Source organism: Vulpes lagopus, chromosome 22 (assembly GCF_018345385.1).
Source record: "Vulpes lagopus strain Blue_001 chromosome 22, ASM1834538v1, whole genome shotgun sequence".
Classification (NCBI taxonomy): domain Eukaryota; kingdom Metazoa; phylum Chordata; class Mammalia; order Carnivora; family Canidae; genus Vulpes; species Vulpes lagopus.
The window spans coordinates 23,002,579-23,124,474 of NC_054845.1; the positions used below are offsets into that span (position 1 = coordinate 23,002,579).

Here is a 121,896-nt window from a genome sequence, read left to right on the forward strand (position 1 = left end):
AAAAAAAAATCAGAGTCCTCAACTTAAAAAAAAAAATTCATATTACAACCAGGCAATCAAGACAGCTATAAAGAAAATCTCACAACATGGAAATTAGGACCTATCCCATATTTATCAGGCCCACAGCTGGCAATTAGAAAGCTTAAAGTGAGCTTTGTGACACATTTTTATAAATTTCCACAAATAAACTATCCCAACTCTACTCACGCCATCTTTTCTTTCTCTTTTTTTTTTTTCCATATGAGAGTTTTTCTGTCTCCGTATGTTTTCAGAATAAAAAACTCTTTCCTTCAGTCGTCAACAGATACACCCTGCTGAGAATCGCAGATGGAATACAATCTGTTTAGCTTAACTGAAGGCTGGATCTTATTCATAAGATTTCAGACTCTGCTTTATTTACCTTCATAAACACCATCCCTTGCCCACAATTCAAAGAAAAAGCACACACGCTCGCAGTGGTCTTTCTGTAGTTTTTTCTTTAATGATCTAGAAGAGAAATGTCATAAGGGGGTATAAAAGAGAGGAAAATATTTGGCAAAAGTTTTGAAGCATCTGATAATGGCTTCAAAGATTCTGAAGATTAGATTAGGAGGTTTTTCGGGATGTTTGAAGAATAAAGCAGTGCATTAATTAAGGAAGTTTCATTTGATTTAGAAGAGACTTCTCCCTTAAACATGGCTATGCAATTGCAGTTTCCAGAGTAGCTGCTATTAAATGGAATCTTTTGTTTTCTTCATATCTTTGAATGTACTTCGTTTCTTACAAGTGGAGCACTGAAGCAGGTGGTCTCTGAGATGACCCCAATGATAGATCCTTGCTTCTTGGTATTTTCCAAATAATCTTTTCCCTTTGAGTAACTGGCTCCTAACCAATAGTATATGGCAATGTTAAAAATATGTCATCCCTGTAATTAGATTATGGCAGATTGTGGAGACAGTCTATGGAAGACAGACTGTGTCTGTGTCTTCTATGGAAGACAGTCTCTTTTGTTGGCTTCTATGAAGCAACTTGCCATGTTGGGGAAATAGTGTTTTTGCCCACATTTGCAAGGAATCAAGAGTGGCCTCTGCAACAGCCAGCTGGGAACTGAGGCACTCAAGTCCAACAGCCCTCAAGGAACTCGATCCTGCTCACAATCACATAAGTGAGCTTGGAAGAAATCCTTCCCCAGTTGAACCTTCCCCAGAATCTAGCACTGGCAAACTCCTTGAGTATAGCCTTGTGATACACTATGAAGCAAAGGATCCAGCTAAGCTATTCCCAGATTCCTAAATTCCAAATAAATTGTGACGTAATGAAGTTATGTGTTGTAAGACATCAAGTTTTGAAGTAAATTGTTATACAATAATAGGTAACTAAAACAAGTACTAATTTTCATTTTGGAACTGCCTTTAATATCCACAATTGTTTATAGATATGTTACTGTATGCTTGTGAAATGACTTGCCAAAGTTTTCCCTAACACACTGCTCTTACATTTTAGTTTCAGCTACAATGGACTCAGTAGAACTAATAATGACCAAAAGAATCAGAGGCTGGGAATTCTGATTCAGAGTGTAGGCCAGAGTATTTGTAGTTTGGAAGATTGTTGGGAAAAATTGTTATTTTAGGGAAGGCCTTCTACCCAATCTTGTCCATTCGGTACCTCTGCCATCTTGTTTCAATGTTTGGCAATTCATAATTATAACATATTCGGACTTAAATTCCCAGGACCTTGTCTCCATTTAAAATTAAAGTACATCAGGGAGGTAGCTTTAATGTTATCAAATTACACCTTTATCTATATAAGACAACTGTTTCTCTGAAAGCAGGTTTTTATAGGAGAGGAAAATGGATCCTGTAGAGTTACAACAGCTGCAAGGTTAAAAACTCAGAAAACTTTTCAATTCCAAATTTTATCAAATGCCAGCCCTACTTGGTTCGACACCAAGAAAATTGGCACTCCAGAGAAAAACCTGTATCCTCACTTTTTGTACCTCTTTGCCATATCTTTTTACTATGCCTCTGTGATATAGTGATGTAATAAGAAATACATATTTGTTTTCTTCCCTGGTTCCTGGCACAAGATCTTCTAAAACCCTTGGAATTTCCTGAGTGACAGGGATGAGAAGAGCATCTTTTATTATTTATAATAAGCACCTTTTGGAGAGAAGAGAGGGTGGGGCAAGATGGTGGAAGAGTAGAGTCCTCAACTTACCTGTCCCCACCAACTTATCGAGATAACTTTCAAACCATCCTGAAAACCTATGAATTCGACCTGAGAATTAAAGAGAGAACACCTGGAACGCTACAGAGAGAAGCGTTTTCACTTCTTAACAAGATTCTTCCTTTTTGACTTTCATACTTCTACAATTACAGGTCCTAGATATATTTTCCACTTCTAGATTCCCTTCAACATACTCAATTTTGGGAGATATACAACATATGGGGTTTTTTTTGTTTTGTGTTTTTTGTTTTCTCTGCCTCATTTTGTTCTACAATGGCAGAAGTTAATGCCTTCTATTTTTTTTTAAGTTTTATTTATTTATTCATGAGAAACACAGAGAAAGAGAGAGAGAGACAGAGACAGAGACACAGGCAGAAGGAGAAGCAGGCTCCATGGAGGGAAGGAATGTGATGTGGGACTCAGTTCTGGGTCTCCAGGATCAGGCCCTGGGCTGAAGGTGAAGGTGGTGCCAAACCACTGAGCCACCTAGGCTGCCCAAGTTAATACCTTCTAAAACATGAGCAGCATGCACCCAAAACCAAGTGGTATACCATGCTGGGTCATTCTGTGAGATTCCTTATTCCCATTCTGCCCCCCTCTTTTATATCATTTATGTTTTGGTGATCAATGTTGGAGCTTTCTACAAGTATTTCTGGTTTATATAAATTTGGGACTGAGCATCTTCTAACATACAGAACTTAATATACTCAGAACCAAGAGGATCACGCTCTAGAACTCCTCAGGTAGACTACATTCTCCCTTCACTACAACTTTGTTACCACCACCATCTCCCAATCTGCCCCTCCCCTTTTTCTTCTCCTTTTTTTTTCTTTTTCTTTTTTTTTTTTCTCTTCTTTTTTGAGATTCTTGGCCTTTTATTTTACTACTTTGTTTTAAAATTTGTTTTTCACTTTAGTTGTCCTTTTGTTTTATTTCGTTCTGATCTTTGTTTTCAATCTCTGATCTATGACCTTGTCAGAATCATCTAGGGTAAAATTTACATAGGTTGTGGTTGATATTCTTAACTCAGCCCACTCATACAGCCACTCTGCACTGAGAAAAATGACTAGAAAGAAAACTCACCACAAAAGAAAGAATCGGAAACAGTACTCTCTGCCACAGAGTTACAGAATTTGGATTACAATTAGATGTCAGAAAGCCAATTCAGAAGCACAATTATAAAGCTACTGGTGGCTCTGGAAAAAAGCACAAAAGAATCAAGAGACTTCATGACTGCAGAGTTTAGTCTAATCAGGCTGAAATTAAAAATCAATTAAATGAGATGCAATCCAAACTGGAGGTCCTAACGATGAGGGTTAATGAGGTGGAAGAAGGAGTGAGCAACACAGAAGACAAATTGATGGCAAGGAAGGAAGCTGAGGTAAAAAGAGAAAAACAATTAAAAGACCATGAGGAAAGGTTAAGGGAAATAAATGACAGCCTCATAAGGGAAAAAAAAATCTACGTTTAATTGGGGTTCCAGAAAGTACTGAGAGGGACAGAGGGCCAGAAAGCATATTTGAACAAATCATAGCTGAAAACTTCTCTAATTTGGGGAGGGAAACAGGCATTCAGATCCAGGAGATAGAGAGGTCCCCTCCCCCCCCAAATCAATAAAAACCACTCAATACCTCAACATTTAATAGTGAAACTTGTAAATTCCAAAGATAAAGAGAAAATCCTTAAAGCAGCAAGAGACAAGAGATCCCAAACTTATATGAGGAGAAATATTAGATTAACAGCAGACCTCTCCACAGAGACCTGGCAGGCCAGAAAGGGCTGGCAGGATATATTCAAGGTCCTAAATGAAAAGAACATGCAGCCAAGAATACTTTATCCAGCAAGGCTCTCATTCAGGGTAGAAAGAGAGATAAAGAACTTCCAGGATAGACAGAAACTGAAAGAATATGTGACCATCAAACCAGCTCTGCAAGAAATATTAAGGGGAACTCTGTAAAAGAAAAAGGAAGCCCAAAGAAATAATCCATAAAAATGGAACTGAATAGGTATTATGATGACACTAAATTCATATCTTTCAATAGTAACTCTGAACGTGAATGGGCTAAATGATCCCATCAAAAGACGCAGGGTTTCAGACTGGATAAAAAAGCAAGACCCATTTATTTGCAGTCTACAAGAGACTCATTTTAGACCTAGGGTCACCTACAGCCTGAAAATGAAAGGTTGGAGAACCATTTACCATTCAAATGGTCCTCAAAAGAAAGCAAGGGTAGCCATCCTCATATCAGATAAATTAAAGTTTATCCCAAAGACTGTAGTAAGAGATGAAGAGGGATAATATATCATACTTAAAAGGTCTATCCAAAAAGAGGACCTAACAATCATGAATATTTATGCCCCTAATGTGGGAGCTGCCAAGTATATCAATCAATTAATAACCAAAGTAAAGACATACTTAGATAATAATATACTTAGATAATAATACACTAATTCAACATGGCACTTTCTTCAAATGACAGATTTTCTAAGCACAACATCACCAAAGAAGCAGGAGCTTTAAATGATACACTGGACCAGATGGATTTCACAGATACATACAGAACTTTGCATCTGAATGCAACTGAATACACATTCTTCTCAAGTGCACATGGAACTTTCTCCAGAATAGACCACATACTGGGTCACAAATCAGGTCTCAACTGATACCAAAAGATTGGGATTGTCCCCCACATATTTTCAGACCACAGTGCTTTGAAACTAGAGCTCAGTCACAAGAAGAAATTTGGAAGAAACTCAAACACGTGGAGGTTAAAGACCATCCTGCTAAAAGATGAAAGGGTCAACCAGGAAATTAGAGAAGAATTAAAAAGATTCATGGAAACTAATGAAAATGAAGATACAACCATTAAAAATGTTTGGGATACAGCAAAAGCAATCCTGAGGGGGAAATACATTGCAATATAAGCATCCCTCAAAAAATTGGAAAAAGCTTAAATACACAAGCTAACCTCACACCTAAAGGAACTGAGAAAGAACAGCAAATAAAACCTACACCAAGTAGAAGAAGAGAGCTAATAAAGATTCGAGCAGAACTCAATGAAATAGAGACCAGAAGAACTGTGGAACAGATAAACAAAACCAGGAGTTGGTTCCTTGAAAGAATTAATAAGATAAATGAAACTTTAGCCATCGGAGAATGGGTTGGTGTTAGGAAAAAACAACACATATTGGCAATCAATCCAATGAATTTGGTTATCAAAGGAAAAAGTTATCCTCAGAAAACTGAAGTGCTTTAAAATGCCCAGTTTATACTTTCCCAAAAGACAATGTGATACACTTTGCTTTTGGAAAATCAAGGAAGAATTCTGAGAAGAGAAAGACAAAGTTGCTGGGTATTGAAGGATGAGTAGGAGCTCCTCAGGTGGACAGACAGAGGTAAGGCAGGTTGGATAAAAATATATTCCAGGCACCTCTTGTTTCAGATTCTTATAGGGGTTTCCTTATGTAAATAGGATTGATTAAATCACTGGTGATTGGTGATTAGCTCAACCTCCAGCCTCTCCTCCCCACCTTTCCCCACCAGGTCAGAGGATGGGCTGAAAGCTCCATTCTAAGCAAGTGGTTTGTTCCTCTGGCAACCAGCCACATCCTGAGGCTATATAGGACCCACCAAATCACCTTATTAGCATAAACCCAGGTATGGTTGAAAGGCAATAACATGTATAAAAGCCCACGGTATATTAGGAACTTTGCCAAACACCCCAGTGAGTCTGGAGGATAGAGCACCAAAAAAGGAAAAGAGATTAGAGCAGTAAGCAAGAGATGACTCTGGGCTTTGTATGCCAGGCAACAGAGCTTAGATTTCACAGTCGAAGCTCTTAATTCACAAATTAATATATGTCTACCCACTGGTTGGCTAGAGGTTATAGAAAGACACAAAAGAATTGGGTTCATTTTCTCTGAAACATAAATGTTCCTATAGACATCAGGAAAGGACATACTTTTTAGGTGAAAATAAACATATTATGCAGTGAAATTCAAAATTTGCATGATTTTTTCAACATGAAAAATAATTTCAAATCAATTTTTTGACTGATTTAAGCTGTCTAGCCACATTCTCTGATGTGAGGGAAACTTGGGTGGAACTACTAGTAGAGATGACGAGCAGCTTCAAGTGGTACAGTAAGCCGATCACAATTATATTTGGTTTGTGTTTGTGTTGTCCTTACTTAATGTTTCCATTTTATATTTCCTCCCAAATTTTGTTGTAGTTAATAATATGAGGAGAGGAGAGGAGAGGACAGGAGAGGAGAGAGAAGGAATGAATGTGACAGGGAAAAAATGGAGGACAGGTGTACGTTACCAGCAGGCTACCCAGCCTGGGCTTCATGGGACATCTCTACTTTGGTGATGTTTTCTTTTTTTTTTTTTTAATTTTTATTTATTTATGATAGTCACAGAGAGAGAGACAGAGACAGAAACACAGGCAGAGGGAGAAGCAGGCTCCATGCACCGGGAGCCTGACGTGGGATTCGATCCCGGGTCTCCAGGATCGCACCCTGGGCCAAAGGCAGGCGCCAAACCGCTGCGCCACCCAGGGATCCCTTTGGTGATGTTTTCAATAGATCTTTGGTTTGCTTGGTCCCCAGCTTTGCTGTTTAAAGATCTTGGTTTTGATTGGGTCACAGTTCACCCATGGTAGAACAGATCCTAAAATATCAAGTCACACTAACCAAACCATCAGAGATTATTTTACAAACCCTAGAAACAATATACTCAACATCCAAGAGGAATGCATTCTCCTAGAGGCTAAGATTCCCATGTCTTTTTTTTTTTTCTTTTTTTACATATGTGGAGGATCCTCCCCGTGAAGACCTAAAAAGATTCTTCCTTCACACCAGCTAATAAAAATTGTTCTTTCTTCTGGGACCAAGGAGCATTAATATTACAGCCACCATTCTTAAGTCAAGTAGCTCTACAGCTACACTGTCTTTTCCTATAAGATAGCGACATGTTTGGCCAGAAGGAAGACAAATAACACAAATTCCTGCCTGAATTTCCTTTGTTTAAAAATCCTGATCCCTAGAATATTTCAATTTGGTTCCAATTCTAATGGACTCTGCATGAGGCTGATTGTAGCCTTGCAACGGGGGGCGACTAGTGGGCCTAGTGAATGGACAGGTGCAGTTGCTTCTGCAGAGAAAGGTCTAAAAGAGTCAAGACTCTTCCTCCATTTCCTAGAGCTCTAGCTCAGAAATTCCCTGCAAAGGTGTGGCTCTTGGCTCTAGGGCATCCCCTCTGTTGTTTACCTGAAAACACAAGTGGAGCCATGCTACTTCAGGGCTTCAGATGCTTAGGACATTGGGACAATCTTTGGATAAAGGGTTGAGCACACTGTGCGCATTATTAGTTTGCACACTGCATTTGAAAGGGGGTTTAAAAGTTTATGTATCCCATCGATTGATTTCTGTCTCCTTATGGCCTGACATTTTCATCTTATGGAAATTTAAAGAATCAAAGTTGTGTTCTAGGACAGGCAGGAGAGGGGTCTCTCATGTTGGTAGATCCTGATACACCATGGCCCTCCTGCCCCTAAAGAAACAAATTATGCATTCACAAGGTTGTGTGGTGAACATAGAATCACAGCCAAGGGAATTGGATGGTTCCATGACAAATTTCCCTCACACTGCAGCAGTGGAGCTGATTATGTCTGCCTCACCCAGTGGCTAACCTCTCGAGGTATGCTGGACACAAGGAGGCTCTTCTCTAAGTGGGACAAACATGAACACGCCTCACTTTTTGGCCTTCCTTCTAAATTGCATGGATACTGACCCCTTTCATTATAAAATTACTTCAGGGAAATTAAAATGAATTAGAGCACATATTCTCTTACATTAACTGCATTCTAATGTCCGCAGTGAGATTTGGGGAATTCCAAAACCCCTATGAACCATGAAGGTGCCAATTTCTACCCTTCCCTTCAAATTCGAGTCTCTGACTTTTCAGGGAGTGACTACAGTTTACAAACCCAATGAAGGCCAATGTTGTTCTACAAAACAGATGAAAGTACACAAGACATAGTAGTTTCTCAACAATTAAACACTTGTTGATAAATTGGGGCTTGATCGGTGATATGACAAAAGGAATTGTCTTTTAGGAAAAAAAATACTTTCTAATAAAGTCCTTCAATAACTAATTCCCCTTAGCCGGTGCCCAAGACCCGCTGACATTGAGCAGACCAAACAGCTTTTATTGAGGTTCCAGAATGCTAACTCTAAGAGAACTTTGTCCTTCCACACAATTAACAGCTCTGTGTAGGGGCAAAGGAGTAACTATGTGGGTGCCCCCTGACATTGAAAGATCTAAAGGAATTTTTTTTCCCTTTCCTCTAAAATCTGTGATCAAAGAAGACCTAAGGGTGTCAAGAAGAAAAACAAGCTAACACAATTTGTATTGAATTTTGAAAAAATCTTTCCCTGTAGCCATGGGTAACTGGATAAGAAAACACTAAGCAAGTCCCTTTGGGGATATTACATGGTGGTATTCAATTTTATATCCTGCCTCTTGCATTGGGGATTTCTTCAAGATACAGACAGGCTCTGAGAGACAGACATATATAAATAGAAGCATTGCTCAGTGATGAGATTACCCTTGGCTATCAGGCAAAATTACTTCTAAATAGATCATAGTGTTTAAAAAAAAAAAATTCTGCTTTCACCGCTATAAGAGCATAAATATTTTAAAGGCTATGCATAACATTCCAAAGAGTCACATGTGAAATCACTTCAGATATAGAAGGAAACTGTGACGATGAACATACTCCATTTACCTTTGTGACACAGCAACGAAATTCCCTCCGACGCTCCCTACGCTCGCTCCCCCACCCAGATCTAAGAGCAACAAAGGGTAGTTTTGATTTCTTGCGCCAAGAGATATGGAAGAGAAACATTACATGATTAGTTAAAATTTTCCTTCATTGGGGAATAAGGCTCCCATGCGACCAGAAAAATCAGAACTCCCTCCTGTTAGCACGCTATGTACTTAATTAGGGTCTGAACTGTCAATGTTCAATATGCTAATTATATGCTTAAGAACACTGATTATAATTTTTAATCTATCACTCGGCTGGATATGGCACCTTCTAGAAATATAATTACATATCCAAGGAATCTAAAATACTCTCAGGTTGCCTCTTTCCCAAGCAAATCACATCACTCATGTTGTTAACATAACTTTTGGCTATCAAAATTTTTGTTAACAAAAACATATTGGGATTTCTTCCCCCTGTATGCCAGAAATTTTCTGACACATCCCTTTTTCTTCATCTGAAATATTCATCTTTTTTTTTTTCTTTCATCTAAGGAATTTGTCATTTCCATCCAGTAGAATAATGTCTCCGGGGACCTGAAAGCTGTAAAATGAGTTCCTCCCCTGGTGAGGATAGAAGCGAAGAAGGCTGACCGGGGAGACTAGAGCATCTTATCTCTAGTCTAGACTCTGACTTCTGGAAATTCTAGGATGCCGGTTCTCACAGTCCCTGGGATGTAAAAACAAGCATTAATGTAAACATGACACTCAACAGACTCCACACCTCCCCCTGCTCCCAGTAATATAAATTTCAGACAAGCCAGGATTCCTATATTCTTATTAACCATTTCATATCACCCTTCTGTGGGAACCATCAGGAGCTCTGGCCTAGTCGGTGCCCTGAACCAGCTCCATGATCCTGTGCGTCTGGAGAGACAAACCTGAACAGACAGCATAATCGTCATGGCCTCCTGCTCTCTGAGGAAACAATCAGGAAGCCCCCAGGAAACATCTCATGAAGGAAAAGAACATTCTACTGACTCAGTCACCAAGGAAGACCAGGCAGGTTCCTGTATCTCGGCTTTCGGGTGCTCACCTCAGGCTTCCCACATCCCTCCCCAGTGGGCATGATGGCTAAACCCCTAGGATGTTTTGACCTAAATCTTCGGGGGGAGAGGGCATCAGTCACCTGCTGCCTCACTGGCCACAATAGCAAAAGGCAGCAAGGGCTCGCAGACCTCCCTAGGACCTCCCCTGGAATTCCCAGAAATTCCTTAAGCAGAGAAGCCTTGCAAGGATGTCCTGTGTGAACAGAGGAGGGAGAAGAGCCTTTGGATGGGGCACTGTGCTGAAGGGGGTTACATGTTTCCCCAGACTGCCGTAGCCTGGACACTTGGGTTCACCAGTAATGGATGAATGAAACAGTGTGAAAAGGTCTACAGAGGGGATAGGGCCCCAAACACCAGGAAACAGAGAGGTAAATGAGGTGAGAGAAAGCCAGAGAAGCATGGATAAGGCTTAACGAGGGCAGGGAAGGTAGGTAGGACTAACTCATCAGGCTGGCCTAGGGTACAGGGTGTTCCAAGAAGAGAGAACGGCTTATGCAAAGGCTCAGGGAAACACAAGCAGGTGGCGGGGAGGGAGGGATGGAAGGAGGGTCAATATAGCTAGAGCGGTGACAACAGAATGGAAGAGGGGGCCCTGAAAGCCATTTCATAGGCCCTGGGCTTTCTCAAAGAGACAGAGTGGTACTGAACTTAAGTAGTGCCACAGCCTTGGGGCACCTCGGTGGCTCAGTGGTTGAGGGTCTGCCTTTGCCTCAGGTTGTGATCCCGGGGTCCTAGGATTGAGTTCCCCATGGGGCTCCTCGCAGGGAGCCTGCTTCTCCTCTCTGTGTCTCTCATAAATAAATAAATTTAAAAAAAAATAGTGCCACAGCCTCATGAGATTCACATTTGGGAAAGACTGCAATGGGAGGGTGACAGAGGAGGGACCTGAGGAGGGGGACACGGCTGGAGACAGGGAGCCTGTTCCATCTTCCAGGGTGGAGAGGAAGGTGGTCTTGGCCAAGGCAGGGACAGGGGGGAGAGAAGAGGAGCTACTGAAGGAAAACTTCTCTCAGAAGGAAGAATCTCAACAATATCTTACCTTCCTGGTTTCAGCACACGTACCCAGCTCATTAATCCTCAACAAACCCACCAAGGCAAATCTCACCCATAGGGTTTGACTTCTCCACAAAGAAATGGGCTCTGGGTGGTTGACTCAGGTAGGAAGCTCCCTCCCAGGGAGACACCACATGCCCAGGCTGGTGCTCTTCCCGCTGTGCTGCAAAGCCTCAACTAATGAGCTTACATTTTTGAGGCTGCTGACCACATCAGTGGAAACACGTATGATTTGAGAGAAATCCCACTGGCAAGGAGACCAAGTAGAAAAATTCTCAAGAAAAAAAAGAGCTCCTTCTGTTGTTCAGAAGATAATGCCGCTCTGAAAGCCATCTTCAGTCAAATTAACTAAAGAATTACATGAGAGCTCTATTTTTATTTTGTGGGGTAAAAATTTTTACTTAAATACTATATTTTATTTTCTCTATTTCAATACGTAGGGTCTATTTTCACCCCAAGATGTTATTTGGAGAAGTAGATTTCCACCTTACCGCCTTCGAAAACATCTGATAGATAGAAAAAAGTTGAATTAGCCTCCTAACTTCTGAAAAGTGAAATCCGTTTATCTGTATCTCTTGGGAACAAGCAATATTAAAATAGCCAAATAAATTAATGTCATTTATCTACCTAAAATGTGGAGGCACGGTTATGAAACAGCTCTGCGTTCTGCTGGTTAACTGAGGGTGTTTTATTTGGAAAACACCCAGAGCCAGAACCCCAAAGAGGAGTAAACAGTAAAGAATTTTATCACAAACACATGATCTTTGAAGAACAAAATCTACTCCCTTGGCAGCGATCATAAGGGAAAAGTGTGGGAGTGTTTCCTTCAAAGGAAACCTTCAGGTGATTATTCCAATGTGGTTAGCAGCAACTCATCTAATCCTGGAGGGTTGTCCAGCCAGGGCTGTGCTAACCAGCAACACCCTTCTTTATCTGTAGTTTGCTTCCGCACACATGAGATCATTAGTGGAAGGAAGACAGGACAAGATACCTAGATGGCAGCTGATAGATGGTATCTGTGAGCAGCTGGTTGCTGTAAAAACTAGAACAAATCCTTTCCCAAGCACCAGCCACATTCTTTTGTCTTGCTCAAACACTATGGAATTGAGGACCATAATATATAACCTGAATTCTCCGTACCCTAGCTAAATCTGTCCTTCCTCTAATCTTTCCCAGGCTCATAAATGTCACTATGATTCCTTTCAGTAAGAATTCCTTCACCTTCATGTTGAATCCATTACCAAGTCTCCAATCCACCTAGAATCTCAAACCACGCGGACCACCGTAGTTCATGATGCCTTGTCACCCTAGCAGCTGGAGAGCTGCAAGACCTCCTTGCTAGTCCCCCCACTTCTACTCTTCCCTTCTCTGTCTATCCTTGCCCAGCAGCTAGAATGGTCTTCCAATGCCAATGAGAAATGACAAGCTCCTCGGAGCTTTCACTTTGACCCCAACACCCTGTAGTACGTCCTACAATACGTCCTACTTGAGATCTGGCCCAGACCCTTTCCCCAGCTTAACCTCACACCTTTCTTCCTCACATGTATTACTCTCCTGAGATCATTCCTTTGTTTCCATAAATATGCCAATGAATTTCTCACTTCAACGGCCTCACACATGCTATTCCCTTTGCTTGGAGTGGTCTAGTCCTTGTTTTTCACGTTCTAACTCCTCCTTCTAACTGGTCTCAATGAAAATATTCAGCTTTTCTTGACTGTTCAATCTAAATTTGATTCTAAATCATGGAATTTTAAAAAATAAAAATAAATAAATTATGGCATTTTTTTTCTCAATGCATGTAGTTTTTCTTGACACCTAACAGCAATTTGAATCTACCGTATTTGTCATGTGTTTATCTTTTTAATATCAATACCTTCTACTATCCCGTAATCTTGGTGAGAGCAGGAACCAGAGGTAAATTTCTGGTTTACCTGTTGCCCCAGCACCTAGCACAGAGCCCAATACATAGTAAGTGCTCAAGAGCTATTTGCTGAATGTATGGATGAATACAAAGCCAAGGCTTAGGGATATTTTTACTACACAAAGAGTTTTCATTTCATTTAAAAGGCATTAATATTGAATTCCATTTTTTAAGATAGCAGAATACAGAGAACATACAGTTGAATTAAACCGATTTGTATTCAAACACTGCATATACCATTCAGTAGCTGTCTACCATGGAGAAGTTTCTTCCCTCTCTGTATCTTGAGTTTTTAAACTCCAATAGTAGAAATTAGCATGACTTATCTCATAGTAGGTTGAAAGTGCTTTCTGGATTTTTTTTCTCACAACTCTATTGTACTTTCCAATTTTTCAATTGTTACGATCATAAAAGAACAAGTATTTTTTTTAGAAAATGCCTATCTCACAAAGTTATTGTGAAAATTATCTATTAACTGATGACTTAATGTATTAATTATCTAGTGCTGAGCAAAAAAACATGAATGTGACACAAAACAACAATTGGTTAATTCTCTGTGGCTCTGGTATCAAGAGTGGCACATCTGAGTAGTTCTGGCTCTGGTCACTCATGAGATTGCAGTCAGATACAGCCAGTCCATGGTCATCTACAATCATCCAAGTTGGGCTGGAAGATCCACTTCTAGGGTGGTTCACTCACATGGCTGGTAAATTGGCGCTGGCTATTGGTTGGGGGCCTCAGGTCATTCTCTTGTAGATCTTTCTGCAGAGCTACTTGAGTGTCCTCACAGGCTGATGGCTGGCTTCCCCCTGGGTAAGAAATCTAAGAGGGCAAAGCAAAGGTGCAATGCCTTTTATGACTCAGCCTTGGACATCACACACATTGTTGCTCCCACCATATTCTGTTGGTCACATGGAGTCAGCCCTGATTCAATGTGAGAAGAGACCCCACTGGAGTCAGAATACTGGGAGGCATGAACCATACAACATTTGAGAGGCTGACTTCCATAGACAGAAAGCTTTCACATTCACTTTCTCCCTGTAAGATGCCCATAAACTTCCACCACTGTGTGTGATGTGTGACACTGGCAATTGCTAATTGTGATGTGTCTGGGATTTTTCTCTTTTTAGTACTAGGCTTTTGTTACACTGCTTCAGTTAGAGCAGTGTCTTTTGTATATTTTCAAGGATATGCCTAAATCAATTTCATATACTTTCCAAAGTGGTTTCTTATTTAATTTGCTTTATCTTACTCTCAGCACGCCACCATCTTAGTTCATATTTAAACATTATTAGATAAAATTCATCATTTGATGATGACAATGAGAGTGATTACGCCTCTCTAGATCACTACTCTATGATTTCACTCCAGACAAAGGTAATTTAACTAACAATATCTTTGTAACTGTTATTCTGATGTGGAAATTGGAAAATGGAATGCATAAACATGTAATAGAAAAGCCTAACACTTCAGTCCCATATCCAGTGTCATGTCATTGACTGAAATTAATTGAAATATTTGAGTTCTCTCCTTATCTATCCCCTTTACTAAATAAAATTGATAATAGTAGTCCTCAGCTTGCAAGCATAAACAGTAGTGTCTATGTTAAACACACACAAAACACCAGGTTTCCCTCTGGAGATGGGAACTAGCTGTCTGGGGAAAAGAAGTGAGAAGTGTATTTTTACTGTATTTTCTTTTGTATCATCTGATTTTTAAACTATTGAGTGTAATATCTAGTCAACATCGAAAAAAAACTATTTAAAATTAATGAAAGCAATTCAACTGTTCATCAATGGAAGACTGGTTAAGTAAACCAGTTTTCTAAACAGAAAATGAGATGAGTCTCAGCTGACAGAGGAATGAGGCATATCTCTATACAGTACTATTAAATGAGCTCCAGGACATATCGCTACATGAAAAAAGCAAAACATAGAAAAGTATGCTTAGATAAAAGTGCACACTAAAATATAATAAAATAACTAAATAAAATATATCCTCTAAAATATAATAAATATAAAATAAAATTAAAATAAAATTAAAGAGCAATGGATGGATATTATAATATTTTTAGATGAATGGTTATCTGTGGAAGAGGGAGTACCTGGGTGATGGTAGGCTAGACTTTTTTGAATATTTTTAGACTCGACTTTGAGACTATGAAAGTATTTCCCATAATTATAAAACAAAATTTAAGCTTAAAAAGTAATCCCTAAAACTTTAAAGTGAAATGGACAAATGAACCCATGTGCCTAATTGTTGGCACAACCACGCTTTTGAGTGATGTCAAAGCAGAATTCCCTGAGTGTGAACTGGAGCCAGGCAGCAAGAGCTCTCCACAGCTGTGTAGTCTCTTCCCAGCTCTTCATTCAGTGACGCAGAGTCCATAGCTTGGAGGCAGCCACTCAAGGGTATTTATTCCATGGAAATCAGTAAATGCTACAAATCAGTCTTCTGCCTATTTTAGTTTTCTTACTTCTTTGTTCTTGTAATACTGATTGTTAAACATTTACCAGCACACTACTCAATTTATCTGTACATACCTAGAGACCAAAAATAATTACAAAACAAAATTACCGCAAATTAGCTTCAATAATCATGGTATTGGTAGTAGCGTCAGTGTTGTTATTCTCAGATTGTCTTGTGAGCAGTACAAGATAAACAAATGAGTCATTATGTTGCTATTGTTAAGAACTTGGATTTTGGAGAATGAGAGAAAGAAGACAGGAATGTACAAGAGATTAAGTAAAAGCCCTCAGTATTGAATTTCATTTGGGGGTATCAGTGTGAACACATGATGAATTTTACTTTATCCAGCATAATCATAGTGATGGAATCAGCAAAATCCATATTGTGGGAACTCTGAGGCAAACCACACAATTTCTTAAAAAAAAAAATTAAAAAAATCACAAGAAAAGCAAAAAGAAATGGAGGAGAGTCTCTATTGATTAAAAGAGATGTAAAATATATTTAACTAATCTCAGTGTACGAACTTGAATGCTACTTAATACCGAAGAAGAAGAAGAAGAAGAAGAAGAAGAAGAAGAAGAAGAAGAAGAAGAAGAAGAAGAAGAAGAAAAGAAAAGAAAAGAAAAGAAAGAAGAAGAAGAAGAAGAAGGAGGAGGAGGAGGAGGAGGAGGAGAGCAAGAGAGAGCATGTGAGCAAAAGAGAATTCCTATGACAATTATAGAAACAGGAATAAAAACTGAACATCTGGGGAAGGCCTGCATGGCTCAGTTTGTTAAGCATCTGCCTTTGCCTCAGATCATGATCTCTGGGTCCTGGGATCCAACCCAAGTGTCAGGCTCTCTGCTCAGCAGGGAGTCCACTTCTCCCTCTGCTCTGCCCCACCCCTCATACTCTCTCTCTCTCAAATAAATAAAATCTTTAAACAAATAAACAAACAAAACTGAACATCTAATGTGAAGAAGGATTTTGTGTCAGTTTTGTGTGATGCTTGTATACCATTGTGTATTGCATTATGTCTTTGTCTTTTAGAAATACTCCTGAAATATTTATATATGAAGTTACATGATCAATATGCCCAGGATTTGTTTTGAAATAATCAGGAGTAGGAGTAATGAGAGAAGCTGTAGAAAAGTAAAATTGGTCATAAACTGATAATTGCTGAATCTTAGTGATGGATCCATGGAAGGTTAATATATTATTTGTCTCCTTTTGTATTTGATAGAAATTTTTTTGATATTTTTAAAAGATTAATTCCTATACTTCTATACCTACTAGATTTTCCTTTTCCCCAAGGTTCTTTTAAATATAAGCATATTTTATGGATACTATGGTTTATAATACTATATTATATACTTGAAAGTCATTAAGAAAGTGGATCTTAGGGATCCCTGGGTGGCGCAGCGGTTTGGCGCCTGCCTTTGGCCCGGGGAGCGATCCTGGAGACCCGGGATCGAATCCCATGTCGGGCTCCCGGTGCATGGAGCCTGCTTCTCCCTCTGCCTATGTCTCTGCTTCTCTCTCTCTCACTGTGTGCCTATCATAAATAAATAAAATTAAAAAAAAAAAAGAAAGTGGATCTTAAATGTTCTCATTATTAAAAAAATTATAACTGTATGGTGATGGATACTAACTGGATTTATCATCATTTTGCAACATACACAAATATCAGATCATTACATTTTACACTTGAAATTACTATAATATTATGTCATTATACCTCAGTTAAAAAACATATTTAAGCATACTTCTGATGAGATAAGTTTCTGTGGATATGTTTTTACTATCATCATCTACTAAAAATTACTAAGTGCCTCACGTGTGGGCCTCAATTTAATAAAATCCATAAAGCACCAAGGCATAGACATAAAATCATATCGAACTAGTTAGAAAAAAAATCAACCTAATAGAGTCAATGTATAGGGGCACCCGGGTGGCTCAGTGGTTGAGCATCTGCCTTCAGCTCAGGTTGTGATCCCAGGGTCCCGGGATCGAGTCCCGCATCAGGCTCCTCCCATGGAGCCCGCTTCTCCCTCTGCCTATGTCTCTGCCTCTTTCTCTGTGTCTCTCATGAATAAATAAATAAAATCTTAAAAAAAAACAAGAGTCAATGTATAGACCAAAAGGCCTTGGTGGCTATTAATGAAATGCTTAATTAGGAAACACAAATACTTTTCAAACAATATGCAATCAGAATTTCTTACCAAGTCACAAGACTTTAAAGGAGTTATTGCTGCCGTATAACATTATAGAGGCCCACATAGAAAGACTCTTAAAAACATCTGGAATCCCAGTACATCTGCTACAGGTGAGCAAACAGAGCCTCCATAAAGCCATGAAACAGACAAAACAAGCCGACTGACCTGAGGGGCACTTTTATGAATAGCCCATTAGGAGGAAGCATAGACAGCACTTCTGCCCACTGAGCATTTCTCAAGAAAATGAAACCTCAAAAAGTACAAAGAGGTATCAGCCAAAACCATCTCCATTTGCTTTTGGTGTGAAATATCCTTTTCCAATTCAGACAGACAGCAAATATTTAACAAGGAAAGAAGAGAAGCAGGTGCAGAATTTGGGCAATAGGTAACGACTCCTTGCACCATTTTGAGTCATCAGGGAGACATTTGGGTCAGTCACCCTCAGACACAGATAGCGCTTTTGACCACTATAAATAGTAGGAAGCATTTTAAGAAGAGATCCACTCCTCTCCCTGGCCCTATGGTTCCAACCAAATAAAAAACCCACACACATGGCAAGTGGGTGGTAAGAAACTTCGGCCATCAGCCAAGGTAAGGAATGTAAGCAAACCCTGAAAGTGTCCCGAAGCCAGGCTTCAAAAGAGAATGAACAAGGTAGTGACTTTTGGAACTCCTCGTTGGTGTCCTTAAAGTCTTGAGTCACGTAAGAAGTGGGATTTTCTGAGTAGACATAAATCAATATCCCTGCAAATGTGTCTGTTGGGCCACCTTGAAATGTTGCTAAATACAGATCTCCTAAACAAAATAGCAAGTGTGACTAGGGAATCTGGATTTTTGAACAAGTCCCTTGGGCTGTTTTCGTGCCCACTAAAATTCTCTGTACTAAGCCAAGCCTGAACAGTGAATGTTATCACAGATCACAAAATGCCCAATAGCTGAAGCAAATGCTCATTACTTTTTTTTCTGTGTGAAGTACACTTGAAATCATTTTGTAATCACACGTCTCCCATCTACAAAATTTGGTGGGTGGGTGGGGGCAAGGATTACAGATGATCCAGGGTGAGAGATTCTCTCTAACCCCCTATCCTGTAGGATTAGAATTTTCTAGAAATCCTTCTTATTTTTCTAATCTCTGAGTCATTCAGAAAAAAAAATTCATGTTTTTAAAAAAAAAGGTTATGAGGACAGATACTGATATTTTTATTGATTATCTGTAGTATAGAGTCTATTCAAACTTCTAGGACAAGGTTGCATTCATGATGCCTATTATGGAAAGGCCAACTTTCACTCAGATTAGTGAGTCCCAGCAAGACTCTAGAACTGGGGTGAAGTTCTGCTCGTCAGCTATGTGACTTTTGATAGTTCACCCAACTTTTCTGAGTGTGTTCTTCAGTTTGAATCGAGACCAATTAAAATCCTCCACCAGGATGTTGTGAGGATTAAATGAAGCACCGTCTGTAGAAGCTTTTTGACAGCTGCTGAAGACAACTGAGCATAAATTGTTAGAATCATCTATTTCACCAACATATTCAGACATGCAACCAATCCTGAGCATCTACTACATGCAACACCGCGCTGAAAGGCACTATGCTACCGCCATCAAACACATCAATGTAATGCTAAGACTATGACAGGCAAGGAGGGGTCCTCCGTCCAAGAGCGATCTTTGAAGGGGGGATTAGAGAGAAATCGTGAGCTGCGAGAGGGCCAAACTGAGTGTTATGTTTGTTCTGTGCATCCCAAGGGGAGGGCAGTCAATACAGGCTAATCAATCTCCTGAAATCACCTATCCTCAGGACACTGAGAACCCCAAGTCAAGATCTCGACTTGCAGACACTAGTAGGGATCCAGCTTTTAAATCAGCCAAGTGACTGGAATTGAGTCTATTTCTCTCCCTGAGTGAGGGATTTAAAAGGAAGCAACCACTCTCTCCTCATCAGTTCTCAATTGCCAGGCTTTTCTTGACTTCTCAAAAACTGACTGCTGCGTATTTCTGTTTATCAGGAATCAATCAGAGTTGGTGGTGTACTTTGCTCTTGCTCTCCATCAGTGAGTGGATATAAGTGAGCTGGGCAGATTTAGAGATGCCCGCTTGGTTTGCTGCAGTGCCCAGATCTCCCCTTTCCATATCCTTTCCCACCACCCCCCTTCCCTCCCCAGGAGCCCTATATCCTCAGTCTCTCCTAAGCAAAGGGAAAAATGGATCCAAGCACTAACATGATTTTGATGCAGTTTGACATTTTACTCTTAATAGTGCTGTGTGCAATTTTAAAGAGTAAACCAAAAGAAATCATCCCAAAGGACAAAATTGCAGGAGGAAATGGAGAGATGTTTTGGGATTCCCCCCTACCACCACCGGCAGTGATATCAGCGAGCAACCCCAGACCTAAGAGCCAGGCTGTCCCAGTCCTACTCCCTGGCCATGCTTGGCACTTAGCCACCCGCCATGCTGGGCTGCCATGCAAGTTTCCATCATTGTCAGTAACTGGTCATTTCTTTCTTCGGGGAGAGCCAAAACTCAGCATCTTCCATGGAGCCCCCAAACTTTGCCCCATCCCCCCCAGAGTCATTTCCTGATGAACCACTTTGGTTCCATAACATTATTAAGAATGTCATGATGGATTGGGCCTGGCACAGCGAAGGGAAGCACTGAGAATTTAAGTCCTTGTTGGGGACTATGGCCAAAGTCTCTTTCCCCCTGGAAATTTCCCTAATTCCCTCGCCTCTTTTAAGGCTTTGCTCCAATCTCATCTTCTCATGGGGTCTGCCCTGAGTAACCCTATGGAAAGCCACATCTGCTCCCTCCCCAGTGTCCACACTGCCAACTTCCCTATTCTTTTTGCCACAACATATGTCAACATTCAAGATATCATAAAATTTACTGATTATTTTGTCTATTATTCACATCTGTCTTATCCCGCTGGTTATAAGTTTCACAAGGGCAAGAGTATTTATTTGTTCAATATATGCCTAGTGCCTAACATATAGTAGGTACTCTATAAATAGTCACTGTTAATAATATAACACTACTTACAAATAGATTAAAGAAATTGATAATTTCTTAATTGAACTAATCCTTAATTAATAATAAACATAATTAATTGACTGGTTTCCTGATTGATTAATAATTAAATTACTGATAGGATTGTTGTTGAGGATAATAATAATGTTGGTATGTTGTTGGTGGCTAATAAGTATATGGAAAAAGTGGAGTTGTTAACTGAAATAGAGAGGTGGGGAAAGGAGGGCCCACTCTGTGCTGGGCACTGCACAGGCATGAGTGCTTATTAATACGACACTCCCTGTTCCCCCACAGAATTTCTAGAACAAGGACCTTTAACTGACAAGTTCTAACCTAATCAGCAGTCCTAAGGCCTAGCCTGGGTGGTAGCCAGAGAAAGAGCTAGAGCTACCTTTTCCCCCAAGACTCCTGGAAATTCCTGCAGGGAAAAGAAAGTACTGTCCTGGGTCTGGACCTCACCTTGTGCTTCCCGCCACCACTTCATCCCTGTGATCATTAGGAAAATCTTAAAGGTCTTCAGAAACTAAAAGTAGCTCTTCATCAGGAAACCACTGGGGAGTTACCAACTGCTCACCTAGGATGGTCCAGCAGGCCCAGATGCAGCTCATGAGTCTGTCACCACCTGCTGAATGAGCAGATAAATCAAATGTAGGTCTGAGCTATTAAAACTGCATTAAAAACAATATATATGAGCAAACGAAGCCCACGAGACAGGAACAGGTTGCTGGAAAAGTCATTGGCTCGGAACAAGCAACTGGGTTTGGCCCCTGCATCTTACCAGACCTCAATCAGCCCAATCACTCAACTCCTGCTTGTCTCTTAAGACCTAAAACAGTAGCATCAGCACTTTGTAGTGTCCTGTCTTCTGAAATGGAAGACAGGCCTCTCGTGGAAAAAATTCTGGAAGGGCATACACTAAAAGTTAACAGCAGTCACCTCTGGGAGGACAGGTCATAGGAGAACAAAATGGGATGCCTTTAAATTCCTTCAGTTCTGAGTTGTATAAATTGGTCAAAGCAAGCATGGATTGCTCTTGTAATTTAAAAAATCAATCACGAGTCTTTTTTTTTTTTTTTAAGTGTTCTATCCCGGAGGATACAAGTAGGCTTCTCACACAGGCGTGCTGTGACTGTATGGAAATTCTTAGTGAAATGCCATCCCGGCTTGGTCCGGTGGGAAGTGTGGAAAAACACGTATGTCATCCTCTGGTGGACACCAATGCCACGTCATCCCAGGAGCCAGTTTTGCCTCTCAAATGGCACTCCACCCCTGGGATTCTCGGCTGTGCCTCCAGCCTCCATGGACCACATACAAGTGTCCACTCCTCGAAAGGCTCTGCCCTAGAAGGCCATCTGCAGTGTCCTCTGCAAGCCTGCCTGCCCAAGATCGGCGTATCCCAGTCTACCCCAAATGATTCCTTGTTTGCAGGACATCCAGAGCCTCTCTGAACAAACTGGCCCAAACCCCTGAGCCCTGTTCCAACGGGATACAGCAAAGGGATTTATGAGAAGTCATGTCTGAAGGCAAGAGGAAAATCCTGCATAATGAGAATAGCTTTGTCCAGAGGCTGGCTGCGGTGTAACTAGACGTCCGCCCCGGGGCAAGGCAGGAGGAGCTGGCTCACGCAATCTGGGCTCCAGAGAACCACAGTGAGCCCCATTCACAAAACCACACCCCGCAGCCCAGAGCCTGGAGAGGCTCCGGGGCGTGCTGAGGGCACCTTTTCCAGAATGTGGCAACACAGACGTGTAACCAGAGAGAGGCGGCATTGCCCTGTGGTCAGTACCTGACTGGACAGAGGCAAGGCTGGTTTTGCACAACGACTCGCCGAGGTGGAAGGGAACACGGGGTGTGTTCAGAGGGAGATTTCCCACCGGGTTTCGCGGAGCCCCAGGGGTCAGAGCAGGCATCCCGGGGGACAAGGGTGAGGCCAAGGTGGGCTCTGAGCTGCCCATTCTGGATTCATCAAGATCGGCTTGCCATTTACCGATTTTATAGCTGGCTTCTTCCCTGCGGCCACCAGACGGCCCTGTGGTCCGACGTCAGCATGAACTCATGTTCAAAGAAACATCTGCCCATCAGAAATATATATATAACCTGAAGCGATTGAAATCTATTCTCAGCCTCTAAAAAAATAAAAATAAATTAAAAAGCCAAAGGGGTGCAGTGCATTCTTAATGCACACTAAGAGATCTTTAAAATCCATTACTCCCATTCTCCGCCACTCTCAAGATCCTCTACACAGAAGGCAGCTGCTCCCTGAAATCCTACTCTCCTCCCTACTTTCAAAGCCAGACGAAAAACTTTCCATGACATCCAATGTGGCAGTATGGTTAACTGCCCCCCTCCCTTCTCTGGCTCACTTCTCCACCATGTAGCTCAACTTAGCTTCTGTGGCCTCATTGGTTGGGGTTTGAGCTTTTCCCTCATTGCTCCATATAGGAAAGCCCAGGCCCTGGCACAGCAAGCATGAATCCTTCCTTACAAGGTAGAGAATATGGAGAAAGGCTGCAAATCCTACTACAGCTGTTTTGTTTTATTCCTTGTATTGAGTTCCCACAGAAAAATTCATTTTTAAAAAGGATGCCTCTGAGATCCAGTCCATTCCAAGTGGACTCTCTGAGAAAACTCTAACTGGTAATGACTCCACCTCTACACATTCAGTGACAAACGGTCCATTGCTTCACAAAGCAATATGCATAATTTGGGGCCAGTTTTCCTCTGTCAAAGGTCTTCCTTAGCCAGATTTTTGCAAGGGTTTGAGGTCTGCTCCAAGGTCTTTCTGCCTAAAACTATTTCTCTCCGTCAACCACCAGAAATGGCTCAATGTCTGAAGTACCCACATCGACTTCTCAAGGACTGATTAAATGTAAATACAGTCTCTAGAACACATAAACCTGAGTTGGCGTAAATGCCAACCTCATTCTTTGAGTTCATTTTGCAAATTAGCTAACCAGACAACAGGTGATACCTTGAGATTTGGGGTTAGAAGTGAAGAAGAAAAACAATTCCAAAGTATGGGGTGACTAGGAGGCCAGTCCCAGAGAGGACACACAGCAAAGTAGAGGAGACCTGGAGCAGTGGGAAAGGACAGACCCAGATACACATCCAGTGTTAGAGACCCACTGCCGAGCCCCCAGCTCCAGAGTAACCAGTGGGCAGCACCAGACCCAACCGTCCAAGAAGTCTTGAACTTCCATCATTATTCGATTCTGTGGTTCTAGACATGCTTTTGGTGTGTGGTGCTTCCCAAGGACTCGTCCTCAGCATCTGCTCCTGCCCCAGCTAACTCTCTAATTCTTTCTTCTTCTCTAAATGCCCAACTTTAAGGGTCACCACCTGGTTCAAAATACCACCTCCATCCTGTGATCCCTGCACTGTCTCCTGTTCCCAACGCCACCTGCTCCAAGCCTGTCCACCTGCTGACCCCTCACTTGCTGATCTAGCTCAGTCTGTGCCCATGGGCTCCAGTTGCTCCCAAGATTTCCCTTGACTAGCCCTCTTCTTCTGTCTTCCGTCTCTAACTACAAATTATCAGCTACACCTGGTGTTCTGCACCCCTCATGACTCTAGTTAACAGTTTTAGCTATGTGTCCCCTTCCTATCGGATGTCACAAAACCACACTGCTGAATTCCTTCATCCTCAGGACTCTCTAAGCATTGTTGAATGAAGGAAGGAGGGAACAAATGAATGCTTTAATGGGATCTGACCAAAGATGTTGAGAAAAACCACTAAACAGAGGCTCCCTTGAATGACAGAAGTTGTTCAACAATATCAACACTAAAGAAATCATGAGGTTAATGCCCATGAGGCATCTGTCCTTGGAGCTCTTTCTGACCCCAGTAACCATAGACATGCATTCTTGTTTCCAATCAGCATCTGTTCCCTTTCTTCTGACTTTCCTTGGAGATTTTCAATCAAGGCACAGCAACCAAGACACAGGCTGACAGTCCAGTTAGGCCACCCATGCCTGTCTCCTCCAAGGATTTGCATCTTGAGTTGAGTGACCAGAGAATGGAAATAACTGGAGCACAGTCCTCCATAAGGTTGTGCCCTACAGAGACTAGACGATTGTCTAAGAGGCAGCATGGCACCATGTGGGTACTAGAACCAGCTTATCCAGAATTAAACGGGGATTCATCATGTATTATATCGGTGTCTTTGGATAGCTCCAAGTTACTTAGCTCCTTGCTGCCTCAGGTTCCTTTTTGTTGTTGTTGTTTTTTAAAGATTTTATTTATTCATGAGAGACATACAGAGAGAGAGAGAGAGAGGCAGAGACACAGACAGAGGGAGAAGCAGGCTCCCTGCTGGGAGCCCGATGTGGGACTCGATCCCGGGACTCCAGGATCATGCCCTGGGCTGAAGGCGGCGCTAAACTGCTGAGCCACCTGGGCTGCCTTTAGGTTCCTTTACTGTATAAAAGCAATAAGCAATGCCCATCAGAGTTCTTCTTAGGTTCAAATAAAGAGTCAGACTCACAGGATAGCAAATGGTTCTGCGTTCAGCACCAGGTTCCCCCAAAGCATACCAGACATTCTTCAGCACAGAAGTCCTTACAATATTCCGCACAGTAAGATTTAAGTCCAAGATGCCAAGATATACATCAAGTGGGAACTTCTCTGGTTAAAAATCTCATGAGTTCCCAGTTCTTCCTCCCCAATAAGAGCTAGTAGGTCTTGTAACAATTCCACAGGCACAGCCTGCAGGTTCCCATATGAGGACATGCCCATTGCAAGTGTCAAAGAAGCCCAAAACAGTAGACAGCTCATTAACAGGTGTCTATAGTTGTCCCAGCCTAGGAGCCCTTTACCAAGCAGGGATCACTTTTACCATAAGCCATGTTGCCTACCATTACTGTTGACACATACATACCATCATATCTGGTTTTCCAGAGCAACAGTCAGGCAGTCGATAAAAGGCCGGATTGTCATGCTGCAGGGGACTTGAGTTTTGTTAACCCTTCCACTCAAGGACAGTAATGGTACCCGCCTCAAAGCATTGCTGTGAGGGTGAGATTCATTAGTATGTGTCAAGGGCTTGAACAAGGGCTAGCCTGAACACAGGAAGCAGTCAGTAAATGCTGGCTATAGTTACTGTATATTTCTGGAGCTGCCTGTGTTTTCCTTCCTTTCCAAAAGTTAATTGTGTCATTTCTTCTTCTCTCAGCTACCAATAATCCTTCTAGTAAATTGAACTTTTGCTTAACTTGAGCAGAGCACCTTTCTACTGCAACCAATCAACTCCAATTAGCCCAGAGTACTCAGAGAAGAAGGAGCCAGTCTGAGCCAGGTAGCCTACCTGACCCAACTCTCAGGACTCTTGTGAGCACCAGATTTCTAAGTGCCAAAGGAGAGCCCAAAACGTTCAATGCGCCCTGCTGGCCCAGAATGATGTGAAACCTGAAGCTGATGTGTCTTCCAATCCAGAGCCTAATGTGACTTTGTCAAGGGTGCAAAAGGAAGAAGCCATGTTACTCTGCTTACCTCACACTGTGATTTGAGGTCTCTGTGTTTACCAGTGACTTGAGGGAAGAATGTTGTCGGAGCACACGGATCTAAGCAGAGAGTTGTCTCAGAGAGAGTAAGTTGTTAAAGCAGCTCATTAGGGAGCGGGGAGTGAAACCCCAGGTAAACACAGCCAGAATGCTTCCCCTCTGTGACCTTAGGCCAGAGCACAGATCTCAGTCGAGGGAGGGGCAGGAGGCAGTAAATCTGTCCCTAAAGGGGTTGCACCACAAGTGGCATATTCATTTCTTTCTCCACCCCCCCCCACCCGGTTCAGTGAATGAGGGTGATGCTATCAGCGGATCTGCACCCCTCCGTGTCACTGAGGTAACTGTCTGGGGCAGAGGCAGGATGACTCACTTGAAGGCAGTTCTCCTCCTGTCTCCTCTTTCTGGCCATGGCGTCTGGTTTTTTTAATTGATAATTCCTTCCCTTGTCCCAGCTTCCCCAAGTCCCTTTCCGCCAACACCCTGCAGCAGATCTGAATTCCACCTTCTTGCTTCTGACACTCTGAATAAAACAAGCAGAGAGAGACAGACCAAGGCTGCTTTCCTATCCTGGCTCTGGTTGGGTGACCGTGACCCGTATTTCTTGCTAAGGCAGGTTTTCATGCATGCTCTCTGAGTCTAAGGAACATTGCCCAGAAAATGACTTATTTAGGAAAGGTGAGAAGATAGATGGATGTGGAAAAATAGCAAGTGTCTTGATACAGGCTGAGACTCCACTGCCATCTTTCCCTTCAGAAGAAAGTCAACCAGGCGCAGCCCCCTGGGCCACCCCCTGGGCTCAGACCTCTTTGAGGGATGGACTAGCGCTTCCAGAGAGCCATCACTTTCTTCCCATATCACTGGCACCTGTACTATTTGTCACCTATTTTATCTCAAAATTATTCCCATCTCTTTTTTAACATAAATCCCCATTTACCCTCTCCAAATTCAAAGTATCCGTGCAATCATAAGCTTAATGTGCTATTGTTAACATGTCCTCAACAAACATAGATCTTGTACGGTGCATCAGGCCCCAGCCAGTCCTCACCACAGCCCTGTGAGGTAGGGGCTGCTTCTTCTCCATTTTATACATTAGGCCATTGAGGCTTGGATTGATGATGAAGGAAGCAAACAGCTTGTTATAGTAGAATTGGGACTGAATATCTAGGCAGGAATGTTCCGGAACTTGAGTTTAACCTCAGTTAACCACAATGTTATTCTGCAATTTCAATGCAGAATAAAATAACAACCCACCATTAAATTGTTTCCATTTTAATTGGTATACCACATCAAATCTTCTCGTGCACCACCAGGGGTACATACCACACCTTGAGAAACACCACCTGGGTGGCAAGAACTCTGGGCTTTTCCATACCTACCACCGGCTGTGTGGCCTTGAACAGATTTTTTTTTTTTTGACCAGCATAAGCCTCAATTTCTATAGGCAACAATCCCTATTTCCCTCATAGGTGGTTGTAGAAACTAAAGAAAATCATACCATTGAAAGTGCTTTGGGAAATATTATTGCCACAAGTCAACATCATCCCCTTTGATGATGAATAAATGTTTAAAATGAAGGAAACAGTGCCCCTACTTTTTGATCACAAGCAGCTCTTACTGGTTGAAAACTCTTTCGCATAAAGACTCTATCCTTATGTTCCTTTGTGTTAGAGGTGGTGGCTGCTGCTGCCAATCCAAAATATACTACTTCATGAAGTAAGGTCTGTTTCTATTATTTCACTACCTGACGACTTCCTGTGTGTAACATTCAAATGTGAGTAGCTCAGCCAAAGGCCCATAAAGCCATTTCCCCCACACTTTACACTTAGCCGTGCTAAACATCTGCTTTTCTCGGCCACCTGAGTTGATGAGTTTCACTTTGCTCTGCAGTGAGGTCCAGGTGTCAAGCGAGGACCCAGACATTTTCTTCCCTCCATGCCTCAAGAGGGGTCTGGGTTTATAGCCCCATTTCCCCTCAAAAGAGCTAGTGGAGAGAAAAGCACTGCAGCTGGGCTTTGTTACCCTCAATCAAGAGCCATGGCATTTTTTCAAGATGGCAGATGGGGCCAAAAGTTGCTTTCTCGCATTTTCAGCCAGGTTGGAGCTGTAGCCATCTGGAACTAGGATAGGAATATAAACCCTGGTGAGGGAACTTTGGTTTGGTTTTTTCCTTCTTTGGAAGTTCTGACTCCTTAAAAATTCCTTGAGACCTTACCCTGGGAGTAATGCATTTTCTAGATTGAGTCTTTAAGTGTGGGCAAGGATCGAATCTGTTCTTTTTTTGCTCCTCCTCATGATCGATATGACATAGAATAAATAATACTATGCTCATGGTGTGTTTTGATATCCTTGCAAGAGCAGTAATCTGTGATGGATTAGCGGAACCCTGATATCACAATTGCCTTTTGGGGTCTCCTACCTGATTCCAACAACCCCTTCCATATCAATGGATTTTTTTTCAGTCCTGTGTTCATTTTCCTCTTAGAAAACACATCTCAGTCAGTATAAGAGAGAATTTCATCTGATACTGGTCAATATGAAAAAAAGAAGCAAGATAAATAAATACAGAGGAAATATCTCCTGAATCCCTCCTGGCTTGTTGCTCTGTCTCTATCAGCAAACCAAAGCCTCCTATCATGGAATAAAAGCAACCCTCTTCCTAAATCAATATGGATTGTATTTTGAAGACCAGCACATATGAAAAGAATGATTCAGAACATGAATGGATTTGCCCACAAGAGACCATCCGTGTGACACGCCTCCATGCTTTATAGTTGGGTCCTGCCCATAGTTTTCCTAAGCCATGTCCATTGCCTATATGACAAGAAGAAATAACTTGTTAAAAATGGTCCTGGTTGACTATAAATAACCATATTCATTTAACTGCTTGGGATTTTTCCTTTAATTGTTCCTTTATTGTGGAGAAATATTAAAAAGTATAATTTTTAAATTGGCTTATAAATGTTACCTGTCCTTCCCCATATATCCCAATACCTCTCACTTGCCCCATCACCCATTTTTCACTACCATGCTGTTCCCGGACCATGGACCCAGACATCTTCCTATGCCTCAAATCTTTAGCCTTCAGATTCAGATCCACCATATTTACTAGCGATGACTGTTCCGGGCACTATGTTAGACACTTTCACATACACTAGCCCATTTGATTCCCAGAATTTAAGAAAAGCAGAATGCCCCCACTTCACAAGCAGGAAACCTAGACAGGCAGAGGGTCACCAACCTTGTAGGGGTTGATCCAGGGTTTACACCTGGGTCTTCTCCAAATCCCTTACTCTCTGTATTAAATGAACCCCTTCAACTTCTCTTGCCCCTGCTTTGAGCTATCTCAGTTGGCATCACTAACCACCCAAGAAATGTCCTCTGTCCTTTCCACCCATGCTTGGGAATCCAGCCTCTCTGGGCTCCCCCCAGACAAGTCTTTCCAGCATTCTGTATTATCTCCTTTCCACTGACTCCCTCCTTCTCCTTTCCAGCCACAGCCAAGTTCCTAAGATTCCAACTACACTCTTCCTATTGCTCAGTTCCTATCTGCTGCTCCTTGAGATTGCCCACCAAAGGGACAGCTTCCATTCGCAGCTGCTCAATTCCTCTATTTTTACCATGTTCTGATTCCAACAAGACCTCAAGCAAGTAAGCATATGTTGACCTCTACTCCAAGAAGAGATATGTATCCCAATACATATTTTTCTCCACAAACTTATCAAAGCACCTTACTAAGTATTTTTCCAGGTCTTCTGTTTTCCTTTTAGTTGCTAAACATTTCAAGCTACCTGAAAGTAAGAGCTATGTCCTCTCATTTTCAATAGTGGCCTGAGGACATGCATGCAATCCAATTAGAATCAAATAAGAAATAGAATCCAAACCATTCCACCAAATAGAATCAACTCATTCTCCAAATATTGAAATCTCATGACTTCAGGGAACAGGAGAAGTAAGTAAGAAGAGCCACATTATCTAGGAAACAACAATTTCTTTTTTTTTTTTTTTTTGGAAGTTAACTAATATTACACAAAAGCCCCACTTCCCTTAGATGGAGGAGAGAGATCAAAAGAAGACATTGTTAGCTCTATCAAACACCTGGGCTACGTTAGTAAGAGCAGAAGGAAAAAAACACTCCGATGCACTGCTGGTATGAGTGTAAATGGATCACACTTTTTTGGAGGAAGATTTGTGAGTATATATCAAAATAAAAAATGCAACTGACCCAGCAATTCCACTCTTTTAGAATTAATCCCACAAATTTACTCATATCTATGTGCAAAGAAATGTATGTTGTAATATTCCTTGCAGCGTTTTAAAAATGAGGTGGCTCAAATATCATATGAAATCATCTCCAAGATATGTAAAAAAGCAGAATGCAGAACAATATGTACAATGTGCTAATATTTATGGACATGGGGTAAACACACACACACATACACTTGCATTTGAGAAGACGATAGACCCATAAACATACACATAAACCTTTGGATTTGAAAAGACTGTCTCTGGCAGCTTATACCAGGAAATTCTCTTAGCTGTTGTCTTTGGGGAGAAGAATGAAGGACTGAGGGCCTGGGGTAGGAAGGAAACATTTTCCCTCTACATTTTTAGGTGCTCAGTCAAAACCTTGCCTTGTGCAAATATTTTAATTTTTTTTTAATTTTTAGATAAAAAGAATTTTTTAACAGCTTGGGTTAACTTGAACATCTTTTTTTCTCAGTTATGTGTAAAGAATTGCTGTAATTTAAACTTTTTTTTTTTTCCCAGCCAAGTGTGAAGAGTTGCTACAAGACTTGAGAGGCCTGGGTGGGCCAGCTCTGAATTGAGATATTTCAGCCATTGATCTGCAGTGGAAGGTTTTTCTGTTGTCTCCTGCTGGTTTTCAGAACTTGAAATGAAGTGCTCCTATAAAAAGAAGGCACACTTAGTTCATCCATACCCAAACGTCAGTCCCATTAGTTCACATCATACAATGGTCATCACCTATCCCCGGGAGACTTTCCGAGGGACAGTCTCAATACTCCATGAAGTATTTTTCTGTGCTACAGGTTCTAGAATATATGTATGTATGGACTGTAAGTAGTACCATTCCCCAGCCACAGCCAGTCTGCTCCCGCACCAGGGTAGGAGACATCTGAATGTCGGTATCACCAACTCAGCTACCCCTCAAGCCCTCCATTCTCAACACTCATTTGTGACTTTATGGCACCATAACAAATCTGGATCTTCCATTTCAGGCTCGGAATACCTTTGTGATCTCAGGAGCCCCCTAACCTGGCATTTTCTCAACGATCAACCTGACATCCCAGGAGAGAGGGGATAATTCTGGAGACCAGGATCCCCCAAGCACCCAGAAGATAGCCATTCGCAGACAGGCTGGGACTCCAGGCAGCCCTGGTCCTCTTAAGAGCTGTCACCGGAGAAGGTGAAATCACAACAGCCACTGTTGTCAAGTGGAAATAAACTTTTAATAATAAGAATAACAGCAGCGGATTGGTACTTCGGCTCTTCCGGAACAGCCATCCAGGGACATTCCGGCCTTAAAATTCTATCAATTCAAGCAAAAGTGGATGTTTCTACCCCATCGGGGAGCACTTGAGCTCTTAATCTCTTTCACTGGCAGCAGACGACCTGAGAACCAATGACAGCTGAGGACCTGGCCATTGCCATGTCACCTGCGAAGGAGCGACCGCAGGACAACTGGGGCCCTTCTCTGTGTGTCTGTTTTTCTCACTAGCCTCTCTTTCCAACTTTTCTGGCAGTGTGGTAAGTCCGTATGCATATGGACTCAGAAACCATCACTCCCACTTTCTCTGGGCCCCTCACAACCTCAGAATGCTAAGGTGCTTTCAATAACCCAGTCCCCTTTCTCAGCTTCCACTTCTGGCATGATCAGGAAAAGGAGGCCACATCTCCTCTACACTCCCCCAGCCTCATGCATCCATCAAGACTCACCTAGAGGAGAAGTACCTCCAGGCACACGATGTGCATTTGTATCTCTACACATCTAATATACTGACCATTCCTGAAGCCTCATGCGGTTTGAAAGAGAACATAACGCAGGTAAAACTCGAATTGATTTTACACTGATTTTTCCACCCAATAGGGACTTATAAATCACTCTATGTGTCAAACTCCCTCTGCCTTTTTCCCCCTGATTCAGTCATCACTCTCCTAGTAACTTGGGAGATCTAAACCAGACATTTGTATCCACCAGGGGCCCAGATTGGATTATTTATTTAATTCAGCTGAGAACTGGGGATGTTACATTCTGTTAATTCACAGACGACCTATTTTAAATGAATGGTTCAGAGCCAACTTCTCTTTGAGACGTCGGAAGTGACATAAATACAGTGCAGGAAGAAGTCAGTTCTCCATTCTGGCTTAACTTTGTTGTTGTTCCAACTCTTCACATAAGAAAAAAAAAAAGCCTCAAATTCTCACAAGCTTCCAGACGTATTTTGGTCTGTATGTTTACTCGGAAAGAGCAAGTCTACAGCTTCATTTTCATATTTAAATTAACAATGAGAGGAAGATTCTAAACCAATCCAAGAACCCCTGCTATTCTGAATTAAAGCTAAAATTATGAAAATGAGTTAAAACCACATATGGCATCTGGCTTTTAAACTCTCTCTAATGCACGGATGTAATTTAGCCACACTTGGTGTTAAAAGAGTTTTAATGGTTTTAAAAGAAGTTCTGTGTCTTCTTCTTGCCTCTTCTTCAGACTAACTGGTTCAAGCTCTTTGGCAGTAAAACGTGAACTGTTATTATTCGTCATGGATTTTCAAAACATCGAGAGCAAGGAGAGACTTAGAAGCTCCCCACCAACGTTTGTTTGCCTATTGAGGAAGAAGGGGGAAAATAAGTGGGATGATAGAGCGTCATAATCTAAAGCAATGGTTTGTGCCAAATTCCTCATAAAAAGGTAAATTTGCAAGGATCACCTTGCACCCCCAAGCCTGGAGGTTGATATTGTATATGACTCCTCTTGGGACCCACGACTCCATGATTCAGATAGCAGGCCACCTCAGGCACATTGCTTTTCCCCACCAATTTATATTTATATTTATATTTATATTTCCTTCTTTTAAAAGCATGGTTTTTTTCCTATTTTTACCGCTCAACTTCAGATGGTTTCTTTCTGTCTGAGCTATGAAGTCAACAAAAAACAGTCAGCACTGACTTTTCAGATGTTGCATTTTCCCCCCCATTTTTGGATCTTTCTGATGAAAGAAAAACCATTACTGCCCAAGGTTGTTAGCATCCTCCTCACGTAGAGTTCTTTCCACTTTGAAGGTCCCCCTCTGCCCTCCACATACCCAGTCCTTCCTTCCCGCCCTCCAAATCACATGAAGGACTGTTCTAATGACACTCCTTCCCCTTCAACCTACAGAGAGCCAGCCCCACAAGAGCACTCAAAGAATTGTGGATGGGCAATGCTGGGATCTTCTGTTCTTGAAGGAGCTCTAAGTTGTAACGCTGAGACTTTGATGTGCCCCGGAATGTAGCTCAAGGTAGGGCAGAGGCTAAGTGAGATGAAACTCAGGTTGGTAACACTTGGTCCAAAGCTTGGCTTTCTCTGAGGACGTGTGCCGCCTTACACCCTGTGGTTAAACAACTCTCTTCTCAGCCTGCTCCACTCATCCTAAATGCTCCCCACACACGTTTCATCCTGGCTTGTTGAAGCTGTTTGAAGAGGAAGTCATAGATCAGGTGCTTTTCCTGAAAGTAGAGTCTGTTTCCCAAAGGAAAATGTGACTATTAGACAATTAAACATATATACGTGTAGGAAAAAAAATTGTAAAAGATTGACATGGACCAAAAAGATTCCAAGTTGTCCTCAGTGGAAAGGTGGGCATTGTCTAAGTACTATCTTCCATGAGTTATTTGACTCTATGAGACCTCTGTGCCTCTTATTGACTTTGAGCTGTTTTACAACTGTAAATTGTACGTAACTGACAGTAATGAAAATGATTCGTGTCGACGGACATGCAAATGAATGTTGTTCCCTGAAAATCCCATTGATTTCCCACCCCTGCTGTGGAATGAGCTGAGTTTTGCATCAATTTGTAGGTTTATTGCGGCATTATTGCTGGTTCTTTGAATTCTCCTTAGAGCCACTTGTAACATCTTACTGGTTCACGCATTAATTAATGACTCCAGTAACATCGCTAACACGTGAACTTTGTATCTGAGATTCATGCTTGTATTTTATTGAAAAAGGAATCCAGTGGACAGTACAAAATTGTTCTTTACTTCTCTCATTGAGGAATCCATGGGGTTCCCTTCAGGTGGGCATCAAGAAGCTCCTCCTCTCCAGTCTCCATCTTTGTCCTCTTCCCCACCCTCCACCCTTAGAGTCTTCTCTCTTTTTCATCATTTATCCCCATGACAGGCTTTCAGGCAGCCAGTCCCATCTCAAGAGAGGAGAGTTAATATTCTGATTCTTCCATTTCCTCGGTAGATAGCAGCCACAGAGAAAACAAACATTTCTATTGCTAGTATAGGTGACCCATTGGACCAAAACTCAAATGTTGGTCATTGGACCAACCCTCCTTTTCCAACTATCAAGCCACTACTCTCATTTCAATTGTCAAAGATCCCCTCCAAGAAAGAGGATGGGAAGGAAGGGCTTAAAACCCCATTCTACCACTCTATGCTACCTTTCTTTTCCTAATAAAAGGGTATGTTGATAATTTGTCTTTCCATGAGTGAAGAGGGCTTCTATTGATCCACCCTACTCGTTCATCCAGTTTCTATCATGGCTCTCAACTGGTTCTCGACATTAATTAAGCATTTGCTACGTAATAAGTATTGTTCTGTTTGCTAGAAATTTATAAACCTCTAAGAGCTCACAGTTTTGAGGAATCACCACCACATAAGTTCATAGTTATACTATCACGTATCTACACAATGCTTAATAAACCTGTACATTTTCAGAATAACTATCAAGAAGATGTCCAGCCTGTGGCTAATTAACACAACGAAAGGCTTGGAAGAGTACTCAGGCCTACAGTCCTTGACTTCTTTGCCGTTAAATTGGACTAAACCCAATCACCTCCATACCAGAACCTACCCAAATACAAAATAATAGAGATCAGATCTATCAGATGGCTAGTTATCAAGCCACTACTCACAATCCAGAAAATGTCAATGCGGAGATCGGCTTTCAAAATGACAATTCCTAAAATACGGGATTAATAAAAATATCTCAAAGAGCATTTAAATGACTGGGACACTGCTTGGAGACTTGACATTTGCGGGTGGGGGGTGCAGTTCTGCTTGTGGGTGCCTCTCTAAAGTGAGTGAGCAATTTATGTCCCTGACCTCCAAGGGGCTTCCAGAGTTTGCCATGTTTCATGAATGTTCTTTAAAGTACATTCTAGACCTCCCTCCTTTTCCAACTGTTCAGGCTTCACTGGGCTTTTAAACTTTCTATTTCATTACAGTACAAACAACTCTACAAGCCGGCCTCCTGCTTCTTCCCTCAGGCTATGCGGAATTATTCATACTCAAGGTCTAAAGAGGAACATCAGCATGAAGGAAAAACAGACTAAAGAGTGAAAACAAATTAGCAATCCAAACAGCCCTCTCCCTGCCTGTCATGAGAAGGCCTTTGGTGCCTCCTCCCAGAGTCAAGGGGTTTTCTGAGTCAGAGATTAAAGGATACATTTCCAGGGCTCAGAGAACAGACACTCTGTGAAATGTATATCCACCCAAGGCAACCAGGACCAATTACACATGCGCAGAACCATGGTGTGCCCTGAACCCTGCAGGAGCGTCCCAAGCCAGAGGAGCCTGGCCTGCATGTTGGTATTCTACACCCCTGGGCATAGGCCTGGAAGTGTGTTTCATATTTTTCTTCATGCTTGGATGGGGAAAAGAAAGAAAAAAGAAGATAAAGCATTAGGCTATCTTTGGGAGTGTTGTAAAACCTTACCATAAAGCATTTGTTCTTAACCAAGGTGATCTTGCCCCACAAGGAAACGTTTGGCGATGTCTCCAGATATTTTTGACTGTCACAGCTGGGGGTGGGAGGCGTTACTGGCATCTAGTGGATAGACGACAAATGTTGCTAAACACCCTACCCTGCACCAGGCAGCCCCCACTACAAAGAATGATCTGGTCTAGGTGTCTGTAGTGCTAAGGTTGAGAAACACTGTCTTAAGGAGACTAGGCATTGAAAACAGAAATTCTTAAAAGCTTTCCTCTTCCCTCCTCTGTCTCTCTGTCCCTCTGTCTCTCTCTCTCTGTCTCTCTCTCTGTCTCATGCACACACACACACACACACACACAGGGCTGGCCTCATGAGTGTAAAACCCACGCAGTTGCATATTGCACCACACTCAGAAGAGTCCCTGGATTTGAGAGTCTCCCCTGTTGTCACCATCTTGAAATCTGAATAATTTTGAACAAGGGATCCAATATTTTCTTTCTGCCCTGGACCCACAAATTGTGCAGCTAGTCCTGCGGGCAAATGCATGCACATGAAAGACTTGGCTTTTGCCTGGAGCAGGACCATATGTTCTCCACTGTACCTTCTTTTTGCCCCAACATTTTCCTTCTATGCAGTGCCTGTTCTGGTTCTGTTTTGAAACCTCTTTCTAGGACTTGGCTGAAGCTGGAAAACATACCTGTATTAGAGATTTCAAAATGCCTGCATATTCATTCCCTCCTTCCCCATCAAACTGTCTAGGATACCCACAGAAGGCAGCCAGCAGCAGGCCGCATCCTTTTATATGTGACATAAACAGACGTTTTCTAAAAGGACCCTGGAAAGGAGCTGGAGGCACTTAGATGGTGTCCTTCGCTACAAAGACAGTAGGGCTCTGTTCCAATCACCTCACAGAAATGACAACAATAACACAGGGGAAGCATCTTAATACCTGAAATCAAAGAAAATCAACTTTCACGTCTATCCTCTTTTGCAAGTCTTTTTCCGTGTATACGTTCTCCATTGTTAACAAACCTGTAATATGATTTCAATGTCCTGTTAAAACTGCAGCAAGTTTCCCTCCATCACTTTGCTCGGTTAACGTACTACCCTCGGTCCATCAGCGACCATTTAGTGGGCAATTGTGATGGGAGGTAAGACTATCCACAAAGATCTTGCTCACGTTTCCAAACACATTCCCTAAAATGTCCTGTTTGGGGGATGATCTGGGATGCTTACATCAGAAAGCCACACGAGAGCTACAACACATTGGACAAGTAGGAGAAACCCTGCCTAAAAGGACCAGGGCCCCTTGTCGGAGACCAACATCGTGTGCCTCTACTGCCATCTCCTGGCGAACCATCCCACCACACACGTCCAGGAGCATCTGCCACCCGGGAGTCCCCAGGAGCACTTTAGAACGGCACTTACAAAGTAAATGGGCTTTGAAAAAAAATATATTAAAGCACAAATCACAGCCGCTGCCACATTAGTAAACAGTTGAGAACATCAATAATAATTTCCAAGTATGCAGGCAATTTGACTTAAAACCGTACACACAGAGCAGAAACCAACACTGGGGTCTGTAAGCAGACAGCCTTGACAGCAGTGGGGCTCCTGGGGGACCTGGACAAGGACTGCAGGAAAGGCCACGGGAGGGAGGGTCAGGGGCTCTCACTGCACCAGCTTGAGTTCTTTAGAGGCTTTTGTTTGCTCCTAAGGAGGAGGAAAGGGGGCCTGCTTTTCCAGGTAAAGTCGAAATGTGGTCAATATCCCTCCTTAGGCATCATCTGAGATATGTTTGCTTCTCCTCACCCCTTAGTGCATGGTGACACAGACCAGATTTGCAGTAATAACGATCATGGTAAGCATGCAGATTCTACAAAAGCAGGGACTCACTCTCTTCACGACGGTATTCCCACCCGAACAGCAGCTCATGGGAGGTGCTCAAAAGATACAAGCTGACCAAAGTCAGGGCTGTCATTTGCTGATCAGATATTTTATGCCACATCCATTACAGTTCTTATCTCATTTAATCTTTATAGTAAGCTATGAGATATGTATTATTATTATTATCCATGTATTATTGATGCGGAAAGTGATATTAAGCAGACTTGGTAAAGGCCAGACTGACCAGAGAGGAAATTCGTATTATGATACATGGAGAGGTGGCTGCATAATAATAATAAAATCACTTACTGAGAAACCACTCTGCACCAGGACAGGCTCAGTATTATTTTATTTACCCTTAACGACAGCCCGGTGCGATCAATATTGCTGACTATTGCCGTTTTTACAGATGAGGGCCAGTAGGTTGAAGCAATTTGCTGGGCTTCCAACCCAGGACCGCCTCACTGATGCAGCTCATCCTCCTCATACACCTCACCTCTGGGAATCTGTGTCAGGGTGCCCTTCCCTCCCCGTGGGAAGCCACCCATGAGAATAATAGTGTGAGCCCACTCCAGCATGGAAGGCCCACCAATTGACTACCTGCACGATACTCCCCCCGCTGAAAGATTTAGCAGCCTTGGTACAGAAGAGAAAGAGTCTTGATGTGGCCATCTGAGAAGTCAGGTGGGTTGGTTGACAGCAGACTACAGTTTCTTATATAGAACAACAAAAGTCACAAGGTCAGCTGGAAGAAGAAATCATGGAATCATGGCAGCAACTTGGCTCCTCCATTTGGCTGTTCTGTAAAGACTGCACACTTCACGTGTTAAAAAATAAAACCCAACGGGCATGTGGGTGGCTCAGTCCATTGAGCATCCTGCTCTTAACTTTCACTCAGGTCATGACCTCAGGGTCCTGGGATTGAGCCCTGCATCCACTCCCTGGTCAGCAGGGAGTCTGCTTGAGGATTCTCTTTCTCCCTCTCCCTCTCCCTCTGCCTCTCCACAACCTCCACCACCACCCTCCACTCACATGCTTGCTCACACTCTCTAAAATAAATAAGTAGGGCAGCCCGGGTGGCTCAGCGGTTTAGAGCCGCCTTCAGCCCAGGGTGTGATCCTGGAGACCCCGGATCGAGTCCCACGTCAGGCTCCTTGCACGGAGCCTGCTTCTCTCTCTGCCTCTCCCTGTGTCTCTGCCTTTCTCTCTGTGTGTGTCTCTCATGAAGAAATAAATAAATAAAAATTTTAAAATAATAAAATAAATAAATATATCTTTCAAATTAAAAAACAAACAAGACCAAATAAGCCAACACAACAACTCTCGGATACCCAGGCAAAAACTTGTACGCAAATGTTCATAGCAGCATTATTTATTGCAGCCAAAAAAATGGAAACAAACCCCGATGCCCATCTGCTGATGAATGGATAAGTAAAATGTGGTGTGTCCTACCATAGAGGATTACTCAGTAATAAAAAAGAGTAAAATACTGATACATGCTACAATGTGGATACACCTTGAAAACATTATGCCAGGTGACATGAGAAAATGCCCCACATCACTTGCCATCAGGGAAATACAAATCAAAACCACAATGAGATACCACCTCACACCAGTGAGAATGGGGAAAATTAACAAGGCAGGAAACCACAAATGTTGGAGAGGATGCGGAGAAAAGGGAACCCTCTTACACTGTTGGTGGGAATGTGAACTGGTGCAGCCACTCTGGAAAACTGTGTGGAGGTTCCTCAAAGAGTTAAAAATAGACCTGCCCTACGACCCAGCAATTGCACTGTTGGGGATTTACCCCAAAGATTCAGATGCAATGAAACGTCGGGACACCTGCACCCCGATGTTTCTATCAGCAATGGCCACAATAGCCAAACTGTGGAAGGAGCCTCGGTGTCCATCGAAAGATGATGGATCAAGAAGATGTGGTCTATGTATACAATGGAATATTCCTCAGTCATTAGAAACGACAAATACCCACCATTTGCTCTGAAACTTTGATCCTCCAAGACCAGATCCAAGAGAATGGGGTTACATACCAAGAGGATTACTCAGAATAAAAATAGCCTCAAAACACTGAAATGAAGCTGAGGATGCCACCTTGAACAACATTAAAACATTATGCTAGGTGAAGAAGTCAGATATAAAAGACTACATATTGTATGATTCTACTTATACAAAATGCCCAAAATACATAAATGTATAGAGACAGAAAATACATGAGCGGTTGCCGAGAGTTTGGGGCAGGGGCAAGGGCAGAGGTGAAGAAAGATGAAGGAGTGACTGCTAAAAGGTAGCACTATTCTTTTGGAATAATGAAAATATTCTAAAACTGTAGTCATAACTGCATAGCTCTGTGGATAAAAAAAAAAAACCAAAAAACCAAAAAAACATTGAATTATATACCTTAAATAAGTGAGTTGGATGGGATGTGAATTATACTCAGTAGAGCTGTTACCAAAAGAAAAGAAAACAGTATTACATGCGTGTTTAGAAACCAAATGAATTCCTTAATTATTAAGGGAAAAAAACCTCCTGACACTCCGTGGAAAATGATCCAGCCCCTCTCCTTCATCTTCCTTCTCTCAGCATATGGCGCCACACTCTTCCACAGCTAGAAAGCCGTGAGCCATCCTTGATCTGTCCTTTCCCTGTACCACCTCCAAGATCCAGATCCACCAGCAGCTACTGGTCGTTACATCTCCAAAACTCATCTCCAACTTTGCCCATGTAGCCTCATCCAAACCGCTTTTACCCTCCCTCATTCCCAGCTGATCTTGCCATCCTCTGATCCCTTTCCTATAAATTGCAATAGTGATTTTTTTTAATGGTGATTTTTTTTTTTAATGGACATCAGTCTGTGGCTTTCCCTGGCACCAACCTGTTCTGCAGTTGCCCAGTGGAGGACACAACATCCACCTTCACAATTGCCCCAGCATCCCACCCTAATGAGACTCTAGGTGCACCCCTCTCCCTTCTGCCCCTCGGTTATGCCAAACTCTTGATCACTTCTGGGCCTTTGTACGTGCTAGTCTGTCTGACTGGACCAGCTTTCCTTCAAATCTTTGCGTGACTGATGTCCCTCCCCTTTAGGTCTCAACTCACATGTCCCCTTTCAGAGATGTCCCTGATGCCCACGTAGAGGGGTCCCGGTGTTCAATTTAACTGTCTTTATCAAAATTTGTAGTTAACCCTGTTTGTCTACTGCCACCTTGGACCTTGCCTTACGACTGAGGTTTAATGTTTTCTTTATAAAATACTTATAATTAGCATAAACATCTTTTTTAATGGAAGAGTGAATGAAAGCCCCTAGAAATCTTTATATTTTGAGATTGGTTCGAGAGGCATCCACCAAAGGTGCTATGTTCCTGCACACTTAAATTCACAATCATGAGAAAAATAGGGCTCTGAGATTCTAGTGAGACTATGAAAGATGTTACGAGGATTTTTATAGTCACTGAACTCAAATAATAACAACAGCATACAACACAAAGAGAATATCTGCAACATTTTATGGAATGTAAATTCACAATATGGGGTTTAGAACAATTAATTTCCTCACTTATTATCCTAGTTTGGATTCAACATTTTGCTATTTCCCTCATAAACAATTCCAAAGAGATGCTTATACATTTGTTCTGCTCTGTGTATGGATAATATGAACAAGGAGGCATTTTTCTTCTGGGTGTGATTCCTCATCCTAAAGCTGGATGATTTTCTAAAATTGAATGTCTGCGTCTCCAAGTTACTTTTCTCAAGTCATGACTCGAAGGGATAACAATTCACGTATGGTCTTCAAAAATTCTTATTGTGGCAGAAGAATTATATAGCATATTTTAAAATCAGTTGTTTGAGGATGTCCATAAGAAAAGCTGCCTATACTTCAATCAAATGAGGGGGCAGGGAGTGAATGGTGAGGGAAGCAGGGTAGTGGGCAAGTGTCCTGGAGAACTGTGGCTGCCCAAGTCCCTGTTTTTCATCCCTCCACCAAGCTGGACCTGAGTCCTGATTCTGACTCAGGAGGCCTCAGGGAGGGCTGGACATCTGTACATGTCCAACCCCAAAGGTATTCTAACATGAAGTCAGGGTTGGAGAACCCAGGCCAGGCGCTGTGAAAAGATCAGATCACCAGCGGTACTACGATGACCAGGGTTTGGTCCTCAAGAGGATGCCGTGTCTGGGAATGACAGTCATAGGAACATGTATTTCAGTGCAATATGATAAATGCTCTGAGCACCTTATAATGGGAGCACCAAAGAGCTGTCTCTGAGTTGCTCAGATTTGTTCTGGAAGGATGAGGGAATTTTGAGGACTCGAATGGAGCGAGGGCTCTCTATTGTTACTTGCAATTTTGTGTTTCCAAATAACTCATAGTGATCTGCTCTTTGAGAGAGGCATCGAGCTTGTGTGGCTTTAGCACTCAGTTTGCCAAAATGATGATAATAATAACAAAAGGATGGGGCGCCTGGGTGGCTCAGTGGTTGAGCATCTTGCCTTTGGCTCAGGTCATGATCCCGGGGTCCTGGAATCAAGTCCCACATCAGTCTCCCTGCAGGGAGCCTGCTTCTCCCTCTGCTGTTGACTCTGCCTCTCTCTGTGTGCTCGAATGAATGAATGAATGAATGAATAATAAATAAATAAATAAACAAACAAACAAATCTTTGAAAATAATAATAATGATGAAAGGAAGTCAAAAGAACCTGATCAGTTTTGTAAAAGGGCATCCCAGACCACACCCTATGTGAAGAAAAATCAAGCCACCGTAGTTGGATTGGGCGTTACCTGGGGTTGCTACAGGAGGGGTCAGGGACTTAAAGGTGTGATAGTTTTAAAGATGGAATATGACTGACTATAGAGAATAAGAGTTAGCACAGCTTTCACTTAAAAATAGCTGGGCTCTGTGAATGGCCAGATGTCCAGGGAACTTCTCCCAGGGGCCTTTCCATGTTGGCAGTGCAAGCTGGAGAGGACCTTGTACTGTCTTCAACATGAGCAACACCCATTGACGGGCCAGCATATAGCTTTCAAGGGATCACAAATATATTCTGGTAGTTTTTTATTCCTTTGGAGAATAAAATGCTTAAACATGCACACATTCACAATAAGCATAGCTATTAGAAACCCAGCCAGAACTGCGCGTAACAATAAATTGTTCTCTTCAGAAGATTCCTGCAAATGTATTTTAAAAGCTTTTGAAAATGTCTATGTAGGACTGATCTTCAAGAGAGAATGTAGCTATTCAGATAGATATGCACGCATATCTGGTAGAAATCAAGCTGAAGAATGCTAGAAACACTTTCTGGAAATAGAAAGAATCGGGCTTGAATCAGACTGCACCATCAATTAGCTGCATCAGGGAGGGTGGTTGCTTCGAGTCTCTGATCCTCAGTTTCACGATTTATTTCAAAATAAAGTCGCTAAAACCTGCCTGAAAGGAAGATTAAATAGATGATTATGTAAAATTTGGTGATTTCTTAAAGTGATGGGATAGGTTCCTGCGGTTGGCTAGCCTTTCTCCTTTTGTGTTAAAACTTTTTAAAGTGGAAAGCTTAAAAAAAAAAAAAAACTAAACTGAAAAAACATTAATGGAGAATAAAGCTCTGGAGACAATAGAAAGATCAGGGGTTGCCAGGGGATAGGGAGGAGGGAAGGATGAATAGATGGGGCCTAGAGGATTGTGAAGGCAGTGAAAAAACTCTGTACGACCCTGCAGTGGTTGGTGTACGTCACTACACATTGTCCAAACACATGGAATGGACAACACCGAGAGTGAATCCTGAGTTAAACTGTGGACTTGGGTGATAATGACGTGTCACTGTGGTTCATTGATTGTAGCAAGTGCACAGCGCTGGTGGGGGCCGCTGATAATGGGGGAGGCTGTGTACATATGGGGTGGGGGCTATATAGAAAATCTCTGTAGCTTCTGCTCAATTTTGCTGTGAACCGTAAAACGGCTCTAAAAAATAAAGTCTATAAAAAGGATAAATCTGGAGCACCTGGGTGTCTCAGCTGGTTAAGCATCTGCCTTCGGCTCAGGTCATGAGCCTAAGGTCCTGGGATTGAGTCTGCTTGTCCCTCTCCGTCCCCTTCTGTCCTTCCTCCATACCTGTAGTCTCTCCCTCTTCTCTTTCAAATAAATAAATAAAATCTTAAAAAAAAAAGAAAAAAGAAAAAAAAATTCTCTAATGAGGGCAACAACCTGGTCTCTTGAGCAATAAAGGCAACTGTTAGGCATATACCCCATTATAACGTTCAAATAAATACCAAAGCTGGAAATAGTCTGCTATGCCACAAAAACAAGCATATCTGATTTGCTAAAGAAACAGCAGGCTTGAGGGTTAACTGGAGTCTTTTGGGGGTAGAAACTAATAGGTACTAAAGTGATTTTCTTTACAGATCTCTAGTTGGAGTTGACCTTTCTTCTTTAAGAAACATTCATGCCTTGTTATCTTTCCATTATCTGCCAATTGTCAAACGTTCTCTAGAAAATGACAACCTCCGAACTTTACTTTAAAAAAAAAAAAAACCCTTCAAATCAGTCATTAAATGAAAGGAAATTTAACAAAACTTAGCATATTTACTGAAGCTTTTTTTTTTTTTTTTAATTGCATCTCCTTGTTGAGACAAGGAGACACTTTAACAGCTAATTGGCAACAGAGTGAGTCAACAGTGGCATCTAGTGTTCAACTGGATTCTTTCTGCAAAGCTCCTGGATGGAGACAGGATCCAGGATGTGTTACGTGAAGCATCTCTGTTACATGAAACCAAGGCGCTGAAATCATCGAGGTGCGCTCACCCGAGCGTTTTTGGTGCTGCTCCTATGGGTGATCACGGGGAAACGACTCGGGTTGTCCTCACCCCAGGGACACCTGCAACATCTCGCAGCCTTGGAGCACACCTCGAGTTAAGGAGTTCATTCCATCCCCTCTGCCTCAGCCTCCCCTCTATCCCAAGTTCAAAGACAGGGTGATAAGCCTTGAGAGCCCCTGGAGGCCAAGAACCCCGGCTGATTGTTTAACAGCCTTCTCCGAGTGTAAACCGAATAGATCTTGTTAACTCTGGGAAATAATCCTGGTTTTGCAATAACTTTTTCCTGAGATCCTGAACTCCTCAACAAAGAAAGCATTCTGGGGCAAACCACTTGACCTATTACTTCTATAAAGAAGGGGCTATCTTTTCTCTAGCTATGCCAGAGATTTTCAACATTATTATTTTTTTTTACTAGCAGTGGAACTCTTTAGTAGAAAGAGTGAAGTATTACTTTTTAAATAGCAATGCTATAAAACATAGAAAAATTCAGATAAAATAGGTGAGAGGGAGCCTGGGTGGCTCAGTCAATTAAACATCCAACGCTTGATTTCAGTTCAGGTCATGATCTCAGGGTCTCCAGATCTAGCCCCTCATTGGGCTCCTGCTGAGCCTGGAGCCTGTTTAAGATTCTTTCTCTCCTTTTCTTTCTGCTCCTCCCCCTTGTCCTGTTAGAGAGCTCATGCCCGCTCTCTCTCTCAAAAAAAAAAAAAAAATTAAAAAATAAATGGGTGAGATATAGTTCCCCTATTTAAAGCAGAGGTGGGTGGAAGAATTGGATCCCCACTCACTCAGCCTTCTAGAACCCCACTCCTTCTCTCTCCTGTCCCCACCCGCTCCCCCTCACATCTCATTAACCTCAGCCCCACCTGGTCCCAGCTCCAAGGCTTTCCTGCAGAGCCCTACTTCCTCCCAACACAAGCCCTTTAAACATAGATCTATTCTCTTCAGGCGGCTGTCAAGAGGAAAGCACCTGCAGACCTGCACGAAGGATGCGAGGTAATGTAGGTAAAAGACGTGACTTACTCAACACAGAGAGCTACAGTGAGCAATGAGGCTGGACAGCACTTCTCCAGTTGGAAAGACAAGCCGTCCCTTCCTTCTCCATCCACGAAGGTACCCCACCCTTCTCCTCACCCCCTTGCTAATGGCACCACGTTTTTGGATGAGGATGCCATCCGATCCATCGAGAAACTGCTTGCCTTGCTTCTGGGAGATTCTTTACCCTCCTGCTCCTCTCCCAGGACTGCCCACCTGTCTTCCCATGAGTGTAATTAACTTGTGACCGTGCAAGCAAACTTCTGAAGGTTACTGGAATAGTCAGCGTCCCAAGGTCAGTGTTCTAGGGACAACAACCCCTAATCCCATGCTTCAAGCCTGCCTGTGACACATTCCTGAAACTTTGTACCTTGGAGCGTTCTCTATAATTATCCTTCATGTCTTCATTCCCAAAGAGGGAGTCATCAAGCATCTTCTAAAGTATCCAAACAAAAAGATCAGCGTTTTGGGGGCTAGAAGCCACTTATTTCTCTCGATTATGAAATTAAAATCGTCTTCGAGACAAGAAAATGACAGCCATGTCTTACAACCAAAATGGCATTCGTATGGTTTTATCAGAAAATAAAATCAGAAAAACTCCTCTTGGTCCCCTTTACTCGGTCAAGAGAGGCGTGAGCGCCTGGTAAGCCATGTGGAAAATGGCATTGTCATCCCTACTGAAAGTTTATTCATCAGAGTTGACACTGTGCAATTTCTACAGATGAGCAAGGATGGCTCATCCTTATGCTACTGGTGATGCTGCTGGTGCCCGGGAGGGAGGGCACAGAAAATAGCTTGTTTCATTGTTTTCTCTTCTTTTGGGGTCTCTTCATTTTAGAATGTAGAGATGGAAGCACGCAGTGGCGATGGAAAAGGGAAACATCCGTGACAACCCGAGCGAGGCTCAGAATGCCTCCCCTCCATCACTGATCCTTTGTGCTTGAGTTTAAAGCCTGCCTCTTGACTTTCTCTTCCCTCGTGGTGTGGGCTTTGCCTCATTCGTCCTCTCAACCCATACTTCTCAGTGTCTTCCATATGCCAGCCACTCCAGCAGGCACTGGGACAGAATCATGGGCAAAGATAGATGCGGTGCTTGCCTGCTTCGTGGAGCTTGCATTTAGGGAGTAGACAATCATCAACCTAATCATAACACGAATGACTCAAGACGACAGCTGTGTTAAGGACCATGAAGGAAAAGTGCACGATTCTGTGTGATTCCGTACATTACAGTGGGACCTAAGCTCGCGTGCGGGGTTGGAAAAGGCCTGGTGGGTGAATGTGTATTCAACTGAGAAATAAAGATGCGAAGAACAAATAGGAGGTAAGAGCGGTAACCAGCTAAGAGGGAGATGGTGTGCAGGTAACCAGAGAATGTTCCAGAGAGAACAACATGCATGCAGGCTGTGGCCTGGGAAGAAGGAACGGAGTGTGTCTACACCACTAAAGAAACACATTGTGAGTGCATCTGAAGAGAAAGCAAGGTCCAAGACTGTAGAACCTCGTGGGCATATGTAGGAATTTGGGCTTTTTTCTTAAGAATATTGCTTTAGGCGCCTGGGTAGCTCAGTTGGTTAAGTGTCTTCCTTCAGTTCAGGTCATGATCTCAGGGTTCTGGGATCGAGCCCCGTGTAGAGCTCCCTGCTCAGTGGGGAGTCTGCTTCTCCTTCTCCCTCTACCTCTCCCCAACCCCCATGCTCTCTCTCTCTAATAAATAAATAAAATCTTTTTAAAAAAAGAATGTTGCTTTAAGCAGTAGGGGACATGACACAATATTTGCATTTTTAGAAGATCGCTTCCCTATGAAAGAATGAGACGAAGGGTGCAGAGAAGGCATGGACTGTTTGCAGAATCTAAATACATCGTATTAGTGCACACTGCCGAGTGCACACCTAACACCCCCTCTTGCTTACTCACAGGATTCTGGTTTTGTGCAAAGTGGTAATGTGGTCAGTTAAAATTATTCACCTTCTGAGAATCCCTTTGAGTCACTGCCAGCCCAGGGACTCCGGTCTGGCCAATCCTGTTTTATATAAGTGGAACTCTTTTAAAGAGGCAGGCACAGCTCACATGGTCCTTTGTTCCTTTGACCTTCCACCTTCTCCTTCCCTGAATATAGAAGCGAAGTCTGGAGGGAGAAACCCTCTTCTGGTCACAAGTTGAGAATGAAGAGCAGGAAGCAATGCACAGACTACACAGTTGATGTATGGACTGTCCATCCCCAGACCTCTTGTTGCATCAGACAAACTCTCCTGTGTCGGGTTCTCTATTATTCTCTATAATCCTCACTTCACGCACTAATCCCTCCAACACCCTCACACATGCCTGCATTCTAGAGTGAACACAGCATCCGGTCTTCCTCCAAGCGAGCTCCAGAGGTCACCTGCATGGAAATGTCCCGAAGTGGGAGAAGTTAAAACTGCAGCCTCTCAGCCAAGTGAGCAAGGTGAGCACTGTCATGAGAAATCATGTTGATGTGTGTACCCTCATATGATATGTTGAAAATGGCACTGTACCTCTGTGGTCTTCCTCCCCGTTTAGTCACGAGAAAAATTATCAGGTAAATCCCAACCGATGTACATTCTGCAAAATACTTGGCTATTAACCTCAAGAACAAGGAAAGTCCGAGAAACTCACGCCTAAGAGGAGCCTAAGCTACAACACTTACACGTCACGCGGATCCTGGAACAGAAGAAGGGCATTAGGTAAAAACTAAGGAAATATGAATAAAGGATAAAACCTTAGTTAATAATCACGTATCAGTAGGAGTTCGCTAGATGTAATAAATGTGCTCGTGTGAGATATTATTCATACAGGAAACTCAAAGTGGGGTGGATAGAAATCTCCTATGCTATCTTTAATTTTTTTTCTGTAAATCTAAAACTATTCTAACATTAAAAGTCTATTAAAATAGGGGATCCCTGGGTGGCTCAGTGGTTTAGCGCCTGCCTTTGGCCCAGGGTGCGATCCTGGAGTCCCAGGATCGAGTCCCACGTGGGGCTCCCGGCATGGAGCCTGCTTCTCCCTCCCCCTGTGTCTCTGCCTCTCTCTCTCTATGTCTATCATAAATAAACAAACAAACAAATGAATAAATAAATAAATATTTAAAAAGTCTATTAAAATATTCCCAATCTCCATGCTAGTGCTACAGAATCATCCTATCTTGAGTGGGACCCAGGCACCTGAATATCTAATAAGACCCTTAAGTGTGAAAACTAGTTTGGGCCTAATTTGGGATCCCTGCTACCTTTGAAAGGCAAGACGCCCCCCACCCCACCCCAAAAAAAGAAAGAAAGGCAGACCCTCAGGTCATCTGCTCAGCAGCCACAGAAAAAAACATAGACCTTTTAACTGAGAGGGACATTCGGGCTATCTATAGTTAACTCTTTAGCTTCAAGAATAAAGCAAGTAGTTGCTTTGTTGTGTTGTGTGTACCTTACTGACACCAAATATCTTTGTACAGAAATCACCAGTTCAATTTTTTTTTTTTGCCCCCAAACTGGGTTTGAACCTCTGCAGTAATGATGCAAATTTTTACCTCTGAAAAAGTATCTGGGCTGCATTTCTGGACTTCAGCTATTAATAAACTGAAAATTTGATGATTTACTTTTTCTTCTCGGCTCCCACTGTTGCCACCATATCTTTTGGAAGAAAACAGTAACAAAACCAGTATTTATGAAGGTTGTCCATGGCTCTATGAAAATGTTTCATCAGGCTTGACAGGGAGAAATAATTATTTTCTGTAATGGATTTCTGACATAAGTGTACAGAAATGCAGCAATTCATGAGCTGGATTCAGAGATATCAGGATCAAATTATATTGCAAAAAATAGCAATGCATGTAGCACCGGAGCAAAGCAGCATGGCTAAAGGGAAGGTAAATTAATCTAGAGACCAGAGGCCCGGATAATAAACTATGTTGCAGTTACTTGCTAGCTGTGTGACTTTGGACAAGTAACCTGAAGTCAATTTCTGCATTAGCAAAAGGAGCAGTTTGGAATAAAGAACCTGTAAGTCCCCTCTGAGCTCTGGAATTTTGAGTCTGGGATCCTAAGGCCAGGAATTAGTCTTGTGCCTAGTATCACAGTATTAAGACTTGTATTTGTAAAGTCAAAATAATTCATAACCATTCCTTCAGTATTTAGTCATAAAACATAGATGGAAAACCTCAGCAGTCTTGATTCCGGAGAATTGTATCCCGCAAAATGAATTAAGGAGCCACAGCCAGTATCATTTTGCCTCCGTTTTGGATGCTGCCGTGTGAGACTGAGAGATCCAAGGATGAAAGCTGACAACTAATAGAGAAAAGAAAAGCCCCCTAAAACAGATGTTTTAAACACGAAGCAGGTGTTGATGTTTATTTATACCTGGCTGCTGCATGGATTGACATTGTTAAGACTTCAAAGCAGGAGTTCTCCCCATAGGCAATGGACAAAGGAAACAGTTCACAAAAGAAAGAAAAGTGGTAAACAAGCATATGGAATAATGTTCACTCTAACTAATAAACAGGGATGCAAATTAAATCAACAAGAAGGTACCTTTTTCTCCTTTGCCAGTTTTTTTTTTTTAATCCTGGTGTATATTCCAGCGATTACAAAGATAAGGTGAAATTATATTTTCATACATCCCTGCTAGAAGGAGCATAAATTCATACAAACCTTTTGGGAAATGTTTGATGAGGTACATAAAGAGTGATTTAAGCAATCATGCCCTTTGATTCCGTAATTCCACCAACAACACAGAACAAAGAAGTACGCATGAAGATGTTCATTGCAGAGAAAAAGTGGAAACAACCTCTAAATGTGCAAAAATAGATGAAAGACTGTAAAATGTGTTACATCTACACAATGTCCTATTATGCGGCTTTGTAAAAATGATGCTCTCAGAGGCTACTTAGTAACAGAAAATGTTTATGACCAGGGAAATGTGGTAAACTGTCAGCTCATGTATTTATCTTTGCCTTATGAAAATGCTTTTAAAAATTTAATGTAGTAACCAACATTTTAAATTGATAAAATTTACATAAAAATCACATTTGTTTGGCTCTTCTCAAAAAATCAGAGTAAGTGGCAAAACTGAGTCCATTTGCATCCCAACAATCACTTGGGGCTGAGTAGTAATTGTTCCCTTTACATAAGGAACACCTAAACCCCTTTGATCCACAGTCCCCACCCAGGGGCCCTTGGGAGACATTGCAGTTCATGACTCCTGACCAAAATTTAACAGGATATAGTTTAAAGTATGCACATGAAAAAGAATGAAATCTCCCAAAATGTTATGATTATAGTAGAATTTTAGTATTGTGGTTAGTCTTTTTCTATTTTAAAATTTTCTGCATGACCTTCAAATTTTGTAAATGGGTTAGAAATTGACCTAAGAAGGGCACCTGGGTGGCTCAGTGGTTGAGCATCTGCCTTTGACTTAGGTTGTGATCCCGGGGTCCTGGGATCGAGTCCCGCATCAGGCTCCCCACCGGACCCTCTGCCTATGTCTCTGCCTCTCTTCGTGTGTCTCTCATGAATAAATAAATAAGATCTTTGAAAAGAAAAAAAAGAGAGACTGACCTAAGTCAATGTGACTTTTCATCAAATGTCCAGTTTCTTACTTAAATATCAGTGTTCTCCAGCAACTAGAAGAGGAAGGTAAAGGGCCTATTTCTCCTCCTTGTCATCTTGCAAACCAGATGGTGTGAAAGTGACTCTTCGCCCAAATTCTTCTAAACTTACTGCACTTATTAGCCAGGAGCTACACATTTGCTTCCTGTATGTCAGAGAATCCACCCTTTCTTTTCTCAAGACCCACAATATTGAAAGTTTCAGAGAAACTTGAGCATCGGCAGACGCAACAGTACCCCGATAACCAAATCACGTAGCACAGTGCCAGGTCTGTGAAGTAGGCAAAGGACAGACAGGGCTCTAGTCCTTGAGCCGTACTGGGTTTAACAGATTCTTAGCATCATCTTCCTGCAAAGATGATGGAACCGGCCAGTCTTCCTAGCTAACCACTTACCTCAGCTACTACTCATTTCGTAAAAGGAACATCATTCCTAACAGGCTTTATGCAATTTAATGAACCTTCTGGGGTAAATTTTGCTAAAGATAATTGAAATGATCAAATAGCCATTTGAAGAGTGGATTCCTGATAGGATACTTTAAATGCTAACTTCATGTCTCTAGGATGGATGATGGCATTCACCTACACATTTCACACTGCTGATGCTGAAGAATTTTTAAAGTAAATTGCTACCTAGAAACTATAACTCTTGGTTTTTGACAAAGGAATAGTTTATAGGTCTGTGTTCTATCTATTAGGAATGTCATTTCATACTTACAATACTATTCTTTCCGAATTTAATCTCACTAAATACTTAAAATGTAGATGAGTAGGAAATCAAATTAACCCCATTTCTATACTTAATGATTGAAGGATGACACTCAAGCTAAGACTTGGATCCCTGACTCAGTTTTCCACAACCTACTCTCTTAAGCCCATATAAGGGGATGCCCGGGTGGCTCAGCGGTTAAGCGCTTGCCTTGGGCACAGGGCATGGTCCTGGAGTCCCAGAATCGAGTCCCATGTTGGGCTCCCTGCATGGAACCTGCTTCTCCCTCTGCCTGTGTCTCTGCCTCTCTCTCTCTCTGTCTCATGAATAAATAAATAAAATCTTAAAAATAAAAGCCCATATAGCAAGGGATTTGGAAATAGAGATGGGATGCCCCCTTTTGTAGTGTGTCAAAGCAGAACATGGAATAATACTTCTGGAAGCAAATAGTGACACTTCTTGAAAGAGTGTAAACAGAAAGTTCCAAGTGGCTGGCCATTTTAACTCTGTACATGGTAGTGATGTGGAAATTGAGAATACTCCTTTCTATGCAACTTAATCAAATTTAAACATACGTCTTGTGATGTTAGTAATAGAAAGTTATCTATTAGTGGAAATGAACTAACGCATTACTCCCAAGGAAAAGAAGCCAGGGCTGTGCCATGTCGCCTCTGTGATCACTGAAGAGTGACCAGATAAACTCATTTCTGCATTACTCCCAAGGAAAAGAAGCCAGGGCTGTGCCATGACGCCTCTGTGATCACTGAAGAGTGACCAGATAAACTCATTTCTGCAGCTGTCAATGCAGGCGTCTTCCAGAAGTTACTGATTTTAAACTGATAACCCCCGTGAAACGTAGCTGTAATAATGCCTTAGCTAAAAAAAAAAATAAAAAAAAAAAAAAAATAAAAAAGTCATTTTAATGATCATCTTTAAAAATCATTTAACCACTTATAGGAAATGCATTCACAGATAATGATAGCCACACAACATAAAAAAAAGTTTTTAAATGTCTTAATTTCAAAGATAAATACATTTTGAAATTATTTGCAATTAAATAATGTGTATTTCAGAAAATAAATGCTGTGGTTCGATTTTCTAACAAAAAAATCACTATGTAGGTGTCATATACAAATGCAGGCTCGGGTATTGTGTTATTGGCTCAGACAGTGTCACAATCGAGTTCCCCTGGGGGAAAGGTTTAGAAATGGAGATTGCCGTGCACGAAGTTATCAGCAAACACCTATGAAGTGAGAAGGAAGTCTGGATGGGAGGAAATGTCATTGAAATGGGGTCACAAGAAAGGCCTCAGCCAATCTAACGGGGGTTCTGGAGCTGGGATAACCCTTTATACACTTGCACTAACTAACTCATCAATAGATACAGGATGCTCCCGGACAGGCTGGGGACCACGGGAGAGGCAGCTCTCATCAGTTGAGGGGAATTCCCAGAGAGAAACTCATCTGAAAGCTCTCACCAAGACCACCAGCAGATGAGGGAATCTCTCAGCCCCAGGAGGGTGGCCTGAGCCACCCCACATCACCTGCTACAGTCCACCCCTGCAATGCTCAGATCCGCTGGCTCTGGATGGCAAGTTCTGGGAGAGGCTCCTCCATGAACCTGCTGTGTTTCTATTCCTTAGAAGTGAAGAAGGCTAACTCACATCCCCACTGCTGCAGCTGGCCTCAGGGCCACGCTCACGCTTACCATCATCTCTAGATTCCTAAACAGCACTCCTCACAACTGTCAAGGTCATTGGGGCACCTGGGTGGCTCAGTGGTTGAGCGTCTGCCTTTGCCTCAGGTTGTGATCCCAGAGTCCTGGGATCGAGTCCCACATTGGGCTCCCCTCAAAGAGCCTGCTTCTCCCTTTGCCTATGTCTTTGCTTCTCTCTCTATGTCTCTCATGAAAAAAATAAATAAATAAAAAAAAAGAAAAGAACTGTCAAGGTCATCAAAAGGAAGGAAAGTCTGAGAAGCTATTGAAGGCAAAAGGAACCTAGGGACACCTGGAGACTAAATGCAACACGATGTCCTGGATGGGATCCTGGAACAGAGGAAGACATTAGGCAAAAACGAATACCTGAATAAGCTATGGACTCTAGTTCGTCATGAGAATGTATTGACCTTGGCTCATTAGATGCAACAAACGTACCCATAGTAAGGTAAGATGTTCATAGTAGGAGGAACTGGGTGTGAGGCATTTAGCACGTCTGTACAATCTTTGCAACTTCTCTGGAAATCTAACACTATTCTAAAACTTAAGTAGATTTTTAAAAAATAATAAAGGAAAAATTGGATTATTTATGAGTGGGTGGGTCTGATAAAAACCCAGCTCCTGATGAGCAGTTTTTTCAGATGATGTGTAATTCTCACCTACAAATGGCATGGCCTTGCCCCAGAACCCTAGAGGTCTGTGTTGTTCTTCTCCTATTGAGTTTTCCCATAAATTCCACGCAGCATATCCCCAGGACGTATAACCAAAGGTGTCTGCAGGGTTGTAACCTGGAGGACCTGCTTTGGAGCCGTTTCCTGCCTTAGGCCTCCCTCAGGGGTCTAAGATTTTCATGTCATCCAGCTTTATGGGGTGCAGCAGTATTTCCAGGTGAGAACATAAAGAGGCCGACCAAGCATTCTGCTGCTTTCTTAGGAGCGGGAGGTGAAAGGTGAAATAACGTCATCTGTCCTTTAGGAAGATGTTCCAGCAATGCCCTTGACCACTGGACCCCTCAAAACGTCACTGAAGTGATAGGTCCCTGAGAGTTTGCAGGATTTATCTCCCATCCTCTGAAGTGCATGTCTTTTTCCCAGGCCTCCATGCATTTGCCACTTCATACTCCTCAGATCTAAAGCCATTGATACAGATGACCAATGTGATACTCTGCAAAATGACCGCATGGTACCTGTCCCTTTGGACTCTAGTAGAGAGACTGGGAGAGTCTAGTTCTGGAGAAGTCTATAAATGCCCAACCCAAGTGAATGTAAACATTTCTGGTCTGCTAATCTGATGAGTATGGAAAGAACGTATTTGCCAGACGAATGGCCACATTCCACGTAGCTGAGTCAGTGCTAATTTGTTCTCACAGAGATTCTGCACCCAGCTCAGCATCTGCAAGTAAGGCTACCTCTTGGTTGAGTTTTCAATAAACCACTTGCATTCTCCGGTATCCATTTGGTTTTCATAGGGGACAGCGTGGTGAATTAAATGGAACTGTGGTCAAGACCAACGTTGCTGTAAGCTTTAGGTCTTTAAGGGTAGCACTAATCTCTGCCATTTCCCTGGGATGCGATATTGGTTTTGGTTTACTATCAAGGCCAGGGGATGGAGCAGTTTCAGAGCTTTCCATTAAGCTCTCTCACTAGAATAATCTACAGGTCAAGAAGTGAATAGTGGTCCTCCCAAGTCCCCAGTATATTCAGCCCCATAATTTATTCTGGAAGTGGGGACATGACCTTTGGATGGATCCATGGACTCAATGGACCTATTGTGAGTTAGACCCGGGATAGGACTCCAGGAATATGATATGCCTCCATTCTAAAAAGCACACTATCATGACACTCTTGTCCTTGAGCATCAGTGTCAACTTGGATGTTGTGTCCTACATCCTCAGAGTGTTTTTGTACACTCCTTCCCCCAGTATACAGTTATCCAGGTAAATAACTATAGGTCCTTTTGAGGAAGGATTTGGGGAGTCTTTGCCATATGTACTTGCAGTGAGTGGTGTTGCAAAGACCTCCGCTTGGGAATCTAGACTTCCCTTTAGTCAGCAGTTTTTGGGTCTAGAAAATAGCTAAGGTCTGGAAACTTGGCAAGAGAGCACAACTTTCTGTTAGGGGGGCCGTGCCCTACCTATCTCCTGGTCATCCAACCTTGAGATCCTTTGATGGTATAGCTTGAGCAATATTCTTATCGGCTACCCATCTACTCTGCATCTAGGGATGCTGTGTTCTACTAATCATCTCCAACTCACCCTGCAGCTACCCTCAGACCTGGCCACTCATTAGGATATTTGTGCCCACTTTGCTTCTGGCAGTGAAGCACTGCCCCTGGGCCCCTCTTCTTCCACCCCCAGTGTTATTACTGAGCCCACTTCTGGATCAGCATCTGGACCACAGGTCTACCACAGAGCTTCTCAGGGATGTGACTGCTCCCTCAAGGTGCATTCCTTATCACCTTGGTCAGCATTTCCACTGCGCCTTCCCAGGTGTCCCCTTTAAGAAAATATAAATACTTTTATTGTTTACTGCAATAATATCCATGAAACAGGAAATCAGGTATTGGTCTGAAAATTACAAAGCTTTCCCCCTCAGTGCACATTAAACTAAAATAACTCTTAATATGGAAATTTCCATTCGTCTCTACCATCTGAAATCACCCTGCATACACAGAAGAGCCTTTGAGAAGTACTACAGTGGGCAACACGGAGACATTTAGAAAGTAGGAAAACCCTCTAGCCATCTGCACATCTGCGGACCTGGGTTCTGGTAAGTGCTCTGAGTTCTGGAGTGATCCCTGGAGTCATCTTTGTACAGTGGTTTCCCCTGGACTTGAGCACAGATCTGCCCCTTTACTGGCTTTAGGACAAGGGAGAGGTCTTTAAACCCACTTGTCTATCAGCTTCTTTACTCTTTAAAGGGATTGTGGAAAGAATGATCTGCTCCTTATTTCTTGGAAATATAGCACACATCCAACTGAAAAGTAAATACAGAAACCTTCTAATTCCTTGCAAGGAGAAATTCCTGGATAATTCCATGTTGCTTATAATCATAGAGACATTCTTATCCTTATTCATTCATCATCAAAAAGAAAGACAATGTTTACAATTGATTCCCCATAGATGCAAACAATCTAATCAAAAAAGGCAGAAAGAGAAAACACAAATTCCAAGGACAGAAATAAAATGAAATGAAAACAGTACGATTTTCAAAGATCTGTTGTTTATTTTTTGTCTGTTTTTGTTTTTGATTACTTGTTTCACTCTTTGTACGGGTATCTCGCAAGAGCCCACAGAAGTGAGGGGAATTACCTGCAGGCTAATTTTTAACAATATGAGAGGGAGGTTAAGCATTAAATATAAAAAATAAAACTTTCAGCTTCCTTACTATACTAGAAAGAATTTTCCTGAAAAAGGTCAGTTAACTTGGTCTGCAATGCATCAATAAATGGAGAACACATATCTCCCCTAACAAATACTTCAAACATTGTGTACACTACCAAAAGAGCTGGCCAGCAATTTTCAAGTCACAGTCCCCTGGACAAACTAAACACAAGTTACTTTTTACCTGAAGAGAGAAGAGCAGAGTCTGTAGAAGTAAAAATATTGCCGGTGTTCTCAGCAATCTACCTACACACCTGACAGGCCCTGGAAGTCTTTTCGATGATACGAACCGTGATTTACTTCCTGGCAAGCTCCTTGCTCAAGTGGCAAGTTAACTTCTGAGGCTGGACTTCCCCGTCTGTGGCTAGAAGCGAACTATGTTGGCAGCATGGCTCCGTCTTGAAAATCCTCTTCCAAATGGAAGAGAGTCCAGTAATGACCTTCTCTGCACAGCGCTGCCCGCACACGCAGAGCTGCAAGTCTGCGCTGCAGGTCGCTTGGCAGGTGCAACTCTTGGCTGATGGGCCAGAAGCAGATTAAAGAGAAGAGAAGGAAGTGGAGGTCCAACATTGCAGTTTGGAGATGCTCTCCCAGATAACATACCAAGGGCCTGTGGTCTAGAAATGGACGATATGCAAAAATGAGGTAACCAGGTATTGATAATGTGGAGAATTTGAGAGCCTGTCCCACCACTGAAGACAGAGCTTTTAACATGTAGCTGCAGAGAGTTCCTTCTGCCATCGATCTATCTGGAACTCCCTTCTGTGAAGCACTGCTAGATATTTCTATTATCTGCGACATCTGAACCTCTGAATACTCATGACTTATACTCGAGATGATGCCTCTGACACCTGCAAGGTTCTGAAGGATTTTCCAGATCGAAGAAAGGTCGCAGGATGCCTGGTATTATTTTGGGATTAGCCTACGTCCTAGAACAATCATTTAAAATTCGGTAATCCATATTTGGGCTCAGTGATAGCTCTGTCAACCTTATTGTTTGTTTAACTAGAACAACCCATTCTCCTAATAGGCTTATTGTATAATCGAAACCAAAATGGGGACCGTGGGTTCTTGAAATCTAATCGCCCAGTGGAAAGATCCCACTGACCAGCTCCCTGATAAAAGATCACCAGGGTGTTTCACTGCAACCCGAGTATTTCTTACAGTAACATCCCCTTGAAGACCAAATATCCAAACCCCTCTTTTTTTTTTTATAGGATTTAGACTCCTTTTTCACTTAGCTAGGCCTCCACTTGCTTACTGTCTTCCATATGCATTTGTCCAACTTGGGTTGGCTGCTGAGTGCCAGTGGGGGGATCCCAATTCTGCCCCCTGGACTCTCCTTTAGGGACTTGGAAGTGGAAGGTAGTGCAGTTCTTTCTGGCCATCTACCAGGCATGGGATTCCAGGCTTCTTGGGATAAGTTCGACTGGCAATTTTAAAGAACTCTTCTGCTGCGTCAAGAGCAATGAGACGGTCCTGCCAAAGATTTTAAAATACAGATGCTGTCAAGATGGGAACAAAGCCACATCCATGGGAAAAACCAATCTAATAACAAGACCCATCCTAGAAATAATCATGAGCAAGTAAAACACTTCTTAAATTTTTCTCAACAAATGTAAAGATGCCCCTTAACTCTTTAGTTACATTATCCAAGAAACACCCCACATTCTTAGAGGCCCTTCAAATGCTTCATTTCATCTTCGGTCCTACAAACAATGTTCCTCACATCTCTTTGACCGACAAATTGTTCAAAAAGCTGACTCGCATAGCAGAAGTGGCCGAAAAGTACAGATTCTTGAGCCACAACCCGAGCCTCAAGAGGTCTGAGCGCAATCCAGAAATCTGAATAGTTAAAGCCCTGCAGGTGCTTCAGATCCTTCCAGCCCCTGGAAATCAACGATAAGATGCCAGCTTCATCTGCCACTTGATCAGACTGTGATGATGCTGGTGGTGCTGGAATGATGAGTATTTGGAATAAAAGATAAGCAAAAATTTGGGGTGCCTGAGTGGCTCAGTCAGTTAAGCGTCTGCCTTTGGCTCAAGTCATGATCCTGGAGTCCCAGGATCAAGCTCCACATTGGGCTTCCTGTGCCTGTGGAGAGTCTGCTTCTCCCGCTGCCCCTGACCCGGCTACTGGTCTCTCTCTCTCTCTCTCTCTTCACTTGCTCTCTCTCTCTCAAATAAACAAATAAAATAGTAAAAAACAAAGAAAAGAAAAAATTTAAAGCAAACTTAGGGCACATAAAAAAAAAAATACCCACTTACCACGACAAAGAGGTATCTCTCTGAGAGCTCCCAGCTTGTTGGAAAAATATTGGTTTCTTCGGCCAGTTTTAACAGTATCTCCCGAGCTTTCCTTGTGTTTTTAGAATCACTGATGGTGCTGAGTTTTGTCACTGACAGCAAAGAATCTGCTTCCTTTTGAAAACCTACAGGGGACAAAAAAAAATGTACCCCTCGTGTGAAGCAGTCCCAGGAAATGGCCATCGTTCGGGAGGTGAAGAAGGCACCCAGACGTGGACTCCAGACAAACATTCCATGGGCTGCTTCCCAGGTCGGCGGTGCAACTGGCAGGGTCTTGAATAAAGCTCTTTGAGGTTTCTCCCTGTTTAATTTTCTTCGATAACTTTTCCCTCCAAGGTAAGCCTCACATCCTTACCCGCTGACAGCTTGCTGCCCCGCTTTTTGGATTGAAATCCTCCTCCGACTCCTCACTCTTCACCTACCTGCCTCTGCAGTTGGGAACCAGCAAAGCGTTGGTCTCCAAGCTTCTCCAAGCCCTGATTCCTTTCCCCCAGGCAATATGCTCATCTGGTTAAAATTACCCCAAAACGCGAAAGACTCAGAGATTTACACCCGCCTGGAGTAACTCACATTGTAAAGGGAGACAATTCCGTCACAATAATAGTGGGTGAGTAAAGAGGGCAGGGGGTCCACTCCCAACCCAGTGGGTCCCAACGAAAGCAATAGCGGCCAGCAGCTTGCTACAGCACAATCGAAATGGTGTGATGCCAAGATGTCCAGTTGTCTTTCGAGGCAGAAGGACGGAAGGGCTTCAAAATCGAGAAGTTCATTTTTTAAAGTACTAAAATGAGGTCATCTTATACCGTGAGGGGCCATGGTTACTGTGTCACGACCCCGGCAGAAATAAGAAAAACCAAAACCTAGCATTTGCTCTGATGCCACGGGTATTTGTACCAACCCTGAAGCTTCTCTACCTTTCAGTCCTTCTGGAAATCTATGCGGAGTTTTGCCATCGTCTCTTACAAAAAGTATTTCTTCCCACCTGCCTCACCTTATACAGCAACCACCAGCTGGCCAGTCATGCTCCTCCAATCCAGTCCACGTACGAACCCCAAACATTCAGGGGTAGTGCCCACATGGCTCCCCTGCCCTGTGACCCTCCACACTGAGGACAGATGGACTAACACATAGCAAAATCTGTCCTCAAGACATGGGCTGGTGGTAACAGAAATATCAGATGTTTATGCTTGAGGATGCAAGGAGGACAGGACTGGGACAGTAATTAGTACCAGCAGCTCTTATCAGTGACCGACATGCCCTTTATACAGAACACGTGGAAGAAAGGGAAGAGGAATGATCGCCACTGGTTACCTGTACCTTTCCACAATCGCTGTTGGACTCACCTAAATCTTCTAAAATGCGTTTCCATCTATTTCTCACTTCCCTTCGAATCTGTCGCAGGGTGTAGATATCATAGTTGAGCTTTTGCCACTCCTGTAGGAAAATACAAATCCAGGTTTATATTTACCCCTTGGCCTACACTGCTATCTAATTCCCAAACGTAAGCTACTGAAGCATGTGGGTCTCCTCTTCACTAGTCTTCAAAACCTTTCTAAAAGGAGAGAAGGGCACGGGTGAGAAGGGAGGCAGTAGGAATCCGTCGGCTACCGTTTCCAGGTCATCTGCTTGTAGGAAGTGATGTGTCACACCGTATAAATGATGCTAAGTAAACTCTTGCCATTGCCTGGTCTTTCAGTTGCAGTGATCGTACCTGTAAAGTGAGGATAACCACAAGGGTGACGTCGTTTAAGATTGTTATGAAGATTAAAGTGTAGGGGCACCTGGTGGCTCCGCAGGTTGGGCATCTGCCTTTGGCTCTCGACATGATTTCGGAGTCCTGGGATAGAGGCCCACATCGGGCTCCCTGCAGGAAGCCTGCATCTCCTCCCACGGCCTAGGTCTCTGCCTCTCTCTCTCTCTCTCTCTCTCTGTGTCTCTCATGAATAAATAAAAATCTTCAAAAAATAAAGATTAAAGGTATATAAAAGCAAAAAAAAAAAAAAGGTATATAAAAGCACAGTACTTGCACACAGTAAGCACCTAATAAAATCCATGTAAGACCAAAGCCATTTTACACATTAAGAAACCGAGGCCCAAAGAGGTTAACTGGGGAATCCGACACCATTCAGCTAATTGGCACCAGAATTGGTATTTGAATCCAGTTCTGACTCCAAAGTTCATGAGAAAAATGGCACACACAACGAATTTATTTCCTCCTTTATTAGAGTAAAGTAGACCTGGGAATCCCACGTTTCTTGATTCCCAGCCAACGTTTTCTTCACCATATCTCAGCATCGCGCTCTTTCACTTATGTTCCATGAGAGGGCGAATCTTTCAAGCATTCTGCAGACTATTAAAAAGCTATCATTCTGAAAATTTCAATCTTATGGGCAGTAGGCCATCATGTTTGTCCCCAAACAGACCTTGAATCTTCCGGGAGCATTAGAATCGTCATTAAGCTAAGTGTTTCTTTTAAATGGCAGGGACATTTATTGCTAAGGAGCCTTCTCTATACAGAACAGTCATTTTATAGAGGATACCTTCTCCTTTCAGCAAAAGCGGTAACCACACAACTATTCTAACGCACAGCTTAAAAGAACATCATTCTTAATGCTCAACTTAAGACTCAGGTAGGTCTTGTCTCCTCTAACTGCAAATGTTTCAGTGACGACACTATTTCCCTAGAGTTCCAGTCGATGCTGGCCTTGCTCACTGCTAATCAACGCTCACGACTGAGACATCAGATTAGCAACCAATCGCAAATATTCATAGAGACCACTTGGAAAAAGAAAAGCCAACGAAATAAAGGGCGTTTCGTTATGACTGCATTTTAGATCTTGTACCTAAGGATATGCCATCAAAAGGGCATAGGATTTCAGCCATTTCCCTAGAAGCCAATAAGTGGGGAATTTCAGTACTCTTCTGTCTTTTTTTTGGTGGGGGGGGAGACCAAAAGTGTGTGTGTACATGTGTGAGCACGAGTGTGTGGTGACTGCGGTCAGGGATGAAGCCTGTGGCCTGAAAGAAAAGTTAACTGAGTCATCTTGGAACTATCCAACCCTGACCTCATCTTAGGCATCCTGTTAAAGTACATGATATACATAATCCCCTACAGAGTGTGCAGGTTGGGGGAGGACTTCAAGTATTGCTGTTCTTGGGACACCTGGGTGGCTCAGCGGTTGAGCATCTGCCTTCGGCTCAGGGTGTGATCCTGGGGTCCTGGGATCGAGTCCTGCATCGGGCTCCCCACAGGGAGGTTGCTTCTCCCTCTGTCTGTGTCTCTGCCTCTCTCATGAATAAATAAATAAAATTCCAAAAAAAAAAAAAAAAGTGTTGTCGTTCTTGTTGGATGGGCCTTGCTGTACCAAACTGGCCATTCAGTGTATAGCATCTTGGAAAAAAGACAAGGGTGCTGGAGCCATACTGCCCGGGTTTGGGTCCCAGCTCCGTATTATTAACAGCTGGCTCTGGGCAAGTTCATAACTGTCTCACAGCCCCGTGTGCAGTACAGAGATACTAGTACTGCTTACCTCAAAGGCTTGTTCTGAGGATCCAATGTGTTAATGCAAGCCCTAAAAGTGGACTTTGATGCACATTTCCCTCCAAGTCAGTGTAGACACAATTAGGAAATAATCCTCCAAGGCTTGGGATGATTTCTATTATGAGGACTGAGGGCACGTATATGACACTATTTGTGAGGAAGAAAAATTACTCTGCTCTCATCAGGGATGGTTTTACGTTTCCCAAAACTGCTTCACCATTCCGGACATTATGAATTTTATGACTGAGTCCTTTCACGGAACATTCGTAGGACTTTGTAAGCATTTTTGAACGACCAAAATTTCAGGCTGCTTTTTGTGTCTTTATTCGTGCCTTTTCTCTCTCTGGTTTGTGCTCTCTCACTGTCTTTTCATGTGAGTTGCTACAGTCCCTTTTTGATAAAAAGAAGATATTATACAGAGCAGCGTTCCACGGGTTCTCAATGAAACGGACCCTCCTTAAATGGAGAGTGATCAGGCTTCTAGAAACCCTTGATTAGAGATGCTCCCACAATCAATCCGCAGATGTGTTGCCTCCTGTCTTCCACACAATCTCAAATTACGTGACAAACCACTAGGTGGCTTCATTAACTTGTGATTTAAGGTCTCTGAGCTTTCCCGGGCTTCTTACCCTGATGCCCCAGAATATGTTTCCTCAACTCAATGTAGCCAAATTCTATCTTTTCAGAGACCCAGCATCACTGGATCGTCCAAGCTTCAGACTTTTTTCTTTTTTTAACTTTTCTCTTCTTGCTGTCCATCTATCAGCTATTTCGCTATTTCTAAATTCCAACACCGCATATCATACAAATTCATTCTGTTTCAGTATCTGTTACTCTGATAAAAGTGTTTGATGGAGAAGTGACACTATGACATAGAGAAATCTGCTAAGGATGAATCCACTTATGATGCATTGACTGGCTTGCTCATGGTGCTTGTTAAGATTAATGATGTTAAGATTAATGAAACCAAGCATTTCGTATATCCGTATTATTACTGTCTTCTTTGGACAGAATGGTCATGGATAATCACATATGAAAGTATCTGGAAGTTTTGTGCAAAATTTAAAGTTCTGGGTAAGGTTTTAACTGAGAATTGGCTTTTGATAAAATAAATGATGAGGGGAATTTAAATCTAACATATGAATCTACATGCAACAAATGAGAAATGGTGATGTACAAAATCTTACCCACAACTAAACAAACTAACTCACCTATTCCCTGAACTAGAGAAAATCAAGTCTTGCGCCATTCTCCTACTATTTTTAAATCATCACAATTTGTTTTTAAGCAAAGAGTTTAAAAATAACAAAGACCAGGGGCACCCAGGTGGGGCAGTCGCCTGAGTGCCAGGCTCTTGGTTTCCACTCAGGTCATGATCTTGCGGTTCTGGGATCAGGCCTTCTGTGTCGGGCTCTGTGCTCTGCCCAGAATCTACTTGGGGTTCTCTCTCTCCCTCTCCCCATCTGCTCTCCCTAAAATAAATTAATTGAAAACAAAACAAAGACCAACTAAATATTCTCACAAGTGAGTTCAAATTCAAACCCAATAGACATCAAAAGTTGACATCTTATTTTCTAAAATAATCTTGTTTGTCTTTTTGATAGAACCTGATTAGTACATTGTGTTCATCGTGATCCAATGGCCTGAAACTTTAACAATAAGTCAATTAGCAAAATTATACTAAAAGAAATAGTGCAGGGGGTGCCTGGGTGGCTCAGTCAGTTAAGGGTCCATTTCTTTACTTTGGCTCAGGTCATGATCTCAGGGTCGTGAGAGGGAGTCCCACATCGGGCTCCACGTTCATCAGAGAGTCTGCTTGAGGATTCTCTTTCTCCCTCTCCCTCTGGGCCTCCCCTCCCCTCCCACTCACTCTCACTGTCTCTCTTTTAAAAAGAAGGAGGAGGGGGAGAGGAGAAAGAGTGCAGAATTGACTACATAAAATACTTGGGAGCCAAGTCCAAGTAAAACACACGTGACTGAAAATGAGTAACTGAAGGTGCATATAGTGGATTTTGAGGTGCTTCCCCTCTCTGGTCGTTGGCCCAGCAGATTCGAGCCAGAGAATGAAGTGGTGGCGACAAGAAGACAGAACCAAGGCCTGTATTACCGTGAGCTTGTGCATGAATGGGGCAGTTAAAACGTACTTCACATATCTTGCTAAAAAAGGTGATGTCTGTATTTAGAGAAACGCACTCTAACAGGAGCCCACATCTATGCTAAGTCATCCTAAACTCTTAGGAACAACTTCAAAAGCAATCAACTTATTTTTAGTTACGAAAATAATATAATCACATATTAGTAAGAACCCAAAGAGAACAGAAGGGTCTGAAAATGAATGCGAAAATTTGCTTCCCCTTCGTCTTGTTCTTGCCTTATTCCTCAGCAGTACTTTGGGACATTTCTTGCTCCTCCTTCCCTCCCTCTTCCCCTTTCTTGTCCTCCTCCTTCCACCTCCTCCTCTTTTCCATCTCCTCCTCCGGGAGCTACTTCTGCAGCTCCAAGTATCAGGCTCACATTCCCAATTTCTCATGGGTTAGCTTTAAACTCTCTTTTAGAGATAGACAAAGAATAATTGAGTTCTTCTCCTTCTCTCCCTCTCTCCCTCTCTGTCTCTGTGTCTCTCGTTGCCAGGGAGGCAGAAAAGGTGGGGACACAGATTGCCAGTAGTATTTGGACCAATCGCGATCTATCCACTGGGGCTGGCACCGTGCTGCTCCAAACCAAAGCTGGGCTCTGGAAGCAAGGAAGAAAGGTGTGATCCGGTCGCTGGGGCAGCAAATATGTAGGCAAGTAATATGCCTGCCACCAACACATACTTGATGTTTGCTTCCCCAGCATCTATTTCCCCCTTCTATCAATCTGCCTTGTTCGCTCAGACCTTCCTTTGGAGAACAGCTACAGTCCCAGCTCTGGAAGTGGGCGCTGATCGACTTAAGCCAGTACTATATCCACTTTGGTTGTATATTGGAATCATCTGGGGAGCATTTTAAAATACGATGCACGAGATCCATCCCCCAGACTGCTGAAGTCAGAATCCTCAGAAGGGGTGCCAGGTTTGAAATCCAGTAACTTAAGTCAGTCGGCCTCCGCCTAGTGGGGCAGGGATGGGCACATAACCCAGCTCAGCAAAGGAGACGCAGCTAAATCCGCGAGGCTTTCAAGAGGGACCAGGAGAGATGTTCTCCGTCCCCCGTGAACAACGTGGTGCGAGGGTACAAAACCTAGAACTGCTCCCATCGCTTTGGCCACCCTGAGAAGAGTCACCCTAAGGGAGAAGTCAACTCTCGGAGGAGAACAAAGATGAAAGAATGACAGAGAGATCGAGCCTGAGGACTCGTGGGCCTCGGGATCCTATCTCATCAGAAGTCATTCCTACGTCTGGAACTCTCTGTCATCCAAGACCACTCCGTTTGGGTTTAGACACCTGGAGGGAGTTCTTTCTCTGGTCCTTGCCCATCTGAAGGATTCAGGTCACAGAGTGCGCTCACTGAGTACATAAACAAAAAGGAAATCATAATTGCCACACAAAATATTGGTCTCCTTTCTTCCTACCTCTTGTTCCTGGGGGACAATGTTCAGTATATAGAGCTTTTTAGCCGGGTGAGGTTATGGCTTACAGAGATTGCAGTGTTAATGGCTCAATCTTTCTGTCCCTGAAGTGATTCAGGCAATGACACAGATATACAAGCAGTCCTCTGCTATGTCCAGGGATTACTTTCTGGGTGCCCCCATGAGTTCTGTCCCTCAGAGCAGAGCTTCTAATTTGGGCAAGACTATTCTTACAACAGGGGAGAGGATGTGGCTTATAGCTCATTGGGTAATTTCTTTCAAAGATCTGATGGACAGGGGTCCAACTACCATTGACTCAACCACTCAACTCCCTTACTTACAAACACACGTTGAATCTTTCTGGTTGGGTCTAGTGATCAGTCCAAAGGCAACTTTTGATTCATAATAACTTCGAGTCAAAACCTATTCACCATCTGAAACCCAAGCTTTACAATAGCTTGGTTTTTGTCTTTCTTGGATGGTCAAAATCCATCTTCAGAAGAAGGTGCTCATACCCAGGCTTAAATCTGCTTCATCGTCTTCATTCCATAACCCAAGATCAGATCATCACAAACTGAACTTTAAGGAATGGTCATTATATTTGGTCTGCATGAAGAGTCTTTCCTAAATCTTGCATGAGTTATGTCACTTCCCTGGTGCTCAACTGCCAGTAGCAGTCAAGCCAGAATTCAAATCTAATTCCAGAGTCCACATATCCTTAATTTAAAAAAGGAAACAGAAAAGAATGACTAGTTACTGTTGCTACCTCAACACAGCCTCCCTTTTTGCTGCATATTTATTGTTAGCTTATTTAAGTTAGGTAATACATTCATGTGATCCACAATCCAAAATAATAAAAGCCCTGTCCCCCAGCGATCGGTGTCCTTTCTACAAATAATGAATGGTATCAATTTCTCCCGCACCCTTTCATTTTTCCCCCAAAAGCAGTGGCATACTATATCCTGTACTTTACACTTAATATATCTTAGCAATTATTCTGCATCAGAACATAAGGTTCCAGATCCTTCTTTAACTTGACTGTTTTTTTTTTTTACCACCTGATGTAAACAGATACAAAATTATTAAAAAAAATGTATATTGGGGGGTGCCTGGCTGGCTCAGTTGGTAGACCGTGCAACTCTTGATCTCGGGGTTATATGTCTGAGTCCCACATTAGGTGTAGATATTACTTAAAAATAAAGTCTTTAAAGGGATGCCTGGGTGGCTCAGTCAGTTAAGTGTCTGACTTCAGCTCAGGTCATGATCTGGGGGTCCTGGGACTGAGCTCCACGTTGGGCTTCATCCTCAGTGGGGAGCCTGCTTCTCCTTCTCCCTCTTTCTTTCTCTCCCTCTGTCCCTCCCCCTGCTCATGCTCACTCTCTCTCTCTCAAATAAATAAATAAAACCTTTCTTAAAAATCATTTAAAAATGTATAGGCATTTGTTTTATAGAAAACGGCCCCCTAAAAACTTAAAATATTTTCCCAAATGGGCCTTAAATCTTAAATGTCTTGAGACCTTTTGCTTTCCCATCATTCTTTCTAGCATCGTTAAAAATTATTAAGGACTCACATGTGTCAGGCACCACAGATTTCCCTTCGGGAATTTCCACTTCAACTCAAGATTGACACGTTGGCTATAACAACTCTGCATTGTATGAAAGTGAAACATCTACGTTGCGGAATGGCACCCCAACACTTTTACTTGAAAATGACAGCTTCTTGGTAAAGTGAACCCTCTGAACATTGTCAACCGCTCTCTCTTTCCTTCAGTGTTTGCCAGTTTATATCATCTCATGCGATTTTCTACTTATGATGAAGAGAGGTTCTCTAAAGGATGCAGAAATCATACTGACTGCACGGGTCAGTGCAGTCTAGTTTTCTTTCATTTCCTATGTGGTGGGAAATATCAGAGAAGTTAGATAAAGATATGTAATACGTGGGGGGATATCTGCTAACAGATCCTCTCACGTTTGCTTCTCACAGGGAAATGTGAGATGGTTAATGCCGACCACGGTAGTTTGGCAACTACTGAAGGGACTCAGAACTGTTGCTGACAGTTCTGGAGAAAGGTTTTCAGCACCGCGTGAGGAGGCTCAGTCTCAATGACTTCGTGAAATCAAAGGCCACACAGAGGCAGGAGAGGTGGCTAATACATGGCATGAGAGGACCAAGATCAGAAAATATGTAACAGACAAAGCCTATGAACTAGAATCTATACATTGGGGGCACCTGGGTGGCTCAGTGGTTGAGGGTCTGCCTTTGGCTCAGGGTCCTAGGATCCCAGGGTCCTAGGATTAAGTCCCGCATCAGGCTTCCCGCAGGGAGCCTGCTTCTCCCTCTGCCTGTGGCTCTGCCTCTCTCTCTCTCTGTGTGTCTCTCATGAATAAATAAATAAGATCTATACGTTGAAATTTATTAGGAATAAATGGAGATTTTTCCTACTGTTCGGTTGACACAGTGGACACAACCAAAGCACCCCGATAGCAGTTCACATCAAAGACAGGTGTAGCGTCTGAAGCAACTAAAAGTTCCAAATCCACCCCAAATGGAGCATTCAGTCTGCATTTATCAGGTACTTGCTTTGTGCCAAGCACAAGTGTGGGTTTACCAAAATAAATAGCACGTGGGGCCCTAAAGACATGAAATAGAGCCCCCCAAACTAATGTATATCATACTGCATTGATCACGATAATCTCTACACTCTGCACAGAGCAACTGAGGAGCTGCCTAAAGAGGCATCTGGTCAATCAGTGGTACAGCCAGAAGAGCGACCCCGACAACATGAGGCGCCTGGAAGCCACGTCGTGGTGGCCTGGCTGATAGATCTGCAGACCAGAGGGCTCTGGGAGTGCGTGATAGTGTCCTTCAAGCTTAAACAGTTGCTCTATGGAAGAAGGATTCCTTTTCTTGCCTCTTCCCTGTATACACTCAAAATCCAAGAGTAAGACTGATAGGTAGAAGCCCCAAGAAGGAAGGCCGATCAATGTAGGAAGGACCTTTGTCTTGGTAAGATAACCAGCCCTTCAGCACTGCACCTCTCAGGGATAATTTCTATAGGACGCAGACCACCGTCGATCCTTGAACAGCTCAGGTTGGGGGAGGGGGTGCCAACCTCCAGGGCAGTCAAAAATCCATGCATAACTTTTGATTCCCTCAAAACTGAATTACTAATAGCCTCCTGTTGACCGGAAGCCTTACCATTATCATGAACAGTCAATGAACAACGCATTTTTGCATGTTATGTGTATTATATACCGCATTCTCATAATAAAGTAAGCTAGAGGGGGAAGATATTATTAAAATAATAAGGAAAAGAAAATAGGGCCAATGCATTTACAGTGCTGTACTGTATTTATCAAAAAAAAAAAAAATTCTTGTGTAAGTAGACCCGTGCAGCTCAAACCCCTGTGGTTCATAGGTCAACTGTATATAATTTGACATTTCTAGAACTGTAATTTCTATAGGTTCTTTCAACATAATATATTTTTCCTATATCACTGGACAAAAATCCAAAAGGATCTCAAGGCATGTACAAAAAAGTAGAGATAGATAAATAGGTAGGGAAAACATTTATATGGAGCACTTACTTCTTCCCAAGCACCTCTCTAAGCTCCTCACGTGTATTTACGCAGCTGATCGTGTAACACGTGTTACTCTGGGAGATGGAAATTGTTGTACCATCTCAGGAATGAGGGAACCGCACTCGTGAGTGAGCCCGGGGACCTCACATCCCAACAGTGTGGCTGCAGGGCCTTCTAGAACAGGAAGGGAGCAGGTGGGTGGGGAGGTGGGACGGGAGGAAAGCAAGTGCACAAAAGAACAGCTGATGAGACAGGAACCCAACCCGAAGCCACGGCAGCTGTGCCCAAGGAGGGACCAAGAAAACACAACTGAAGTCTTGGGAGAGAACTGTTCTGGAGAATAGTATGGCCGGGCGCCCCCAGACCGCTGCCAAACCCAACGACACCCTTCTCAAGGGTCGGCTCTGTGGGATGGGGCACTCCGGCCCCTTCCTTTGGGGACCTCAGTTCTGTGTCCCCTCCCAGAGCTGCAGTCAGGGCCTCAACCCCTGTCCCCTCCCTCCTGTCCCCCCCCCCGGCACAGCACCCCCCCAGGTGGCCGGGTGACCGTCAGCCCCGAGCCCCCCGACAGGCGAGCACCTGCTCCAGCGGCGGCCACGGCCTCAGCTCACAGGCCCCATGCGGCCGGGAGGAGCCTTGGGAAGGAGTCAGCTCCTTCTGTCATTGCCCCTGGTCCCCTCCACGCCAAACCATCCCCACCCCCCACCCCCCGCCGCCGGCCCCCTTGGGACCTGCCACCACGGGAGGCAAGCGCTGAGCTGTGCCCATGAGCTGCTGGCCGCCCCTCCTCGCCCGCGGGAAAGGGAGGCAGGGAGGCTGGTGGAGGCGGGGGCTGCCCTGGAAAGATCCAGCAGCTCCAGTGGGAGCATCCTGCGGCTGACCTCCCTTGGCCTGCCCTCTCCTTGGCAGCCCCCTCCTCTTCCTGCGCCCCTTCCCCTTGCAGCCCTGCACCCAGGCTCTGCCTTGGGCCTTCTCCCCTCCCTCCGCTCTGAGCCTCAGCTCCGGCCTCCTCCCCTCCATCCACCCGGGCCTCAGCTCCGGCCTCCTCCCCTCCATCCACCTGGGCCTCAGCTCTGGCCTTCTCCCCCCATCCTCCCCGGGCCTCAGTTCCGGCCTCCTCCCCTCCATCCTCCCCAGGCCTCAGCTCCGGCCTTCTCCCCTCCATCCACCCGGACCTCAGTTCCAGCCTTCTCCCCCCATCCTCCCCAGGCCTCAGCTCTGGCCTCCTCCCCTCATCCTCCCCAGGCCTCAGCTCCGGCCTTCTCCCCTCCATCCACCCGGGCCTCAGCTCCGGCCTTCTCCCCTCCATCCTCCCCGGGCCTCAGCTCCGGCCTTCTCCCCTTCATCTGTCCTGGGCATCAGCTCCGGTGCCCACTGGTGCTCTGTGGCTCACTCCCCATCTCCTTCACCCCGACCCCACCCCGACCCCAAGCCTCAGTGCCGCCTCAGCGGCGGGTCTCCACCAGCCCCTCTGGCCCCTCCGGCTGCTGCCTGGGGTCACACTCTACAGAACCAACGAGACTCCCTGCCAGCCTCCCTCGAGCCACAGCCTGCCCTCCTGCGCCCCCAGCTTGGTTCCCTGCTCCCCCTCCTTCCACACCAGGCATCTGCTCCTGCTGATCCATCCTCCCCCACACCACTGCCCCCACCCCCAGCCGTACCTGGCCTGAACAGCTGCAAACCTGGTCCCTCTGCTTCTAGAAGCTAACGTCTCCCAACCAGCTGTCCTCCTAAAGGGGAGGTGGGGTCATTTCTCTGCTCGGACACTTGGATGGTGCCTGCTTACTGAATAAAGCTGCCGTCCCAAGCAGGCTCCTCATGCTGACTCCCCAGTCTCATTCGATCACATCCCCCCTATGTCTGTGTGCACCTGCTACACGGGACCACCTGTCTATTCCCCAGCCCACCTTGAACCTTGTGCCTTTTTTTTTAAAGATTTTATTAATTTTTTCATGAGCGAGGCAGAGAGAGCAGAGACACAGGCAGAGGGAGAAGCAGGCTCCCTGCAGGGAGCCCGATGTGGGACTCGATCCTGGGTGCCCAGGATCACACCCTGGGCCGAAGGCAGGCACCAAACCGCTGAGCCACCCGGTGTCCTGAGGCTCTGACAGTTTAAATAACCCAGCTGAGATCTCACAGCTATTGGGAGGAGAACCGAAAATTTAACTCAAGTCTGTCTGAATCCATAGCCCTGGGATCCCAAGCTGCCACCCAATTAGGCCCAGATGTAGCCCACTATATAGTCCTTCCCTGTCACCAGTGTGGAAACTGGGACACAAAGAGACAAATGGAACGTAACGCGCCAAAGTGGCTTCTGGCACGGCCACTCGGGTCCTGAACACAGACAGGTCCCGTCCTCCGTTCTCCAGCTACCCCTCGGCGACACAGTCCTCACTGCCTGGCTCCCGGAGGAGACACTGGGCGGCCAGATCCCAGCGCAGGGCCAGGCTGGGGACAGCTGGCCAGGAAGGGGGGTCCATTATGCAGAGAAGCTGCTTCCTTTAAACACAGCTGGCTCTGAACTGTGTCGAGGCCACCTACCCAGGGGGGGCATCCTCTTTCAGGACCATAAAAGCCTATTGTCTCCATCTGCCAGATATGGTGTGTAAGTGGGAAAGACAGGATTGGATTTCACTGTTCCTAGACAGTCAGGCCACTCGTTAGCCCTCGGCTTCCACCTTGGCCCAAATGGCACAGGATCAAATGACAGGGACAGAGCAGAGACGCTCGGCGTCATAAAGGATAAACAACAGATGCGGCGGCCCTTGGAGGAGGGGGTAGTGAGGCCTGGTGGCCGAGGAGGGCCCAGGGCCTGGCACTTAGGTCCTTGGGGGCTCCAGGGCCTGGAGGGCCCTCCAGCTGTTCCCCTCAAGGGTTGGCTTTACCACTTTGGCCTGGACACCTCATCAGTCTGGAGCACTCAGCCCAAGAAAGGTCTATCTGTCGGTGGCTCAGGTCGATGGAAATGAGCCTTTTCGGACGGGTAGGTCAGACCCCCATGCTGTTCTCTTTTTCCAAGTTTGATCAGACCCACGTCTTTAGTGATAGAAGAGCTAACCTCCGGGTACAAATCTCCATCAGGGTCTCCTCCCTACGGACCTTCCAGAATTATCCATTTCCAAGGAAACTTGGAAATCTTCCAAATTCCAAGGAAAGCTGGGCCTGGCGGGGTTCATGGTAGCCCCAGGTCTAGGACCAGCCTGCTGGGCTGACCACCAGGCCCCGAGGCCCCACCCCAGGTGCCCTGACACTTAAAAGACAGCAAAGTGAAACTTTTTAAGGTCTGGCAGTTTGAGCGGTCTGAGTCTACGTACCACTCGGGGTCTCACACCCCTGACACCATCGTGGCGTTACTGCTTGGGGCGCCAGGGCCCTGGGGAGGCACCTCCTTACCCTGGCTGCCAACGCAGTCCCACTGCCCTTTGCAGTGCTCGTGTGTTTTGACCTAGAACTACAGCTAGAATGTGGACCTAGAACAAGCCAGACATAAATGCCAAAAGCCACTGCCTTTCCAGCTCTCCTTGTTTATTGTCATTTCAAGGCTCTGCCGGACTTCTGGAAACAGACTGCTTTGCAGCCAGAGGCCCCTGACCTAATTCTTTATCTGGTTTTAACCAGATTAAGCCACAGGATAGCTCACAGCTCCTGCTGCCAAAGTCTGCCAGCCAAAGCCATGGAGCGAACGGGGGCTTCTGAGCAATGAGGTTTCACGTCAGTTTTGTTTAATCTGGGGGGTTCCAGCCCACTTCCAGCTTCAGAGTTAGGAGAAGGGCCAGACTCAGGACGTGAGTCGGCTAACGCGGCCAGCGGGAAGAACTGGGGCTTGGAGTTTGCATGTGACGTTGTTATTTCTAGTCAACTAACTGGAACCGGCTCAAAGTTCTGCTGCTCAGGTCACTGCAGGGAAGGACAATTAGATGCTGTCACCAATAGCAAAGGATAATAAGGCTACATGCCTGTTCACGGAGAGGAAAGGGGGACTTAAATTTCTGGCAAGGTAGAAACAACCCATTCGTCCAATGACCTTAAGCATGAACCTGCAAGGAAGGCTGTTGCTCCCAAGTACTGAGCCAAGTGGATTTAAGGATGGGTTGTCTGGATCCAGAGACTAGAGGAGAACGAAGATCCAGCTACCCTTCAGCAGCCAGCCCTGTGCTGTCCACGTGGGCAGCCAGCAGCCACGCGCGGCCAGTAAGCACGCGGAGACGGGCTAGCCTAGATCGAGAAGCACGCCAAGTGTAAAAATACGCGTGGGATTTTGGAGACTTCATACCAAAGTGGGGGGGGGGGAGGGAGAAAAGAATGTGAAATAGCTCACTAAGAGCATTTCCAGCTGGGAGCCTGGGTGCTCAGTGGGTTAAGTGTCTTCAGCTCGGGTCATGATCTCAGGGATGGATGGAGCCCTGAGCTGGGGCTCCCTGCTCAGGGAAGGGGCCTGCTTCTCCCTCTCCCTCTGCCTGCCACTCCCCCTGCTTGTGCTTTCTGTCAGACTAATAAATAAAATCCTAAACAAAACAAAATAAAACAAAACAAAAAACCATTTATAGTGGCTATATGTTGAAATAATATTTTGAATGTATTAAATAAAATATATTATGAAATTCAACTTCACCTACTTATTTTTTACCTTTTTCACGTGGCTGGTAGAAACTTTAAAATTACTTGGGTGGGGACGCCTGGCTGGCTCAGGGGTTGAGCATCTGCCTTCGGCTCAGGCTCAGGTCACGATCCCGGGGTCCTGGGATCGAGTCCTGCATCAGGGAGCCTGCTTCTCCCTCTGCCTGTGTCTCTGCCTCTCTCTCTCTGTGTCTCTCATGGATAAATAAATAAAAATCTTAAAAAAAAAATAAAGTTTCTGTTCTGACTATAAAAGAAGTACATAACCATGGTGGAGAATTTGGAAAGTATAGGAGAAAAAAATCATCTATACATAATTCTACCCTGAGATAAATATTAGTGTACTATTTTATTGCATTTTTCTTCTGTTATTTTTGAGACATTGTCTACGCGCACACACACACACACACACACACACTACGTACACACATGTAATTTATACTATATTCACATATACAGTATATAGCTTTTGTATACAACTGTCTCAAAAATGCATATATTATAATAAATAAATACTCTGACCTCACCCTGATGTGAAGGTGTGAAGGTCTTTTCACCCTTTTGCATTTCCAGTTTGTGTTTCATTGAATATTCTTCGCATTCACGTTTTTTTGTATTTGAGATTATTTCTTTAGGATACATTCTTGTAGCTAGAGTTCTTGGATTAGGTATTTTACCCATTTTATATTTGAAACACACCGCCCAACCGTTTTCACTATTTGTGAAAAAAATAAAACAACGCCAATTCTAGAACTCTCAATGGTAATGAAGGAGCCCCCCTTTGCTCACACCCTGCCCAGCCTGGGGCATTCTCGTTGGTTGTTATTTCTCATAGATAATTTGGCTAGATAGCAGCAGCAACACGAAATTCACTGTTTTACTGAGAATTCTTGAAAAGCTAATATTATTCCCTAATCTTCTTGTGAGTTCTCTCTTGATGTCTCTCGTTCGCAAGTGTGATTTTTCTTTCTCTGTTAACCCCTTGCTATTATTTGTATCAAACACTTTCCCCGGCAGGTTGCTTACCTTTGTATTACTATTTTCCTTCCTTGCTGTGGAAAAATTGGGGGTTGGGGGCACTGGGGTGGCTCAGTCAGTTAGGCATTGGCCTTTGGCTCAGGTCATGATCTCTGGGCCCTGGGGTGGAGCCCCACTTCGGGCTCCCTGCTCAGCGGGGAGTCTGCTTCTCAACTTCTCCCTCTGCCTGTCCCCTACTCGTGCTCTCTCTCATGCTCTCAAATAAATAAATGAAATTCTTTAAAAAAAGAAAAGTTTTGGGGTTTTACTTAGTCAAATGATATACTTTTCCATTGTGTTGAAGGTTGTTTAGAAGTAATAGGACATTTGCCTGGGTGTAGGTATCAGTAGAGATTATGGGTGTGAAAGCACTTTTATAAACCTGAAAGATGGGGATCCCTGGGTGGCTCAGCGGTTTAGCACCTGCCTTTGGCCCAGGGTGTGATCCTGGGGACCCTGGATCGAGTCCCACATCAGGCTCCCTGCATGGAGCCTGCTTCTCCCTCTGCCTGTGTCTCTGCCTCTCTCTCTCTCTCTCTCTCTCTGTGTGTGTGTGTGTGTGTCTCTCATGAATAAATAAATAAAATCTTAAAAAATATATATAAACCTGAAAGATGTGCTGGCAATAAAAGGAGCAGTGACTCATTAACTCCCACAATTGCCACATTTTGAAATTAAACCACTGGGTATCGTATTAACTAGATCAGCACCGTCCAGTACAAATATTCTGCAAGCCACCCAAGTAATTTTATTTTATTTATTTATTTTTAAAGATTTTATTTATTTATTCACGAAAGACAGAGAGAGAGGCAGACAGCAGCAGGGCTCTGCAGGGAGCCCGAGGCAGGACTCGATCCCAGGACCCCGGGATCACGCCCTGAGCCAAAGGCAGACACTCAACCCCTGAGCCACCCAGGCATCCCCAGAACAAAAACCTTAAAATACCCAAGAAGAATTATTTTTGTAGCTTCCTTTGTTAACACAACCTAATGTCTACTGACCTCAAAAATGAAAAAGTCTCGTTATGAGTACTATTATCATTTGAATTTATCTAGAGGCCTATTCACTATGTCCTGGATGGCAACTCACAGATCCTGCTCGGCTCATATGACTTCAATTAATTCTGTTACATTGAAAACCCCGTGGATAAATGTGCGAGTTCCTGTGTGTGTGTATGTGTGTCTCCGTATTTAGCCGAAAACACTGTGGCTTCTGTGGGCCATTTATTCTGCATCCCAGGATCTCTGCCAGCTTTAAAGAGGAGGAGGGCGGCAGAAAGCAAGGAGGCAGAGCAAGGGCCAGACGATGTGGTGAGGAAGGAGCCCCAAGACCTGAGATCCCCTGGGGACGGTGCGCATTCAGGGGAGCCAGGTAGACGCAAGAGGCACAGAAAGAAAGGGAAGAGAGAAACCAGGAAGTTATAATTTGCTTTTTTAAGCTCACCACCCCACAAATCCAGAAGTTTCTCTCTCTCTCTCTCTCTCTCTTTTTTAAACCCAAACGCTTCTTACTGTAGTGGTAACATTTTTTTTTTTTTAAGTAGGTTCCATACCCAGTGTGGAGCCCAACGTGACCCTTGAACTCACAGCCTTGACACCAAGCCTGGATGCTTATTGACTGAGCCACCAGGTGCCCGTGTGGTAACCTTTTGCAATTATTCTTCCCGCAAATCTTATCACCAGGGACCCCACTAATAATTGTACTTTCTGTATTTGAGACCTGTCAGGTTGCTTCTTTCTGCCTGGCACTGAACCTTGCCAGTCTCTTTCATCTTTGCCCCCCAGGAGGAAGGAGTTAAATCAGCAGCTGGCCTGGGATCCATTTACTCATTTGTGTATGTGTGCGCTCGAGTGTGTGTGTTTGGGGGAGGGGTAAGCCCTCTGAGAAATAGAAAAGAAGGGGCGCCTGGAAGGCTCAGTCCTCTGGGCATCCATCCGACTCTTGGTTTCAGCTCAGGTCATGATCTCACGGTCATGGGATCAAGCGCCACGTTGGGCTCCACGGTCAGCGGTGAGTCTGCTTCTCTCCCTCTCCTTCCCCGCCACCCGCTCTTCTCCTCCCCCAACCCCCACTCACATTCTCTCTCTCTCTTCCCTTCTCTCTCTCTCAAATAAACAAATAGTTTTTTAAAAAGGAAAAAGAAAAGAAGACTGGTGACCCTGGAAGGTGGCCCGATCCAATTTTCCTTATCACCCAAATCTCCTGGTAAGCAGAGGACTGATACCTGCCAGGAGGAAGAAGCCCTGTCTACGGAATGCCCTGAGCACAAGGTTTCAGGCCAAAGCATTCCTGAGACCCAAGACACCCAACCTCTCGGGGGGTGCGGCTCCCTGGAGAATGTCACATTTGCTACAAAATAATGAAGGGGTACAAAATGGAGCCCTTTCACAATTCAAAGGCTCTCCACGGTGTGAGGGAGCCCGGTGAACCTCATTTAGACTCTTCTAGCATTCGGAGTCAGAGGTGCATGTCCTGTGGGGGACAGGTCGTCCCAGGGTGACATTCTCAGTGTCCCAGACCTCTCCTTGCTTCAGCCTGAACCTCTCGATCGCCCGTGGCTTAGAAAGTCTTAGGAAAGCTCGAGGCTGGCTGGCTAAGCACTACGATGCGTGTGACTCCGACCTGACAATCTGTGACTTGCTCACCCCACCTGTCCCCCATCACTTGACTCCTATGTTCTATTTTTCCATGTGTTCATCATCCACCCTAGACCTTCTCTAAGCTATTGGTATCCTTTTTTAAGACATGCAGCTGGACACCAAACCGCTGTCCCTGTCGTACCAAGCACCTCTCCAGTCTATGACAACCCCATGAACATGACCCAAGTCATACTGACCCTTTCACAAGAGGCAAGAGATGCTTGCTCCCTGTGTCATCTGTCAATGGCAACACAATTCCATTAAAAGCTAGGAGTTTTTAAGTCCAAGTCTTATAAAACATTTTTTCTCCTTACAATGCCACGATCTCATTCGCTGCCCACCGCTTACTCGCCTCCAACCTTCAGCCGAGCCTCCCCTACTCGAGTGTTTGGGGGTTACCCTGACAAAGTCTCAAGCATGATGTGATGCCGCAGCCTGGAGGTAAAATAAGCCACTGCACATACAACAATTTTGGCAATTGTGGTATATTTGTTAAATGTTTGACAAGTCTCACGTAATCGATAATTTTGTAGCCATTTGCAAAAGAAAAAAAAATCATCAGGAAACGAGAAATGTTTGGCACCCATAAATGAAAAGGCGAGAGGGGTCCCTCGGTTTCTAAAGAGGATCTCTTCTTCCAAAGGATCACAAAGGGAGGCAGGCGTCGGGGAGAGGAGGCCTTCGTCAAAGGAATTGGTTATGTGGCCTTTTCGTATGAAAAATGCACACAATCGTTCGAGCAAAGTCTACTGAGCACCGAATCAAAGGCCAAGCGTGGATGGCCTCAAGAAGACACTAAATGTTTTAGGATTTACAAGACCTAGGTCGCTGCCACAACTATTCGGCTTTGTGATGAAAGCACTAAGGCAGCCAAAGAGCATATGCAAACAAATGGGCATGTTTGTGTTCCAGTAAAACTGGCTTTGGAAAAACAAAACCAAACCTGGATCTGGGCCTGTGAGCCACCGTTTGTCCAAAATGTGGAGGAAAACGTGGCATGAAGGAATCAAATCTACCTGTTTTAGTCTCAGAACCGTCTAAGCCCCATTCCAAGCACAGCGCATGTGTCTCACTCAGAGGACATGGGTGAAGTCCCGTTCCGTAGAATGCAGGCGCCCAGGGGGGGCGACCCTTAATGTTTCTTGGGTTAAAAGCCACATCGCTGCTCCATAGTTCACAGGTCTTTAAATATGAAGACTTCGAGATCCTGACCTCCGTACCTCCCTCTGTCAGATGGAAATAAAAAAACAGGCCCAGAGAGGTTGAGTAGCCTGCTAAAGGTCACACAGCAAAGCAGCAGTATAGTCAGGAACCGGCAGCAGAGTTGGGCCTGGGCCCCAGGACCCCTTTCTGTAGCACCGCACTCCTCCCCGTGCCCCATGAAATAAGCGCTTGCTTCCCTTTTTAACAACCACAGCCAGAGAGCAGCCCGGGTGGCTCAGCGGTTTAGCGTAGCCTTCAGCCCAGGGCACGATCCTGGACACCCGGGACCGAGTCCCACATCGGGCTCCCTGCATGGAGCCTGCTTCTCCCTCTGCCTGTGTCTCTGCCTCTCTCTCTGTCTCTCTTATGAATAAATAAATAAAATCTTAAAAAAAAAAAAAAAAACCACAGCCAGAGCCCGGGTGACAGAGAAATAGATGAGCTCTCAAACTTGTTTTGACAGAAGCCTTCCTTCACCTTTTTTTTACAAATGATCTCTCAGGCCTGAACCCCAATATAAAACTTATGTGGAAGGAAGGGTGCCTCTCTCCCTCTGCCTGGTTGCACTCAAAGCTTGTGGGGCTCCCTGAAGGGATCATCAAGATCAATGAGCCCAAAAAAAAAAAAAAAAAGTGTAGAGGGACGCCCAGGTGGCTCAGCAGTCAAGTGTCTGCCTTTGGCCCAGGGTGTGACCCCGGGGTCCCAGGATTGAGTCCCACGTCAGGCTCCCTGCATGGAGGCTGCTTCTCCCTCTGCCTGTGTCCCTGCCTCTCTGTCTCTCTCTGTGTCTCTCATGAATAAATAAATAGAACCTTAAAAAAAAAAAAAAAAGACAAGTTGAGCAGAAAACTGCCAAGGTGGGCACAGGGGAACAGTGTGGTGGGTGTCACGGAGGGCACGCCTGCTAGCCTCTCGGTGCCTCTAGTTTCCGCCACCCTCCCCTCTACTTCGCAGTTCTCCCCTGATGCCCAGGGCCAAGCACGGCAGGGCCACTGCCCCCCAGCCCCCTGCCCCATCCCTATCCTGCCATCTCAGCCCTGGATCCCTACCCACCCCCCCATGAGGACAGAATGTGTGCCAACCTGTGAATGATATTAATGACCTGTAAGTCCGTTTTTGCTAAGACGTGCGTAATCAGGATCTGGTAAGGATTAATGCATTATTGCTCCCAGATACCAGATTTGGGTTCTAAAGGGGCTTTTTAGGAGCTCAACACAGTGTTCTTGAGATCATGTTGAGTGACTTGTCCCAGGATACCTGAGCAGGGGCAGGGGGTTGCCCGAGATGGGGGCAATCTTCCACCAGAGTAGTTGTAATTTTTATCAATTTCCTAGTAGATTTCTTGGGGAGGGGCAGGAAGAGTCACAAGTTTATTCTATTTATGTACTTATTTGAGATGGAGTGAGAGAGAGAGAGAGAGAGACAGCACGAGAGGGGCAAGAGGCAGAGGGAGAAGGAACGGCAGGCTCCCCACTGAGCAGGGAACCGATCCTCAGGGCTCGATCCCAGGACCCTGAGATCATGGCCTGTGCCGAAGGCAGACACTTAACCCGCTGAGCCACCCAGGCGCCCCTCCAACTTCATTTTAAAAAGAAGTTTAAAAACCATAGACGGACGCCCATGGTCAAGGTCTCAGCCATGATGCCAACACAGACGCTATTCTGAGGGTGCCAGGAATCGTGAAGCATCTGAGGTCTGACTCCCTTACAAGGTAACAAGTTCTCCTGCCACACTTTCACGAGTGCACGTAACACGGCAAAAAAACACGAGACTCCTGGTAAGAGACAAAGGACTCAGCAAGAGCCATTCAGGAGGTTTTTTTGTTTTGTTTTGTTTTGTTTTATTTTGTTTTGTTTTGTTTTTATGGTTGTTCTCCAAGGTCCAATTCCAAAGCCTTCATGGGAAAGGGGGTCACACGAGCTGCGCGGTGCAGCAGCCTGCATGACGGGAAAGGAACCCTGAACCGAGGGAACCTGAATCTTTTATAACAAACCACAGGCCTGCCTGCCCTTTGCTCTAGGGAGAGAATGACCTACACCTCCCAGAGCTGGTCACTGTGGAAACACCCCTGAAAGGCCAGGCCAGGCCAAAAGGCAGGCAGTGCCTCTGCTCACAGCATGTGCAGGGATCAGGAGATGCATGGAGTGGCGCCCGGGTGGCTCAGTAGGTTAGGTATCTGCCTTCCACTCGGGTTGTGATCTCGGGGTCCTGGATTCGAGTCCTACATCATCTCCCCGCTCAGCGGGAAGTCTGCTCGCCCCTCTCTCTCCCCTCTGCCCCTCCCCCTGCTTGTGCTTCTGTCTCTCTCTCTCTCATATAAATAAATAAGAATCTTTAAAAAGAAAGGAAGGAGGAAAGAGAAGAAAGAAGAAAGAAAGAAAGAAAGAAAGAAAGAAAGAAAGAAAGAAAGAAAGAAAGAAAGAAAGAAAGAAAGAAAAAGAGATTCGTGGAGAATTCTCTTGCAGTGTTTAAGCCCAGGCCTGCTCAGGACTCCCAAGGAACGTGAGCTTCCCAGATTGGGAATGACAGGGGCCAGAAAGAAAGAACAAATCCTGCACAGGGACAAATAAACAAGCATGTTTTACTCGTTTGGTTAGGAAGTGCTCCCCTCTTAGAACAAAATTCAAAATCCTCCCAATGGCCCAGCGGGCGTTCCCAGTCTGGTCCCTGCCTCGGCCATGCCCTCTGCCTGAACGTCCCGCACGAAGCTCGCTCTCTCACCTGGTTCAGGCCTCCACTCCCCAGCCCGGACTCACCTACTCTCCCCTCAGATTGCCTAATTGGTCTTCAAAGTGCTCATCACAACCTACTTCGTGTGTATCTGCCCTCAGTCTTCCCCCCGCTGCTGAGGGCAGGCCCTTTGTTCACGGCTGTGCCCACAGGGTCCCCATCCGACCGAAAGAGACAACTACTTGTAATCCTGTGGATGGTCTACCTACCCTTATGGTTGAATTGCACACGCCCCCCAATTCCCTCTACTGGAGTCCTAATCCCCAGTACCTGAGACTGTGACCCTATTTGGAGACAGTGTCTTCAGAGAGGTAATCAAGTTAAAAATGAAGTCATTAGGGTGGCCCTAATCCAGTAGGACTGCTGTCCTTTACTGTTATTTTATTATTTTATTTTATTTTATTTTATTTTTTTTTATTTTATTTACTCATGAGAGACAGAGAGGCAGAGACATAGGCAGAGGGAGAAGCAGGGAGCCCGATGTGGGACTCGATCCCAGGACCCCGGGATCACGCCTGGGCTGAAGGCAGATGCTCAACCACTGAGCCACCCAGGCGCCCCCACTGGTGTCCTTCTAAGAAGGCACATTCCCCATGATTTTGAAAAACAATGTCAACTGCTACCCATTCTTGGAGGCAGCAGTTCAGCAGAAAATCATCCCTCTGAAACATTTCTACGTACCCAAAGGTGCTTTCTATTCCCTAAATGTCACTTTAAAACAGGTAAAAAGAGAAATACTATATCATGGATTAAAATGCTAAGGCGAGGGCTAACGCGTCCATGAAATGCTGTTTTTGAACCCTCGGCGATCGAAAGCCTGGGTCCATCGGGGCCTGAGCCAGTACCTCTCAAGGATGAGAACCCACTTGTGTCCGCTGAGACGTTTACCCAACGACAAGCGGAGACAGCCCTGAGAACGTTCTGGGCAAGCAGAAGGAACGAAAGGGGGGATGAGCAGAGGTCGGCTCCTTCCCTTCCCTTCCCTTCCCTTCCCTTCCCTTCCCTTCCCTTCCCTTCCCTTCCCTTCCCTTCCCTTCCCTTCCCTTCCTGGTTATTTTGCACAGCCCGGCTCTCGGCTTTCGGTGGCTGGAAGCAGAGTCAGAGAGGATCAGAAGCAGGGAAAGAAGAGAAGGAAAAAAACCTTCAAAACTAGGGCGGAGGAACAGGTGTAGCCAGTGGTATGAAGGGCAGGCAGTGTTCCAACAGCAGCCAGGGATCTGCCGGAGATCATTTCTCAGATGCCCCCGCCTGCCTCGCCTCACACCCCTCAAAGACGCCTGGGCACCCCCAGGTAGTTACCCACGTTCTTGTGCAGCTCTGAGACCTGCTCCAGGTTGCCGGCCAGCTCGTGCCAGCGGTCACCCCTCTAAGAAGTCAGCCCCAGGGCCCCACAAGATCCTCTGGGACGAGAAGCCACGTGGCTCCTCTGGTGCCTCGGCCTCTACCCAGGGATCCTGCACCCCAAGCCTCCAGCAGCATTTCCAAGGTGGTGCAGCCGCGCCAACCCCAAATCGGGAAGACCACAAGCCACAGTGGTGATGTGCATGGACAGGTCTGGAAGCCCCACAAAGAAGCACGTAGCTGAGCTGACCTCTCTGCTCAGAAAACCTCTCTTCTCCCTCATTTGCACCAGTTGTGATGAATGTGGGCGCCCAAGTTCCTCTTTCAAATCGCTCACATGCTTCACTGAATCCCTCTGGTGTTCTCCCAATACCCGCTTCTCTTTAACTTCTGGCCGAGCAGAGCCTACACAGAGGAAAGGGATGTTTAACCGGGTGGAAAGAAGGGAGGGAAAAAAATGTTAGGAATGGGATACTCCGTGGGGGAGAGCCCGGCCTGGGGAAGAGGGCACAGCCAGAGGGGTAACACGAGGCCCTGCAGGGCCCCTGGAAGTCAGGAGGGGCCCAGGCGGCAGGGGAGGGTTAGGCCTGTGAAGGCTGCCGCCCTGCTGCTCGCAAACACACCTCTGGGCACCTGGGCCCCGCGTGAACGGTCCACTGCACCCCACACATTACCAGCCCCACACATTACCCATCCCTCCAAACTTCGGCCCCGACAGGCAGAGGCATCGCAGCATCAGGGTTTGTACTATAGTGACTTCCCATCAGAAAAAAAAAAAAAAAAAAGAAAGAAAGAGAAAAGAAGGAAAAGGGAAAAGAAGAAGGAAAAGACAAGAAAAAGAAGAAAATCAGCAAATCAGCTCAGACTGGAGTGCACTCAGCTATACAACCGAACAAAAATGTTTTGGTTGTGTTTCGAAAGCCTGACTCCTGCTGCGCTCCTCCCTCCCTCACCGCTCGCTCAGGGCCTGGGCCTGGATAATCAGCAAGAAGAGCACCTGCTCTGCTGGTTCCGGTTGAAAAACCTGATTCCACGGCCAGGCCTGGCAACCTGTGCCTGTGGCCTCCTCCACAGAACATTATTTACGGGAGAAGGAAGGAGGTTAATTGTGACTCACGTCTACTGAAATTTCCCCCAAATCGAGTTATTTAACAATGGCAACAACATGGCATAAGAACCTGGGCATGGCTTTACCCCAATTAATCGGTAATTAAACACAACAAATATCTCAAGAGGGTGGACACAGTCTGTGTCCATGAGCCACGTGGCCAACCTCTTATACTGCAAAACCATCCAATGGCACAGCTCACTCCCGTGCTGTAAAGAGGGTGATCATGGGTAAGCAGGTGGCCAGGGTGGGGCACCCAATGAGAGGGTGTCTTTCTATGAAGTGTCCTTCTAGAATACTTTGGGGATTTTCAGTCTGAGAAGCTGCAGATCCGGCCCCCAGCAGGACTCCACCTTCCCCAAGAGTTCAATCGTCAGCATCAGAAAGCAAGCCCCGTGGCTCTCCAGGAGAGCTCTCCAGAAGTCTCCAGGAGACACCCCCGTCAGCCTGTCTCACACACACACACACACACACACACACACACACACACACACACGGCTGAGCACATTCACATGACGTCCCCGCACGGCCAGCAGGCCCGACTCCCACTGGTGCTGGGCAATTAAGAGCCATTTTTGGTTATTCTGAGCTGAGCAAAACCATTCAAAGGAAGGGGCTGGGGTGGGGGTGGCTGAGGGGGGAGCAGGAGGTGAAGACGCCCAAAAGAAGGGCCTGCGAATTACCCAGTGCACCAGGCAGTTGGGAGAGGAAGGGAGCTCCAGGGAAGGAGCCTGGCTTAGCGGAAGCACCTGACAATGTTGCAGAGAGAAATACTGAGTGATGGCTCCCTGCACATCCTGCCCCTGGCCTGCTTCTGGAAGGATTCCTCAGAGCTCCATCCAGCTCCTCCTGAACTAACTCCCTGTCCCTCCTCCCTCCCCTTCCCCTTTCTGCAGCACAACAATTTCCAAGGCCCCAGGGAAATGGCCACCTCCACCACCGAGTGTGCTGGCAAAGAATGAATGACACGAAGTATACATACGTGGCATAATACATGCGCGTGATCTAAAACTGGTTTCAAACAGTACAGAGACGGTGAAGTTAAGGGAAAACCAAGGTCTCCTTCCCTGCTCCCATTGCTACTGCCTGGAGGTCACCATGACTGACAAGCTTACGGGCGATCTTCCAGAAAGTTCACTACCATATACTGGCATTAGCTTTTACACGAACGAGATGACACTGTGCACACCCCCTTAGCAGCAGACTGTAACTACCTTTCTTTTTTTTTTTTTTTATTTTTTTTTATTTTATTTTTTTTTTATTTATGATAGTCACAGAGAGAGAGAGAGAGGCAGAGACACAGGTGGAGGGAGAAGCAGGCTCCATGCACCGGGAGCCTGATGTGGGATTCGATCCAGGGTCTCCAGGATCGCGCCCTGAGCCAAAGGCAGGCGCCAAACCGCTGCGCCACCCAGGGATCCCCTGTAACTACCTTTCGAAGTCAGTACCTGCGAACCGCCCCTCCCCCATGATCTTTTAACTACGACTTTCATTGGGTATTTTCTTTCCAGATTTTTCCTTTTTCAAAACAATACGTCGGAAAGCGTAGATCTTTGTTTAACGGCGTGAGACTATCCGTGGGATGGACTCCCAACAGCGAAACTGCTGAGGGACCTGATTTAGCTCAGATTCCATATTTAGGCTACGCCACCTTAAAAAAGAGAATTTCAGGCTGGTGAGTGGAGCCAACCTGACAAATGGGGAAGCAGAGGCGCTATTTTGATCACAAGGGATCCCATTCTGGGGCAACCACTTCCCGTGGGCATTCTGTCTCAGCCAAGAGAAAAAAAATGTAGGTCTTTACTGAATTCTGGCACATTCTGTTTGGGCAGAGATTCCTCGGAGCTCAATAGCCTCATTGATTTCTGTGTCCTACGTGCAGCTTATATATTAAGTAATAAATCAAGAAAAGGAGTCAAGGGGATATCATTATTTAATTGAGAAAACAGCCAAGAGGTCTCACGGCAGAAAATGGGGTAGTGGGACTCGTCGAGGCTTGGCAGTGCCTTAAGTTCTATTTGCAATCGTCTGCTTCCTTCGGACTACAATGCCTAGAGATGTTGCATTATTCCAGATTTCTCTTGATTCTACATTCTGCCGCTTGCCCTCCCAGATCCATGCCTGAGTCCAGTGTCTGAGGCTACTGTTCTCCTGGGAGTGGTGTTCAGAAATGTCTAGCTACTACCAGCCGGGGGCAAGGTGTCCTAACCAGATGATACGAAAAATTTTATACCGGAGGTGAAAGCACCAGGAGACCATGATCACACGTGGAGGACAATGGTAGTTAGCGCAGGGTATGTAATGTCCTTAGAGCAGCACCTGGTACACACTAAGGGCTCCATAAATGCCCCTTGCCATTGTCCTCATTGTCTGATTCCTTTTCACCAAGCTACCTCCTCGCCTGGTCACTGGCTTCCCTTACAGATTTTATTATAGGGGAGATAGGCAGGGCCCACTCAGGTTTACGGCCCACCAAATGGTTAAATGCATTTGGGTTTATACAACCATCTCTTGTGATCTGGGTTACTGCTGGTTAAACCCCCGGGGATGGTTAACTTTTACGTCAACCCGACTGGGCCACAGTACTTAGATATTTGGTCAAACGTTATTCTGGAGGTTTCTGTGAAGGTATTTTGGGGATGAGATTAATCTTTTAATTGGTATATTCTCAGTAAAGCAGATTACCCTCCATAATATGGATGGACCCCAACCAATCACCTGAAGGCTTTTACTAGAATAAAGAGTAATCTCCGTGCAAGAAGGAATGCTGCCGGCTGCCGAGCAGACTGCCTTTGGACTTAAACTGCAACTCTTCCCTGAGTCTCCAGCCCGCCAGCCTCCCTCGGCAGATTTCGGGCTTACTAAGCCATCACAACGGTGAGCCAGTTTCTTAAAATAAATATCCGTCAATAATTAGATAGGTAGATTAGATAAATAAGATAGATGGATAGATTGATAAGATAGATAGAGGGATCCCTGGGTGGCTCAGCAGTTTAGCGCCTGCCTTCAGCCCAGGGCGTGATCCTGGAGACCCAGGATCAAGTCCCATGTTGGGCTCCCTGCATGGAGCCTGCTTCTCCCTCTGCCTGTGTCTCTGCCTCTCTGTGTGTGTGTCTTTCATGAATAAATAAATAAAATCTTTTAAAAAAAAAAAAAGATAGATGGGGATAGATAGAGGGGTAGATAGATTAGATAGATAGATGGGGTAGATAGATAGATATAGGTAGATAGATTAGATAGACAGACAGTTTCTGTGGCTTCTTTCTCCAAAGAACTCTGGCTAATACTACTCTCTGTGTTCATATAGTTCTAGATGCCCTGAAAAATTCAAGTGCAAAGACTGACCACCAGATCTGGGGCAGGAGTGACACCGCCCATGGTATCGCAAGCCTGTGAGCTTTGCATCAACAACCACCCAGCCTCCCTCACATACACACCCATCACGCTGGCCTAAGAATAGCCGTGAAGCTAGAAGTGAGTCCTTTTTATGATGAAAGTAGGAACTAACTTAATAGAAGTTCCAACCAGTTAGTTCTCCTACTGACTTGAGAGGTGGGGGATCTAGGAAGAACAGAAAAAGAACCCTCCTACACTGTTGACACTGAGTTAATATCAAGACTAAAAAATATTAGTCTGGGGTGTCTCAGCGGTTCAGGCAGTTAAGCGTCTGACTCTTGATTTCAGCTCAGGTCACGATCTTAGGGTCATGAGATCGAGCCCCGAGTCAGGCTCCTCACTCAGCTGGGAGTCTGCTTGAGATTCTCTCCCTCCCTCTGCCCCTCCAAACCCCCTGCTCATGCACACACCCATCATGCTCTCTCTATATATTACGATGTATATATATATATATCCTCATATCCTCTCAGGTATATGAAGAACTGACAACACTGTAATTCCAAATCAAACCTGCTCGACTCAACATTAGATACATCATTATTTTTAACAAAACTAACCAATAAATTGACACTTCAGGCAGAGTCTGAGCTTTTGCGGAAACAAATCTTGTCTGTGAGAATAGCCTAGACACCTTTGAAAACACAATCACCCACTGGCATTTCCTTAGGAGGGAAATAAGTTGGACAGTGTATGTTCTACAGGGCACTGTGGATTTTTCTACAAAGTTCTATGGCTGTCAACTTATTTGAACACCTCTTTATTCCCGTTTACATTTAAATAAAGGACAGGGATGCCTGGGTGGCTCAGTGGGTTGAGAATCTGACTCTTGGTTTGGGCTCAGGTCATGATCTCTGGGTCTGGGACTGGTCGGCATAGGGCTCCACGGTCGGGGGGGGGAGTCTGCTCCTGCTTTCTCTCCTTCTCCCTCTTCCTCTGCCTCTTGGCCTGCTCCTGTGTGGCTGTGCATGCACATGCTAGCCCGAGTTCTCTGTGTGTGTCAAATAAATAAATAAATCTTTAAAAAATGGGACGCCTGGGTGGCTCAGCGGTTGAGCAACTGCCTTTGGCTTAGGGCATGATCCCGGGGTCCTGGGATCAAGTCCTACATCGAGCTCCCCACAGGGAGCCTGCTTCTCCCTCTGCCTGTGTCTCTGCCTCTCTCTCTGTGTGTCTCTCATGAATAAATGAAATAAATAAAAAATAGTAATAAATAAGGACACCTGAGTGGCTCAGCAGTTGGGCATCTGCCTTTGGCTCAGGGCATGATCCCAGGATCCAGGATCAAGTCCCACATGAGGCTCCCTGCATGGAGCCTGCTTCTCCCTCTGCCCGTGTCTCTGCTTCTCTCTCTCTCTGTCTCTTGTGAGTAAATAAATAAAATCTTAAAAATAAATAAATTAATAAAATAAAATACAAAGAAAATCATTCAGCTGTCTGCTCTAAATCCTTGAAACCTGATGGCCTTCCTTCTCTACTCTGTAGTCCAGGGTCAAGAACGCTGAATAGGAAACCCATTTCTGCTTGGACACTATCACGAAAAGTCACTGAACTTCTTTGGGTCTCTCTCTCTCATTTTTAACTTTGTCTACATCAAAAGACTGCAGTGAGAGCCAGGTAAGGCACGTAGGAGGCACTCTGACCATATGTTTCTGATGATCTCATTTATTCTGGTGAAAACCAAAGCCAATGCTGAGGTGGGTTACCGGAGACTTAACTTGGTATTAATCTCTGGTGTTTCAAATTGGTAAGTAGTCAATGGTAGTTTTTAAAAATTACAACTTTGATGGCAGCTTCATGGTTTCAGTTTCTGTTCAGACTCAACTGGTGTATGCAAGTTGTAAAAAAAAAAAAAAAAATCTGATGGAAAGATACCATTGCTGTCAGTGAAGTATCCTGCACATACCTGCCAATAAATATGTGGCCTCTTCTGGAAAATTTCCACCCTCACGGGCACAGGAATGCAGGAAACACAGGGGCACAGCCATCAGTCACTGGGACAGTGAAGTTCCAGATGCGTAGAAAGTGGGCCTGCTTCCTGCCCTTCCCCCTCCTGCATTTTCCTGGAGGTCCCCAAGTCCCTGTCCATCCTCTGTTACACTGACCCGTCGGTGCTCCAAGGTCCATTATCTACTGACTTGCATGTCTCCTTCTGGGCCCTAGAGAAAGGAGGCTATGGGGGGCAGAGTCTAAAGAGCAGCAAAAGAAAGAGGCCTGGACATTACATTCTAGTACAAGGATGCCCAGTAAAACAGCAGAATTCAGGTATGAAAAGTCAAGCTCGGCCCTAGTTTTCTGACCTACTTCCCTTCCACAGCCAAGCAGCCGTGCCAGGCATCAACCTCTCCGGGTTCACCTCACCAGTGCTGACATTCCGTGGCAGGGACTGGCCACGACTGAATCCGCTCTATGTAGATGCTGACCCTGACCAATCTGGAACCATCAGCTGTCTTACTGATTAATCCAGAGGTTAAGAAAGGTGATCAAAATAACAAGTGTTAGCGAGGATATGGAGAAACTGGAACCCTTGTGCATTGCTGATGGAATAATGGTGCAGGCCCTGGGAAAATATTAAACATAGGGATGCCCGCGTGGCTCAGTGATTGGTTGAGTTGTCTGCCTTTGGCTCAGGTCATGATCCCAGAGTCCTGGGATCGAGTCTCACATCAGGCTCCCCTCAGGGAGCCTGCTTCTCCCTTTGCCTGTGTCTCTGCCTCTATCTCTGTGTCTCTCATGAATAAATAAATAAAATCTTTAAAAAAAGAAAATAAAATATTAAACAGCAAACTGCCATATGACCCTTCTGGGCATATCCCCAAAAGGATTAAAAGCAAGAACTCACATAAATATTTGTACACGGGTGTTCATAGCAGTATTACTCACGATAGCCAAAAGGTGGAAGCAACCCAAGTGCCCATCGGTAAGCAAATGGGTAAACAAAATGTGGTCTATACATACAATGGAATATGATTCTGCTTTTAGAAGGAAGGAAATCCTGACATAAGCTACCATATGGACAGACCCTGAGGACATTATGCTAAGTGAAGTGAGCCAGTCACAAAAAGTCAAATCTTATAGGATTCCACTAATATGAGGGGCTAATGCAGTCAAGTTCATAGAGACAGGAAGTAGAGTGTCAAAGTAGTTACCAGGGGCTGGGAGGGAGGTGGAAGGGGTAATATTATTTAATGGGTATGGAGTTTAGTTTAGGAAGATAATTTTTAAAAATTTTTTAATTTATTTATTCATGACAGAGAGAGTGGCAGAGACACAGGCAGAGGGAGAAGCAGGATCCCTGCAGGGAACCCGATGTGGGACTCGATCCCAGAACCTGGAATCATGCCCTGGGCCAAAGGCAGATGCTCAACCGCTGAGCCACGCAGGCGCCCTAGTTTGGGAAGAGAAAAAGCCCTGAAGATGCGTGGTGGTGATGGTGGCTCACCAGTGTGAATGCACTTCTATCACTGACTGACACTTAAACATGGTTACAATGGGGGCACCTGGGTGGCACAGTCAATGGAGTGTCTGACTCTTGGTTTCAGCTCAGGTTGTGATCTCAGGGGGGTGGGACCGAGCCCTGCACGGGGCTCCATGCTCAGTGGAGAGTACACTTAAGATTCTCACTTCCCCTCTCCTCTGCTCCTCTCCCCCTCCTCTAAAATAACTAAATAAATCATTTTTAAAATGCTTAGAATGATACATTTTATGTTATGTACAATTTTACAATTAAAAAAACAAAGGTGATCAGGACTCCTGGGTGGCTCAGTCAGTTGAGGTCTGCCTTCTCAGGTCATGATCTCAGGGTTCTGGGATCGAGTCCTGCATTGGGCTCCCTGCTCAGTGGGGAGTCTGCTTCTCGCTCTGCTTCTCCCTCTGTGATCTCTCTGGTTCTCACTCTCTCTCAAATAAATAAATAAAATCTTTGAAAAAAAGATAGAGAGAAATCAGAAAAAAAAAAAAGGTGATCATATGTCCCAGCTTGGGGGCGACCCCAATTTATATCATTGGCCTGGCATATTTGATATTAGTGCCTCCTTTTCCTTTTAGTGAAGCCCCATGACTGTGTCCCAAACCACATGGTAACTGTTCCAGGAACCCTAAGATTAAATAACTATTCAGTGTCATCCAGCTAAAGCATGGGAAGAGTATCTGTCTTATCCCTAAACCTAACTCCAAAGCCCATGCTTTCTACGACCTCACACCCTACCGAGGGTCTAATGATTTCCCTGGTCTACATCAAGTTTTCTAGTATTTTTCATTTCAACTCTGCTGCCTAACACAGAGCTTTGATGTGCTACCTACCTAGTAAGAAACATTACCTTAATGCTTATCTCCAGAAATGCTTATATGTGTACTTAAAAAAAAAAAAAAAAAAGGATAGGTGGGCAAAAATAGGAAGAAACATCACAGACAAACAGAATGTCTTCTGGTGTGGTCCACTGGGTTTTCGAGCTGGGGATGATGCCTGCGGTGTTAAAAAGCCCCAAAGCAACAGCATCTGGAGGATGTTACATGCAGTGGCCAACACAGACACTGATGTTAAACAAACACCAAAGTCGCTCTGTGCTTCAGCTGGTACAGGGCACGTGATGTCAAACACACAGACAGGAGCATCTGCTTGAGGCAGGAAGTCAGCGTCCATCCGGTAAGTTTATCTTTGACCAAAAAGATTCCACTGAGGCTCTTTCTAGCCTCACTAGAGAGAAGGGAGCAGTGTTTCTTTCCCTACTGGCTTCTGGGTCATGCAGACTGAGCTGGGATCCCAACTTCCCACTCGTTCCCCCCAGCACCTTGTACCGATGACTCAAAATCTCTCATCTTGAGGGTCCAAATGCCTCCTTCGAGGCCTGCTGTGAGGATTCAGTCTTTGCCTGGACAGAGTGTGGTGTGCTGCTCAGCACACAGTGTAGTACTCGATGTTACTACCTAGAAAACTGAGGGTGAGACCACTTGGATTCTCAGATCCTAAGGAATATTTTTATTCTCTCCCCCATGAACCCAAATACCCACTAGCAAATAGAATGGCCGCTTCAACCACCCAGACCATCTGGGCTCCCAAAGCAAAAGGCCTTTGGGGGAACCCAGAGTTATCCAGAGAATTGCTTGCATTTTCTACTATTTTGCTGTCCAGGCTTGGCATAGAGCTTGCAATCCTATCTCCACCCGTAGCCAACGTTCGCCCACTTGCAGAGAAGTCAGGTGGCCCTGCCAGAGCACGTCTTACCCCACGTGTGGGGACCCGTCCAGACCGTCACGCAGAGCCCAACTGGCCTATCCTGGTCTCTGCGAGCTTCCCGGTGACATAGCTGGTACACAACCCTCCCTCTCACTTCCTCACATACTCCCACCAGGTCCTCCCCTCGACTCTTGTTTTCTCTTTCCTTCCAGTAGCAGGGATATGACAGGCTAAGGGTATAATCCAAACACTGCTGACAACCCCTGGGAAGGGCTGTTGCTATTTTAAACATTTTATAGGAACTGTTTACCTACAATGCCTGGCAACACTCTTCCAGCAGAATCCTGACACACGGGAAGAGCAAGCAAATTATCACCCAGGAACATTTTCTGTTTTTGCCTCTATGGTTTTAAAGAATAACACCATTTAGCTGCTCCGCATGACTCAGCAGAGTGTGGTTTTTATGGAACACTCCAGCCACACAAGCATCTGACGCTCACACGTCCTGCTGGTGTCTAAACACTGCCTTGCTCAGTGACAGGGAGGCAGGCACTGGGCATGAGAACTGCATACATTTCTGAGCATATGATGACTTAATAACTTTAAAAACAGGCATAGAAAGTCTATCACTGATTACACCAAATAAACACTACCAATTTTGAGCCAAAATGGTGCTTAAAAGTGTTTAGAAGAACAATTTGACTTTTAGCATTTATCTTCCTAGACAGACAAGTAAAAGTCCTTTTTTTATTTTAGCAGAATAATAATGTTGACTGTTACTGAACCATCAGAAAGGACATCAAATAACTAAGTCAGAGACCACTAAGTGGAGAAGCTATGGAAGGGCACGAGATAAAATGTCTTGTAAATAAATAAATAAATAAATAATAAAGAATAGCAAAACAGAAGCCTAAAGCCTGGGATAGGAGCCTTAACCGGCTGTGGTCACCATGGAAAAGCATCACCTGAGAGAGGTGTGCTATGGTTACAACCAACAACACTTCCCAAAACATCACAATCCTCAACCTCAAACACAGCTCTCATCCCTGGTATCTACAAGTCACAGAAACAGGCTTTGGACAGCCTTGGCTCACCCATCTTGGAACCTATTCCTCTCTCAGGATTTCAGTCATGGTACTTGTTATGTATGATGTCCCTGGATTCCGACATCACATTTTCTCGGCTCACATCTTCAGCTGGGTGGCCACGGACAAGTTGCTTCCAAAAGAAATAATCATGGTACTCACCTCACCGTGCTGTTGTGAAAAGGATGTAGTGAATATGAATAGTGGGTGAAATGTGTCTGGCACTGTTTTCATTATTTTTTTGAAAGATTTTATTTATTTATTCATGAGAGACACAGAAAGAGAGGCAGAGACACAGGCAGAGGGAGAAGCAGGCTCCATGCAGGGAGCCCAACATGGGACTCGATCCCAGGACCCCGGGATCATGACCTGAGCTGAAGGCAGATGCTCAACCTCTGAGCCACCCAGGCGTCCCCACTGTTTTCATTATTATTGATATCTTGGGAGGCAAGATCATTCAGTATGACTAATATTACACATACAAATAAATAAGAGGCGTTGACATCTCATAAACCCCTGTAAACTCCCTAGAACAGAGTGGATTAAGTAAAGTACAATTAGTTTAATGAGAATGAACATAACGATACTCATTCAGTGGCATGATTTTGAGGTTGTTCACTATTTCTCACACATAAAGTATTTTACGGCATCATTCAAAGACAAGAGCAGTAAGTTTTCCACCGCTTGGAGCTCTGCAGATGCATTATTTCTTCTACTGAAAGTCTGTTTCCAATGAGCTTTTGAAGCTTTTGCAAATGAAAGTGCATTCTCTTCCATTTCAATAATGTCACACTTTACATCTTCTGTGACTGCAAGTAACTTTACGTTCACGTTTGGCTTTGTTATTTGTTCTGCATACACTGTTTATCTGATTTTTTTTTTTCATTTTGGGGAAACAGAGCGAATTTAGCTATAACTATCCGCAGCATTTCCTCTACTAGGGGAATGGAGGTAGTACACACACTGTTTTGAAATTATTTTTCGGGGGCGCCTGGGTGGCTCGGCGGTTGAGCGCCTGCCTTCGGCCCAGGATGTGATCCTGGAGGCCCAGGATCGAGTCCCACATCGGGCTCCCCGCATGGAGCCTGCTTCTCCCTCCGTCTGTGTCTCTGCTTCTCTCTGTGTGTCTCTCATGAATAAATAAATAAAATCTTAAAAAGAAAAGAAATTATTTTTCATTTTTCAGGGAATTCCAAACATGGACATTCCCATCATGCTACTGCTACTCAAGGAAAACCATAATGCTCGGCTTTCTTAATGCCTTCCTTGAGTTTCTAAATCGTATCATACAAGAATACCCAGGGCCCCTTATACCTCAGTAGGAAGTTTGTTTGTCTTTCAAAACTGAAATCCTCCTTAACATTTGTACCAGTTTCATCCTTTGTGAAAAAGAAAATAGGCGACAATAATAAACAAGGAAACTCCTTCAAACTTCACACACAACCTGACCTGCTTCCCAGCTCCACCTTCTTAATCGATGGTGGGTTTGTTTTTCACTCATACCAGACAGCACAGCACTAATGCTACGTAGTAGTCAGCCTTGCTGTAAACGTTCCCTAGATATTTGCAGCCCATAAACATGTTTTGTTTAGCTGACGCAATTTTTTAATGTGCATCATCATCTAAAAATCTGGATATTTTATATGTCAATTTGGATTTTCAGCTTCCATTAAAAATCAAAAGTTCCAAAGGTATGTGGGTGGCTCAGTCCATTAAGCGCCCATCTCTTGGTTTGGGCTCAGGTCATGATCTCAGGGTCATGACATCGAGCCCCACGTCAGGCTCCACACTCAGCCTGGAGTCTGCTTGAAGTTTCTCTCCCTCTGCTCCCCCTCCCTCCGTCGCTCTCTGTAAAATAAATAAATAAGCCTCCTGCACAGCCGTGCACACAGGCCTGAGAGAAGCACAGAAATGACACAACAGGCCACTTGGGAAGCTGTAATATCCACGGTGCTTTGTAGCTCGCGTTGCCTCCTGCCCTGGCTTTTCAACAGTAAAGAAAAGTAAGGCAGAGAGGCAGGAGCTCCTCCAGAGAGAGCTGCCAGGCTCAGCTCCAAACAACCCTTTCACATTTACTTGGGGTCCTGGAGAGAGCGGGCGTGGGTGATGTATTATGGGCCCTCTTGCTGTTAGAAGCTTTGGGCATGGTAGGTTCAGAAGAGGTCTAGTCCCACCTGCAGAAAGAAACCTTGACTGGTCAACCCAGTTTAGTAGGGTAAGGGTTGGCCCTTCTCATCAAGGGAAAGCAAGGTGACACATTCCTCCTGTCTATATGCTCAAAAAGGGCAGCCAGGGTGGCAGGACTTGGCTGGAGCAGCTTTATGATGTGCTTTTGGTGTTAGCGGAGGAGGGAACTGTGCCCGGGGACAGTGCAGGACACAGCCACTTGTGGGATGCTGTGCCCCTGTGACAGATGTCTAGCAGAGATGTCCTCATCAGCACTCCACACCCAAGAGAGGACGCTCATCCACAGCCACTGCAGACTCTCCAATCCACCCCTCCCCAGGCCTCAGAAAATGATACCCATCCTGTTGTTTTCCTTTAACTTATTATAGTTCTCTCCTTTTCAATAATCCATCATTCCCATACCAGTAACTTGGGGATAAGAGTTGATCAAGAGTGTTTTCAGGGGTGCCTGGGTAGCGGAGTCCATGAAGCATCTGCCTTCGGCTCAGGTCATGATCCCGGGGTCCTGAGATCCAGTCCTGTATCGGGCTCCCCACAGGGAGCCTGCTTCTCCCTCTGCCTCTGTCTCTGCCTCTCTCTGTGTGTCTCTCATGAACAAATAAATGAATCTTTTAAAAAATAAATTAAAAAAGAAAAGAAAAAAAGTGCTTTCAGTACCTGTCATTATCCATTTGCCAAAGCCCTTACAATATATGCCACAAAGAGTGAACCTGATGCAAACTATGGACTTTAGCTAAATGGATCCATACGGTCTGTACCAAATGCACCCCTCTCCAATGCAAGATGTTAATCATGAGGGAAACCGTGGACTGTGGAGGTTGTGGCTGTACTTTCTGCTCTATTTCTCTACAAGCCTAAAAACTGTTCTGAAAAATTAATAGTTTCAAAAATTGCTACTACCAGAAAAAAAAAAAGATCAATTTTATGCCTCATCACAAAGAATTATGATACGCTGCTGTCTAATCAACACGCGCCAGTTAAGAAGCTATCAACAGAAAAAGGAAATACAACGAATTCAGGCCCTACTAACTCACGATTTGTGATCATGCAAAATACCCTTCCACTTCAGTCTGAATCTTTCTGGCTGTGGCTTGCTAAGCGACCGGAAAAATTACAGAAGCACCGACTAAGCCATGGAGGACGACTATTGTCCATGGATCGACTATTGTCACCACCTTCAGCAGCACTGGCCGCCTGTTTTCTGAAAGCCTTGCATCAGCGAGGTCATAACTGGAAGTTGGTCTTATCTTTATAGCCAGCAGGTCGACCAAGACCAGCTAGAATTAGCCTCCACAGGCTGCTAAAATACCTGTCCTCAATCCGAACATCTCACCTTTCCTTCTTTATTCCAAGCTGGCCTCCTCGGGCACTGCTATTTCTGACTGGCCGTTGTCATCGGCAGCAGCAAGATCTGGACAGGTGCTTGCTTACCTCTGAGTCTTTGGCCTGCTGGTTTCGAACGACTATCAAATTGTACAGGATCCTGTCGTCGTCTGCCTCTGTGTGGGACACATCGTGGGGCATGCTCCACAAATTCTTTTCATCATCTCTCGCCAGAGTTGCTCCAAACGAAGAATATGGATTGCCATCACTATGGTGTTCAAGGAAAGGGGTATAAGTGTTTTTGTAATATTTGCAATATACATAATATATCATATGCACGTAATATATAATATTAATAAAATGTGTTATATACTTATACCATATATATATTTCTAATAACAAGGCCTGAATTGGGCACACCTGGGGGGCTCAGCGGCTGAGCATCTGCCTTCAGCTCAGGGCGTGATCCCCGGATCCAGGATCGAGTCCCACATCGGGCTCCTTGCAGAGAGCCTGCTTCTCTCTCTGCCTGCGTCTCTGCCTCTCTATGTGTATGTCTCTCATGAATAAACAAGCAAAATCTTTAAAAAAAAAAAAAGGCTTTAATTTTTTCTAATAATTAAGCATAAGAACAATTTTAATTATGCATAATAATTAAGCATAGAACAATTTTAAACATCACTTTAGAAAGGGCACAGAAGAGATGTAACCCGATGCCTGGGCAGGGGTGATTTTACTACGTTCAATGTGAAATTTAGCACTGCATGTCCCAGCAGTGGGGAAAGAAAAAAAAAAGGAAATCCAATGGAGGGATAAAATTCCTGCTTGATTAAAAGAAATTGCCAATCGACATGAAGAGGTGAACTTTTCTCGGGCTCCGGAGTTCAAGGGAGCACAGTAAATTTAGAGCACACTCGCATGGAATGTCTATCAAGTCCCTTGCAAGAAGATGACGAAATAAATACGCAAAACCAAATACATTCAGGAAACAATGTGGGATGTTGAGTAAGAACTTCAGTACGTCTGTTTTATGAGTTGCCCTTTTCGGGCTGGTATCCGAGCGGGCGCTTACGGAGGAGGGGAGCAGCAGAGCCTCATACTCAGGACGTGCTCGTACATGGCCCTGCTTGGCTTCTGTGGGACGGTGCAGGCAGGGTCATGCCGGGGCTCTTCCCTTCACCTAATTATACGTATGAAGCGCTGACTCCATGTTAATCACAGGGCTCAGGAAAATTGTGAACAAAACACACATGATCCCTGTCCTCGGATCTCACCATAGCCTGGGAGGGAAGCACACTAATGAATGATCAGGTGACCTATATGATAAAAAAAATGGGGCAAGTGTTCTAAGGGGGGAGTTCAGGGAGCCTTGAGAGCCAGTGGGGGAAGGTGTCAGGCAGGCAGCGTAAAGGAGGGGTGCTGCTTGGGGGTTCCGCTAAGGACAAGAACAGAGTTCCAGGCAAGTGAAACAACACATTCAAAGGCTCTGGGTTGGGCGAGGAGGATGCAGGGTGTACCAATTAGAAAAAATGGGAATATTGGCCAGAAAGCAGACGAGATGCTGGAAAGGGAGCTAGGGCCACGTTTTCTAACACTGATTGGAAATGCGGTCTTTATTCCTAAATACAAGGTAAGATGTGAAAGGGCTCAAAGCTGCATGATGGTGAAACACAAACAGAATTACATCTTTCAAGCTTTTTCTGGCTAAAGTGTGAGAATGCTTTAGAGGGCCCAGAGTGGATTTGGGGGATTTGTGAACATGCCACTGAGGTGACTCAGGTGAGATGTGACAGGTATGAAGAACTGAACGACGGTATGAAGGAAAGTGCACTATTTTGGGGAATGTGGAGAAAGCAGAGGCTTTCTGGCCCATTCACCCGGACGGTGACAGCTGTCATTCCCTGGAGCAGAGCTGGAAGCCCCTAAGGCCATGGGGTGGCCAGCACACCTGCAGATGTGACACGAGGCAATGACAAATGAGGACCACCGGAAGACACCCAGATAAACAGGTCCTGGGAAGGAGGGACAGATGTAAACTGGCAGAGGGGCTGAAGGTTAACATCAGGATGTAGACAAGCTGGTGCTAAGGAAATCTTGCACTAGGAAGCAAAGTGCCGGTCACTAAAATGGGCTTCAGCAGCAGGGTGAGGGCGTCAGGCTACCAGAGACTCACACTTAGGAGAGCTTGTAAACAAACTGGAGCAAAAGTGGGGAGGGGATCTTGGAACCAAGGCTGGCAGGAGGCCAGCTCTCTGCCTCAGACAGAGGGCGGAGACACCGGACCCCAAAACCCTTCCAGCTGCAGGATGAGGTGCAGGGTGCGGGGCTCGATAAAGAGATCAGAGCTGGGACCCCTGGGTGGCTCAGTGGTTGAGGTCAGCCTTTGGCTCAGGGCATGATCTCAGGGTCCTGGGATCGAGCCTGCTTCTCCCTCTGCCTGTGTCTCTGCCACACTCTATCTCTCTCTCTCTCTCTCTCTGTGTGTGTGTCTCTCATGAAAAAATAAATAAAATCTTTTTAAAAATAAAAATAAAATAAAGAGATCAGAGCTATTGGGAACAGAGCAACCTATGGGGAACTGGACACTGCCCGGCCACACTGTTCTCAGCCACCCTGCTCTCATGTGGGCTGCCCGACATGCCAAAGGCCGCAATGCAGAGAGCAGTTCTTCTTCAGAATGATGAGCCAACAAAGAAGCTAATCAAGAAATGGGCAGAAGATGTGAAGAGACATTTCTCCAAAGAAGATATACAGATGCCCAAGACGCATGAAAAACTGCCCAACATCACCCGGCATCACGGAAATACAAATCAAAACCACAATGAGATCCCACCTCACTCCAGTCAGAACGGCTAAAATCAACAAGTCAAGAAACGACAGGTGTTGGGGACGGTGTGGAGAAAGGGGAAGCCTCTTGCACTGTTGGTGGGAATGTGACCTGGTGCAGCCACTCTGGAAAACTGTGGAGGTTCCTCAAAAAGTTAAAAATAGACCTGCCCTACGACCCAGCAATTGCACTGTTGGGGATTTACCCCAAAGATACAAATGTAGTGATCCAAAGGGGCACCTGAACCCCAATGTTTACAGCAGCAGTGTCCATAGTACCCAAACCATGGAAAGATCCCAAATAAACGGATAAAGAAGATATGGTCTCTATATACAATGGAATATTACTCAGCCACCAAAAAGGTTGAAATCTTGCTGTTTGCAATGACATGGATGGAACTAGAGGGTATCATGCTGAGCGAAATAAGTCAGTCGGAGAAATAAAAATACCATGTGATTTCACTTATATGTGGGATTTAAGAAACAAAACGAAGAATCATAGGGGAAGAGAAGGAAAAATAAAATAAGATGAAATCAGAGAGGGAGACAAACCATAAGAGACTCTTAATCACAGGAAACAAACAGGGTAACTGGAGGGGAGGTGGGGGTGGGGGGATGGGGTAACTGGGGGACGGGCATTAAGGAGGGCAAGTGATGTGATGCGCACTGGGTGTTATATGAGACTGATGAAGCACTAAATTCTACCCCTGAAACTAATACTACGGTACACGATAACTAAATTGGCTTTTTTTTTTTTAAGATTTTATTTATTCACGAGAGACACACAGAGAGGCAGAGACTCAAGCAAAGGGAGAAGCAGGCTCCATGCAGGGAGTCCAATGTGGGACTCGATCCCGGGACCCCAGGGTCACACACCAGGCTAAAGGCAGACGCTCAACCGCTGAGCCACCCAGGCATCCCACTAAATTGGCTTTAAATAAAAATAAAAATAATAATGATGATGAGCTGACAAAAGAAGAGGCAAATAAGGCCTCTGTGCCTTGGCCACACAGGCCTTTAACAATGTCAAATTGATTCATTCATTCCTTCAGCTGTTGATTCAACAAACATGGAATGGACGCCTGCTGTATACTGAGCACCAGGATGGGTGCTTCAGGGACTTGAAAACAAATAGGGCATTGTCCCTGCCTTTGCCCCTCATGTGACTATAATGCAATGAGATAAGTGAAAATAAAAAAATTTTTTTAGGGCAGCCTGGGTGGTCCAGCGGTTTAGTGCAGCTTTTAGCCCAGGGCCTGATCCTGGAGACCCGGGATCGAATCCCACATCGGGCTCCCTGCATGGAGCCTGCTTCTCCTTCTGCCTCTGTCTCTAGCTCTCATTCTCTCTGTTTCTCTCATGAATAAACAAATAAAAATCTTTAAAAAAAAAAAAAGGAGACATACACATCTTAAAAAAAAAATTTTTTTTAGGTATAAACAGAATGTCTTAGGACCAGAGGAGGGGGGGTCCCTGGCTGGCTCAGCAGTTTAGCGCCTACCTTCAGCCCACAGCATGATTCTCGAGTCCCTGGATCGAGTCCCACATCAAGTTCCCTGCATGGAGCCTGCCTGTGTCTCTGCTTCTCTCTCTCTGTCTCTCTGTCTCTGTCTCTGTCTCTCATGAATAAATAAAATCTTTAAAAAAAAAAAAAAGGACCAGGGGAGGACTGACAACCTGCGTGATGAGAAAAGGGGGTTCTAGAAAGGTTTCATGGAGGCTACATGGAACCCAGACCTACGGGATGCTCAGCCTGTGGCCAGGAGGAGAAGCCGAAGCCGGGGGAAAGGCATGCCCAGCAGAGGGAACAGCAGGAGCGGGGCACGGAGGCCTGAGGTGCCCACAGGGCTGGGGGATTCCGAGCCTCCCTGTATGGGTCACCGCACACTGTGCCCACAGAGGGAGACAGAAGGATGGGAAGAAGAAAAGGTCATTTGGGGTCAGATGGGTGACAGCGCCGGAGTTGGGGCTTTATTCTGTGAACGCTGAAAAGTTAAGGGGATTTTGAGCCTCGTCAGCTCTGGGTTTTAGAAATAACTCCGGGGGAGGAAGGAATAAGGACGTGGCCTGGGAGGTCCCAACGCGTGACCTGATCTTTGAGGTCCTTTGTTGGAGGGCCCAGGGGTGGCTGGGGGGGCGCGGAGCGCAGCTGGAGAGGGGCAAGGCTCCCCTGGCAGGCAGGGACAGAAGCCCACAACCCTGCCACCACCAGATCGGCCACTCGATTTAAATCTCATCGGCTAAGAGTTTCCAGGAAGGTTTCTTTGGGGCGCAGGTGGAGTTCTGCTAATAGATCCCTGTGTCATCCTGAGCATCTGAAGTACTGGTCGGGGCCAGCAGGAGCAGGGCTGTGGCTGGGGACACTGGAGGGGGGGATGGACACGAGGGGATGCCCTCCAGCATCCTGGGAGGGACAAGGGGACACTGGCAGCGCTGGAGTCCGTGGTCGGAGCCCAGGGGTGTGAGCAGGGTCGCAGGCGACGTGAGACAAGGACGCCTCTCCGTGGGACAGCTCGGGGGAGGCCGGCGTGGGCCGTGAGCCTCCGGGGAGGTCAGGACGGGGGCTTGGGAGCAAAAGGCCAGGGCTGGACGCCTCGACCTGGGAGAAAGGCGTTTGCATCGCCTGTAAACTGCAGCATCAGCGGCCGGACCGGGCCTGGGGACCCAGGAAGGCCTCGGGGACGAGCTGGGCCTGGGGCAGGGACGGGGGGGTGCAAAGAGCAGGTGAGAAGCCCGGAGCTGGGGCCCGGAGGCCGAGCCCGGGAAGGGGTCTCTAACGTGAAGGGCGCTGCCCACGGCCTGTGCACAAGCACATTTCACAGCCTTTGATAAACCGCATCGCACAGGCCCATCCCCCCGGCTCACAACCGTCTGGGGTCACAAGGGGAAGTAGCGCTGTCCCCTCTGCAGACAGTCCTCCCAGGATGAGGTCCCCAGGGGGGTGGCTCCCAGCAACCGGGCACCCAGGCTCCAATATCCACCCCCAAGGGGAGCGGCTCAGGTAACGAGGATGCACAAACCGGCCAATTCTCCAGGTGGCATCTCCGGGCATCGAGACCCCGGCGGGACGCAGGAACTGCAACCGCGGCTGATGCCACCGTGCGTGTCCCTCCGGGCCCACGAAACCCTAGGACTTTCCGGGAACCGCTCTTTGCCTCGCCCCTGGTCTGCTTCCTTGCTCTAAGTCTCGACTCCTCGACAAGCCGGTGGAGTCCCCGAGGGCAGCGATGGTGGCCTGTGCTTTCTGACCCCGCACCGCCTGGCCCGGCCGGCACGGAGGAGGCGCTTTCAGAATCCCCACTGAGGGGCGCCTGGTGGCTCAGCCGGGGAAGCCGCTGCCTCCCGCTCAGGGATCCCAGGGTCCCGGGATCGAGTCCCACGTCGGGCTCCCTGCATGGAGCCTGCTTCCCCCTCTGCCTCTCTCTCTCTCTCTCTCCTTCATGGATAAATAAGTAAAATCTTAAAAAAATAATAATAATTTTGTTGAATGTGGCAAAGTGAGCTGTTAAAGGAAACCTCAGACATAAGTCACTGTCGCCACTTTTTTAAAACTGCCCTTTCAAAGCAGGACGTTGGGAAATTAGCTAATAACCACCTGCATAATCAACCAGCAACAACTGATCATGAACAATCTGGCCACTTTTTAAAAATATTTTATTTATTTATTCATGAGAGATACAGAGAGAGAGAGAGGCAGAGACACAGGCAGAGAGAAAAGCAGGCTCCATGCAGGGAGCCCAATGCGGGACACGATCCCAGGGCTCCAGGACCACGCCCCGGGCCTAAGGCAGGCGCCCAACTGCTGAGCCACCCAGGGATCCCCGCAAATCTGGCCACTTTTTGCTAGAAATCCACAATTTCTTTGCATGTTTAGAGGAGATTAGGACAGGTGCCTTCCTGGCTAGTACCCCCTAGACCCATCCTCTCTCCCTCTTTACCTCGTTGTCTCTCTCTCTCTCACCCCAACACACACACACACACACACACACACACACACACACACACACACGTGAACATGCTGGACTCCAGCCAATGCAAAACACAGCCCTCTCCTGCTTGGTCTGCAAACCCAAAGGCAGCTCTCCAGGAAGGCCAACAGGGCCCGTGTGGGAGGGCTCCCGTCTCCAGACGGCGGGGGCCTCCAGAGCCCTCTCCACACGTAGCGCAGCCCTAATGGGGAGCAGTGTTGCCCTGGCGTCCCACGAGCCTCACATTGCCTAGTCACTGACACCCAGGGGACCACAGACAGCAGGAGAGAGAATCGAGAGCTTCTGTCTCTGAGCAAGCAAGGCCTCCGCCCCGTGCTGTTGGCCTGTGGCTCCTGCCGTCCTCCGGGGTCTGGGCCACGGGCCGCGCATCTGCTCAGCCAGCCACGATGAAGGTCAAGGAGGGTGTGGGTTCCCTCAGAAGGCTCTGTCAGAGGCCACCGGGCCCACCGGGTCCCGGATTCTGTGCCCCGGCATGCTAGTCCCTGCTCCTTTTATCCTGAACCACCCTCCAGTCCAGGCATCAGCCCACTTTATTTTGAAATGGTAAACCCTGGGGACACCTCCCTTTGGCTCAGGTCATGATCCCCGGGTCCTGGGATCGAGTCTGCATCAGGCTCCCTGCTTCTCCCTCTGCCTGTGTCTCTGCCTCTCTCTCTGTCTCTCATGAATAAATAAGTAAAATCTTTAAATAAAAAAAAATAAAATAAGATGTAAACCCTGAAGGTGGAGAATCCAGAAGGAAAGAAGTATCTAAAGCAAACAACTGGAGAAGCAGCTTGGGAACCTCTGTGAAGGACTCCGAGGCTTGTGTAAGGAGATTCTGTGCAAAGGCCCTGAGGTCTGAGCCCAGGAAGCCCAGGGAGGACATAAGGCAGCGAGGGAGGGGGTGTTGAGCCAGGAACTTCACTTTCTCTCCCTCCTCCATATAATGATTTCCAAAAGGTCCTAAAGAAAGTGAGAGCAGCTGTTTTGCCCCCGGCCACCATCTGCTGGTGATAAATATTTTATGAACCTCAGGCATTTGAGAGGTGGCTCTGAAGTTACATTAGAAGCAGAAGTGGCTGTCACTCCCAAAAGGTAGGATGACTCCACCCCTAGTCCCACCTGGGGGCACAGGATGCAATCCCCAGGGAGTCTTTGCTTTTAACCCACCTCCAGCTCACAGGTGACTCAGGAGACCTGGACTCCCTACCTGGGGCCTGCGGGGTGCAAAGTGCCCCGGGGGCACTCAGACTGCTTACCAGGAGTTTCTAGAGTTTTCCACGAGTCCTCCCTACCAACAGGATTTTGGAAGGCCCCACAAAATACCATGCACATAGGTGGCTGGTGACAGCAGCAGTTGCAGTGACTCTACATACAGCTCTGCGCACAGACAGGCAGGCTGCGTGCTGGAGATCTCTGATGTGAGACTGAAACCCCTAAGGCAACGAGGAGATAAAAATCTCCAGTGGAGCACCTGGGTGGTGCCGGTTGGGTGCGAAACTCTTGGTTTCGGCTCAGGTCGTGATCTCGGAGTCGTGAGATCCAGCCCCGTGCTGGGCTCCCTGCTTAGCGGGGAGTCTGCGTGAGATCCTCACTGCCTCTCCCTCCACCCCTCCCCACCCCTGATACAGCAATAAATCATTTTTTATTTAAATCTTCAATAAACGGGACGCCTGGGTGGCTCAGCGGTTGAGCGTCAGCCTTCGGCTCAGGGCATGATCTCGCAGTCCTGGGATCGAATCCCACGTCAGGCTCCCTGCAAGAAGCCTACTTCCCCCTCTGCCTGTGTCTCTGCCTCTTTCTCTGTGTCTCTCATGAATAAATAAATAAAAATCTTTAAAAATCAATCAATCTCGGGACGCCTGGGTGGCTCAGTGGTTGAGCATCTGCCTTTGGCTCAGGACCTCCTGGAGTTCTGGAATCGAGTCCCGCATCGGGCTCTTGCATGGAGTCTGCTTCTCCTCCCTCTGCCTGTGTCTCTGCCTCTCTCTGTGTCTCTCATGAATAAATAAATAAAATATTTTTAAAAAATCAATCAATCTTCAATAAATAGCAACCAAAGGTCTCAAAAAACAGATCTCAGAGGCTATTTGGTGGCACCCCCCTACCCCCGACTACCTAAGGACACCTCATCTGATTCCTCACCAAGAACGGGTCGGCCTGTGGAGCCCCCTGGCTTCTAGACCTTTCCCTGCCTCTTGCTAAGGAACCGTCCCAGTGACGCAGCAGGTGGACCCCAGCTCCTCTCCCTCCCCTGCCCTCCCCCCTCCATCCCTCCTTGATGTCTCTCTCTCCTTCCTTCCCTCCCTCCCTTTATCCTTCCTTCCCTCCCGATGGATACTCTGGCTCTTTCTCACACGTGGCCCATCCGTGACTTCACCCCCAGTGTAAACACGGTTCCAGAGATGCCAGAGTCCTCCTCAGCCTTTCACCACGGAGGTGCATGAAAAGCACCACCCAGGGGCCTCCTTCCTGCCCCTGTCCCTGCCCCCCTGCCTTCCGCTCCCCTGGCCGAAGGGGAGCCCCATGTCATCGCACCCCGTGCGTTCCTAGTGCTTTCAGGCTTGAAGACGGCCCTGACCAGAACCCCACGACGTGGACAGGGGGTTCAGGACGACTCCACCTATTCCTGGCCTCTCCTCTGCTCCCATGCACCCCCTCCCATGGCTTCAAATACCACCTACAGGAGGAACGTCCCCAAGTCTACACCTGTGTCCCCAGGCTCCCACCCTATGGCTCCTTCCCCCTTCTGTGGGTGACTGATACACAGCTCGAGCTCGCCACGCTCCAAGCCAAGCACCCGGTCTTCCCACCCGCCTCCCCACCAGCAGTCTCCACTCAGATCACCGAAACGCCACCCCTCTGACTGCGTGGGCCTTGAGGTCTCTTGGCTTGGCAGGCTGCCGCACGAGCCTGGGTGCTGCCGGGCCGGGGGGGTGGGTGTCACGTCTTGCACAGGAATCCACCCCCCATCATTTTCTCCGTCTCCCTCCTGCTACAGTTGCCCCCCACCAATTCCATCCCTGACACTACAGCCAAAGAGCGATCCCCTTACTATGTAAATCAGGCCGTGTCACTCCTCCCTCAAAACCCTGCAGTGGCTCCCATTTGACCTCAAATATAAGCCAGTCACACCCTGTTCTATTAGGCCCCAGGCGACACCCCAGCCTCTCTGGCCTCTTTGCTGTTCCCTGAAACGCACGGCCCCCAGGCACACTGACTGATCCTTCTCACTAGAATGTTCCCCCCCCCATAGCCACATGCCTCCCCTGCTCCCCTCCTTCCACCTTTGTTTAAACATCAGTTCCTCCATTAGCCTGCCCTAACCAATGGCAAGTGTGCTCCCCTGCCCATGCTCTGTCCCTTCTATTTCCTACACAATTATTTATCATCCGGTTTACTGTTATGTTTGCTGCTTCCCCCCACCCACCCACCCACCCACTGGAATAAAAGCCCCACAGGAAGAGGATCATTGCCTACAGCACAAGGGCTTAGAACAGCTCCTGGCACGTAGCAGATGCTCAATAAATATTTTCTGAAAGATGAAATATTGCTTCCCAAGGTCACAGGGCTCTGAATGGTACAGAGGAGGCTGGAATCCCGGCCTGCAGACTCACACACAAGCTCTTAACATTTCTTAGCTATTTAAGTTTATGAAGGTGGGGCTCATAGTCTCACGGGAGGGACCAGGCAATAAGCACATACATTTATGTCAAGTGATGCTCAGGGCTCGGAAGGAATAGATGGTGAATAAGAGACAGACTGGGCGCAGGGGGTGAGGCCACTGTTTTAAAAGGGGCTATTGATTTCGAGCAGAGACTTGAAGAAAAGGAGGGTGTTACCCATATAGGTCAAGTGGAGGAAGAACATTCTAAGCAGGCAGGGCAGGAAGTGCAAAGGCGCTGAGACAGGAGGGTGCTTGGTGCATGTGAGGCCCCAAGGGAAGGCCAGTGTGGCTGAAGGATGAACGATGTCACCTGATGGTGCTGACTTTAAAATCTAAACCTGCTGTAACAACCCTCACGTGGATGCCACCCGGAAGTCCACCAACAGTAGAACAGGGGCAGCCCGGGTGGCTCAGAGGTTTAGCGCCGCCTTCAGTCCAGGGTGTGATCCTGGAGCCCCGGGATCGAGTCCCACGTCGGGGTCCCTACATGGAGCCTGCTGCTCCCTCTGCCTGTGTCTCTGCCTCTCTCTCTCTCTGTGTCTCTCATGAATAAATAAATAAAATCTTTAAAAACAAACAAACAAAGAAACAGTAGAACAGGTGAACAACATAGAGACCCCACAGGGCAGTGAGAATCACGAGGTAAGCCACACGCCGCCACCTGGATGGATCTCACCTAGTTTGATGTCATTCAGGTACAGTTTAAAAGCAGGCAAAACTAAAATACATTTGCAAGGTGCACACCAAGATGATAAAGCTATAAAGAACAGCCAAGAAACCACTACCACGAGAGGGGAGATACAATCAGGGGTGCAGGATACAGGGCTGCCCATAGCGATCTCTTGCCCCGGGTGGTGGTTACAAGAATACTCACTCTATAGTTGTTTATACACGTTTTTAGCTTCTGCTATCACATATACAAGCCTGAATTTCTTCAAGTTAAGAAAAAAAGTAGGGATCCCTGGGTGGCGCAGCGGTTTGGCGCCTGCCTTTGGCCCAGGGCGCGATCCTGGAGACCCGGGATCGAATCCCACATCGGGCTCCCAGCGCATGGAGCCTGCTTCTCCCTCTGCCTGTGTCTCTGCCTCTCTCTCTCTCTCTCTGTGTGACTATCATAAATAAATAAAAATTAAAAAAAAAAAAGTAATAAGTAAGGGGAATTCAGTAAACTCTTACCACCTTCCAGGCAGTAGGGCGGTACTTCAGATACACACACTGTCCTGCCAAATTTATTCCCTTAAAAAAAGCCCCAAAAGAACAGAATGCACAGTATATAACTGGCGCAAAACAAATACGCATCAAGCAGGCTCGAAACGACTTCTGACCACTCACAAAATAGTTTACCCAGCACTGAAGCACAATTTACTTTTTAAACAAAAGTGTAGTGATAAGATCACTTCAAGATATCTAGGGAACAGAAAGCTTCCAGAAAGCCTCCATCACGTGACGCGTGAGAGACCGAAACTTCATCTTCTCAGGAATTTCCAAAGTCTCTGAGGCTGACTCATGCAACTCGTAAAAGGGAAAGGGGGTTTGCTGGAGGTTGCCTACGAGGGGAACCTTTAACAAGCCATCCTCGGGACACCTGGGTGGCCCAGCGGTTGAGCATCCGCCTTGGGCTCAGGGTGTGATCCTGGGGTCCCCGGATCGGGTCCCACATCAGGCTCCCTGTGGGGTGCCTGCTTCTCCCTCTGCCTGTGTCTCTGCCTCTATCTCTGTGTGTGTCTCTTGTGAACAAATGGATAAAATCTTTAAAAACAAAAAATGAGCCATCCTTATGGGAACCTCAACTGGGTGACTCCTTGGGAAAGCGTTTACCTCCTACTCATTAGACCTGAGGCCCCTTCTGGGAACTGGGCCCTTGACTCACGCCTCTCTCTCCCCCATCTTTCAAGAAGGTAAGAAGTCCATCCAGGCTTTGCAATGGATTCTTCGAGCAAGCCTGGAGCCCCTCCCTGCAGTGGGGATGGTCTATGCCTCGGCAGGCACTTCCTCTGAATCACCATCTGGCCAGGCCTCCAGGCCTTGCACCTGCAGGTTCTGAGCTGTGTTAGCTCGGGGAGCCCTGCCCACACTCTGGGAAAAGAATCCGGCCATCTGGGCCCCGGTCTGAGAGATCTCACTGGCACGAATACTTCAGCCAACGTTTCTTTAAGCCCTTCCAAGGGCAGAAGACGATTTATTCAGCTCCGAGGTCATGTGAGTCCATGCTGTGCGATGGAAAGCGCACATGTAAAGGATCACTGTCCCTCCGGAGCTGGTGGTGATTGCCTTTCGAGTGTCTTAAACCCACCACCCTTCTTTCCCACGGGCACCTGCTTTCAGCAGCCCCAATACTGAAAAATGGGCCCAGGGGCTCTTGACCACAACTCGGGGCAAGTCTCAACTGCAAACACAATCTCTCGCACGTACCACCTAAGCAGCTAGTCACACGTCTCGCTGCGTGCTAGGCAGCCCCTGCTCTTCCTACGGCGCTGAAACATAAAAGGGCTTGAGTCCCAGCTCAGCCAGGTATGCCTCTGCACCAGCTCTTGAAGCTCTAGGGCCTCAGTTTCTTCAACCATCGAGTCGGGATGACAGGCACGACAGTTGAGCCCCATCGCCCCCATATTTGCACATTTACCCACTTACTAAAGTTTATCTGGCACCCCAAACCGATACTGGTGGTACCTTCGCAGCACTCTAGGGGCACGTCCCCGGCTAGGGTCCAACAAGACGATGCTCTGATTTCTCACATCAGCTCTCACGATGTAGACAAGCCTCCTTGTCGTGGTATCTTCAGTGCCACTTTTTTTTTTTCATTTTCGTGCTTTTTATTGGTGATTCTGCTGTTTAGGACGGCCCCCAAGCATAGTGCAAAAGTCCTAAAACACGTGTGTTAGATAAGCCTCGTTCGGGAGTCAGTGATGGTGCTGTTGGCCGGGAGCTCAAGGTGAATGAATCAACAACATCCAGACAACAAGGTGTTTTGAAGCAGAAACACACAACATAAGATCCATAGTGAGCAGTTGACCAATCGGCCGGCAGGACCCTGACCCTGGATTTTCCCGGATTTGGGAGAAATGGTTCAGCAGCCTATCATGCTGCACCTGCAGGGACTATAGAACGTGGCTGCCATGCGTGGCAGGAACCGCGTGTGCCTCCAGGGTCATGGCCAAGAAGTGGATTCAAAGACGGGTACCAAGCCCGCTTCGGCCCCAAGCAGGACCCCCAGAGGTGGGCCCCAAGCAGGAACCCCAGGAGGTGGGCCCCAAGCAGGACCCCCAGAGGTAGGCCCCAAGCAGGACCCCCAGAGGTAGGCCCCAAGCAGGACCCCCAGAGGTGGGCCCCAAGCAGGACCCCCAGAGGTGGGCCCCAAGCAGGACCCCCAGAGGTGGGCCCCAAGCAGGAGCTCCAGGAGGTGGGCCCCAAGCAGGACCCCCGGAGGTGGGCCCCAAGCAGGACCCCCAGAGGTAGGCCCCAAGCAGGACCCCCAGAGGTGGGCCCCAAGCAGGACGCCCTGGAGATGGGCCCCAAGCAGGACGCCCTGGAGATGGGCCCCAAGCAGGACCCCCTGGAGGTGGGGGAGCTACCCGGGAAAGGCTCCTGGCCCGGCCCCTGCGCCCTGGGCTGGTGCTGCAGCAGGAGGCATGCACGCTGCACCCTCAGAGGCCCGGGAAATTCCAGCCTGCCGCCCCCCCTCGAGGCCCGGTTTCATTCCTTCTCGGAATCACGACCCCCCAGGGTCACGTGCAATTTTGTTTGTTTTATTTCCCCCTCCGGGAACTCCAGGAGCCGTGGCAGGAGGCACAGCCGGCTGTTCCCGGGGCACTGGCCGCAGATCCACAGGGGCCTAAGTTCTGTGCAGGGACCGGAGGCTCGGGGGGGGGCCTGGGTGGGCTCAGGGGGGATCCCGAGTGTGGGCTCCCTGCGAGGAGCAGGCTTCTCCCTCTTCGTCTCTGCATCTCTGTGTCTCTTATGAATAAATAAAATAAAATCTTAAAAAAAAAAAAAAAAGACCAGAGGCTCAGGGAGGGGGTGCGTGGAGGAGAGCCGGGAGCTAAGCAGTGTGGACGCTCACAACACGGTTCACAAGGTGGCTTGACAGCCACGGACCAAAACTGAGCCACAGAGTAATTCTCTCCCTTTGTCCTTGGGCTTGTCAGTAACAGGACGGGCGCGGGGCTTACCTGTTCTCTGATAAAACTCAGAGATCCGAGTAGGTAAACACTAAAGCCCAAGACTGTACTTCCCGGAAACGCTTCAGAAGGGCCCTGGGAACTAGGCCTCAGCGTGTGGCATTTGCATGGCACTTCCTTCACATGGCCCTCCGGACCTCGATGGCTGTCCGTCCGGGATCTCACAGGGCAGTGGACTCTGGCACCCGGCCACTTGGACATTGCCCCGCTCAAAGGCTGATGGCAGCTGTGCCTCCAGAATCATATCACTTCCAGGGCCACAACTCATGCTGGGGGGAGGCGGGGGGGGGTTATAAGTTTTATATGCAAGAGCACGCCTTCACCACAGTGGAAGGAAGCCATGCTATAAAATCGAAAAAAATCCCAAAGCTCTGAACTCAGACATTTTCCCAAAGGTACCCTATAGTGGGTTGAATAGTGTCCCCCCCCCCAAAAAAAAGACATGCCCAAATTCCAGCCCTGGGTTCCTGTGAATGTGACTTTCATCAGAAACAGGGGCTTTGCTGATGTGATTAAGGATCTTGAGAGGAGATCAAGCTGGATTTACCTTGGACCCGAAATGCAATGATTGGTGTCCTTACAAGAGCAAAGAGAGGGGTATTTGAGACAGAGGAGGAGAAGCACATGGAAGAAAACAGAGGCAGAGACCGGAAGTGGGCGGCCAGAAGCCAAGGACACCACCAGCCACCAGAAGCTGGAACCTGCAAGAAGCAATTGTCCCTAGAGTCCTCCTGGCTTCCAGCACCGTGAGAACACATTTAGGTTGGTTTAAGCTACGAGATTCGTGGTAATGCATCGTGCCAGCCCTAGGAAACCACGATACACACCCCATATATTTCTTTTAATTAGTAGCATGAAATCTTGAGCCAAAAAGTCATTCACTACTTTACAAATGACCAAAGCCATTACATCCCAAAACAATCCATGTGTCCTCAGTGCACACTGGTTTGTTGTGGTTTGATCACCATTTACTTTAGGCACAGAGGCAGGTAGAGAAGAACGGCGTGCAGAACCTCAAGCCTTCCAAGATGACTGAAAAGAAGAGCCTTCTAGGACTCTGTCCTAAAGTTGGAGTGAAGGCGAGAAAACTGAGACTGAACCAAACCTCTGGCTGTCCTTGGGCCTGAAGCCTGGAGTTAAGGTCAGGCCCCAGGTCCTTTCTCCAGACCTGTGTTTAAGCTGCCTGGCATGAGAGATGACTCTTCACCTACTCAGGGCTGCTGAAACAGCCCTGAGCAGCTAAGGAGCTGGACAAGCAGCTGTGATTCACACGCCCTGGGCCTTCAGGTTCCTTCCCTGGACCCCGACGGTCTCCCTGCCCCTAGAGTCCAAGGCAGACGAGTTCAGCTGACACAAGGCCACAGGAAGAGGACAACTTGTGTCAAGCCTGAAACAGCCCTGCAAGATCACACTTCTAAGTCTGATTTCCCAGGCCGCCTGCCTGGCTGGCTCAGTCCATTGAGTGTCCAACTCTTGATCTCGGCTCAGGTCATGATCTCAGGGTTGTGAGATCGAGCCCTGAATCAGGCTTTGCCCTCAGCAAGAAGTCTGCTTGAGGATTCTCTCTCCCTCTCCTTCTGTCCTTCCCCTTGTTGGCATGTGCACGCTCTCTCTTTTCAAACAAATAAATGAATCCTTTTTAGGGGCACCTGGATGGCTCAGTGGTTGAGCGTCCACCTTTGGCTCAGGTCATGATCCCGGGGTCCTGGGATCGAGTCCCATATCGAGCTCCCCGCAGGGAGCCTGCTTCTCCCTCTGCCTGTGTCTCTGCCTCTCTCTCTGTGTCTCTCATGAATAAGTAAAATCTTAAAAAAAAAAAAATTGTTGATTTCCCCATTTTGTAGAAGAAAAAAAAAAAACTAAAGTTTGAGGAAAGTAAGAGAGGTCCTCCTCAAAATCCCACAGTTAATTAATAACTGAAACTAGGACTCAGGTCTCTTATGTCCCACTGGGCTTGGGTCATGGGTCCAGGTTGCTTCCACTTCTAGGTAAAAGAACTACACCCATGAAGGACATGGAAGAAGGGAAGGAATAAGGGGCCAAGACACACGGGAACTAAGGCTACTGATATTCACCCATTTCTCGTGTATAAATACTACGAGTTACTTTTGGAAAATATTTGGTGGTTTTCCGAATTTTCTACAGTGCCAGGCATGAACTTGGAAGCCTGACAGACATGGATTCAAATTCTGGCGCTCCAACTTACCAAATGTGACTTTGAATCCATTTAAACTCTCTAAGCCTTGAGTTCCTCCTTTATAAAATGGAGATAAATAACACCTATTTCATCCAGTCCTAGGGATGACTAATGACAAAAGATATGCAAAGAAACCTCATTGGTGCAATGACATCCGCCCAGGATTCACCATTTCTATAAAGTTAAGAATGAAGGTGGATGCAGTCATGAGAGACACATGGGGAGAGGCTTCAATTCTATGACTGTTTTCTTTTCTTTTTTTTTTTTTTTGAAGTATGACTGTTTTCTTAAGGTGGACGGGTATACGTGTGTTGGCTCTACTAGTCTTTTTAGCATTTTGTTTTATTTTTTTTAATTTTTAAAGGATTTATTTATTTATTTATTTGACAGAGAGAGAGAGAGAGGGAAAGGGAGAGTGCACAAGTAGAGGGGTGGGGGAGAGGGAGAGGGAAAAGCAGGCTCCTCGCTGAGCAGGGAGCCCGATGCAGGGCTCAATCCCAGGACTCTGGGATCAAGACCTAAGCTGAAGGCAGACGTTTAAATGACTGAACCACCAGGAGCCCCTATAGCATTTTGTTTTAAATACATTTTTTTAAAAAAAATTGTACATAGAAATTAACAAATGAACAACTCTTATTGTAATCGTTATCAATCAAAAAGTAGATTTTCAGTTAATTTATGTCGAGCACCATGCTGGGCACGGCGAGGAACAGTTCGGTGAGCTGGGTTGAGCCCCCCATTCTAGGTTAGAACCTCCAATCTGGCTGGGATTGCAGCACCCAGCTGAGAACTGTAATAACCAGAGGTAAGTGCCCCGAGTGGGAAAGAGAGAATAAGGAGACGCCACAACTGCTTGGGGAGACTTTCTAAGGCTTCCACACAAAGGTGGCAGCTGAAATGGGCCTGAAGACCAGAGTAGAAGCTTAAGAAGTACAAAACATGACAGGATGCCTAGCTAACAAATATGGGATCAGCAAAGACCCCGGGGTGGCCGGGGGATCTGCATGACTGGACCCATCACAGGCAGAGACCAGAGAAGGCAGAATCAGACAAGCCAGGGGAAGAAGCGTGAAAGCAGGCACGGACGGTCAGCACAGAGGTATGGCTCGCACACTGAGAAAAGAACATCAGATTTCTCTTCCTGGTGACTTTCAAGACAGCAATGTTCATGGAATCAGGCAGGGGCCAGAAACCAGATTTAAGGGGCACCTGGGTGGCTCAGTCGGTTGAGCCTCCAACTCTTGATTTCAGCTCAGGCTATGATCTGAGTCGTGGGATCCAGCCCTGTGCCCAGCTCCCTGCTTAGCTGGGAATCTGATTGGGATTCTCTCTCTCCCTCTGCCCCTCCCCCCTCTAAAATAAATAAATCTTTTTTTAAAAAGAGAAAGAAAGAAAGAAAGAAAGAAAGAAAGAAAGAAAGAAAGAAGGAAGAAAGGAAGAAAGAAAGAAAGAAAGAAAGAAAGAAAGAAAGAAAGAGAGAACCAGATTTCATGGTGCATGGGTCATAAAGAAGAAAGTGGGGGGTGGGGGGCACAGTCGACAACCCCTTCAAGACATTTGTGCTCAACACACAAAAAAAGCAGAGGATGATAACTGATGGGCTTGGCGATATCAGGATGAATTTCCAGGCAGGGGGAAGCCTCAGTATATTTCTAGAAAAAAGGAGAAAGAAAGAACTAGTGGAACAGAAAGAAATATAGACAAACCAGACAAGGAACAGGTATTTCCCTTCAGGTATAAAGTTCCAGAAAAGGCAAAAAGAAAGAGGTCGAAACATAAAAGACATGATCAGATCGGCAAAGGAGATGAGACTCTAAGAGCTGCTTTTCTTGAACTAACAAGAATCCCTGATGCGTTTTGGAAGAGGCCTGCAGGTGACCGTGGACACATGCGACACACGTCATTCCCCCAACCACACCTCTTCCAGGCACTGGTCACTTGGGGCATGAAACAATACTTGAAAACCATTGCTTTACCCTAAAGGATTTAGTTAGGAGGAGAGCTTATACACAAAACCCTTTTTTTTTTTTTAATAAATGAAAAAAAAAAAAAGACCTAAAGAATGAAGTTCTCCATAAAATAAAAATTAAGACCATCTGGCCATATGATTTCACCACATCAAGATTTCAAACCAGCCACTTTGGGAAATAGCCTGGCAGTTTGTCAAAAAGTTTAATGCAGCATTCCCGTATGACCCAGCCATCCCACTTTTAGGTATACACCCAAGGTAACTGAAAACATACGTGCACACAAGAACCTGTACACAGACGTTCACAGCCAAAAAGGGGAAACAACCCAAGCCGTCCATCCGTTGGTGGATGGATAAATAACATGCAGCGAAGCCAAACCGAGAGCAGTATTCAACCTTAAAAAGGAATGCAGCGCTAATAAATGCTAAAATGCGGATGAAACTCAAAAACACAAGGCTGAGTGGAAGAAGCCAGGTGCCAAGGCCGCATCGTGTATGATTCCATTTATACACAACGTCCAGATTAGGCAAATCCAGGAAGACAAGAGAGCAGGTCAGTGGTTGCAGGGGATGGGGTGGGGGCAAGGCAGGGAGAGTGGCGAGGGATTGCTAAGGGGTGTGGGGTTTCTTCTGGGAGTGATGAAAATGTCCTAGATTAGATAGTGCCGATGACTGCACATCGGTGTCAATACACGAAACACCACTTTAACAATAAATAAACAAAAAAAAAAAGTTTCCAACTAGACCTGCTGATGACTTGAGTAGGAAGGAAGATACAGGAACCCATACACACGCCTAATCCTGCTTCTTCCCAAATCTGTGTTGCCTTGAAATGAGGCCAGAGCTGACATGAAACCACAGAAGCCCAGTCCACTCCTGGTCACATGCTCAGAGGAATAACAACGATGAGTGACCATAACTAGAATTTACAGGGCGCTTACTATGTGTCAGACACTCGACTAACCACTGTACGTGCCTTAGCTCATTCATTTCTCGCTGCAACCCTTTGAGGTACACACTGTTATCCCCCCCCATTTTACAGATGAGGAAATTAAGGCACAAATAAGTTTCCTAATTAGTGCCCGGTCACCCAGTTGGGATCTTCAACCCCAGGCAATCTGACTCACGAACACCATGCCACTCCGTCCCCGAACGACTCTTGTCTTCCTAAGATCCCTTGCAAAACTCATCGACTTAACGATGTAAACCGGGGCAGGTCAAGAGTTTAAAATAACCAACACTATTAACTCAAATAGGCATCTGGGGATGGAAAATTGGAAAGACCCAAGGCACCGAGGATGAGTGCTGTTATTTCTCGTTACAGTGAATGTTGACAAGCTGCACGTACAATCGAGCATGAAATTCTAGATTGCTGCCTACTTCTTTTAAGATTTGGAGTGGTTTACTAGACACCCCCCTGCCCATAGTACCCTCATAATCTAGGTTTCTGGCTGCAACCGTCAGCAAGAGTGTGTACAATTGTTTCTTTTCTTTTTTTTTAAGATTTTATTTATTATTTATTCGAGAGAGAGAGAGAGAGAGAGGCAGAGACACAGGCTCCATGCAGGGAGCCCAACGCGGGACTCGATCCCGGGACTCCAGGATCACACCCTGGGCCAAAGGCAGGCGCCAAACCACTGAGCCACCCCGGGATCCCCTGTACAATTTTTTCTATATATAAGACGAACATGACTCGTATATTCACATACGTGTGCGCTCACTGCACAGGCAGATGGTCCATTTGAAATCCTAAATCGTAGGAGTGGGGGATGAATAAGCACAAAGCAATCCAAGAGAACTGCCCGGCGGGGAGAGGCTTGAGAACGAGCATTTAGGAGGGGGCAGGAAGGATAAAGGTCACTCCTTGAGGCGAGCTTGGGGGGAATCAGAAGGTTGGGTCGTTCCCAGAGCTGCCAGGATGCCTGTCTGATTAAATCAGGGAGCAAGGAGTGTTTCATATGCTGGAAAATGCCAGCGGACAGGCAGTGAGGGGTGACGTAAGGCCTCAAAAGTCAAGGGAAGTGTTCGGACTTGACAGAGGAGGAAAAGGTAAATTATGCTTTGGAGAAGTTGTGAAAGGCTCCTCAGGGCAGCCGCATGTTTCACAAGCAACCCCGGCTTCGGGCCTCATGCACTGCTCCCTAGTTTCATTTTAAATCCGGGGCTTGGGATCCCTGGGTGGTGCAGCGGTTTAGCGCCTGCCTTCAGTCCAGGACATGATCCTGGGGACCTGGGATCGAGTCCCACGTCGGGCTCCCTGCATGGAGCCTGCTTCTCCCTCTGCCTGTGTCTCTGCCTCTCTCTCTTTCTCTCTGTATGACTATCATAAAAAAAAAAAAAAAAAAAAAAAAATTTAATCCGGGGCTTGTGTCCTGGAACCTGCACGGGGTCCTCACGACAGCGACAGCCCCGAGGGGGGGGGGGGGCGGCCGGAGCCCAGCAGGCGCGCACCTTGCAGCCTGCGCTCCCTGAGCTCCCTGAGCGAGCCCGCGGGGGGGCCGGGACAGGCTGCGCCCTCGAGGTACGCGCAGTAGTGCGGTGCTTTCTTTCTTTCTTTTTTTTTCTTTTTAATGTGAAAAATATTTCCAGGGCTCGGTCACCTAAGTCGCCTTTTCTTTGGTCACAGCACGCACTGCGGAGTGTCCAACTTTCTGCCGGGGCGCAGCAGAAACGCACGGTCGCCCGCGTCCCCGAAATCCACCTGGTGAATCCACGGCGACCACCCCCCTCCTCCGCCGCGACCTCCCCCCTCCCCCCCTGCGGCCCGCGCTCCTCCCAGCTCCCTCCCCGCGGGCGCAGGTGCGACCCGAGGTCCCCGGGCTGCAGGGCGGGCTCCAGGGCGGGGGTGCGGGGGGCCGGCGCCCCGGGGCGCGCTCACCGGACCAGGGGCTCCTTCTCGGGCGCGCCGGGCTCCTCCAGGCACCTGCACGGGCAGCAGCAGCACACGGTCCTCAGCCAGCCCCGCGGCCCCATGCGCGGCGACGAGCCCCGCGGGCGGAGCGGCCGGAGCGGGGCGGCGTGCAGGTGCGGGGCGGCGTGCAGGTGCGGGGCGGCGTGCAGGTGCGGGGCGGCGTGCAGGTGCGGGGCCGGCTCCGAGCGCATCACGCCGCGGCGGGGACGCGGGCGCGGCCGGGACGCCCCCTCGGGCCGAGCTGCGCGGCCGCGCGCCTCCCGCCCCGGGGCCTCGTTAGGGACGCGTCTCCCCGCGTCTTTAACTCCCGGGACGCAGGTGCGGGGGGGGCGGGGGAGGCGTCCCGCGCCGCGCGGCTGCTGCCCTAAGGAGGAAGCGGGCACTGCAGGCGGCGGGCACCTCGGCCGGGCGCCCCGGGGGCGGGGGGGGTCACGCAGCACGAGGCTGGGCCGCATCCATTCATACGTTTATTGGCTTTGGCTCCCCGGGAAGGAAAGGCCCCAAGGCCCTCCCCCACCCCCGCCCCCAGCGCCGTGGAGGGCGTTCGCCTCCTTCTCCACCGGGCCAGCCCCGCGGAGTAAAAGCAGGACGGACCGAGGGCCTGCTTTCCTTTCACAGTTTTTATTATTATTATTATTATTTTTAAGTCCTCTCCACGCCAACGGGGGGCCCAAACCCAAACCCAGATGGAGAGGCCCACGCTCCGCCGGCTGAGCCAGCCAGACGCCCCCAGAAGCGGGGTTTTTCCAAGTACTCTATTCACCATGGTTTTTTCTTTTCTTTTCTTTTCTTTTTTTAGTCGTTTTCAAACCTCCGAGCCCTTAAATAACTCCCTCGGAGGGACGCCTGGGTGGCTCCGTGGTTGAGCATCTGCCTCCGGCTCAGGGCGTGACCCCGGGGTCCCGGGATCGAGTCCCGCATGGGGCTCCCCGCGTCTCCTGCGTCTCCTGCATCTCGCCCTGCCTGTGTCTCGGCCTCTCTCTGTGTGTCTCTCGGGAATAAATAAACAAATCTTTTTTTATATATATATTTTTTCTTTATTTATTTATGATAGTCACAGAGAGAGAGAGAGAGGCAGAGACACAGGCAGAGGGAGAAGCAGGCTCCATGCACTGGGAGCCCGACGTGGGATTCGATCCCGGGTCTCCAGGATCGCGCCCTGGGCCAAAGGCAGGCGCCAAACCACTGTGCCACCCAGGGATCCCCTAAATAAACAAATCTTAAGAAAAAAAAATAGGTCCCTCAGAACAGGCTACCTTTAGCATTAGTTTCTTGCCATTTTCCAGGGCTGTTTATGTACTCATGTATCTATTTATGTATGCTTGTACGAACTTGGAAGTACTGGGCTTACATCCCCCGCTTTTTTTTTTTTTTTTTTTTTTTTTTTTTTACCCAAACAGTGGTGCACTGCACACATTTGCACCCTGGCTTGTTCCGCTCAGTAGATCCTGGAGACTGTCCCACAGCAATAAGTGGATATCTTCCTCTGTCATTTCAAGTTTTCTATTATGCAGTCATACGGATGCCCATATGTTATTCCATCAGACCCCCCATCTACCGACATTTCAGTTCATTCTGGCCTTTTGTCATTGAAATAATGCAGCAATGAGCATCCTTGAATCATGTGTTTGGACATGTACATCTATTGAGTAAATGCTTGGCAGCTAAATGCTGGGTCTTGGTAAGATGCCTTTTTAAATTTGAATGCATCTTGCCAGATTGCTCTCTGGGGAGGCGATTGCAATTTGTACTCTGACCAGCAACATATGAAAGTAGCTATTTCCCTATCCCCCCACCAATCGGTACCATCTAATTTTTCATCTTTGCCAAACTGATTTATTCAACAAATACTTAATAAGCATCTGTTATGTGCCAGATTTGTGCTAGGCTCTGGGGGAAACAGCAGTGAACAAGAGAAACAAAAATCCCTATTCACTTGGGGCAAACATTCTAGGAGAGTTAGACAAGCAAACCAAGTGTGTTCTTTAGTGTGTTGGATGGTAATGCAGGCTACGGAGAAAAATAAGGCAGGGAAGGAGGC

The 121,896-nt window shown here is 45.9% G+C and overlaps 1 protein-coding gene across 5 annotated transcripts; it reads right to left on the reverse strand.

Annotated features, from left to right (window-relative positions):
* Window positions 1-30,886: 30,886 nt before the first annotated feature.
* MREG (melanoregulin) lies at window positions 30,887-120,322 on the reverse strand. 5 transcript variants are annotated; one of them, XM_041737334.1, is made up of 5 exons: window positions 119,823-120,293; window positions 98,245-98,404; window positions 60,989-61,079; window positions 59,607-59,770; window positions 57,161-58,817 (listed from the first exon to the last, which is right to left on the reverse strand). In XM_041737334.1, exons 1-5 carry the CDS (start codon window positions 120,044-120,046, stop codon window positions 58,683-58,685), a joined length of 774 nt encoding a protein of 257 aa, XP_041593268.1. In that variant the 5' UTR covers window positions 120,047-120,293; the 3' UTR covers window positions 57,161-58,682. The 5 variants fall into 5 exon arrangements, with proteins under 5 accessions (XP_041593269.1, XP_041593268.1, XP_041593271.1 ...); XM_041737337.1 differs by having other exon boundaries at window positions 119,828-120,292; XM_041737338.1 differs by lacking the exon at window positions 119,823-120,293 and adding an exon at window positions 112,770-112,901.
* Window positions 120,323-121,896: the final 1,574 nt, after the last annotated feature.

Bases quoted from the DNA above. Each gene is read 5' to 3' on its own strand.
- MREG (XM_041737334.1), bottom strand. From the start codon at position 120,046: ATGCGCTCGGAGCCGGCCCCGCACCTGCACGCCGCCCCGCACCTGCAC. The intron at 98,405-119,822 runs GTGAGCGCGCCC...TGAACACCATAG, and splicing joins GAGAAGGAGCCCCTGGTCCG to TGATGGCAATCCATATTCTT. The intron at 58,818-59,606 runs GTAAGTGGGTAT...AATCTTTGGCAG, and splicing joins AGAGATACCTCTTTGTCGTG to GACCGTCTCATTGCTCTTGA.